Source organism: Eupeodes corollae, chromosome 3, assembly GCF_945859685.1.
Source record: "Eupeodes corollae chromosome 3, idEupCoro1.1, whole genome shotgun sequence".
Taxonomy (NCBI): Eukaryota; Metazoa; Arthropoda; class Insecta; order Diptera; family Syrphidae; genus Eupeodes; species Eupeodes corollae.
Genome location: NC_079149.1, coordinates 78,144,456 through 78,276,917, shown reverse-complemented (window position 1 = coordinate 78,276,917; position 132,462 = coordinate 78,144,456). Strand labels below are relative to the sequence as shown.

Genomic DNA, 132,462 nt, shown 5'->3' with positions numbered 1-132,462 from the left:
ACGAAGCAACCACTTTGGCAGAACAAATAAAAGACTTCAGCTTTACTGTTTCCTTAGTAGTTTGTTATGAGTTAAATATTGCGAGCAGAGCAAGTCAGTCATCAAAAATAAGCTTTCTCCTATTCACCAAAATTCTAAGTAACAGTTGTTCTTATTTCCAAACATATAAGCAGCCAGGCTTTGCTGAAGCTCGAATTTTTTAATGCTCTCCTGCCCCTGGACACTATCCTTGTATCTACGAAGTCAAGATTTCAGCAAATGTAAGAGTTTTCGGAAAAATCGAACTTTCTGCATAATATGAAAATAAATGTAGATAATAATGAACTAATTCAACATTGTGCCTTACCGGAGAAAAAATTGACAGTAAACTCAAAGTGTTTTACCGTGAGATTTTAAGTATTCAACATCATATCGAAGATATTAAAACAACGCCAGGCGAAGTATTGAATTTTATTAAGGAACACAACTTTCAGGAAATATATCCAAACATTTGGATTGCTCTTCGCATTCTTTTAACGAAACCAGTGACTGTGGCCAGTGGAGAAAAAAGTTTCTCAAAACTAAAACTTATCAAAAATTATTTGTTGCCAAGTATGTCTCAAACAAGTCTGACAAGCTTTTCTTCGCTGTCGATTGAAAATGAAATTGCAGAAAGTATTGATTTCTCCCACCTAGTCCGAGAGTTCGCTGACAAAAAAGCAAGGAAAGCAAAGTTCAGATTTTTTGTAAATAGTTTTTTTTGTAAATAAGAATTCGTATAAAATACTTATAAAAAAAAACCGATAATACAAAATGTAATGCATACATATATAAACGCTAAGCCCTGTACCAAACTGCCTAAGGCCGGCCCTGCTTTTAACAAATAAAGTTGTATGCAACAAGGCTAAGTCTCACTCCCTTTTACTTCTAAAATTGCTTGTTGATGTGAAATTCTTTTTTTAATAGCATATTTTTATAAAATACAATAAGGAATAATTTAATTTGTATTTAAAATAATTATAAGTTTACTTTTGTTCATATTGATTTTATTGGATTCTTTGTATGAATAAGTTGATTAAAACTTATCAATGATCTTCGGTCAATCTGCTCGAGTATATTTTTTGACGTTAAAAACGTAGTTGAAACTCGTGCAACTTAGTGCGAAAACCGTTCGAGACATTTTGACAGTTTGCTTTCACTTAGACATTTGACCAACTTTTAATGCGATAAACGTCTGCAACTTGATCTGATACAAAACCGTGGAAAGTGATTCCAACACTTTAGTTATGTTTGCCCTATAGTAGGTTTGGCAGAACAAATTTAAATTAATTTTCAAATGCCATCTATAGTTACTTTGTTTCAAAAAGTTCTTTTTGTCATACAGTTTGACAAAATAAATAAAATTCAGGATTTATGTTCAAATGGGCTAGTAACGTTTAAAAATAGATGACACCAAAGCAAATTTTGGCTACTAGCATTCCTCAACTAGTAGTTCAATGCCTGTGGTACTATCATCAAATAAGATCTACATAAGTGGCGGTACATAATGTGTCAGGCGACATTTTCTAGCACAGAATTTTTTGACGTATGCAAGAAACAAATCGAAAGATCAACAGCACCAGCGACAGCGGTGGCGATTGTCTTAGAACCAATCTATGTCAAACATTCACCACAAACTGGAACAGCAACCGTAACGTGAACAGCGCTAATTAACCTGAATGTGAAACCAAAAGTTGCTGTTGCTGTTTGCTGACAGCTTTTTCCCTACGATATGCAGTGGCACCACACTACTCACTGTTGATTATAAGTTGAAGCTGCTGTTTTGAATTTGTTTCAAAACTATTTGCTGACCATCTCAGCGTGTTGTTTGTTGTTGACGATGCTGTTGCCGTTTAAATCTGTTTCTCGCTTTAAAATAAAAATTCCAACTTCACATTGCCGCTACGGGGATAGTATAAGATAGTACTATAGGAGTATATATAAATATTATTCAGTCCACTGAACGCATTGATAATTCACATAAGAGTCAGCCCTGTACTTTTGTACATCCCTGAAACATTGACAAGTCAAATGAAACAGAATGTGACAACAATAAGTAGCGCGAAAAACAAGGCCAGATATAAGTGAGTTATTTGAATTGACATTTTTGATTTTCATTTTCAAATCTTAGTCAACAGTCAAAACATATTCCGTTTGGAAAACCAAAATCCATATTAAAAAGATATAATTCAGTATTTGTTTGTGTATTAAAACAATCTTGGTTAGTATCCGTCATTATACATATTATTTTTTAATTGTTTAAATAACGTCCTATTCTTTTAAGCTCATGGATAACTTTCGTTCATTATATAAAGCCAACCCTACTAGTGCTAAAAAATGCAAAAGAAAAGAAGCCCACGAAATCCGTGCCAACAAACGGAGTATGCTATACACTTCAACAAGAAATATTTCACCAAGTCCTTCACCATCGAGGGGTTCCTACAGCGGCAGTCCAAAAAAAGACGAAAAGGAGAATATTCAACCAATAACGTCGGTGCTTTCAGAAAAACCGGAGCCTGGAACATCTCAATGTATAAATAACGAAAAACTGAACCGACGAAAAGCGCACTTATTAAAGTTTCTAGCATGGAAAGCCGAAAAAGCCAAAAAGGCCGAAATTAAAGAAAAATCGAAGCGTGCTCCCTTTATTGTTAGTACGCGCAACTGTGCGGTGACAGCTGCAGCAACTCACAATATCAAAAAAGCATCTTTTGCTCCAGAAAACCACATCTTTCGGCCGCCAGCCACACTTCAGAAGCCTGAATTAAAAGTAATTGATTCAAAGAGCGTGCGGTTGATAAATGGAACTCGAGAAGAAACCTACCACTTTCTCGCAACACCGAACAAAAAGGCTGAAAAGTTGGAGTCTGAAGGTCCAACAGTTTTTAAGTCTTATAATAAGCAAATAACACATAAAACTCCTGTAGGGAATACGAGAGTTACCAATACGAAACTTAATTTTAAACCAATTATGCAAAAAGAAATCCATGTTGATGAACTTCATCCAAAAGGGAAATCTAGTTCAGTTTTATTGAAACCTAAGCCATTACTACCGGCTATCAAGCGGTCAAATTTTAAACCTCCGAAGAGCTCGAACTCCTCAATATCGAACGCTTTAATGGCAGTCAGTAAGCAAAATATTTTCAAAAGTGAAGCGCCACTATCCAAACTAATTGGCAAATCATATTTAGAGGGCATGATTGAAGACGGCAAACTCTCGAAACAAGTGCATAAAACTCCAAGGAACGCTAATCAGGGACGTCCTTTGCACAACGTCAATACCTTGGCAAAAATTAAATCGTCATCTAAAGAACCAAGAAGCGATATAATAAAGTCTGTGCTCCCAGTTGTTAAATCAACGACACATGCATCAATTAACAAGTCTAACCAAAAACCAGTTATCACATCAAACAAACTAAAGACTATTTCTGATAATGCTCTTGTCCAAACTACGAAAGTTGGAAAGACACCTTTAAAACCGAAAGGTTTATTAGATACTCAACCAAATCCCAACCATGGTTCTACAAGAACAAGGTCCAATGCCGGTCCTATAAAACCTAAATCCGTTCTGCCGCCAATAAAGCGTACAACTTTCAAAGCTCCGAAAAAAACAAATTCATCAATTTCAAATGCTCTTGTGACAGTTACTAAAAACAGTTATTTGAAAGAAAGGCCAGCGAAAGTAAAATTGAACGGTAAAGCGGTTCCAAAGACCCTGGGCGAAGCCTCTAAACCCTCGGACCTTATTCCAGAGACTCCCACCGATGCCAACCAGGGCTTCGAATTCCTCAACGTTGTCACATCAACAAAGATAAAATCATCGTTAAAAAAATCAAGTGACGACTCGCTCTTTGTTGAAATGGATCAACTAGTGAGCCCTGTAGATGATTCGACGAAACAGCCAGCTGATGGAGAAAAATTCAATTTTCTTCGTTATTCCGTGGTTAAGTCGGATGAAAAGAAACCTGAAGATGAGCCCGAAACAAAGATGACAAATGAAGTCAATACGACGCCTGACAAAGCTGCTATACCACAAACTCCTACGACATATCTCAGCCCTTATGTCTCTGTGTCAAGAGGCAAGGTAGGAATCAAAATCGAACGAGAGAAACGAAACAGTGTGTATATGTCGGTTGACAAATCCATCAATGAGGACGCGGACACAACAGCAAAAGCGCGTCATACTATGGCTACAGTTCATTACTACCGAAAGCAGTTAAAAGATGAAATTTCCCGTTTGGATGGTCAATGTGATGAGTGGCAGAAGTACAAAGAGGCAAATGCTCATGATTTGGAAGACACTGGGTCAGATATGATAAATGTGACCATTGGCCAAACAAAACTTCTCACTACAAAGAAACTAAAACAATTTGGAGATCTGATTGACCGCTGCGAGAATGGTGCGATGGGGATTAAATCGCTGAGCAAAGGAGATGGAGCCAAGCCTATTTTAACAGAAGATCTTGAAGGATTCTGGTCGATGGTAGGCCTTCAAATTGAGAATGTAGACAAACGCTTTGCAAACCTTCAACGCTGGAAAGAAAATAACTGGAAAGATCCCGATGAAGTTCCCATAAAAGCCGCAAATAAAAATAATAAAATAAAGAAAGTTAAAAAAACCAAGAACGGAACCAGTGCCGGACCAAACAGAGACCTGCAAAAGATACTTAAGAACGCTCAAGCCGCTTTCTTGCGCAAAAAAACAGCAAACAATGAAATCGACGAAGATGTGATTCTAACGCCATCAAAGAGTCGTCAAGTGTTGATAAGAGATCGTCGTTCCAGGTCAGCTGCTGCCACAGTTATAACAATTCATACCCCGAAAACACGTCGTAAATCATTTGTTTTTGATCAAACGACACCGACTGCAGATTCAAAAGTACTGCCACACATAAATGGTTTTAGAAAGAGCATGAACCTATTTAAAAGCGCTATTCTCAATAAAATAGATAAAACATCACCTGTACTAAATAATTGTGCTACTCCATTGCCTATTTCTCGAAAATCTATCTTAAAAACTCCAGGGTCCATTCGTCAGCGAAAGAGTGTCATATTTAATAGTCCCACATTACAATTTACAGTAGAAGACAAGATAGAAAATGAAAATCCTTCCCAGAGAATGTCGTCGGGTGTTCATCTGAGAGAAGAAGAGGAAGAACGTACTTATTCGTTGAGAAATAGAAACATCAAATTAAGGGATCCTGCAGAAATTATCATTCCCCATTAAAACAATATTGTGCTTGTTCATTATCTGATATGAAAACATTTATGTTTAAGCGTTTTGTTATTTTTAAGTTGGTTTGTATTTTTATTGTATGATTTTTCAGTTAGAAATTCATAATTTTGTATCCATTCACTGTCATTATTTTTATTAATAAATAAATTCATCGAAATTATACACATCTTTTGCATTACATTTTCTAAGGAACACTAAATTACTTTTCCATTTGTGTTTTACCTTTTGAATTTGAATCTTGAGTCTTTTAAAAGGCATGTTTTCCGATTTTTCACGAAATAATATCAACCAACTTAGTTCGAAATAATGAAAGCATTTATGTACACTTCAATATTGAAAAACATTAAAGCAGGTCGAAAATAAAAATTCGAAATGTATGAATTCAGGACTATGGACAGAGATATAACAATAGGCCTTGATTTCAATCATAACTATTCAATGACTTTTGTTAGCAAATTATGTTTCCGTAAGTCATAGATTTCTTGTAATGTGTTGGTTAAGACACAATTTACTAATCAAACATTGGATGGCGACATTTCACTTAAAAAAAAACCGTTTGAGCGGAAAGAATTTTATACAAAAAAAAATGTTTGTAGAGCGTTTTTTGAGAACTGGGCGTGATGATACAATAGAATGCAGCGGAGCTCTAGAAGACAAGACAATTTCTTACTGCCAGTTTTACTGCAATTATTTATGGTAAGAGTTTGATAACATTAAACAAATTAATTATAAAGTCTTAAAGATAGTAAAAAAAAATTAACCGTAAGACTCGCGCTTGTTATAATACTCGGCACTTACATACATAATATGGATATGACTGTTCTTTTCGTATTTAAGGGAGTCATCCCATGTGATGGTTTCAAAAAATAGCTTTTTTTATAAATTGCTACTTTAATATGTCTAGAATACGATAGTAAAGGGATTTTTCAAAATTCGAATTCGATTTAAAGATACAGCAGATCCATTGGAAAAATATGGGGTAAAGTTTCTTACATATCGCACTAGTATTACAATACTGTAGTAACTCAAAATTCCTCTTTTTTCAGAATCAACGAAAAACTGATTATAAACTTCCTGTTAAAGATATAAACAAAATTCATATTTTATAATTTAAAGGGGTTAAATGGATGTTGTTTTCTTTTTACCATACATTTTTAAAATAACAGGTTATTGAAATATTTAAAAAATTTAAGTTAAGACTATATTGCACTGAGTGCAGTTATCAAAAAAATGTTTTATTTATAGTTATGTCGTTATAGCTGAAAAACTTGGAGTTACCACAATTTTAAGGTACGGTGGTGTGTTACTTTTTGGGTTAAGTTTGTTAGTTACCACCATTAACATTTTAAAATTTTTACCAAATAAGTTAAGACATTTATAGATAAAACCAGATGATAACAAAACACAAAGTATTTAAGAAAAATAATAGTTCATATTTTATTTTTATACTTGTATATTGTACTTGTTTGTTTTGAACTTGTAAGAAAAACGAAAATAACAAAATAAAACTTCATAAAAAAAACAACAAAAATTAATAATACAAAATAAATTATAAAGAAAAATTAAAAAATTAATTATTTCATTCTTGTTATGTTTTACATTTATAGGAATTTTTGATTTGTTTTTTAAAAACGTTAATTAATTATTTTTTGAAAATAAGATTCGTAAAACGATCGGGGAATAATTTTTTTTACGATAAGTTCGTTTATGTCCTTTTTTTTATGTTCGGTTAGTGGAATATTTTCGGTGTACGCTGGTTTCAATTTCATATCCAACAGTACATTTCGATTAATTGTTTGTCGCTTATTACGTACGAAAACTTTTTCGTAATTTTCTTCTTCATAAGAATTCTTGTAGAAAAAAGAAAACGGGAATTCTTTTTCAACACGAAGTACCTTTATGTCGTGCCATTTAACTTGCTTTTTTTTTCGTTCATATTAAAATTGTTGCCCCACTCTTCTTGGAGAATCTTCAGGTCGTAAAATTTGTCATGATCCATTTCGTTCACTTTGTAGGGCTCTCCTGTCTTTTTGGCAGCACGTATCAAAGTTATGTATTGTTGAGGAACATAGATTGGGCCAGATTTAAGAAAGCGCTTCACTTGCTTTTCTATCACGCTATGCACATTATCACCCTCGTTTTGAGAGTGACCTCTAATCAGAAATTTATGTGTTATACTCTTCACGTTCATTTTTTGTGTTGCGTAAGCGTAAGCTGAAAGGAGATATTTATTTTTTTGCTGCCCGCAGCAATTATCAGAGTAAAATATAAAGTCCAGTTCTTCATCAGTATAAGCTTGAGTAATTCTTTCTATATAATTCAGTATGCAACTTCCAATTTCAATGGCACCTCGTTTTCCCTCCGTTTCGTCCCAAACAAAAACATTCTACGTTTTTAGCATGTAAATCGCTTACAGTGAAGTTAAAACAATTAATTTTACTTTTGTAATAGAAAACTGAAACTTGCCCCTTTGGAATGGGCATCACTGCTTGCAAATCATAAACTGCAACAATTGTGTTATCGGTCCCAGATTTGTCCTTTTCTTTTTCTCTTCTGGACAGTTCTTTTTCTTTCAAGTGGCTTTCATAACTTGCAACAATTTCTTGTTTTTCTTCTTCTTCAGCATTTTTAAAACTTTTGCAAAGATCACACTGATCTTTTTTTGGTGTGTAAAACGAAATATTGAAATCTTTGTTAAAGATGCGGTTAAACGATGACGCAGAAGCATATTCCAGGTTCTCTTTTTCACAATTGTCTTTATAGTCGCGGTATAAGTCAGCTAAGGATTTATCACACTGAATAAACTCTCGCGACGTCTGTGCTCTGAGATAGTGTGATTCGATTCGTGGTATACTATCGATAAAACTCTTGACACTATCGTAGACTGCTGGTTTCATAGCGGGTTGCTTTCCATGTTTCCCTCTCATATCTTCTTGCACAAAACCAGTCTCTGTTTTTTTTTGTTAGTGCAGTAGCAATGTTTCTGTCGTTAATAGCTAGAGTATTTTTAAAAAATGTTTTGCAGACTCTAACATTTATATGGTTTAGCTGGAAATGAAATGCGGTATTAAGTTGTCGTAAATTTTGAGTGGATGAGTATCTGTATTTTGGTTTAATTTCTTTTGTATGCCGAATAATTAATTCTCTTTGTTTCTGCAAATCTCCCAAGCTCCAATAGTTTTTAAAAATACTCTGTCTTGATGTCTCATCTATCTTTGATTTGCAATTCAACCTGCATTTTTCGCCACACGCCGGACCCATCTCTTTTGCTTGTTTTTTAGTATTCGACTGGTACGCTTTGCCAGAATTGCGAAGAGTTTTTGCAATTTTACATTTCCAATTATTTGGTTGTCTTACCCTCTTTCTGCCTCTTTGTTCCACTTCCACTTCTGGAACAATATTCATCTCTGAAACACTTTGAACAGCTGGTCCGTCTGTTGATGTAGTGGGATTCACAGAATTGTTTGTTTCATTATCCAAGCTATTTGATGAGGAGCTGGAACTTTTTGAAGAAGAGCTGCTTGAAGTTGAGCCACTTGACGAAGAACGAGTTGGAGGTTTTGTTAATAGACGTTGCGCTAAACTTTGAGCATTTCTTATTGGATTGGGTATAAAATTAGGGTCAGCATCGGAATCATCAAAGTCACTGTGATCAGTGCGAATAGGGGAAATATAATATTTCTTTTGCCCAACACTGCAAGATGTACTTGGTGCACTGATTATTTCTTGAAGAACTGAAGATGCACTTGTTGCATTATTTAATTCTTGAAGAACTGGAGATATACTTGGTTCATTGTTTAATTCTTGAAGAACTGGAGATATACTTGGTGCACTGTTTAATTCTTCAAGAACTGGAGAACGTGAAGCTTTGGAGATTGGCTTGGAGTTTTCCTTCTCCATACTTTTCATAGCCATTTCTACAAGCAAACGGGCACGATGCATTCTTAATCTACAAAAAAGGTAGAGCAAAACACCATAAACACTATTATGTCAACAAGAACGTAGTAACTCAAAATTTTGTTTGAAACGGGGAATGGGACGACTTTACAATTTTTACATTAATATTATCCGATGCGTGATTTCTAACTTAATGATTACCAATTAAGTATTTGTTTAAATGTTTACAAAGTGTCAAAAAAAATTGCAAAGTAAAAGTTCGTCAACAAAACTGAACTAAGTCTAAAATTGCTTAATAAACCGACAAGAACGTCGTAAGTTAAAATAATATTTAAAATCGCGTTTTTGTGAATCAACTATGGGGTTATAACTTGAATTATCCCAATTTTCCGTTTACATTTAAATCAGTTAAAACGTTTTAACTTAAAATAATTATCTAACTTTAACATACCTGATTCAGCAAAAACGTTCCAACTCAAATTAATTCACTTTAAAAACAAAGAAGCGATCCTTTCCTCTCCGAATTTCGATTGCAACTGAAGATGATGCAATAATGAAATAAGGGTAACTACTGACAGCCAATCAGAAACAACGATTCTTATTGCCATCTCTACGTGGTTTCTTGCACTATAAAAACGAAGATTTTATTGACTTGTGGAGAATTTAATTTTACGTTTGACTACATTATTATCTCAAAAAACGATTTTTTTGAGTTACTACAGTATTGTAATACTAGTGCGATATGTATGTACCTACATAAATTGCGATGGTGAAAATAAAACTTACAAAGGGATCCTAGTTATCATCTTAAATGAAGGTTTTGAAGGTAATTTGAAAGTAATGTCGGTTATGGGATGCCCTATAGGCTGCGAAACCCATACTTATGTTGAGAAACGTGATGAAAAGCGAATCTCACATTGTGAGCGGCGCGTAAGTGATGCGGTTAAAAAAGCCAGAATTGATTCAAGAGCTGAACAATCTGCTTCGAAAGAGTTTCAAGAAGAAGAGGAAAGAATACTCTATAGACCGGTATTGCCGATTGAAAGGTAAGTTGATATGTTCATTGTTAAGAGGACTTGAAACTTTAAACGAGTTTTTCTAAAAACTGTGTTTTTCAAACTTTCCTCCATCGTATCTCAAAAACGGCTTGACTGGATGACTTGAAATTTGATGGGTTTAATTCAGCACATGTAAACGCATGGAATGAACTATCGACAAGCAAAAATTCCAAAAATTTCGATTTTTTTATAGCAAAAAACAAAAAAAAAAATACGCAAAATTCTCGACTTTTTTTCAAATGTCTCCCAAAAGTCCAATTTCAGCTATATTCATCTGGTGATAGTTTATTCCATGCATTTAGACTCACAGATTAAAACGCCGTTTAATTTTTTTGTTTTAGATAAGCCAATCAGCCGGAACCTTGGAGGAAGTGCGAGCCCATTTTTTCGAGGTGGAGTTGTTCACACCGGTGTAACTCGTGTTCTTTACAATATTTTTAATTTAAAATTTATATTTATACTGTCGAACTACGTTAATAAATGATAATAAACTTAATAAAGTTGTATCTATTTACTGGTCGTAAAAAAAATCATAAAAATTCTTTAAAATACAAGCCGTCACATGAGATGACCCCCTTAAGTTGTCAGTTGAATTATTTTTAAAGATTATTTTTACAAATTAGCAACAATATTTAGCATATGTATGTAGTTTGTTCTCAAATTTTATTTTTCGTAAAGAGATCTTTAGTCGAAAACCAATTTTTACCAATTTTATAAACAAATATTGATTGTATTTTTCTAAGAACAATATATTCCCTTAAAAATACATTTAGCACAGAATGAAATTATTTTTATGTCAATGCCTTTATTTATTCAAGAGATATCGAGAATCGAATAACAATTTTTACCAATTTCGTGCTGTATTTTTATCAAAAATTCTACTGAATTTCGATAAAAATATTGAACCAATATTCGATCAAATTAGTTTGAAGCCAACATCTTAAATTTTTAAAAAGATATTAAAGCCAAAAAATATTCGAGGTGACAATTAATTTTGTTAATTTTTTTATTTATAAAACAAATCGGTAATTGAGTTTTTTTTTTGCTTTATAAAAAGAATTCCCATAATATCAAAGTCAAAGTCTTTAACACTTGATTGATTTCCAGAATGAGAAGACAACGTTGATGAATCTACCAATTCATTTAAAATTCAATTTGCTTGTTTTGCAGTTGTGTAATAGCAAACCCTTTCCAACGGAAACAATTCAAAAAAGAGGCTGTGGTTTTTAAATTTGCGTACTATTTTTTGTAGATTTTATTTTTTTATGAAAAAAAAACGGACTGATTTTTTTAAAAAACGTACTGATTATCGAAAATAATATTTTCAGTGAAACAAAAAGAGTTTAAAGACAATATTTTTAATTTTTAAAAGCTTTTTGGGTCGTATGTAAATTTTTACCAAGTTTTAGTATAGTTTTTTTGTTAGGTTTTAATTTGTTGTAAAAAAATAGATGTTCCTCAAAATTTTATTGAGTGTTGACAACAATATTTTTTTAAAGATAAAAGTAGTTTAGTTTTTTGTTTAGGTTTTTATTTTTTGTAGGAAAACCTGTCAATTTTCCCAAAATTTTACTGAACGTTGAAAACGACATTTCTTGTAAGTTCAAATTATATGGAAGCCATAATCTTAAAATTAAAAAAAAAAAGATATTTGAGTCGAAATCAATTTTTATCAACTTTTGTTAAATTTTCTTTTAAGTTTTTATTTTTTGTAAAAAAAACTGTTAATTCGATTTTTCCCAAAATTTAACTGAATGTTGACAACAATATCTTTTCAAAGATAAAAGTAGTTTAAGGCCAATATCTCAAAGCTTTGAAAGGATATTTGAGTCGAAAATGAATTTTTAACTTCTTTTATTAATTTTTTTGTTTGGGTTTTTATTTTTTGTAATAAAACTACATATCAATTCGATTTTTCTCAAAATTTTTCAGAATGTTGAAAACAATAGGTCTTATAAGTTAAAATTAGTTGGAAGCCATAATCTCAAATTTTTGATAAGATATTTGAGTCGAAATTCGATTTTTACCAAATTTGAGTAACGTTTTTTTAGGTTTTTATTTTTTGTAAGAGAACTGTCAATTCGATTTTTCTCAAAATTTTTAGAATGTTGAAAAATTAATTTTTCTTGGCTACACATTTTTTTGGAGATAAAATCATTTTGTGTTCGTAAAATGTTCGAGGTGACAAATATTCTTTTGTTTTTTTATTTATAAAAAAGAAAGTAAATTGGATTTTTTTCAAAAAAATATGCTTGCTTGTTATCACTTTACAATATATAATATAAAATTCTCTAGCGTTTTTGGTTCAGATATTTAGGGTTAACCAACATTTTTACCTTCTGTTTGAACTTCTCTGGTAAAAAAAACAGCCCACGCAATTTTTTTGAGCGCCCTTTCTGCATCTTTCTGTCTTTTTAACTGTGTAACAACATTTATTTTATGTCGACATCCCTTCTTGTTCTTGAGCTACACACGCACGCACAGATATCTTTCTAAAAATCTTTTATTTTGACTTGAAACGTTCAGAAATGTCAAAATTTTAAATTTGACAAATCGGACCTATTACAATAACTTCCTATGGGAAGTTAATAAAAAGAAAAACTTGTATCTTTTAAGTTGACAGCTGAAAATTGTATTAGTATTTTCAAATTAGCCGTTCGGATTCGGTATTAAAACTGTAGGTCCTCTCCATCGAAATTTGTGTTTTGACAGATCTAGACCAAAAATAAATTGATTTATTTTACCATTACATTTTTTATATTTATTTTTGCAACAAAATATGAACATTTCTTCGAATTCAACCATATGTTTAATCAACTGTTGTGGCATATAGCCACATGTGTATAAAAGGAATTTCTTGAATAGCTTTTGATTTCTTTGTTAAAAAAAATTCATATTTTTGTAAATTTATATTTAAATAAGTTTAGCACTTTAATTATAGATTTACATATACTCGATACGAAGGTTAGGGAGTCAGCTAGTGTTTTATGTAGGAGTCGTGTATCTTTATGTACAGCAATGAAATAATAACGCAGACTTCATTCTTTTATCGCATCGCAACCCGATATTATAAATACCCTCTTCCAACTTATGAATCTTATGAGGATTTTGAATGTGTACGTATTAGTTTTAAGAAAGATTGATAATAAAACTGAAATTCAGAATGGTTTTGCTATCAAAAGTATTGTGCATTTCGTTTTTTCTTTTAAAACAGTTCCAAGACGTAAGTCAATTGAATATAAAGTATTGAGGCAGTCAAAAACCAAGAGCATTATGTTTTTTAAATACTTTGTCATATCAGTATTTGCTATTCATACTTTTTTCCAAATTTGTGGTGCAAGTAAATTTAATATAAGCCTTTCAAATTTGGCAACTTGCGAGGAGTATTACATTAAATCGAGAGGGTACACCTATGCAGATTTTTTCAATATTAACTCTATGAAAAATGGAAAGACGAAAGACAACGAGCGTTTACATTTGAAATTCTACGTGATGACTTCAATGGACGCTCACATTTTGCTCTCGGAAGTGGATAATCCCCGAAAACTTGATCGCGTTTATGAAATTGGTAATATTTATGATATTTAACTTAATAATATTTATTTTTTTAATTTCCATATGCATGTAGTTCTTGGTGCTGGTGCTAATTCATTTTCAGCAATTCGTTTGATGATGTCTCGAGAACGAGTCACAACGATCTTAGCTCCTGATCTCTTATCAGCTTTAGATCCAATGCCAATAGAAATAATTCAAACAAAGGGTTAGTGTGGAAAAATATAAATACATAATATTTTTTTGAGGTGCAGGTGTGAATTTTTTTTCCAGACGGTATATTGCTAGTTAATATTCCTGGTTTTGCAGAGCCTCACTTAAATTATACAGATGAAAGCCCGTTGAACATCCGGTTTGTAAGCTTTAGTTCCTATGGAATAATTTCTGCTAAATGGTTCTATGATTGCCAATTCGATGGATTCTGTGAGTACTCAGTTAGTTTCATTATAGTTATAGTTTTTAATTACGCACTGCTAAGTCGAATTCAATTAAAATATATCATTTTTGGTACTACAACTTCTCATAATTTCTAATGAGTTTTACGACTATTTGAAGTAATTTTCATATTGTTAGAAATTCCCCTTAGCGGCAATGGTTTCAAAAAAATCTATTTATATTTATCTTTGTATTAAACCGATAATTAATTTAATCATACACACACAAAAAAACATGAAAAACGAATTAAATTAAAAAATCAGATAAACAGGATTAGTATTTTAGATAATTTTGAGAGTTTTTGACAATATCAATTTTTAGTTTTCGTATTTATTTGAAAAATCAGCGCTGTTCTCAAGTACAGGGGCCCTACTTTGTAACTCGATTCTACAATGAAATTGATTGAATACGAAAAATTGGTACTATGTATCTATTTGACTACGTTTGAACCAACGAGAATAGAATATAGTTCTAGAAGTGCCAACTATATTCTTATGAACTATCCAATAAACGAGGAACTACGTAATTTGAAAGTAGAATTCAAAACAAGACAAAACCGAAAATAAACACTCTGCATCAAATGTGTTTGCGGGCGAAGTTTTTTTTGTCAAAGTGTAAGTAAAATTTTGAATATGAGTTCCATCTACCGTCCCAATTACACCGGGAATTCGTGATTTATGCCAAAAATAGCGTTCGAACTTTCGTTTCTCTTCCTTATTCTTTTCAAAATGCATCATCAGCGGGCACACGACTCTTTCGACTGAAGTCAAAACTTCGGCAATTATTGACAAGACATAAAATATTTATTTGAATCGATAGTACGGACAATATAATTTAATTTTTGAAGATTATTTCGCATGCAAATGTTGACCTTGACTGCGTCTCAAATGGTTATCGGCTTACTCCAATTTTAGCATATTCTTTCCAACATTTCGGCAGGTATTTTACGAATAAATGCTTGAATGTTGTCTTCCAATTCGTCAATTGAAGCCCCAAAAAAAATATTTTAAAGGCGTTAAATCGCACGATATATGCGGCCTATTGCCCGGACCCGAACGTGAAATAAAATGTTCACACCGAACTTGCCTCTCAATAAGTCAATTGTTGCGCGTGCTGTGTGACATGTGGCACCGTCTTGTTAAAACCACATAACATGCAAGTCAAGCTCTTGTATTTTGGGTAAACAAAGTTGGATATCATATCACGGTAGCGCTCATCATTTGCAGTTACGTTACAATTCGCAATATCTTTGAAGAAGTACGGTTCAATGATGCCACCAGCCCATAAACCGCACCAAACTGTGACTTTTTCTGGATGCATTGGTAGCTCTTGCAATACTTCTGGATGATATTCAATTAAAAATCGACAATCCTGCTTATTTACGTAACCATTTAGCCAAAAATGAGCTTCGTCGCTGAACACAATTTTTCCGTTAAAAAGTGGATCTTCGGACAACTTTCCAAGAGCCCATTCACCTAAAATTCTAGGTTGCAGTAGGTCGTTCAATTCTTGCACCAGCTGTATTTTGAAAGACATCACACTTAAATCCTTCCGCAAAATTTTCTTCGTTCTTGAAAAGAGGCCCGATTGCTGCGAACGTCGACGAATCTATAATTGATAGTCATTATTAACACTGGCCGATACAGTTGCCATATTTTCTTCAGTTCGCACTCTACGTAAGCGTGTTGGTTGTTTAATGCCCAACAATTTGCGCGCGATGAACTTTCTTAATAGAGCACGCATTTTGATAATAAAATTTTGTAAGACGATTCATGGTTGAATTAAAGATAAAACTGAAGATGTTTTTCAGTCAAACAAATCACGAAACATGCGTCAACTGTTTAAAAAAGTATTACCAAAAAGATAATAGCTAAAATAAAATAGCGGAAGGTCTTCGAATCCAATCCCGAGGGACGGCGCAGTAGAGGAAGACCACGACTCAGGTGGCGCACCCAGATGGGAGAGGACCTCAACCAACTTGGCGTGCGAAACTGGAGACAGCAGGCTAGGGACCGAGCTGCTTTGAGACGCATGTTGGTTGAGGCCCAGGTCCGCCCCGGACTGTAGCACCACCTTAAGTAAGTAAGTAAGATATTTAGGGTTAACCAACATTTTTACCTTTTGTTTAAACTGCTATGGTAAAAAAAACCACCCACGCAATTTTCTTGAGAGCTCTTTTTGCATCTTTCCGTCTTTTTATGTATTCGATATCTCTTCTTCTTCTTGAGCTACACACGCACGCACAGACATCAGCTAAAAAATCACCCTTTATATGTACAAACTTTTTCTCACTCAGTTCCATTATTTTGGAATTATCGCTTATTCTTCTACGTTCAAATTACTCTTACCGTTCTTCATTTCCTTGCAAAATAAACCAAATTCCAACGGTGTCCATTTTTGTTATAATTATTCTTGTCCAAAAATGTAATGTTTTATTTTTGTTTTGTTTTTAAAACTGTCAAACAACTCGATACTCGTTGGAAAGCACAACATTTTTGGCTAACAAGTTGGTATAACCGGCATCCGATTCTACTTTCATACGTAGTACGATTTGAAAGTAGAATAGGAAATGAGTTTCGAATAAAATCAAAAGTAGAATCGAGTTACATAGTACGGCCCCATCAGGATTTAATTTATAAAAAAAGAAATTGAATTGAATACGCAAACATATTTTCGAAAATACTTTTTACATTTTTTCCAAATATTGAGGGCTTTATGCCAAATAAAGTCTTGTTTTTGGCCATTTGTAATGTGCGTAAAGTAGAAGTTTTGTTTATAAGTATAGTTTGAATCAACACTTTTAGTGTTTTTAGTGAAATTTTTGATCTAACATTTTAAGACCAATAGATAGATGGAGAGTGTTTCAAAATCTTAAATCGACCTGGTTAGATACCAGGACCTACCTGGACATGCAGCAGCCGATAGAATTCGCCGATGTTTTAATTGCTTTTATTCTTACTTCAATTATAAAAATTCGTATAGATAAAACATAAAGGGAGGTAAAAATAACTGGGAAAAAGCAGCTTGAAGATGAGCAATTTTAAGATGTGCATCTGATTCTTATATTCTTTGTGATTATGGGGCAAAAGTTGGCGTAAACGCAAGTCTCTCGACAGTTTTTAAAAGTTAAGTTAGCGTTTAGCGAAATATCGTTGGACAAAATCAAAAGGCTTTAGGATTCATAGCTGGAACCAATTTAAAAAATGATTAGAAGAAAAAGTGAAAGTACCAACTATTTAACATAACACGAAATTATTTTATTCCAATCCTACAACAATTTTAATTTGTGAACCTATTCAATTGACACAACAAAAATATTCAATTTTTCCTAGTAGAAAACTTTTTGCAAGTGGGTGAAAGAAACTTGGTTGATTTTGGATATTTTTTTAAATTCTTTTCTTAACATCTTAAGGGAGTATTTAGCACCAATAGAAGGCACAATACCCATCAATATTTGGAAACAAATGTTAAAAGCATAAAAGGTAGTGAATCTGGGGACGAATTGACAAATCCTTCAAGAGTAAGTCATAAGTCGTCCGGAATAGGTTTAAAATTTTAGGCTCTCTCTTATTGAGAGTTGTAAGTCACAAGGCTCTAGTTCGCAGAGGACTATTGCACCGCCTAATTTATTTATTTTTTAATCATAGCGATTTTAATTTTAATTTTAGTTGGAGAAATGGAAATGGAAAACAGACCTCTTAGCAATGAAGAGCGTCTTAAAGCGGATATTCTTAACATGACCGATTCAGATGTACCACCGCCAAAAGTTAAAGAGATTGATTTTGCATTCAAAGTTCGTTCTGTTGAATTTGATCAGCGATCATCAGTTTTAAGTAGCAGACTACATTTGATGATGGTAATTTGAAAAATTTAATGCAATAGTTATACATTGTAACTAAACAGGGGGAAAAAGCTTTTATGTATAAAACAGCTTAGGTTCATTGAAAACTTGATAAAAATAATAGAACTTCGATACATACATTTATTATGTTTTTCCTAAATTAATTTTTAATGATAAACTGTGGACCAAAAAAGCCCAAAGACAAGGCATAGACATAGTTGGTTGTTTCTCTCTTATTCGTTTGTTTCTATTTCTTATGTTTTCTCTGCTTTATTTAGACAGCTGGCTCAAAATCACCAAGGTTGCAAATTTCAAAATTGGTTTTATGACAAAAAAAAATTACAAGCTAAAATTATTACTTTTAGCTTATACTATTTTAAAATTTGTATAAACAGAATTCTATAGAAATATTTTTTAGTGTTAAATATCTTTAGAAACCATGAATTCGGGATAGATATAATGATGTAGATATAATTTATTTGACAAAAAATACTTTACTTAAAATTATTTTTGATCGATTATCGATACGTTCATAGAAATTACTTTATTAATAAATTATATTGTTTGATGAAAAAAAAAACAGGTTAGTTTTATTATTTTTTTTTAATTAAATCAAGATTTAAGGCATTAAATTGGTAGCGAAGAAAATTCTACACCTTGGGGATTTTGAGCCACCTATCCTATTTCGAGAAATATCGTTAATTTCAAAAAGGATTCGGTAGTTGGCACTGAAATGAATTATGTGTTTCATTTTCAAAATCAAACTATTCCGAAAAGAAAATTTCCATTCAATGAATTTCAAAACAACACTATTCCAAAATGCATTGTTAAATATTTCAAAGACGTTTGGACTGCCAAAGCCAAACGATAAGCAGTTAGAATTGATAATCTGAGCTGAAACATAAAAAGAAATCGATTTCTACTTTTACTAAGGCCTCGTCTCTTCAAACTTTTTTTTCAATGTATCAAAACTAGAAAAAGTGGAATACGTCGGTTTTGAATCTAGGAGACACAATTAATGTAAATTAGTAACGCGTTTCTTTTCAAACAGTTTCGGTAATTATTTAATTTTTCTTTTTTAATTTCTCATACAAATTTCTTTGATAGTTATGATTTAATTTCTTAATTATTTCTCTATCGAACAATTTTAGAAGAAGAAAAAAATTACGAAACTAATGGAGTGTTCCATAGGTTCGCGGATCTTTTTTGTTTGTTATTGTATTTGAGCTATAAAGTGCGGTAGAGGTGTCAAATTGCCAGCTAAACATTTTGATCGTTAATCAAAAATGAATCAATTTATTATGCCCCATAGAATGCAAAAAGAGGGCAAAGTTGTGTTTTGACAGATCTAATTAAAAAATAAATTTGCCTGTAAAATCCAATACATTTATTCATAGGTGAGAGTGAATTATTTTTTTATTTAATTCTTTTGGTCTTTCAGTCTTTCAGTCTGATTAAGCAAATTTTTAGAAATACTAGAAATTAATTAAATTATGATTAAACAAAGATAACCCTGATCTTATTCCCATAACCAAATTATACATTTTTTAAAGAACTGGACTGATGATAGGATCACTTGGAACCCAGAAGAATACGGAGGTCTTCAATTTATAGTACAGCCACTGTTTGATATTTGGCATCCTGAGTTGAATATTGAAGAGTAAGTAATTTATAAAAATAACTTTAAATTCTTATATAGTTCTTTTTTTCCAGTGGGGCTTTAGACACTTTTAAAAAATTTCACCCGTTCTATAGTCTTAAAATTGACTACACAGGAAATGTTAATATGCTCGCTAGAAACGCCGAGTTGCATTCTTGGTGTTTTGATGTAACTGAAGATTGGCCAAATGATGTAACAAACTGTGAAATTCTATTGGGAGTGAAGAATGACAATGTTAAATTGTCTTATGACACTTTATCTCCGATATCGGAAACCATTAATGAGTTATCGGAATGGGTAATTGAGAAAATTACCGTTATGTATGTTACATACGAAAAAGCTAGCGAAGGAAACGAAAGCAGCAAGTCACCATCAATGGCATACTTGCAGTCTATTGAAGGTGACTTGAAAATAAAAATGACAATTAGTCGAAACAGTAATTTTTACCACTGTGTTTTCACAGCACCAGCTTTAGGTAAGATATTTTATATTATATTCAAAAATAGAAGCTAATGAAGTAGCAAAAAGAGCATAACAATTAATAGTCCAGCTGAATTAAATACTAAATCTCATGACTTTGACAAATTTCGACAAAGCCTTTACATTTTCTAAAAAGTGTCTTTTTTCTTAATTAATTTGCTTCCATATTGCAACATGCGCCGGTATCCAGTGAAGCGAAACGCCTTGTGAACTATATTTTCAGTAACGAAATAAGAGTTTGGTTCTCAGATCCTGTCAGTCCCCGTAGATGAGCTTGACTCGTCAGTGTTACACTTGATGGGATTGAGTTCCCATTTTGACCTACTTTTATTTATTTTATTCAAATTTAAAAATAAATACTTTGATGATTTTTCTACTTTTAAGTACAATGGGATTATGTTGGTAATGATTTTCATTACTGCTCTGCTAGGCAGGTTGTTGTAGCTCCGGTGACGCATAAGCATGATGTTGGCCTTTGTCCTTTGTCCTTTTTCATTTAATAAAATAATTTAAAAAAAATGGCACCATTGTACAAAACCACTGAAGAAATTCAAGTCATCGAAGTCCCGTTATTGGTTTTAATTAAAATGATTTTTCGAAGAAACCCCAAAAAACATACCTCCTGAAAAATATTTAGAGTGTTAAAGATGTTTTGTATAAATGATGCTGATACCTAAAGTTCTTTCCTTGTCGATATTTTTCGGAGTGAATATTGAATTTTTCTGGACTGGCTAATATCCCTAAATTTGCATTATATTTCTTATACATAAGTGCTCATATTTATGATTATTGAACCTTATGAATTTAAAAAACCATAACTTTTCCATTACTAAATTTCATTTAATTGCTAATTTAGTTGCTGATTTCAAGCAACATTTTCAACAAGAATATTTCTAAAAACTAACATAATTGACTAATAAGTACAAGCAGTGAATGAGTTATTAAATGCAGCCGTGTAATACATTATGTACCTACTATGTTTGCAAATTTTAAAACAACAATTATTTTGAAGAAAAAACATAACCCAACGATTTGCTACCGGACGGAAATGTGATGTGTACTTTCTTTTTGAAGTTGTTTTATATAAAAATGTAGATAATTACTTTTTTAGTTTATTTTACTATACGAAATATTTTGTTTTAACTTAAAGTTTCAGAATTGCTGATACTACTATCATTTTTCTTAAAAAAGTCTAAAAGAGGAGGTCTTAATCTTGTAGCGTTAGTGGTTGTTTCGCTGGCTCTAATGTTCGTTGCAAAACATGCCCCACCAATTACAACTCCTGACATAAGTAAGTTAACAAAAAAAAAAACTAAATATAGCTAAGCCTGTTTGAGCTCGAACTATGTCATTAATCAGGTTATCTAATAAGATTATTTATAAACTAAACACGACTAAAATGTCAACTTTTAAGACACTTAAAGATTTTGACCCAAAAGATTGAGTATAAATGTTATATGGCTCAAAATCACCAAGGCTTTGCTAGCAATTTAGTGGCTTAAATCTTGGCTTAACTAAAAAAAAAATTAATAAAATACTTAAACTAACCTGTTTTGTGTGTCCACCCAACAATATAATTTATTAATAAGGTGAATTTTAAATGAAATCAATATACACGCATAGAAAATCATTTCGGAAACGCGTCCTAATTTACGATCTTGAACAACAAGTCCAAAATATAATTGAAAAATGTAAGGTATTTAACTCCGGTCATTACTTAATACACCGTATTTTTTATACAAAATGTAGTTTTAGAGAGGATACTAAAAGATTATTTATTTTTAACTATAAAAATGCAAAAATAGTATGTCCACTACCACACAAGTCATTTCAGTCAACATATCGATAATTAATCAAAAATAATTTTAAGTAAATCTAGCCATTCGGTGTCAAAAGAGAACAATAAAAAGCCGGCTGTCAGAGTATTTTTCGTCAAATAAATTATATCTAAATGTTAAGTACATTTCTATTAATTATCATCATCAATAGTCCGTCATTCCGTGAACGTTTTTATTACATTTAATTATTGATGAAATTCTTTCATACAACTCAAAATAACAAAGAAACCTCAAATATGTAACTATTGAAAAAGTCAGATCTCATTTAATATGGCCGCAGCGCCGTATAATCAAGGGTGCTCGTATTTGAAATCGTCTACTCGTGAACGGTTATTTCGGGAACGTTCCCGGACATGATTTGACGTATATTACTTGTAGAAGATTTTGTATGTATTGTTTTAATTAATTCTGATTTAATATACATACATACATACATAATACACCCATGTTATGAATCAAAGCTAAAATTATGTGCTTTGTTTTGTTCTTGTTGATTTTATCAAACTTAGAAAAACGTTCCCGAATTGATGGATTCTATAAGATATTTAATATTAAAAAATATTTCTAATAAAGTATAGAATTCTGTGCGCTTTGCTGTCAAAGTTAATTAATATACAAATTTTAAAACAGTAGGTATAAGCTAAAAGTCATCATTTTAGCTTGCATTTTTTTTTGTCATAAAACGAATTTTGAAATTTTGCAACCTTGGTGATTTTGAGCCATATGTATTTTCAATGGTAGAAACAAATAATTTAAGTTAATGTTCTCACTAAAGTTAGCAAGTCGAATAATTGATAGTACAGATATGTTAAAATATTAATTCACATTTTGTTTAAATTTCAAACAATTATCCATATAGTGACGGTATATGAAATAATCACGATTGCATCAACGGCCACCTTTATTTTGCATATTTTGATCATTTGGTTCGAATTATACCCACCTAAAAGTCAGCCCCAGCAGATTGTTACAAACGTTATAAACTGGTCACCGCTTAGATTTATTCTTGGGATGAAATTTGAAGATGTAAGTATAAATTTACCAACATAAAAACGTTTTTTTTAATAAAAACTTCACTTTTAGTCTGCTGCATACATTAATGCTCAGGAATATCCATGGAGAGAAATTGCAAAAATGCTTAATCGTTTAACTTTCATTATTTTATTTATTATTTTTCTATCTATTAATTGTATGATTTAAAAACTTTCATCGCCCAAACTTAAGAGGTGTTAATAATCTACCGATGTTTAGCCGTTACATGTTACAAGGCCAAGGTCATTCGACTTAAAATGATCCACACATATGTATGTATTCAAATTTCACCAAATAGTAATAATTGTTGCTTAAAAATGTAAATGTTAACGGACTTAAGTGTAATTTTAAGGTTTATCATAAATATTCTCTTTTTAACGATAAAGTGAACCAAATAGGCACTTTAGTGACTTTAAGAAACAAAGGTATTTAAATTTGGCTTATTCAGGTCTACATTAAAGAACTGGACTTAAGAAAACCTATCTTAAGTCTTAACCAACACTTATACTTATAAATACAATTTGAATTTTGTTTTATTGAATATAATATAAGCAATTTGGATCTTAAATAATATGATACTTATGATGAATTTACATTTATTGGCACATAAGGGGCCTAACGTTATACAGTGGCTTAAGTTTAAAAAAATTATATAAATATAAATTACATGTCAAAACAAAATTTTAAAAGTCAGCTGATTCATCATTCTCAGGGTGTTCATTCCTGGTTGTCAATGTTTCTTTTGGTGTTGGTTTTGGGGAAGTGGTGCTAAGTCTCGGTAGAAGGCTGACCCAAGGGCAGTATAAAACGAAACTGCTTTCTCGTTGTCCATGATTAAGCTGTCATCAAGAGTTTCCATTTCACTGAGGTACCTATCTTTTTTTGGAGTGTTGGTTGAACCTTAGCAACTCATTGAAATGGATTCGAAGGTACTTCACATTCTGTTTGACAGCTATGGAGGATACATCAGGGAGTCTTAAGACCAGGTTCTTGCAATTGGTAGCGGTGCGGCTACCTCTACCAGTTGAGGGCCTCCTGAAGCAGACAAGTTCCGATTTGGAAGTGTTGATCCGGAAGCGATGTGAGCGAGTCATCAGCATATAACAGGTTCTCGCATACGATCAGTACGGGTTAGTCGGATGTCATCAGGCTGTAGAGGAAGGGGCCAAGTTTTGAGCCTTGGGCGACTCCGGCTCTGATGATCTTCATGTTTGATTTGCAGTTGTCCAGTTGAACGAAAAATTTCCTGAAAGAAAGAAAAGAAAAGAGAATTTGTATTAGTACATGTAGTAGATGAAGTTTATTAATTAGGCCTTCCATCCAAACGCTATCAAATGCTTTCTCAACATCCAGAAAGTAACCCATGATGTCATGTTGGAACTTCATCAGCGAATGCAACGTTGAGTGCTTTTCTCGAAAGCCGAACTGCATGTCAGGGGGGTTACTTATAAAGTTAGTTATTACATCTTTTCATACTAATTGGATAATTTATTAATAGCTTTAAATTTATCTGTTTCCTTATGAAATTGCAGCAAAAATAGTCCATGACATATTTCTTGCTGATATTATTTCCTGATCACTATAAGTATTTAAGTAAATCACAAATTAACAAAAAAAAATAAATTTAAATTTATTTATTCACAAAGCTCTAGTCTGTATAATTTGGTTGTTTGAAAAATTAGAATTCGACTGTGTTCCAAATTATTTATTTATCAAAAAGCGTTAGAAATCTGATTAAGTTTGTGTTGGAACTTCGATTTATTAGAATCCCAATTGGTGTGTCTATAATATTATAACTTGGTTTAGCAATATATTTACTACTTCAAATTACTTAATTTAAAGATTATAACAAAAAAGGACATTTAATGTACAATGATAATACGTTTTTAGGATGCTATTTTGAAAATATAGGAATAATTTTGAATGCACATTGCAATGGAAACAAAATATAAAACGTGAATATTATAGAAGTGGTTTACGTAACAGTCACAAATAAAAATTGCATAATGCAAAATGTTATGGCCTCGGACATGTCTGCGAAGCTCGATAAAGCTTCAGAAGATCTATGTTGGGTAGGCATCAATATTAATAACACAGAAAAACAAAATAAACCGTTTTTTGTGTTGCATGACATTTTTTTACCGTTGTTTACTAATTTGGGTTCTCTGATTTCAAATCTACTCTCAGATTTTTTGTAGCAGCTCTAGTTAGTAAGATACGGGTACCGTTAAGTAGTCGATAGTTTCTATTAATAGCGGTGTAACTTAAGTAGTTCCTTTACAAATTTCATTATGTCTTCCTCAAGAAGGACGTGTTTAAATAACCTTGATTGTTTTTGTGTTATTTGCGGAGGATATATGTTCCAAAAATTTCGTTTAAATGTGTCGGACTTTGTGAAAAAAGCATACTTCGACTACTTTGGGTGTCCGTTGCCATCAAATGCTAAACCTTGGATACCAAGTCAGGTATGCAAAAGTTGTGTTGAATCTTTTGCGGCTGTGGGCAAACAAAAATAGACCCACTTTTAAGTACAAAGCTCCTATGATTTGGCGTGAACCATCCAACCATCATGACGACTGTTATTTCTGTGTAATGAAAATCATAGGAGTAAACCATAAAAATTGCTCTAAGTGGATATATCCCAACTTAAAATCTGCCATAAGACCAGTAACAGGGAAAAAGATTTATTTCCTTTCTTTACTAAAAAAGATAATTTTGTGTTTTGTACTGATATTCCGGGTCTAATGAATGCAATGGGATTAAAAGAGTATCATCCAGAGCAGTGGCTGTTGTTCATTGATTCGTCAAAACGAAGTTTGAAATGTGTACTTTTACATAATGGCAACAAACTTGGTTCCTTACCTATTGCTCATTCTACAAAGGTTAAAGAAGAATATCCTACAATATCTTTAGTTCTCGACAAAATTAAGTACAAGAAACACAACTGGGTTTTATGTGTTGATTTAAAAATGGTAAATTTTCTCCTGGGCCAACAAAGTGGCTATACAAAATACCCCTGTTTCCTATGCCTATGGGACAGCCGAGCTAAAGCTGAGCATTGGACAAAAAGAGAATGGCCTTCCAGGGAGGCTTTGATTCCCGGTAAGCAAAATGTAATTAATGCTCCACTGGTATCCAGAGACCGAATTATATTGCCTCCTTTGCATATAAAACTGGGGTTGATAAAACAGTTCGTAAAAGCTCTAAACAAAGATGGCGAATGTTTCAACTACATTGTAAAAGTGTTTCCAAAATTGAGTAGTGAGAAAATCAAGAGTGGTATTTTCGATGGCCCACAAATCAGGAAGTTGATAGATGATACAAATTTCATCAACTATATGACAGCTGTCGAGAAATCTGCATGGGAAGAGTTTGTGTGGGTAGTGAAGAATTTTTTGGGTAATAGGAAGTCTGACGGCTACATTCAGCACGTCGAGCAGTTGCTGATACACTTCCAGCGGCTTGGATGCAACATGAGCATCAAGCTTCACTACCTTCACAGCCATCTAGACTATTTTCCTGAAAATCTCGGCGACCTAAGCGAGGAACAGGGAAAACGCTTTCACCAGGATATTCGCACTATGGAGGAAAGGTATCAGGGGTACTGGAATGAACATATGATGGCTGATTATTGTTGGAGCATACAAAATAGTTCTCATAATACATCTTACTCCAGAAAATCCAAAAAACGAAAATTTTATTCAGTATAAATATGTTTAATAAATTTTTTAAACTTAAAATATGTGCATTTTCAATGAAAAATCCTATCCCTTCATTACTCCAAAACTAAAGCTGCCACATAAAAACAGCATATATTTTTTAAATCAGCGTGGAAAAATTATTCAGATTCATTTAAGAAATCTCATGCAACAAACATGCTGTTTTCCAGTGTAATCTATCAATAAAATTGTTGACAGGAAACTGCTGACTGAATCCGCTGAATATTTTGCAATAATGGGAGCATTCACAAAGCTAGTGGCTACGTAGTCAAGGGAAGTTTCGAAGCAACTGTCGGTAAGGACACAAGAATTCAAAATGAAATGGAGCTTGCGGTATTCAAATACAAATATAAATCAATCATATTATGTGTTCTATTTGGTTATATTGAATTTAAAAAAAAAAAAAGTATTTAAAGTTCTATGAAAACACAAATGTTTCTTAATTTTTATATATGTTTGCATTTGTCATTAATGTAACAGTTTTCGATTGACTAGCTTTGTAGTGCCCTTTCGCATTCACAAAGCTAGTTGAATTTTGACTACGTAGCCACTAGCTTTGTGAATGTGCCACTTTTCTTACTTTCATGTTACTTCCGTATGCTTCAATAACAATGAGAGTCATACTAACTACTTTTATTACCAACATGTGAGCATTAGGATTCCTTTAAGTGCTATTGAAGTCTGACATCTTTATTTTGTCCAGTAGACCCAAAAGTTACGATTTTTAATCTATCAAATCTTTACGTAATAAAGTTTAATCTTACAACCACAAAGTTGCCAACACAAAAATTGTGCTCATCTGGCTCGTCACTTTCTCTTTTTCTAAAAAATGTACTAGTTTTTACCAGTTTTAGTAGCGTTTGGAAACTTTGTTTTTCTTATATAAACATATACCGATTAGATCACAGAATGAAATCATTTTGAAGTCAATTCCTTTATTTATTCAAGAGATTTCGAGTGTCGAATATCAATTTTCCGAACTATTCTTTTTAGATTTTAATTTTGTTTCAATTAAATGAAAAAACTGTCTACTAGATTTTGATACAAATTTGATAAAATTTAGTTTAAAGCCATTATTTTTTTAGGATGTAAGATTCGATAATCAATTTCTACCAAGTTTTAGAAATGTTTTTTTAAGTTTTTATTTTCGTGAAAAAACTGCTAATTTAATTTTTCTCTTAATTTTACTGAATGTTAAAACAATATTTTTTACAAGATGAAATTTATTTGAAGTTTTTTTTTTAAGTTGTTGGACTTTTAAGTTCGAGGAGATCAAAGACTTGGCCGTAATCATAATAATTGAATCGCTTAAAAAAAATTCACAAGCTGTTAATAAAAAAATTTATCGGATGTTTTTTTTTTAAATTCATTTCCAACTCACTGATTGCGTTAGTTCAATTTTTGCTTTAGCAGATGTACTTCTGTACGTCTGAATTGTCAAATTGAGTTTGACTATTAAGGTGAAAGCACATGGCAAGATTAAGGGATGTGTGCAATGGGTGCATTTTTTCTTTAAATTTGTTATAACATGATGGAATTCAAATGTTGTACAAAAATGTTTCGGTAATAAAATCCAAAAAAAAGGGAAAAATTCCTCAATCTGGCATCGCTGATGCTAAGATTTGTGCATGGAAATTGGTAAAATTTAAAATAAAAAATACCACACACACTTGCAAGTCTAACGTGATATGTGAGCAGTGTATTTATATTAAAATTGTTTTTATATCATTTATAAATTAACAACAACAAAATATGCCTACAATTTCAAATAATACTTTTCATTAGTTTCAATTTAAACATAAGTTTTAATTTAAAAACCCTACACACTGAATAAATAAATTACAGTTTGTGTTTGAATCTAATTGCCTGTTACAATAGTTTTAATGAAGTGATATTCCATGTATTCCATGTCCACCGTAGCCACCATATCCGCCGTAACCAGCAATAATAGTTGGTGCTGCGGCAACAGCAACTGGATGTGCAACGCTTATTGCTGGGGCAGCAGCGTATTTGATGACAGGTTGAGCAACAGCAACAGCCGGTGCTGCTGCATATTTGATCACTGATGGATGTTGAATTTGGACCTGGCATTTCATTAATTAATGTAATTTTTATAATCTTTTTTAAAAAAGTTACATACCTGACTAATGCTAACAGAGCTTGTAGCAGCTGGAGCAATTGCCTTAACAATGGTTGGTGCTTGTTGAACTAGGACTGGTGAAGAAATTGCCACTGGTGCAGCTTGTATTGCTGGGGCAGCAATTGATATTCCTCCCAAACCATACCCATGCCCTAACCCTATTCCTCCATATCCTAACAGACCACCAGGAGCGGCTGCTGCTGTGACAATAAAAGAGCACAGGATCTACAGGATAAAAAGCCTCTATTTTATGTATGTAAATACAATTGAAAGCAGGGAGCTTCTTACTAGAAATTTCATTTTTACAAAATTAATATAAAAGATAACTAAACTAGATTATCGGTATGTTTCGATGGGATTTCGGCTGAATTGACTATGCTCGAACTTAAGATCCAAATTGGCTTTTATACCTCTGACTTAAAACCATTTTGATATTTGGTCTAACATACTTAATTATTTTGTCATATGAGTATAATGTTAAGGCGTATGGCTGGTCAACGTATACCCCTTTCATTGGGCTTGTTCCCCACCTTTGATGTGCATTATTAGAAGCTGCGTGAAATCGAATATAAAACTTATAGAAAGAACTCTACACAGATGCAATAGTTGGCTCCTTTTACGAGTGCGATTACAATTTTATAAGTATATCAAGCACGCTTAGGTGAACAACATGTCCATAATAATAGCCATCAGTAAAGCAAGTGCGTGGAGTAGTATAGCAGAAAAGCATAAACTACATCTTTTAATGATATAATGTACATAAACACATGTATTTATGTAGTTATAAAGTTGTGTTCCCAACGAAACCATAATAACTGGCAAATTAAATTGCACGACGACAAAAATAGGAATTGTATCTTAAGATACACATACCATATATCTTAATGAACAAAAAGTTTAAGTTGTTCGTTTTGTCAAACGCGAGATAAAAAGATATAAACTCGAACCCGAATAAGTGCCTTTCGCTACTGTTTTTGACAAGCAAAATTCTTAAGATTTTACTTATTAAACTCATGTTATAATTTAACTATCGTTTTCAAAGTTTCGTTGCTTTTTTCCAAGGAATGTTCTGGTTTTTATTTCGATTAAATATATCAATAATGTTTATATATTATTTTTATTTCAAACTGTGATAAACTCACTCCGAATAACTATCTCAAAAACGCATTTTTGAACCAATACCCTTATAATTATTGATCTAATTATTCGAAATAAAAAAATAAAGAAAATCCCTCGAAAAATTTGGAAAAATTCTAGTTCTGTGAACTTGTCTAATACTTCAAATTATCATCTTAACACCATATCACTATCTTCACAAACATAAATAAATTCCGTCTACACTTTATGGCCTTTTATATTGTAAAACGTTGATAAATTTTACCAGAACTATTTAGTTTTTAAAGTAAGTATACAGACAAAAACTGTCTTTCTTTAGAGCTTCCTTGAGCTTAATGCCTTTAAATTCAAAAGTAAAGGAGTAATCTTACTTACAATGGTGGAGAATATTTTTTATAAAACTTTCACAAAAAGTTATTTGGTATTAAATGATTCTTAAACTGTGTATACTAATATTGAGATAAGTAACAATCAAAAGAGGGCATTTAAAAGTGAATCACTTAGGCGGGTCTTGCTGTATTTTTTTATGTTATTATTTAATTAAAAGGGGTTCAACTAAAATTCTTGTTGAATGCACTGTACAATCTCTTTCTTTTTTTAATGTTTCTTTTTTTTATCTGACAATGTAAAGCAAAAAATCCTATACAAAATATCAGTCGAAATCGTAAACTAAAAGCTAAGTTTTGGGATTAACTCAAATAATATGTTTAATCTTTAAAGTTTGTAATAACTTTAAAATGTTTTAACATACGTAAATTATTAAAACGCATTTAAAGGCGAACCCTGACTTTAAGTCAAAAATTGCATTCAATGCCTTGCGAAGACAGCCCAAAAAAATTGGATTTTTGTTTGAATTAAATAATACGAATCAATGTGTTACACACAATTAAAATAATATCAAATTTAAAAGCTAAGCACCGACAGTTTTTTTTGATAACTGTTTTTCAGCGAGGATTGGTCTAATTATTTCGACAACTCCTTACTTTAATTCTGTGTGAACTAGGCCCTCATCCTACAAACTTCTCCATCTATGTCGGTTAATAGCTAAATGTATATAGTTGCGCAGTCCAAGTTGGATGAGGTCCCTTTCCACTTATGTTTGACACCTCACTATTGAAAGTATTCCTATAATATTTTATTAAGGGTCCATACCTTTTTGTACGTGAAACGAAAAAAAAATGCATTGATATCTAACCAAAAGCCGTCGTCATAAATTTGTATTTTCAATGCCAAAAAGATGATTTCCATTCAATCAAATACCACATAGTCGAATAGTTAATATTTTCAAATTATGAGTGTATCATATAATTTGTCTTTTATTTACAAAGTCAGCAAATATGAAAAATCTAAGTGCGGAAAACATCATTTTTAACATCTTGAAGCAACATTTTTCTTAAATCATAAAACATGCATATGCATTTATATTACATAAAATAACGTACAAATCTACGTATTAAGTCATCTTTTGTACAACTACACTCTATTAACTTTTTTACTAAGAAAGGGATCCCATGGATCCACAGTTAAATGTGAATTTGAATAATCTTTACAGAAATTCTCATTTTGCAAAAGGACCTTTTGATCTGATTATTCTACCACCTTTAATTTTTGACCACTTTTTGACACATATTGGGCGGTATCTCAGCCATAACTTGATGTAATGGCCTCTCTTCAATTACTTGAGGAACTCAAAACCTCAAATAAGACAATTTTCTTTATTAATATACCCACCGTGTAAGAAATATGGTTAGTTGCTGAAGAAAATTTTGTTCGAAAAATCGCTCACCAACGCCTGTTTTTCAAAAGCCCATTTGACGTATCTACGACGTTGTGAATGGTCAGCTGGCTTCAGTTGTTGTAGGACAACAGTAGGTAAATGGTCGCATTCACAAAGCTAGCGGCTACGTATTCAAGGGATTCTGATTGGCTAAATCTAACTACAATAGTAGTTGAAATTTCCCCTCCGAAGTATTGTACAAATTTTGGCTACAAATTAAGTACACACTGGTTTTGACGTTTCACAATCACCTGCTCGGTAAGGACACAAGAATTCAAAATGAAATGATTCTTTCGGTATTTCAACACAAATATAAATCAATCATATTATATCTTCTATTTGGTTTTATTGACTTTAAAAAGAAAAAAACCATTTAAAATTCTGAAAACACAAATGTTTCTTATTTTATGTATTTGTATTTGTCATTAATATGACATTTCCGGATTGACTAGCTTTGTAGTGCAATTTTGCATTCACAAAGCTAGTTCAATTTTGACCAGTTCATGTTACCAGACAATGAATGTAATATTAAATTGTATTACTTATTGCTTTTCGTTTTTAGTCCACTAAAATACTCTAACTTATTACACCATTGAACCGAAAGATTAGACGAATCAATTTTCTAGATTATTGAGATTTTATTTTCTTTGAGTAGTAGAGGAAATAACCAAATTAAAAATATTCAAAAAAGAGAAGTTGAACTAACAATTTCCTGATGGTTTCTATGCCATTTCTCTCTTTCCTCTCTCAAAAATCTTCAATCTATCCCTCATCAAAGGTGAAGTTTAAAATCAAATCAAAATCAGCAAATCACTTATATTCTCTAGACTAACCTCTGCCATAAAAAAAGATTACAAAGTTGATGTTATTTCAACAGATCTTAGCCAGGCATTTGACAAAATTTCCCAAAAACTTATACTTTTCAAAAAACACTATTTTATGGAATTACCCGTTTTTGGAAAAATGTGTTTTCGATTGGGGAAAAAATCAATCTGTTACTGCTGACATTATTTAATTTTGTTAATAAAAATGGACTAATTGGGCTTATTTTGCAAGAGAAAACAATAGAAAAGATAATTAAGTTTTAGAAAAGATAATATTTTCCCACCAAAGGTATAAGAAGTGTTTGACTGTTAACAGTTGAATTGTTATTTCCTGAACACCGTTTAATTTAATAAATATGATTTAAAATCATGAAAATTGAATTTAAAATAAACCAGCATGGTGTTCAAATATGTGTTTCGCCCCGGTGCAATGGTTGGGCTCATCAGAAGATGACCATTGCACTTTGTCTTGACGCGTATTTTCTCGAATAAATCGAGAATCCATATAATATTAGTTAAGATTAAATAAATCTTTTTGGTGTTTCCATCGCACAAGAAGATTTAAAAATTAATAAGTTTGAAGGCACTTTCTAAGATGCAAATGGTGTTTCCATGTTTCTTATGAAGTGCAAGTGAGATAGTTTGATTCGTGTTAAACAAGAAGAAGAACTGAATAGTTCAGAACTATATAAGAATATGCTACCTACTCCAAGTGTATTTTTTTTTATTTGATTAAAACAAAACTATATTTTTTTGTAAACAAACATGCAATTAAAGAGACCATAAAGCATTATCTGTAATACCAACTCCTCCACACAGGTTTTCTTCACAAATTTTGACTCAACTTCGATCCTTGGCTAATCAAGCTCATTTCAACTCGATTCAGGTATACAAGGTGAGCTTCAAGTTCGCTTCAACACCACATGTTAATGTAGTAATCTACGAACAAACCACCTTCTTGAAGTTTTTATTTTATGTCAAATTGCTTGTGTAAAACTTTGAAATCGGCTTTTACATTACACAGACGTATATTCTTGATTTTGATAGTCAACTTTCAAAAATAAGCTTACACGATTTCACCTATGGTCTGAATTTCGCTATTTTTTTTTGAAATTTTTTGATAAATTATTCTTGCAAGTATTTAATTGTATCAACTTTCAAATATAAAAACCGTACTAATGCAGATCATTTTTTGGCAATTTCTCACTGTACAATATATGGAATACCAAAAAAACACTGCTATTGATTTCCCCTTACCTACTCAACCTATATTACAGCACTCGTTATCTGCCACCTCAAACCCTTTCTAAGCTACCTCTGGTCTTCCCCAAGGCAGTCACCTAGGTCCTATTTTGTTCCTTCTTACAACTCACGATCTTGAAAGGGTGAAGGTACGGCAAGCTTTTAGTATTTTATTGGTCAGCTACCAAAAGATTGCCTCCTAATTAAGCCAATTAAAAAGTTTGTCAAAATTCTTTCAAGTCAAGTCTACTTTGTTGATAATAAAATGTTTGGTACCTCTTTCTCGATCAACTAAACATTAAGGTGATAGATAGTAGTAAAACCTGTAATATAAATTGGAGAGAAATGAAATTTGGCACACATATGTGGGAAAACACACATTTACTCAAAATTTGGATTGAAAATAACAATTAGAAGATGAGAATTAATTAATTCAAGAGCTTCTTCACTCAATGGAAGGTTTTTTTTGTTTCGGTCTCAATTTGGTTTTAAAAGGGATCAGTAATATTTGTAGTCCTTATTTCTGCTTTATGGGCCTCCTCTGAAAGTGAACCCACTGGCAAAGATGCACTTTGTATTACTTCTGCTCCGTGTAAAAAGATTTTATGAACTGTTGCAGGCATGTGATACCAAGGGTATAACGTAATCGCCAATTATTTAGCTTTCTCTTCAGAATAAACCTTAAATTTTATTCCAGCTCATCACTTGAAATTGTTTTTAAAATTCTTCTTGCAGTGTGATCCAGCAAATCCTAAAGCCTCACCATCGCAGATGTTTCGGTTATTGCCATGTTGTCTGGGTAGCAAGAGCAAGATTGTTTTGCCTCAATGATATGGGGGTACTTTGGAAAAATATCATAACCGATCTTTTTTGTATCTTTTCTTATATTTGTATTTCGATAATTTTGCTTGCGTTATAAGAGCTAAGGTAGTATCTGCGTCAAATTCTGAGAAAAAAAGTACAAAACAATCGTGAATTAGTATTATTACTTTTAACTACTTTAATTTACTTTGAAAAAAATATTTACCTTTTAGTTTTGAAGATGATGAGGATGCAGCATTTATAAGATCCTGTGATACAGAAAATCTCAGTTTATCTAATAAACTATGTTATTATTATTAGTTTCTAATTTAACCACATATTCACTATTTAACCAGTCCGTATATCTTTCAAAAAATTTGGTTTGGTTACAACTAACCAACATGTAACTCCGTTTAAATTGAGAAAAGAATCTTTTTTAATGTCTGATGTTATAAAAAAAATATAATTTTCGCTCAAGTGAGGATATTCTTCGTATAGAAATGGTTCTACAAAATCAAGACCTTTAATTAGAACTTCACACAAAACAGTGTAACTTCAAACAAACTGTGACATGTTAATGTTTTTGTATTTATTCCTAACACCTTGCACAATGAAAAATAGCCTAATAATGACTTATTATTCCATTTTTTGTTATCTATATATATTAGTGACAACCAAACTAACATGTTTTTTAAGACCTGATTCAGGTAAACAAAATTGAACATAAGTCACAGGATTGGATTCAGACGGATTTCATTATTTTTGGACTAGTTAGGTGAATACTGTAGCTTTCAAGTGAACGTAGTCAGAGCGTGTAGGCAAGTGTAGCTAAACTTGTATCTATAAGGAAACTTGTAGCTCTAAACATACAAATTTTTATGTTAGAGCTCTCCGCTCTGACTTATCTAAAATATACATATATACATATACACATATACACATATGTATATACATGCATATATTTTTTAAGCTTAAAGTACATGCTTAAAAAAAAAAATTCTGGCTTAAAGTTTTATAAACGCTATTTTGCGTGCCAAGAAATTAGTGCAAGAAAATATAGGAATTTCAAAATTGAAAAAAAGGTTACTTTAGAGCCCTGTATCTTTAATACTTCTGAACAAAAATTGCTCAAATTTTCAAAAATCATAGACCAACTACATAACTGTAATAAAATAAAAAAAATTCATACTAACACTTTTATTTTTTTTCCGCATTTAAACCACTGTGCGTCGTATTAACAGCTATGTATGCAACCCTCCTGCTTAGGATCACTAGGTATAGGATTAGGAGTGGGTGTGAGTTTGGGTATATACAAAATACTTTTTGCATTTGACCACTAAAATCAAAGAAATCTTCAACAAAAAAAAAGCAAGTATGGCAAGAACTGAACAAAAAACATGCGTGTTTTGTATATGATAAAGTGAACTTTGAAAATTAATTTAAATAGAAATAAATGTTTCCTCACTCTAAAATTGCTATAGTTACTAATTTTTTGCACATATCTATCGAATAAAAAAACTACGTGTCGAAATTCATGCTGCGGTAATGGAAAGTTGAGCTCATTCCTCCCCTAAAGTGCAAGTTAAGATTGTACTCAACTTCAAAATAGATATTTCAAAACCATCCACCCACAACAAAGTATTTATGGTGGTTTTTCGATCGCATACATTTTCGTCTTTTAAACAACTACAACGGCTACACTTAATGTCCCTCTTCCACATCCCTGTTTTAAGTCTTCAGCTTACGGCTAACAAATGTCAATGTTTGACGTTTGCGCTGGACGATGGACGAACAGCAAGTAAACAAAAACTTCGTGAAATACTTCTGAACTGAATACTGAAAGCATACGTAAAGCTGGAAATGAAACCGATGAATTTTCTCCGCAACCATCCGATTCTTCTTCAGCCAGCCAGTGGTTTTAGTTACTACCTTATGATTAAACAATGCCTTCGCCTTGTTATTCGTATTCGTAGTTAGTTGACTTTAAAATCCCCATCGGTTCGGTTGCCATCATATTCAAGGTTTTGTCCATCACTTCTTGTTCTCGAATTTCTTTTTAGATTATTTGTTTGCAATTCCGATAGGGCGATAGCGCACAACCTGACGTGGTAGATTACTTTGGAGTGGGACAACCATAAAATAATAAACGCACAGGCAATCAAGGTAAGTTTTATTTGATAAAGAATTATGTTTTTTAATCTCAAAGTAAAAATAACTGCTGACACAGATTTTTGAGTAAGAAATGCACTCGTTTAAAAGCTTTCTCCCATGTCCTGATAGACAAAACTAATTTTTAAACAATTTATTTATGTGCATCCTCATGAATATGAATATATATTTGAATGACAAATACAAATTTAATTAAATGAATAGTTAAATATTGGAAATAAAATACACGTCCGATATCTATAAGGTGTGCACATTAAAAAAAAAGAAAGTTTCGCAATGCTTTTAGCATATTCGTAAACTCATGGAAGTATTAGAATGGAAGAGGTTATCGAACCACCTAACAACAATGAAATTGTGTTTGTACGTTCTTCTTTCTCGAGATAACTTTGAATTTCACATCTTAAATCAATTTCTAATAAGATTAAAATTTTGTATTAGAAAGAGGTTATTTTGATACAAAAATTATAGTATGGTTTCTCCGAGCTGTATGGTAGGGTTTGGTTAAGATGACTTAACTGGGGTTTGCGAATCTTTTGTTTTAGAAACCAACTCATGAATAATTTTTGATTTCAATATTAATATACATATACGTATACTTTAAATTAAGTGAGTGCAATATTTTCTGTGAAGCGATTGATTACATAAAAAAAAGTGTGAAGTCTTTTCAAAAAGTTGTAATTAATTATTTAAAGAGCATTAACTTACAACATCAACAAAAACAGGTTCTTAAAATAGGTTCGTAAGCAAAATAGGGTTTCATGGAATAAACCTCACTTCGTAATGACCCACTAACACGTTTAAGAAAAATAATTATTTCTGAAAAAAAAAATACAAATACGAAAAAAGCACCCAATTAAAACATGGTTGATTCATGTACATGGAAGTCTTTTTAAAATATTTCCTGTTTGATTTGAATAATTTAATAATGGGCAGGTTCAGACAACAAAGAGGTCTATATTCTTTGAACCCTAAACAAGGACAAGGTGGTGAAGATAATTGAGGTGTTATTAATTTTAAACTTGGAACTTTAACTTCCAAAAGTATCAACACGTTATTGACTACAGAAAAAACTCCCAACACAAGTTACTAGACCATCATAAGTTCTGTTTTCTATTTCAATGAAAAAGTCCTTATTCCTTTTTGAATATGACAAAACACCCTTTTACACAAAAGTTTGTATTTACAATTGTGCAATAATCAAAATGAAGTTTAGATTTCAGTTGAATAAAAAACATGATCAGCAGAAATTCTGATGTATGTAAGTGTACACTTGACTTAATAGTAAAAGATATTTTTCTTGACTAACTTTCCAGTCAACTTAAAGTTGCCTTTAATGGAAGGCAATTTTTTGGCAGCTGGCCAATCAGATTCTAGAAAATTGCCTTACCTTCAAGTCTGCCAGTTTCAGACAACACAAGGGACTTTATTTACAGTTAATTGGATTCTTTGAACGTTACTTTTTCTAATGTCATAATCTTCATGTTCGGAACCTTACTACAATAACCTAACGTCTACCATCAGTTGATTTTGCAAAAATTACTAAAACCACAATTGTCTACAAATCACTCCCCAGGCAAGTCCATCTTGACTTGCAATTTGTATTTTAAAGCACATATGATAAGCCTCTGATCGTAGTGTGTCGCTTGCTCTAAGCTTACTACTTTCTAAAAATTCTGAATTGGCAAGGAACCCTTTTACATAAAACAATAAATGGAATTGTGTAGAAAATAATTTAATCACAGAGTAATAAAGTTCAGTTTTCAGTTTTAACATACGTGGAATTGACTTGATAGTTCGAAAGATTTTTCTTCACTTACTTTTCAACAAAGTTGCCTTAATTAGAGGGACATTTTTTGGCAGCTTGCCAATCGGATGCTAGAAACTTGCCTAAATTTTGAGTTCCTTAGGTCGTCAGGACCTGCCCATGGAAATAACTTCCTACATAATTCGTTTTGCATCAATTTATTAAGCTAAATAAGAATAACTTACGGTATATTAACAAAACTGATTCAACACTTCAAAGGATGCCAATAAAAGAACAACTTTTACCGGTTAATAGAATATAAAGAACTTTCACGTTCAAATTCTAGTCTTTAAAACTAACGATTGGAAGATCTTCCAATATTTCAGATTTTTCTCAAAGCATTTTAACTAATTTTCCATTAACCGTAAAACAAAAAATTGTCAGTCAATTGTCAGCAAATTTTCTATCAGAAATTGGTCGACTAATTGGTTATTGGATGAAGTATCAACCAAATTTTAATTGGCAGAAAGTTTTAAAGTAGGTAACAACAACAAAAGTTTACAGAATTTTAAAAAAATTTAAAAAAATTGAAAACATCTTGGCAAAATAACGAAAAAAAGTTATACAAAAAAAAGGTTGAACATTTTACAAGTCATTATTGCCTGCTTCATTATACATAGTTTCACTTTTTTATATTTTATAGTTTTTTAAATGTTCCTGCACGACCCTTTTTTGCTGCCATCTGTCGAGAAAATTGGTCGCATTTAGAAAGCTAGTGGCTACGTATTCAAAATTCGACTAGCTTTGTGAACGCAAAACTACACTACAAGCTAGTCAATCTGGAACTGTCATATAATTGGTAAATGCAAATATATAAAATAAGAAACGTTTTTGATTTGATAACTTTAACTTATAACAAATAGTTATAACAAATTTAAGACACAATTTGAATGATTTATATTTAAATACAGAACGATTTATTTTATTTTGAATTCGTATGTCTTTACCAAGCAGATGATTCTGAAACGTCAAAATGTCAACTACTTTTGTAGTTAGATTTAGCCAACCAGAATCTCTTGACTACGTAGCCACTAACTTTGTGAATGCGACCATTGTCTTTTAATGATTCTACCAATTTTTTTGTTTTCTAAAGTCTTCCAATCGTATTAACATACAATAATTATTAATTGGAAGATACAAATTTGTCGGTAATTGTCAGCCGATTTTTTACCAATGTATTGTTTAATATTTGGATAAAATCAACCAAACCTATCTATAGATAAAAAATAAATAATTATCACTAAATGCGATGCTATTCTAAGACTTTGACAGTTCGGCCAATATTGGTAGATCTTGTAATTGTGTATACTTGACTTAACACTTACAACAAATTGTCAAACCATCTAAAGTTATTTATTATTACATATAAATGTGTTTCGCTTGCCAACTTTTGAGATTCATTAAAAATTTTGAATAATTATCGTTACATGTAACGATACTCTTATAAATCCTTTAGAGTTTCCGTATAAAAATTTTGTATTTAATAAATCAATGCTTATGAGAAAGTCGTAAAGATTGCTTCAGTCTTTAAAGTTCAATTATCTTTCTATTAAATAACATCCATTTGGTTTTGCATCACAAGCAACCTCAACTCTATTAATACATTATATCTACCTAGTATTTGAACAAAGTCAACCTTTACACCCCTATGCATTTTGCGTTAACAAATATTGTACATCATCTATTGTATGTAAGTAATGTTGTTTTCAATATTTCAATATAACTAACGGATGTGTTGAGAAAATAAGTAGTTATTAAACAGTTTTGACTCTCTTGAAGTACTTTGTAAATATCAAAGTAAAACAAAAATAACACTTAACGCAGAAGGTAAAAATGTATAATTTAAATTTGTTAAGACTGCGAGTTCTTACCAGCATTTCGTTCATCGAAATTAATTTGCATTTGTAATAAATGCAAATATATAATATTTTATGAAGGAACGAGTACTTTTAGCTATAATTTGTTTGTATGTAAATTAGTACCATTTTTAATGCATTTCATTGATTTAATTATTGACCCATTGAAGTGTTTTTAATTTGTTACTAATTAATTTGACATATGCTTTGAATAATAATACCTCAATACGTTGTCCAAGGGTTTACAATTTTGTAATAATAAGCAATAGGCTAAAAGTTGTAATTTGTAGCTTATTAAATGTTCTAAATCAAAATAAAAACTGGAAGACTTTTCGGTTTCGTCTCGGTAAGACTCATAGAGATAAATGAGTGCAACAATTTTTTGTATTGGCCTAGTTATGGATCGCTTGCTTATCAAGATTAAGCTTTAAATTTATTAATGCACACTCTTGGTTTAAGGGCACAGTGATTTAGCTATTTATAGCCGATTGGCGCCGCCGGTACAACAATGAATTCAACAGAATCAAGTTTTTGTTTAATTTCTGTTATGTTTAGTGCCAAGTTCGGTCAATTAAATGTTGTGTATGAACTTGCAATGAGGTTGGGCTAAATTAAATAGCACCGAACACTACACTTATTCAGTGTAATTATTAAGTTTATAATTTAGATTAAGTATTTAACTTATATTGTAGTACCCGTGGCATGACGGTTAGTGCGTTGGACTGTTCATACGGCCAATGATCGTTTATGGTTGTCCTGTGTGGTTCAACCCCTTTCCAGATGGAGAAGTTTCGGGTGTCCGAGCGGCAGTGTTTACGACGCTGCACCGGCTTATATCGAACAGCCGAATCTTCTTATGTGCATTACTATTCCAACGAGGTCCTATACAACGGGGCTCGAATCAACAGAATTCACAATTTCGTGATAAAACTCGTTCGAGGTCACATTGCAAGAGCTATGTCTTCGACCAACAATTTAATTTTCGGGGCGTTCTATTCAAACGACGAGTATTTTGAGAGTGCACGCTTGAGCGGCTTCATTCCACCGGAGGCATTCCTCTTTTTAGACAAATGCGGTCTGATACAGGATAGATTGGTAGTTCCGTTAATCTACCCCGTCAGACGAAGAACTGTAGATAGGCGACTCCTGTACAATCGGGACGTCATGGCACAAGGCTGTGTCCGAACGGGACCGAACTGATAGGGTGAAGCAGGAGAACCAGTTTTGGTGGCTTCAATCGGCACTTAGTGGGTAGTCGGGATGGGGTTTTAAGCCTTGGCCGGCTTACATACTTGTTTAATAGTATTAGGGTTTAGTTTTAAGTAGAATAGGCATGGTGGCACGAAAAACAAAATGCAAAAAAAAAACATTAAAAAAAAAGACATTTAAAAAAAAAAAAATAAAATAAAAAATAAAAATAAAAAAAAAGACAACAAAATATGGAAAACAAAAATGTTAGATAGTTAGATTTGCTGCTGTGGTTTTTCTAGTTTTAAGTAGTTTATAGGTAGAATAGGTAGTTTAAGTTAGTTTTAAGTTTTATTTAAGGACCTACTTTTAAGTAGTTTGTAAGTTAAAATAAAAAAGGATATTGATATTAGTTTTTTTTTCAATTTTCTAATAAATACAAAAATAAATACAATTTAATTGAAGTAAAATAGATCTTAGGGCCGAATGGCATTAGTATTAAGTGTTATAGTTTAACTTAGAGTGTCCGTATGGGACCATTAAGTTAGTTGTAAGTTATGGATAATTAAGCTAGTTTTATGAATTTTTGTCTAGCTTTAAGATAGGTTTAAGATTGAATTAATAAAAATGAATCACAAAAAAAAAAAAGTGCGACTGTCAAGCGAGAGGTCTTGGGTTCGATCCCCGCCTATGCCATCTAAAAGTTTTTTTTTCACGGGTACTTCCTCTTTCTAGAAATTGAAAATTTCTCCGAGAGTAATTCTTGTCATGAAAAAGTGCTTCCTCAAATTAGCCGTTCTCCATCCCTGCAATCACTCGCACACAGGAATGGTTGAGAGTTGTAAGTCAATAGGCCCTGGTTCTCTAAATACTGTTGCGCCACCTAATAATTTAACTTATATTAGAACCTAAGAAGTGATTATTCTTTTGAAAGTCTATAAAAATATGTAATTAATTAATTTTCGATAAAATTACTAACTTCAATTCTATTCTATTTCAGGAAAATAATGTTTAAGATTTGAATGAGTGAATCACATATTACGATCGAATAAAAAAACACCAATTAACACAAATTGAGCTATACCGAACTCATCATGTTGACCATATTAACGGCAATTTTTATATCACTTTTTGTGATGTTTTACTTCTTTAAGACTTCCAAAGAAATGCCTAAGAATTGGTATGAATGGAAAACTGAGTTTAGATTTCAATATGTGGGAGCCGTTGGGCTAGTTCATGACTTAATATACGCATCTAGAGACAAAGTGGGTAAGTTCACATTATTATTATCATTTTTATTATAAACACAATTCATACTAGATTATTTATTTTTTATTCATGTATTTCTAGCTCTCTACCCTCAAAATGACAAGGTTGCTGTAATTACTGGAGGTAACCGTGGAATCGGATTGAAGATTATTGAAAAACTCTTAGCTTGTGAAATGACAGTTGTAATGGGTATGTACAAAAGGAATTACACAACCAAATTATTCCAGGAAAATTAGATACGAAAATGATATTGTTTCGAAAAATTCCGACAAAGTTGAGTTTTGGTGGACAGCTTTTTTATGCTTCCTATCCTTAATACTTCCTAAAAATTACCTCAGAAAAAACCTATAGGTATGGGAATGAAAGGGACTCAAGAACAGTTTTTTTTGCAAACTGCTCAAAAACTTCAGGTTTAAAAAAACAACTTTTAAGCAGTAAAAAGAGTTTAATAGTAAAAAGTTCGCGAAATATCGGAGGGTAGTGCATTTAGTCGAAAACGGTATAGTTTCATATAAATAAATACTTTGTTTGCATTTTGTTTAATAACTCCTAAGAATTACGTACGTAAGCAGTAAGTTCTTTAGTTTTTTAGTTTTCGTGGTCCAAAATTCATTATTTAGTCAAGATGGGGAAAAAAAGACTTGGACTCTTTCTGCCCCATCTCAAATACCTTGTTACCAATCTCAAATGTAAAACATGCTCTTAAAAATGGTATATTACACTGAAAATATGCATTTAATTCATATATTTAACCTTGTATCTCCTCCCTCTTTTCAATGAACACAAAAAAAACTTAGTATACAGTCTTTAAAAAGAAAATCAGTCTTTTATTTTATACATGTATCAACTTCGGATATAAGATTTTGGCCTTAACCATGTATGCCGCAGCAACGGTTAAAAAGAGAAGACATTGTTTGTATTTTCACCTAGTCCGTTTTCATTTCTTTGAAACCGATGTTTTCTTAATTGTATGTCCGTTTTTTTAATATGAACGAACAATATGAATTAATTATAGAAATGTGCAAAAATTTGCAAAATATGCATTTATAAACAAATATGCAAAAATATGCACTTACGATTCAATGCCATTTTAAAAGAAAATTAATGATTCGTAAAGATAACTTGCTTGCTTGCTTCTAAAGTTTGTCAAAAAAATACGCATTTGCATGTAAATCCTAGACCTACCTATAAATAAAGATAATTGTAGGAGGCCTTTTGTTTTTCCTTTAGAAATATTCGGTCATAGACTACTCGAAACTCTGCAAGATTCAAAAGTCGACCAACTGTTGTTTGCAATTTCAATGAAGCTTTAGTGAAGCCCATTTACTTGCTCTAGTGGCTTGTAAGTCATTGATACAATATTGCTGGAAGCATTTATCCATTTGTTGTCTTCTTTTTGTAAACGAAGCTTGTTACGTAATATGTCTATTTTTTTGTATTCCAAATTAGAATTAGAAAAAAGCTCTTTAGCGGCTTCAGAAAACCGCAACTACTTCTTCTTGAAGGATACTTAAGAAGTCTGTTAGTTTTATACCTATTTCTATGGAAGGATTCAATGAAAAAATACAGACTACCTTTCTACCTACCCGCTCCCCAGTTTTGGAACCATGTTTTACGTAGTTGAGATTTCTTTTAAGGTACTTGTTTAAAATGTATGTAATGCTTTAAAATTACTGTTTTAGTGTCCATGTCTACGTCATTATAGTTATTTATGTTTCCATGACCCAAAGAAGCTCTTTTTCAGATATTACATTCTATTACACAAACGAGAAGAGTGTCTATAGGGTTACAGTACCTATACATGCAATTCTCTGAATCTTTAACACATTTTTAAGATTTGTAACCCTTTCAAGGGCTAGCCACCATACCAAATACGAGCATTTTTTATTAATTCATTCTTAACCCTATCTTAAAGCTAGACAAAAATTCATAAAACTAGCTTAATTATCCATAACTTACAACTAACTTAATGGTCCCATACGGACACTCTAAGTTAAACTATAATACTTAATACGGTTCGTCGTCTGACGTGGTAGATTAACGAACTGCCAATCTATCCTGTATCAGACGTTCGTATAGAAAGCATACACGAGTATGTTTATATTGGCGTTATAATTGCTGTCTAAATCTACAGAACGGTTTTGGGACTTGGACTCTAACTTCTTCCAAAAATTCCGCTTCAGATCAGGGCCGGACAAAGCATATGTTTAAGACGTGCAAATGCACTGGGCGCACAATTCTGGGGGCGCATTACCACGAGAAAGAAAATGTAATCTGATCCTGCGCGAACAAATATGTACTACTTCTATTTGCCATTTTTTAACCGCAAACATTCTTAAAATAATCTTTAAAAAAAACATTCTTCACAACTGTCCTAAGTTATCTCTTGCGCACTAACTAACATCACTTTCGTTGTTGCATTCAATGAAAATTTAACTCAAGATATTGCATAGATATACACTCCGTTCGTACAAAAGAAAAAATGAAAAAATCTCAACACAAAAAAGTTCCATGCCACCTCATATGTGCAAGATTTATTTCCTGCACACTGAGTCCCAAAATTAACACAGAGGGTATGACAAAGCAAAATACTTATTCATATTGAATCGTATGGGCTAGAACCTAGAACGTGCAGGTTTCGTACTATGCACCGTACCCTTAACTCTGTATGTGAGTTTCCATCTATGAGAGCAGGTAGGTTGCTGTGCTGCCTACTTCTACAAATGGGCAAGTTTTCTTTTTTGCACACTAAGTATAGAAACTAACATGGGAGATATTTAAAAAAAATATGGGTAGAGCGTTTAGGTTTTCTTATTGCTCACTGTATCTGTGTAAGAGTTAAGTGCCTGCTTACAGGTGATGAAATATTTAATAGAATGGAAAAGGAGCATAGAGTGTAAAAATTAAAGAGGGATGATTCTATGTAGAGTCGAATCGTTCTTGCGCAGGCAGTTTGTTTTCTTTTGTGAAAGGTAGTGACTGTTGCAAAAGCTACTTTTAATGTATATCTAGTCTGGTGCAGAATGCAGATTGTTTCAATTGTTTTTTCCCTTTGTTGGCTAATTAAGATTAAATAAATAGCTATCAGTTGTTAATAGAAGTGACGTATTTTGTGACAAGACCGGAATGTGAATGGCTCAGTTGATTTTAGACAAGCTTGAATTTCATGGAATTTTAATAAGTAACCGTCGAAGCCAAAGTTATGATAATGGTTCGAATATGAAAGGAAAAGAAGCAAGTGTTCAGAATCGAATTCGAACGCTTGAACCAAGAGAATTTTTCTTTCCACGTTGTTCGCATTCCTAAAATTTAGTGGTTAATGATGCTTCTCGGTGCAGTCAAATTTGTCGATACAATTCAATGTTTATATAACTTTTTTTTTCAAGTTCCGTAACTAGGTAGGATATTTATACGAACAAAATTCCAAGTCTTACTTTGAAAGCCCTTTCTGAGACTAGATAAGAGAGCAGGTTAGAAGCATTGAAACCTTTAAAAACAAATTAAGAAGAAACACTTGAAGCCCTTATAGAAATAAGAAATCAAGAGGCAAAAAACATTGCAGAATCGTCAGGAAATAAAATTGTTGATTTTACAATTATTTTCTGCCTGCAAATTAATGAAGCCATTCAATCAATTGAAAGGTTTGAACAGCTTGATTCATATAACATCAATTTTTCATTTTTATGTAACATAAGCGAATGTTTAAAAAATAAAAATGTACGTACTTCATACCTTAATTTGCAGAATGTTATAACATTAGGTAGTAGAGTCAACCGTAATATCCATGCTTGTTACACCACAAAGCTCAAGTTTAGATGTGTTAAATTTTATTTTTAGTTCAAACCTTGAAGATTTTGCTCCGAATTTAGTAATTGCTCTCCAAATCCTTAATACAATCTCGGTCACGGTAGCTTCAGGAGAACGTAGTTTTTCTAAACTTAAAATTATTACAAATTATCTTAGGACAACCATGACTCAAGAGAGATTGGTAGGTTTATCTATAATGTCCATTGAAAAATTTTGTAGACTTTTATTGCAAAATGTAAGGCCGGAAAAGGAAGTTTTCAAGTTTAAACGTTTCCCCTCTGCTCATTACATCTGGGTAATGTGGGAAGGGCTTATGTTTGTGTATCAGTTTATGTGTGAAAATATAAAAAAGAGACGTTTCTACTAATCTTACACAGGGTGCAAGATTGCATGGGGCCGGCCCTGCTACAGGTATATAAGACATCTGATGCTTTTCTTTCTCTTTTTTTTTGATTTTAAGTTTAATTTACGAGGTCATTAGCCTAGAACTATAGAATTACGTGTATGTACAAATAAGCCATAATGTTTGTAAATTTGTAAAACAAAACCAAATAAAACAAAACAAATTTATTAAATGCGTTTTTGTTTTTTTCCTTCAATATAACATAAAATTCTCTTTTTTTTCGTAAATTGTAAATAAATGTAACTCCGAACAAAATATTGATCAGTGGTGTCTTAGCAAGCATTTAGCATTTTTTTAAAGACATTTAAACATTTTTTATCTATAACCAAGTTCATGCAACCGTCTAGTATACACTCTAATAAAGAAATCTTTTTTTCCAGGATGTCGTGACCCAAAAGCTGGTGAAAAAGCTGTATCACAACTGGTTAACCTGTCAAAAACCAAAGGGAAATTTGTGTGCGAAGCATTAGATGTTGGAGAATTGAGCTCCGTGCTAGCTTTTACAAAATTTGTAAAAGAAAATTATAAAAAAGTTGATATTCTTATAAATAACGGTGAATATATTGATATCTGTTTCTGTTTTCTTTTAGTTTATTGTTTTTTTTTAGCTGGTATAATGTTTGCTCCGCTGCATAAAACATCTGAAGGCTTTGAATCTCATTTTGCGGTGAACTACTTGGGGCATTTCTTTTTGACTCACTTACTTATGCCGCAACTCAAAGCGGCAGGTAGTAAAGGTAGAAGCGCAAGAGTAGTAAATGTTTCTTCAGTAGTCAATTTAATAGGCCGAATCAACTATAAGGATATCAATGGAGAGTATGTTAAACACACAATAGAGCAATCACAATTTTTATTAATTTCAAATTCTTATTCAGCAAGTACTATTATCCTGCTACTGCCTACAATCAGAGCAAATTAGCTCAAATTCTTGCTACACGCCATCTAAATAAAATGCTGCGAGAGCAAAACGCAAATGTAGAAATATTTGCCGTTCATCCTGGGGTAGTTGATACAGACCTATTTGAATACTCTGCAACAACATCAGTTCCACTGCTAAAAAAACTGATATTTAAAGTAAATATAGAAAATTTAATTTTCAAAAGATTAATAAAACTAATGGTTTTTTGTTTTTTTATTAGACCCCAGAACGAGGTTCCAGGACGATAGTTTATGCAGCAATTGATCCTTCCCTTGAAGGAAAAGGAGGAAGCTATCTAAGCAATGGCGGAAAAAGTCCATTCCATCCGGATGCCAAAAATCCAGAAAAATGTGAAAAGCTTTTTAAATTCACATGTGATTTGTTGAAGATCAAAGAATTTGGCAACGATAAAATTTAATTCTTTTAGCATTCTTTACATGTAAAAGACTTAAGCACCTTTGAAAGGTGCATGGTATGCAGTGTTGTTTTTTTAAGTCTACATAAAATTTAGATATGGCATTTGCTTAGTTTTATATTTCTTATTTATTTGTATTGCTTTAAGACAGTGAATCACTTATATACAAAACATTTTATAAAGAAAATCGAGTTTTTTTATTTTCTTATATTATAAGGAAGAGTAACAGTTAAAATACTTAAGTCTTATAGCGAATACAATTGCTGTTGTTTGAACATTCTATTGTTTTTTAAACGCAGACAACCACATAATCCACAAACAAGATAATTGTATGTACCTGGATCTCTACGACCACAAAATCATCTTCGACTGATATCCTCGGTTTTTAATTCCCAGGTTTATTAGTAGTTGGAAACAATTATAAGAGCGGGGCAGAGTTGAGGTACAAAGTTTAGTTTTATTAAAGGGCATCACTTCAGTTTAGCTCTGGGTTCATCCCATGTGACGTTTTGTTAGCATTTGAAATTAATAACGTATTTTTCTAAAAAAAAAGGTATAGAAGTGCGAACAAAAATGATAAAAATCTAAAAATAGGTTTGGTAATAAATAACAAAAAACGGTTATCCGTTGTGGAAACAGAAAAAACTACTATGTAGGTTTCTGTTTTAAGCCAAATAAAAAAATCAAGATTCGATGCAATTTGGTAAAGTTAAAAGAAAGGATTAAAAAAATTAAAAAATATTTTATTTAGATTCCTTGAAACGTCAAAAACAAACCGGACCGAAAGCAAAGCAAATATTTTGTCTAAAAATTAAATAGAAACAAAATAAAGTAAGTAAATCTGTAATCTTAGTTTTAGAGCTTTCACCGCAAATTCACTTAAAAAAGTAGATTAATAATGTCTTACAATATGTATTTGCTTAAAAAAAACTAAGATGAAACTGAAGACGAGTTTCAAAAAATTAAAAATTCAATTAGCGATCTCTTATTCAAGGTTTCTTCTTAAGAACCTTAGAAAAGACCTTTAGAAAATAATTTATTTTTTTTTTCTAAACTGAAAATAAATATTTTAGTTGTTTTTGAAGGCAAATCAGTTTTTGGTGAATATCGCTAAATTACTTAAAAATATTTAGGTAAAGTCTTTTTATGCAACTTAACTGTATGATCTTTTTAGCACATATAACCCCTCCCAGAATCGTCCATTGGCCAAAAAATAGTGATTTTCCGCTGCGCGATTGGAATAAATTCATCACCCCTACAACCCCCCTAATCCGTCATTGACTTATATTTGTCTGCCTTTTAAATATACTAGATCCATAGCGTATTCTTTTCATTTCAATAAAAATAATGCCTATTTTAATTTGATCAAATATACATATGTAGATACATATGTATATACCTAAGAAAAAACCAAAACATTGTACCTACTTCCTTTTTGTTTTGAAAATATAGTAATTTCAACGTATTTTTGTTTCGTATCAACTACAATTTTTTTCGCGACGAATAAATTTGTTTTCTTAAATTTATTAACATATTTTGAAAAGTAAAATGGTAGACATGTTCATTCAAGAGGACACAAGCGTCCACAGGCTTTTCTCAAAACCCACCTCTGTCTATCAACTCCCACTCTCACCTCCCCGCGATGAAAATCGGGGGCCTAGTACCTCAACTGGAGATTGGGTTGCAACCCCAGTGGAAAGTTGTTGGGGGCAGCAAACGAGAGGGGGGAAGAGGTGTTTCCACTAAGGCATCTCTCCTTATCCAGGCGGCAGCGGACAAAATCTCGAGATGGAATCAACGGTGGCGTCTACAGTTCCAGTAAGGTTGAACTACTTAGTGAACACCTTATAGGACTTCTTCGACATATTCGAAGCCCAGGCCTGTAAGGAGCGGTTTATCCGGCTCCCCTTCCTTGGAGTTATACTAAGGATCTGGCCCTCCAGGTTGGGGGTTGTGCCGTCGGGGTGACTCCCTGGCAACGTAAAAAATACCTTAAGTTTCGAAGCACCAACAAGCTTTGGATACGGATGGATTCACTGTTGACAACCCACGCAAACGAAATAAGGACAACGAACTTCGGATATGTACGTGGAATGTTAGGTCCCTTAACAGACCACGTACAGCCGAACAAATAGCGGAAGCCCTAAACTGCTGCAAGGCAGATATTACAGCCATCTAAGAAGTGCGATGGGATGGACTGGGCAAACGCAAACTAAAAGACTGCGATATATACTACGGCGACTGCTACCGAGAACAAAGACAGCGTCTATTTGGGTGTGGATTTGTTGTTGGAACTAGACTCAGGCAAAAAGTCTTGAGTTTAACAGTGTTACCGAGCGCATCACGACAATCCGCATTAAGGTTAAATTCGCCACCATAAGCCTAATATGCGTGCATGCCCCAACAAAGGAGAAAGATGAAGACACCAAAGACATATTCTTCGAGCTCTTGGACAAGACATATTATCAATGCCCTGGCTATGACATTAAAATTGTCTTAGGAGATTTTAATGAAAAGCTAGGTTGATCAATCAACCGTCAACCAGATTGACCACATTGCAATCGACGCACGACACTTCTCCAGTATCCAGGATATCCGAACATTCCGAGAGGACAACATTGACTCGGACCACTACCTCCTTACGTTTGACGGCTACAACCGCAAGAGACTGCCATGTCCTTTTCCGATCGAGTCTCTAATAACCTCTTAAGGAGTCCTATGCTGCCTGCATTAAGCATAGAAAACCAGTGGCAACATTGCCTTGCAGCCATCAGAGATGCCGCCTCTGGAGTGCTAGGTTTCACACGGCCACCACAGCGAAACCCCTGGTTTGACGACGACTGCCGGCAAGCGCACGTAGCGAAACAAGAGGCATACAAAACGGCGCTTCACAAAAGGACTAGAGCTGTTCGCGAGCTCTACAAGCAGAAGAGGAGAGAAGAACACCGGCTTCTTAGACGGAAGAAAAGAGAGCATGGGAAGCGCGCTATCGAGGAGATAGAGGGATGTCACAACAGGAATGAGGTTCGTAAATTTTACCAAAAGGTAAAAAAAACCTCCCAATGGTACCAGCCACGAACCGAAGCCTGTAAAGACGATCAGGGGAACATTGTAGTAGAACCGCAGTCGATGCTGAAAATATGGAAATATCTCTTCTCCAAATTATATAACGGCGATGACGAACCGAATTAAGCTGTAAGGGAGATAGAACCACTCAACCTCGGCGACGCAGATCAACCATTCCGCCTACCCAACCTTGACGAAGTGAAGATAGACCAAATATTCACACTACGGCAGATCTTGGAAAAAACCCAGGAGCTTCAAATCGATACCCACCATCTCTTTATCGATTTTAAAGCCGCGTATGACTGCATCTATAGGGAAGAGCTCTACAGAGCAATGTCTAGTTTTGGCATCCCTGTCAAACGTATCCATTTGTGCAGAATGACGATGGAGAATGCACGCTGCTCTATCAAGATCTTACCGATGCATTTGATGTCAAAAAAGGTTTTAGACAAGGCGATGCACTGTCATGCGACTTCTTCAACATCGTTCTGGAAAGAATTGTGCAAAACTCAACTGTCAACACTAGAGGCACAATCTTGCAAAGGTCCATCCAATTACTCGGATATGCAGATGATATTGACATAATTGGAAGATGAAAGCGTGATGTCAGTGGAGCGTTTTTGAGCATTGCGACGGAAGCGAAGAAGATGGGTTTAGTGGTCAATGAGGGCAAGACCAAGTATATGCTGTCATCAAAAAAGGACACTAAACAACGACGTCTTGGACAAAACGTCACCATGGACTTTGAGGTAGTTAAGGACTTTGTCTACCTAGGCACCGCTATTAATACAGACAACGACACCAGCGCTGAAATCAAACGAAGAATAACTCTTGCAAATCGCTGCTTCTTTGGACTTAGAAGGCAATTGAGAAGTAAAGTGCTCTCTCGATCATCTAAAATCACCATCTAAAAGACACTCATCATCCCCGTTCTCATTTATGGCGCTGGGGCTTGGACCCTGTCAAAGAAAGATGAGAGCGTCTTAGGATGCTTCGAGAGAAAAATTCTTCGGGTGATTTTTGGTCCCGTACGCATAGATGGAGAATGGAGGAGAAGATATAACGACAAACTGTACGGGCTGTAAAGCGACACTGACCTAGTTAGCAGAATTAAAGTCCAATGGCTTAGATGGCTAGGTCATGTAGAGCGGATGGACATCAACGCTCCAGCCCGGAAGGTCTTCGAATCCAATCCCTAGGGACGGCGCAGTAGAGGAAGACCGCGACTCAGGTGGCGCACCCAGGTGGGAGAGGACCTCAACCAACTTGGCGTGCGAAACTGGAGACAGCTAGCTAGGGACCGAGCTGGCTGGAGACGCATGTAGGCTTAGTCCCAGGTCCGCCCAGGACTGTAGCAAAACCTTAAAGAAATAAAGAAGATTGAAAAGTAAAAGGATGAACCATAATTCAAATAGGAACTATATTGCTATCTTTTTGTTATGAATTTGTGTGGAAATATGTCTTCAAACGTATATAAACTCACATTTTGTAATTCATTCGCCGTTCGTTGGTCGCGCTCATGTGAATACTACTTAAATCTGTTGCTAACTAAACAGAGCTTGCAAAATGTGTATTTATTCTTTAGGCAGATGTCATTACCATTCAAATATATATACAATGCTGATAGATTAGTCACATCTTTGTGTATACAATTTAAAGAATTATCATAAGCAATACTCACAGGAGCACGACCAACGAATGAACGAATATCCGTCGATTTTGACATTCCTTTCACATGAAAGTTTTTAATTCGTCGCGAATGAAGTTTGACTTTGACAATTGTTTTTTTTTTTTGTGTTTATCATTATTGCGTATTATTTTGAAAGCAAGCTATTGAGAAAATGCGGTCGAAGCTATATTTGTTTAAACAAAGTTATTGGTGTCCTTGTTAATAAACAATACAAGAAAAAGATTTCATGTGCATCCATTTAATGCAAATCGAAAAATTGAAGGAGAATATGTTTCCTTAATAAGCCACCGCCGGACACCATTCCCCACCCAAACCAACACATGAATGATTTTTTAAGTTCAAGTACGCTCGATTATTTTATTAGTTGCGAGTGTGGATAATGTGGAACGCGAATAAAGTTTGACAGTTCGTATCAACTACAATTTTTTTAGTGACGAATAAATTTGTTTTCTTTAATTTATTAATATATATGTTGGTCGCGCTCATGTGAATACTGCTATAGAGTTGTTTTATTTTACCGTTCGCCAAACCTCAACGTGGCGTTCGAAGTTTTACATAAAAAGTTATGTAAAAAAACTGCAGAAACTAATGCAGCCCTAGCCACTAGTTGCCGACTCCGTAAAAACCCAAGATGATAGTTCTATAAGTTTTAAATACAAAGGCTAAATGTAAGCTTACCATTAAACTACTTATGGCTCCATCTCGTGGCTGTTCTACATAACTTTTAATTTATAACAACGCTGAATATTAATGTTTCTTTTCCATCTCACAGCGTATTAACGCCCGTCAGAAAACTGCTGCTTTGAAAAGTATTTGACAGCTTATAAACTTTTAATTAAATTTAATTTATTTATTTCTAAATCAAAGAAATTAGTGTTCCTCTACATTCAGCATCTAAACTCTTTAAATAGTAAAATATCTCTCACAAACATAATTTCATCAATACTGAATAATTTCTTTTTGAAAGTAATATAATTGAATAAATTCAACAGCAATCTAAAAATGAATTAAAGTGTACCTGTGGACGTACGAAAAAATTAATCATAAAATTCTGGACCAAACCGTCTGACAAGAATAGGTAAGAAACCAAGAAATGCTTTTTTGTACGTCGAAAATGGTCTTTTTTAATTTAGTGTGAATATTTGTATTTGTAAATGCACATTTTGTATTTTGAGAATTTAATTAATTTAAGCATTGTATAGCTCATACAATACAAAATATAAAAATATTCTTTTTTCGTACAATTTACTTTAAACTAACATTGTATAGGTACATAACTAACTACCTGAACCATCTTATTGCATCGGGACACTACAATAAAATAGTAAATCTTGTCCTAAATTACTGCTTTCTGAATTTTTGCTAACTGGGGACTTATTTCCAGCTGTTTGGTAAACTGAATAGACGTAGCTTTGATATTGCGAGGAACATAAGTCTATGGAGTATTGTTTGGGCTTTGACTTCTGGCTTCTACATTAAACTCCCAGTTCCTCTCAGATTCATCTAAAGAAAGATTTCAAATGGTAACAAATATAACTTAATTTTCTTTGTTTAATGTCAGGTTCATCGCATATTAAAGATAATTGCCCTTTTTTCAGTAAAGAAAAAAGGAAATAATGAAACCTAAATCGAATATGGCTTCGAAACTAAGCGTAAAGTTTTTCAATCATCTTGGCATTTGCTTAGCAATATTTAAGTAGTCTCAGATGCTATGCGTGTTCATTCCTACAAAATTTTCCATTAACCATGGTACATTTGCGGATCGGTGCAATAAATTCTGTATATATAAGGTGATTGGGAGGGTGTTTCCACAACTTACTGGATGCTATAATAAAGTTACATTCGAACAAGCCTTCTAAATCTAAATGGAATCTAAATGGAATAGCCAATGAATGGTTACTTATGCTTCTTCCGACAAAACCATATTCTTGTATACACTTTCGCAAGTTTCTTAGGGATTAGAGAAACTCTGTGAAAATGTTGGTGAACCCTTTTTTGTGTATTTTTAGTTTATCGCACAATTGTCCACTTAAGTCCTTTAGCTTACTAGCTAAGAGTTTAAAAATATAAAAAAATACCTTTGTCTGGTGTGCTCATATTTTCCATTGTGGATTTCAAAAGATTTAGTTTTCTTTCAGGCAAAACGCCATTTTTTGTTTCCCAAATGTCATAGATATTTTTTTTATATGTAAGCAATTCGACAGAAATTTCCAGATTTCTGTACCTACCAGATCTTTTTGGGAGGATAGGACATTCCTGGAAGATGCGTCAATCCATTTTTATACAGATGGATCAAAAACAAAAGAAGGGGTTGGTGGATGTGTGTACTCTGAACCACTGAAATTAAGTCTCTCATTTCGCCTTCCCAATCATTGTAGCCTGTTCCAGGAGGAACTTTTGGCAATAAAAGAAGTCTTGTCCTGGCTTAAATTCTCAAATCTCTGGACTCTGTCTCTACAAACTCTATAACAGTCCATAACTGTCAATCATCTCTAATGGAGATGGCACAACAGTTTAATATTCACCTTTGATGGGTGCCGGGCCACAGCCCATCTTACCACGTTTGTCACGTACTGGCATACCAATCGCTATATGTAAACTGTTGCTAATGCAAGACGCTGTGAGGAGGGCAGGCACCAGGTGGAACAACATCACACGTGTCAAGTCACAAAAAACATCTGGCCAACACTGGATTTAAAACGTTGAAGGTGCTTGTTCTCTCTTGCATATAAGCTCGATAATAGGTGTCATAACCGGACACTTTATAATAGGAAAACACGCCACGAGACTTTTGCGGAAGCTATATGGACGAGGAAGAGGAAGAAACAGTTCTTCATCTTCTCTGCACATGCCCTGCTCTGGCTCGAAAACGCAAGAATTACCTAAGAGAATTCTTCTTTAACGATCTAAACGATCGAAATCATATCAGCATAATCAGCCTCTCGCGTTTCGTAAGGGACTCAAATTAGTTCCATTAAGCTTAGGAAGAAACAATTAAACTGGCCTAAGTGTGTCCGCTTCCATCTTGGACACTATAACCTAACCTAACCTAAGCAAAAAATAAAATAAGGATAATTTAAATATTAAAATATCGTATAGGGTGTTAGCGTTACATTAAAATCTAAATTGCACTGCTTGTGGGTGATTGTTTTTTTTTCACACTTCGGCATTTTCAGAAAGTAGTTAGCTTGTAGCAAGCGTCCAACTTAGTTGTTAGTAAGAAAATAATACAACTACAGACTAACACACGCACAAAATACAAAATATAATTAACATTTAAATGTTACAGAACAAAAAATAAAATAATGACGTTTACGATAGTAGATCACTGGTTCTAAACAATGATTTTAACCCCACCTTATTTAAATGTAAATCTATCGATGAGCAGTTTAAGTTAATAAAAAAATGCTCATTCGACTTAAAGCTTCATCCGTCCCATAGTTAGTTCTATGGAAGTCAATATGTATAAAATCAAATGTACGCAGGTGATGAGTTCCACCTTGGTAATTCAAATGTACACAAGATAGCAAATAAGGTGCATCAATTTCACCATTAATGAGTTTATGAAGACATATTAAGTCATTATTAACACGCCTTTGATGAAGAGATTGCATTTGAAGAAGCAAAATACGATGTTCATAGGGATGCAAATCATAAGGATCTTCCCAAGGGCAAAGCGAATTAAATTATGTTGAATTGATTCAATACGTTTTCTATCAATTTCGTAATTGGGAGTCCATATCTGCAAAGCATATTGACAAACAATAAAATTAATGTAATGTGTAAATTCGAAGTTGGAACAGAAATGAACACCTTAATCTTCAAATGTGGAGACGCAACAGAGTTTTTGCTGTTATATGCAATAATCAAAAACACCAACGATTCGTTTTTCAGTAAAAGTCATCGTCTGGCATTTTAAAGTGTTGAGGGCAAGATTTTTTTTCCCACATCAAAATGTGATACCCACTATTGTGGGTGCTAATGTTATTTTTTACGAAAAGTTGGGTTCACTTTGTGTTCTTTGCATTGAATGTAATTTTTTTTAAATTGAGCAAAAACTCTTCAACATTTACAATGACTTCAAAAATTCTATATTAAAACTAGGGTGTTGTAGGGCTTCGTAGACGGAATAATTTGGTGTAGCGTTTATATTCGTTTATATTCGTAGAGCGTTACAAAACAGACAAGTAGGTGGAGCTTCATTACGAAGGAGGTGCTGGTGTGTACTGACTGTATGCCCAAGTCGAAGTCTAATGAAAGTCGTGTTAGGTTTAAGTCTCTCCGTGTTGATTATTGAATAATGGTGATTATAGTCTCTCCAGTCGGATAAGCGTTTAAGTTCAAGCTTTTATGTAGCGTAATAGATCGACTAGTGGACCTAAAATTGAATATATGTACTAGACTACGATAGGAATTTATTAACTACGTACTCTAAATCTTTGTATTCAAACCTTATTTCGTATACTGAATATGATCTAAAATCTTATCTATTTCTGGAAATGTGTAAAGTGTAAAAGTAAATCTGATGGACAACCAAGTAATATGAGTTGGCAACATTTAGAAAGCATATGATGGCATATGAAAAATCGAGCCTTTCCCGCCAATTTATCGTAAGCGCCAAAATAAATTTTATCGTAAACGGCAAATCAAAAGCATACTACTAGTCCTTGAAACAACTTGGACCCATAGTCAATATTGTAAATTATGTATTATGCTTAGTTTAAGACATGACAATAGCCTTCAAGGCTCCATGTGTTACTAGATAATGTTAATAATTAAGTTGCCTTTTTTATTGGAATGTCGCTTACGAAAAAAATGGCGGAAAGGGCTCGATATGTTTGTCAAGTACTTTTAGTATACCTTTGAATTTTCTTATTATGATTTAAATAATAATTCTACTGTTGATTAGTTTTTAAATCTTAATTCGATTGACTTTATTATTTCTGAGGCAACTTACTTGGAGTAAATGAATAAAATAGATAATTCTTTAAGTCCCGGTCCTGATGGTTTTCCTGCTATTATGTTAAAAAAATGTGCCGCATCATGTATTTGTATTCTTTATTTAGTCTACAATGGGAAAATGCATTCCTCATACCCAGAGCCGGTCCAAGCAAACTTGCGCCCTGTGCAAGATTAGTAGAAAGCGCCCCTTTTTTATATTTTCAAACATAAACTGATACACGAGCATAAGCCTTTCTCACATTACCCAGGAGGTACACTTTAAGGCTTTAATCAAAGTGTAAAGAATTTAATAATTCCTTTTTAATAGACATTTTAGATAAGCCTACCAATCTCTCTTGAGTCATGGTTGCTCTAAGATAATTTTAAATAATTTTAAGTATAGGAAAACTACGTTCTCCTGAAGTTACCGCCGCCGGGATTTTATTGGAGATTTGGAGAGCAATTACTAAATTCGGAGCAAAATCTTCAAGATTTGAACTAAAAATTAAATTTAACACATCTAAACTTGAGTTTTGTGGTGTAACAAGCGGGGATATTACGGCTAACTCTTGAAACAATTCTTCTCCATCAAAATCTTTAAAACTACACAATGTTACAACATTCTGCAAATTAAGGCATGAAGCACACACATTTTTTTTAAACATTCACTTATGTTACATAAAAATGAAAAATTGATGTTATATGTATCAAGCTGTTCAAACATTTCTGTAATTGATTGAATGGCTTCATTAAGAATTTTGAAAAAAAATCTACTTTAAATCTTTGTTTCAGGACATTCATCAGCATAAAGTCTTTTTCTCCGTTGAAATCGCAATGATGAAGCTTTAGGAAACATATTTAGTATTTCTAAGAAACTAGCAATACGCTCGGTTAATTGAACAACCTACCCATTAAATCTTTCATCGGAACGCATTAAAATTAAACTGTTTTTTTATTTCCTAAAACTTTTATGCCAGTTGACAGATTAACGGACTGACTTTGCAAATATTTACTATTTCTAAACCATCAAACCGAATTTGCAGGCAAATAAATGTAAAATCAAAAATTTTATTTCCTAACGATTCTGCAATATTTTTTGCCTCTTGATTTCCTATTTTTATAAGGTATTTATGTATTTCTGTTTGCTTTTTGTAGATGAGAACTCACATACATAGGCACGGTGCGTGATACAAAACCTGCACGTTCCAGCCCATACGATTCAATATAAATAAGTATTTTGCTTTGTCATATTCTCTGTGTTAATTTTGGGACTCAGTGTGCAGGAAATAAATCTTGCACATACAGCTGTGTTCAAAATAATAGGAGTGCTTTCCTCAAGTGTTTTTTTTTTACCATGTGTATACTGGTAATCGGTAAGTATAACGGGACATTAAAGATGATAAAACAATGAACTGGTTTGCTATTCATAACCGTTTACATTTGTAACCAGAAATCAAATGATCTTTACTCTCAATCATGCTATTCAAAATAATAGGAGTGTGAGTTATATTGTACGTACAAAAAAAAAAACAAATCAAAAACTTAAAAAAAAATAAACAGTAAGTAACTTAATTAAAATAGGAATATTAAATAGTTGGAATATCTAAACAAGTTTGGTTATTTAGTGGGCCGAGGAAATCACTGCACCGACGAAAAACGGAAAATCATAAAAAAGTTACGAAATGAAGGGAAAACGTATAAGGATATAAAGTTGATGTTGGGGTGCTCTGACCAAATGATCGCCAATGCTGTAAAATATGAAAAAAAAGTCGAAACCCAGGGACGAAAACGAGAAACGATTGAAAATGACGATCCTCGTATTGTTCGCTACAGCCGAAAGGATCCTTTTGCGTCCTCTAAGATGATCCAGGAAGATCTGGGACTGGCAGTAAGTAGCGTAACAATAAGAAGGCGATTGTTGGAACACAATCTTTCCGCTCGCAGTCCACGAAAAGTCCCGATGCTTACAAAAAAACATGTAGCCGCTCGTTTGAAATTTGCAAGAATCCATGCTAATTGGCCTGCAGAGAAATAGCGAAACATTTTGTGGACTGACGAGACCAAAATTGTCCGACGTCCAGAAATTACCGAGTTTAAGCCTCGGTACACCATTAAAACGGTAAAGCATGGAGGTGCTAAAGTGATGGCATGGGGCAGTTTCTCATATGCTGGTGTTGGCCCCATACATCAAATCATTGGCATTATGGACCAGCGCGTTTATGTGCATATAATGTCCAGTGTGATGCTGCCTTATGCGAGTTGGAATAGCCGGTTAAATGGGTATTTCAACAAGACAACGACCCGAAACACACCAGTAAGTCTGCCAAGGAATGGTTTCGGGTCAATGGGGTTGAGGTCATGGACTGGCCAGCTCAGCCGCCTGACCTCAATCCCATAGAAAATGTATGGGCAGATGTGAAAAAGGGTGTTTCTCGGCGAAGACCCTTGAATTCGAGGCAGTTGTGGGACGCAGTCAAGGAAACATGGAACCAAATTCCAGTTGAGCGTTGTCAGGCCCTTGTGAACTCTATGCCACGCAGATGTGCAGCAATTATAAAAAACAAAGGATTTTCCACAAAATACTGACAAAAAAATCTTAATATTGAATATTTTTTTTAGTTTTTTATACTTTATTTTGTTTACTCCTATTATTTTGAACAATTCGTTTTGGCTTTATTTTGATAAAATTCATGTTTTTACTACCTTGTTTGCTTTAAACAAAGTAGTCTTTAAGCATAATAATAAAAGACTGGATTAACTATTTTGTACAAAAGAAAAAATAAATTTAAAAAAATTATACAACTTTTGAGTCACGATTTAATCTAAAAAGAAAAGGCACTCCTATTTTTTTGAACACAACTGTACATAGAAGGTGGCATGGAATTTTTTCATTTTTTCTCTTATACGAACAGAGTGAAATATTTTCAAATTAGGTAGGTAGGATTTTTAGTTCTGCGATATCTTAAGTTAAATTTTCATTGCATGTAAGAATAAAAGTGATGTTAGTTAGTAAGCAAGAGATAACTTAGGACATTTGTGATGGATTTTTTTTGGGATTATTTTAAGAATATTTGTGGTTAAAAAATGGCAAGTAGATCAGATTACATTTTCTTTCTCCGTAATGCGCCCCCAGAATTGTGCGCCCTGTGCATTTGCACATCTTTGTCTGGCCCTGCTAATACCTACTCATAAGAAAAGTAAAAACAATTTAGTTTTAAATTACAGACCAATTGCTAACTATCCGCTATTCCAAAAATGTTTGAATACATTATTTGTAATATTCTGTCTTTTCACTGTTCCTCCGTTTTATGTGACAAGCAATATGTTACAGTTTATAACATTCTGTATTGACGCATTTGAACAAAAAAAAAAAAACAAAAGCTGACAGTATTTTTACTGACTTTAGCAAAGCATTTGGCAAACTCAACCACCGTATTATTTTTAGAAAACTACAAAAAATGGGTCTTAAGGACAGAATTTATCTTTATATCTCAAAGACGGGTTATACAGAGTTATTTTAGAGTGTGAACGTTCTTAATGTTTTACTGGGGCCCTACTATATAACTCGATTCTACAATGGAATTGCTTGAATTCGAAAAATTGGGACTATGTATCTATTTGACTACTTTCAAACTAACGAGAACCGAATAGTTCTAGTAGTGCCAAGTATATTCTTATGATCTTTCGAATAAACGAGAAACTACGTAATTCGAAAGTAGAATTTAAAACAAGGCAAAATCGAAAATAATCACTCTACATCAAATGTGTTTGCGAGCGAAGTTTTTTTTGTCAAAGTGTAAGTAAAATGTTGAATATGAGTTCCAAATACCACCCCAATTACACCGGGAATTCGTGATTTATGCCAAAAATAGCGTTTAGGCTTTCGTTTCTTTTCCTCATTCATTTCAAAATGCATCATCACGGGCACACGACTCTTTCGATTGAAGTCAAAACTTCGGCAAGTATTTTGGGCATGGTTTGATGTGTAAGTCCAGCGTTCTTGTCACCACCAATTTGTTTTTGGTAACCTCCTGTTGCCAAAGAATTCAATGCTGCTGATAACTTAATGATAATCGGAACAGCATTTTCTCTTCTGCTAGTAGCCATGTCGGATGATATGGTGTTAAGTAAGAACCGAAATCCGTCCTTAGAAAGACCGTATATAAAGGGATATTTTTAAAAGCTATAGGAAAGAAAAAAAACACATACAATTCAGAAAAATGCATGAAACCTTAATTTGAATACATAGTACGGTCCATATTGTGTTTGAAGTCTATTTCATGCAAATGTTGATCTTGACTGCGCTTCAAATGGTCCAACCGCGTAGTCCAATTTTGGCATACTCTTTTCAAGATTTTGGCTGGTATATCACGAATAAATGCTTCAATGTTGTCGTCCAATGCGTCAATTGAAGCGGGCTTGTCTGTTTAGACATGAGCTTTAACATAACCCCACAAAAAATAGTCTAAATGCCTTAAATCGCACGATCTAGTCGCCCAATTGACAGGTCCCGAACGTGAAATAACTCCATTGTAGCGCGTGCTGTGTGGCATGTGGCATCCGTCTTGTTAAGACCACATATTATGCAAGTCTTGCTCTTGCATTTTGGTCAAAAAAAAATTGTATATCATCTCACGGTAGCGCTCTCCATTCACGTCACTATTTGCATCATCAAACTGTGACTTTTTTTGAATGCATTGGTAGCTCTTGCAATGCTTCTGGCTGATATTCACTCCAAAGCCTACAATAATGCTTATTCATGGTTAAATTATAGACCAAACTGAAGATGTTTGACAGTGAAACAAAACACTAAACGTGCGTCAGCTGTTTAAAAAAGTGTTGCCAAAAAGATAATAGCTAAAAAAACACCCTTCATATGTACAAACCTTTTCTCACTTGCAAATTAAACCAAATTCCACCGGTGTCCATTTTTGTAATAATTATTCTTGGCCAAAAATGGTATGTTCTATTTTTGGTTTTGTTTTTAAAACTGTCTAACAACTCGATACTCGTATGAAAGTAAAAATTTGTTTGAATGCAAGTTGGTAAAACCGGCATCCGATTTTACTTTCATACGTAGTACGATTTGAAAGTAGAATCCGAAATGAGTTCCGCATAGATTCAAAAGTAGACATAGTAGGGCCTCTGTTAAATCTGATGTACCTCAGGGTAGTAACGTTGGTCCATTATTTTTTGTACTACTTATTAACGATCTTCCGTCCGGCATAGTCCATTCTATTTCTCTTATATTTCCGATAATGTTAAAATTGTTCCTACAATTAACTCTGTTATCTTTAAGAAAAAGACATTCAAAGTTTCTGGGAATGGTGCAATATTAATGATTTAGTTTTAAATATTGAGAAGTGTTAAGAAAATGTGTTTTAGACGCAACAAAAATGTGATTGTCTATAACTATGCGATTAATTTATAACCACTTTGTAATTTGTCCATTTCGAATAATCGACTTTATTCCGCATATACCAACAACATTTTCGATTTCTTCGACATATGCTTATGGTCGTTATTAAGACAATCTAAAAGCATATCTACCTCCACGCCAGTGAACATTTGTATCTTCTCAATTTTTCAATTTTTAATGTTCGATTTTTGACCAAGGGGGGGTAGTAGTTCTTAAAAATATGCCGGTTAAACTGCAAGTTGGTTCGTTATAGCGGCTAAAAGCTTACTTACCTTACCAGCTTTAAGAAAGCGGATATAAATTTAATAATAGTAAAATTCTTTGAAAATCAACGTTTAATATTTTGTTTTACAGTCTGCAGAACTTTCTTCCCAACGTAGAAATACCTTTCAGTCTGTATGGTACGACGAAGAATGCAAAAAAAGTAGGAGAAAATCTTTCGCTTTCTTAAAACTATATAGAAAAACAAATAGCGCAGTTTTTAAATCACTGTATTTACAATCAAACCAAGAATACAAAAGGTTATGCAATCTCAAAAAAGAACTCTATTTAAAAAACACTGCTTCTAAGCTCGTTGAATGCAAGGACTCGAAATCTTTTTGGAAGACAGTACAAGTGTTGAGTGGGCGGAATAGGAGGGTATTGTTCACAATTGATGAAAATTTACTTGCAAATTATTTTGAAACTCTACTTCTGCCTGACCCTAATCTAAACACAATGAGCTTTGCATTCCCTAATGTCATTATTCCTGAACTGGATTCCAATCTTACAATGGTTGAATTAGTAGCTGCTTTAAAAAAAATGAAAAATAACAAAGCACCTGGATCTGATGGGATCCCAGTAGAGTTTTATAAACATGCTACTCCTGAGTTTTTGGAATATCTGTTAGAATTTTTTAATAGAATATTCATTGAAGAGACAGTGCCTGAAAATTTTCGTCTGTCTCGAATTACAGCCATTTTTAAGAAAGGTAACCGTGATTTGCCAGAGAACTATAGAGGAATTGCTGTGCTTAACTCATTACGAAAAGTGTTTACACAAATACTCTATACTAGACTAACGACCTGGTTAGAAGATAATAACATAATTAGTTGCTTTCAAGCTGGTTTTCGAGCCAACCTTTCAGCTATTGATCAAATTTTTGTACTCAGCACCACTGCTAGGCGATTTATTGATAAAAAACAGAACTTATATGCCTTTTTCGTTGATTTAAAAGCGGCTTTTGACACTATTAATAGGAGGTCCTTACTCTATAAGCTCTCAGCAATTGGCCTATCTACTAAATTTATCAGAGTCTACGAAAAAATTCTCGAAAACACGATGGCATCTGTTCAGAATGGTGGAAAAGTATCTAGAGAATTTAGTTGTGAAGCAGGTGTCCCTCAAGGATGTGTTCTAAGCCCTATCATGTTTGCACTGTATATGAACGATGTCGAAAACAGTATACCTGGGGGAGTTCAGTTCGGGGATATTACACTTAAAGTCTTGTTTTATGCTGATGATTTAGTGATTTTATCAGACAGTCCGCTTACTCTACAGCTCCAGATAAACAAGCTGAAACAGTTTTGTGATCTATGGGATCTTAGAATAAATACCACCAAATCCAAAATAATGGTTTTTAGATCTCGAAATAGATCAACTGGCTATGGGCGGAATTGGACTTTAGATGGTGAGATAATTGAGGTTGTTAATGAATTTAAGTATCTTGGGTATACAATGACATATAATCTTAAAATTCAAACCTTTATAAAAGAAAAAACTACCGCTGCAAAAATTGCAATAAATACAATGTGGTCCCAGTTCTTCGCAAATAAACTCGTAGATCCAATCTCAAAATTCAAAGTCTTCAATGCCACCGTGAATACTTGTTTTTGCTATGGTAATGAAGTATATGGTTTCGAACAGTTGGAGGAAATGGAAAATATACAGAGGTATTTTTTCAAGCGAATTTTTAGGTTACCTATTAACACTCCTAATTATGCTATCCACCTAGAGACAGGCTTACCTCAAATTTTCTTGAAAAACTTAAAGGCTAACGCCGATTTTATGATCAGAGGTATGAAGCGATCTGACCAAAACTTGCAAAAAAGACTCCTTAAAATTTGTTTTAATTGTGGATATAGTCCGGTCAAAAATTGGTATGATCTTGCTGTAGCACATAACCTTTCAATATCATTGCCAGTGGACAATGTGGAAGCAATAAAAAATGCATTATATGAATGTATCTCTGTTATAGATGACTCGATGTATAGGCTTTGTGTTGCGAGAGGGACTGCATCAACATCGAGGAATATATACAGACAACTTAATCTGAAACTTGGTGAAAGAAACTATTTTAGAGAAGAGTTTACAGTTTCTGAAATGAGCTTGATCTTCAAGATAAGAACGGAAATGCTCGATTTGAATTACAGACCACATAGAACAGACTTAAACCCTGTGTGCTCTCTTTGCAACCTTGGTCAAAACGAAGATGTTTTGCATTTTTTAGCACTTTGTCCAATATTACAGGAAATCCGAAGGCTCTACTTTTATTCTAGTTTTCTTTCTCAAGAGGAATGTGTCAGTGTACTAAACGGAGATCGTGGCTGGAAGCCTCTTATACGCTATGTCTCACATGCACGAAAATATCGAAACGAGTGTTTGAGTTTGTTTTGAGTTGTAAGACGATGTGATTGTATCTTCTCCTTTCTTTTTTTTTTTTGTTTTTAACCAAATTAAAAGTCCTTAAAATTAAAAAAAAAAAAAAACTTGAGAAATATACAGTTCTTTTCCAATCTTTTTGCTTTTTTTTTTCTCACTTACAAACCATTATCTGTTTTAGCTAAACTAAAAGCCCATTACCAATATTTTTCTTTTTTCCTTAATTTTTTTTGTTTTGACTAAACTAAAAGTCACATTTTTTATTAAACTTATAAATACCTGTTATTGCTCGCTTTATACTATATATATATATCAAAATATACTTTAATGGTGAACATTATTTCATATGGTTCAATGTTTTCTTTTTTTTCCTTTGTTTTGACTAAACTAAAAGTCACATTATAAAAATAATAATTTAAAAAAAAAATTGTTTTCTTTAATATTTATATTTATATTTACATTTTCTTTTTTTTAACTATGAAACTTATTTTGTGAAATATTCTCTCTTTTTACTCAAATTGTACTTTTTTTGGTTGTGTATTTAATTAGTTTTTTTTTCCCGGCAGACGGCTTATATAGCCATGCTTTGTATATCTTTTATCATGAAATATTGTACTTATAAAAAAAATTGAAAAAATAAAGAACTTATCTATCTATCTATCTATCTATTTTGTTTTATTTGCAGATTAAAATATCCAAAATGTCTTCGGCAGATTTAGCTGCATGTGTTATGGAAGTCACTGGTAAAAATGAAAAGCTGTATTAAAGAAACAATATTTAACTAAATTTTAATTTTTAGGCAGTACACGTCAAGTTGCTTTGAATCTCTTAGCTGCATGTGCGAATGATGTCCAAGCTGCCGTGAACCTTTTCCTTGCAAACGACGAAAACGGTGAAGTCGATGTAGAATCAGTGGCTGACGTTGTTAACCCATACCCAGGAGAAGATGATGTACGTGCACCTATTGCACCCATACGGGAACAATTGATTGGGCCCGATGATGATAACTTTAGACATTCATCTCAAACAACTGGGTCAAAGGCTCGATCACTACCACGAATAAAAGTTTGTCCTTTGCGTGATTTTGCGAGGGAGGGTAGTATAATGGAAGAAAGTCTTGTCGGTCCAGAAGCAACGATGCTTCCTTCAGTTCCAAATGACCGGCCAACTAGATCGAGTAGGAGTTCGCGTGCTCTTGAGATGTCTAGGCGTGCTAGGTCGTCAACATCTACTAGCTCTTCATCTAATTCCACGGTGGGTCGCTTAGGGTTAGGAGATCTTTTTCGACCCCCTACGGACCTTGCTGTCGCTGGAACATTTCAGTATGTGCGCACAAAAGCAACTAATATGAAACGTTGGTTGTTGGTCAATGTACAAAGTGACAACTTCAACTCTCAATTGCTCAATCGTGATGTATGGTCTCAGGTTAAAGTACGTGACTTGATAAAGATCAATTTTCTTCTTTGGCAGGTGAGTGACATACATTTGCGAATTATTTAAGTTATCTTTAAATCTCACATTTTTAAACAGTTCAAGTTTATAAAGATTTTATATTTGTCTATAGGTAGCGTCTGATACATCAGAAGGTGCACGTTTCTCCACATTTTATCACTGCAACGAAACCCCCTACATTTGTATAATTGATCCCAGAACTGGAGAAGAGCTATGGAAAAGTAAACATCCGAATAAAATAGATTTCCTGGAGTCATTACAAGTTTTTCTTAGTGAACATGCATCAGAAGTATGTTTAACTACTTTAAACTGAGATTTTAGAGTAAAACTTTTATTTTTTGTTCATTGCTTATTTTAGGGTTTCTTTCAAAGTGATTTATCAAAGCCGGGTCCATCTTCGTCCATGCAGTCAAATACTGACAAGTCAATAACAAGGACAGTTACAGGAAATAGAAAAAGAACACGTTCGGTCGAACACGCTACAGAACTCACAGAAGAGGAACAGATAATGCTAGCAGTGCGAAATTCTCTCAATGAAAATGGATTTGCCAACAATTCAAAGAAATCCAAAAATTCGGAGGACGAAGAAGACGTTTTTCAAGAAATTTCGGACAGTGATGATGATTTACAAAATACTCCCGTTAAAAATAAAAAACCAGAAACTGATGATACACAAGACAAAGAGGAAGTCATCCCGGAGTTGCACACTGCATACCTAGGAACAGCTAATGGTATAAATTTAATTTTGAAAAAAAAGAAAGTTTTAAATTATGTTTAATTCTCAGATGAAATAACAACTCTTAAAATACGTTTAGTAAACGCTGGCGTTGATGAAAGCGTTACAATAAAATGGCCTTCAGATACTAAGCTACGTGCCCTCCAACTGTATATTTCAGAACATTTTCCAAAGGTGAATGGAAAGTTTAAATTAATTTCGCCATTCCCTCGAAAAGTTGTTGATCTTGATGAGGAAAATTTAATGCAAACGCTGAAAGACGCCAATTTGCACCCATCGTCTACATTACATGTGCACCTAGATGACTGAATAAACACATACTTGTCAGAATACAATTTAAATTGTTTGTTTTAGTTAATAACTAAGTTTTTATAATACTAAATTTTATTTATATAAATATTGATTTTAATTGAATAAGAAAGAATTTTATTTGAAAAGTTGCGGTTAATATTAACTCAATTTGTTTCTCAATAAAATTATTTTACAGAAGATGTACATTTTAATTAATATTGTTTGTTTATTTGTACCATCGCACCAGAGAAATACAAGATTAAATTTTAGTTTTCATAAAAACTATCCAAAGCAAGTCTGTTATACAGTGTTACCTCTTGAGGAATATTACTTATTGCATTTATTTTTTATTCAATTACTCTATTATTTTAATTCAATTGTTCTATTTTAAGCTTTAAAACCAACTTGAACATGGGCCCTACTCTGTAATAAGTTTCGAAAGCCAATCCGATTCGAATCTTATATTCGATTCGTTAATGAATTCGTACTCTGTAAAATGTTCTAATCGAATAAAACAATCGTTTAGTACTTTCTCTATTTATCGAATAGATTTGCCGAGTCTCGAAGTATCACAAAGAAGTCGAGGAAAAAGTTAAAATTAAAATCATAGACACACTATATATATAGACACACTATATTATATGGTGTGTCTATGATTAAAATCTTTATATGGTGTGTCTATGATTAAAATTCAGTCATTATTGTCACTTGAGAATTATCGTAATGACTTTTTTTTACACTTCACTGCTTTGCAATTGCCACATCTTTCTTTTTAAGGGGGTATTCTGGTCTAGAAATTAAAAAAATCGATTTTTTTTTCTTTTCATATTTTCATAGTATAACTATTTTAGAATATGTCTACGAGAGGATTTTCCCAAATTCAAATTATTTTCGGAGAAATAAGTATTTTGCTGAGCAGCCATCCAAATCGGTTGGGCTGCAACTAATAGAACAAAAGACATAATGGGGTACTTTAAACGCGTTTTTCTCAGAACTGTCTTTTTGAATCTGATACCCACGATTTCTCAGGTTCTGCCGAACCAATTTACTTGAAATTTTAAGAGATTCTTCTTTAGGGACTTGTCTACGTCCGGAACTACGGCCATCCCCAAATTTTCATTTTTAACATTTTTAACAAATCGAAGAATGTTCAAAAAAATGGTAAATTTTTTATATTTTTCTTTAGACAGCCGCCATTTTGTAAAAAGAAATGTTTGTAACTTTTCCGTAGTTCCAGACATTGCGACATTATTGTAGATTAATAATCTTTTTTAGTTTTTGATTTCAGATTTCTAGGAGAGTTAAAATCGTGGGTATGGTCACGCACCAAATTTTTGAGACGCACCACTCCATGAACTGATAACTAACGGAATTTTGATTTTTTTTTTTACTTTTTTATTTTTTTTGTATGCTTCTAACGTGAATAAATAATGTATAAAAAAATGTATGGTAAAATTGTTGCTTGCTTTTTTCTACAGCACTTCAAAAATTACCTAAAATTCATGTCTCTAGACCAGAATACCCCCTTAAATAAAGCTTAGAAAATTTAAGCTGAATTTGTTCATAGTCATTGATGATTCCCTGTAATGTGATTTCATTACTTACATTTAATCTTTTTCACACAACTTAACACAACTTTCCTTTTTTATTCGGAGCCCAGACCTATAAGGAGAGGTTTTATCCGGTTCCCCATCCTTGGAGTTATACTTAGGATCTGGCCCTCCAGGTTGGGGGTTGTGCCGTTGGGGTGACTTCCTGACCACGTAAAAGCTTTCATAGTTGCGAAGCAGCAACAAGCCTCGGATACGGACGGAATTACTGTTGACAACCAACGCAAACGAATAAAGGTCCCTTAACAGACCACGTGCGGCAGAAGAATTAGTAGAGGCCCTAGACCGCTATAAAACAAATATCACCGCCATCCAGGAAATACGATGGGAAGGGCCGGGCAAAAAGATGATGAAAACCTGCGATATTTACTATGGTGACTGATACCTCGAAAACCAACAGCGCTTATTTGGATGCAGCTTCGTCATTGGAGCCAGACTTAGGCAAGAAGTCTTGAGATATAGGTGCATCAATGAGCGCCTCATGACCATACGCATCAAGGCTAAATTCGGCAACATTAGCCTGATATGCGCGCACTCCCCCACAAAATAGAAAGACGACAACACCAAAGATATGTTCTTCGAGCTCCTAGACAAAACATATGAGCAGTGCCCTAGCTACGATAAAAAATAGTCCTGGGCGATTTTAATGCCAAGCTAGGAAAGGAAGACATGTTTGCTGGAATAATCGGGAAGAACAGCCGACAACGGATTCAGGCTCATAGATTTTGCTGCGGGGCGAAACGTCATGGTAGCCAGTAATCGTTTTCCACACCTCAACATCTGGAAATCTACCGTCAACCAGATTGACCATATTGCGATCGACGCCAGACACGCTCCCAGCATCATGGATGTACGAACTTAACGAGGAGCTAACATCGACTCGGACCACTACCTCGTTGTAGCCAAGGTAGCACTTCGGATTTCCAGACCCAAGGCAAAACAGGGAGGTGCTGGGAGAAGGTACAATGTCGAACGGCTACAATCGCCATAGATCGCCAAATCCTTTTCCGACTGAGTTACAAGTAACCTCTCTCGAAGTTCTCCGCCGCCAACACAATGTATCGAAAACCAGTGGCAACATTGCCAAGATGCAGTCAGAGAAGCCGCCTCTGATGTGCTGGGTTTCAAACAGCCACTAACAAGGAACCCTTGGTTTGATGAAGAATGTTAGCAAGCAAATGCAGCCAAACAACAGGCACGCAAAGCGGCGCGGCATAAAAGGACGAGAGCTGCTCATGAGCTTTATGAGCAGACGAGGTGAGAGGAACGCCACCGGCCGCCGCTAAGTGGGGAAAATGCGGACAAAACCTATTTTTCTGAAAGTAGGATTTTTTTTTAAACAAAAAGTGTTTCTTATAGTTAATATGTTGTAGAATCAGAAAATGAAAACCATTTTTCAAAAAAAAATTGTAGTCCAGTAGATTTTCGCTCAAAGTTCAAATATCGTGAAAAATGATAAAATATTAGTATTCCTTAAATGATCAGTATATTGTGAAATTTGAAGTTTTTAAACAATTTTGTCTGCTAACATGATTGAAATAAATAGAAAAATAATACCGTTAGTTTATTTAAAAAAAAAATTGGATAAAGTATTTTTTGACGAAGAAACACCCTATTTCACTGATTTTTTAGTTCGCATAAGGTTTTAACTACTTCCTCTGTTTGCCTCTGTTTGCAAACTATTTTCAATAGATAGTGTAGGGTCTCAGCAACATTTTCCAGTAAAAATCTCATCCGGATACCTCCGGATGGGGTTTTTAGAGCAATTTTAGGTTGGGAAGTCATATAAAAAATAACAATGAATTAATAATTTAGCTTATGGAATTTTATATTTATGCCTTTTTACCAGCTCTGACGATCTTATATGGTAAAAAGATGCTTATGTAAAAAAAAACCCTTAATTAACCCAGACCTGAGTTAACAGAATTATATCAACAAGTCTCGTAGAAAATACTCCAATTTTCTGAAATTTTATGTGAAAGTGTCTCGTAATAGAGTTTTATGGTACTTACAATATGATATATATCGGAAAAAAATAAGATAATGTGGTAAACAAAGTTTTATATTTATATACATCCCTTTTTATTTAGCTTGAAATTATTTTGCATTTGGTCTCTTTCTCTTTATCTATCCTCAAAGCTATCTATGTAGGGACCAGAATACGAACTAAATTTTTGTTTATAAAGAAAGCTCACAATCGAAAGCAATATCGCTTGTTGTTTTTGTTTTGAAAATAATAAAACACGGCTAATATGTAAAAACTTTCAAATGTCAAATTCAAACCGTTATTTTTATCATACGCCATTAGCTTTCATCTATTCAATAAGTATTTTCCAATTTTTCTCTAAACGATTTGGTATATGGGTCTTAGTTTCCTTTTTTATTTCCGCAGTCAGTGGGGTATAGTATTGTATGATAAGTTGCATTGCACTGAATTTCAGTTTCTCAAAGATTCAGAATTTCAGCTTCTACACGATCTTTGTTTTTTCTAACTTGATCCGGAGTTTCGTCCGAAAAGGAAAATTGAAGAGCTGGTGAATGATGGGTTAAGAATGGTCGAATATTTTTCCAAATTCGTTCTTCATTTTCTCGTTGAACAAGGGATTTAAGAAATAAATGTCCATCAGAAATACCTTCCATTAAAACTTCATAGAATTGCTCACATCAAATTAAGTTTATTTGAACTAGTTTGAATTTAATTTATTTAAGATAAGATAGCTTATTAAGATTTAATAAATTTCTTTTTATTTTATTTGCTTGATTTTTTTGTTTTAATTTTGTATTTATTATTTAGATCTATTTTATAATAAATCAAAGGATAAACTTTGAAAACGCCAACTATCTATGTATATCATTATAAATGCAATATGTTATCCTTGGAATTGCAAACAAAAAACCTAAACATTTGTTTTACACAGAACCATTCACTTTCAAGAATATTAAAACTGAATTTTTAGTAATTTACAATGCTTTTAAAATTCTTTTTTTGCTATTTATTATTTGATTCGTAATATACATACGTTAAATTTGGTAAACGAATCTTTGTTTCCATATATGTTCTCCGAAAAAAGCTATTTTCTCTTTAAGTGGACGTGGAAATGGGCGGAATTTTTGTGTTCAGATTTGCCTTGCTATTTGCTATTATTCCTGAAAATTTCATCAAAATCGGTTCATTACTTTAGATTTTATAGAGTTTTGTCCGCTCTCCCATACAAGGTGCCCCACTGTGCGGCGGTGTGATATATGGCGTTGTCCCAAAAAGTCAATGGACATGAATACTTTTCGAAAGATTTGAGAGATGTTCTTTTACGTAAGGATAATGAATTGCATTTTTCGCCGCCTTATCTGCAACCTCACTTCCTTTAATGCCTGCGTGTCCTGGTATCCATGCTAAGATTATATTATTACTATTATGATGGATGCTCTCGATATTGTGTGTGGCAGGACAATTATTCGTTGCACTTTTTAGTCCGCTAAGTACTCTCAAACTATCAGTAAGGATCAGTGTTTTGACTGCCCTTGTTTGTGCAAATGAGAGAGCTTTGAGTATTGCGGTTACTTCTGCAATGTAACTACCACCAGTTATGAAACCCTGGCAAGTGATGATTTCCTCATTGTCTGCGTTTATTTCGACGACTGCCTAAGTTGAGTTGTTCTTTTTGGATGATCTGTCAGTGTAAAGCCTTCTTATGGGCTTAATGGTTTCCACTAGTTCTCTATAAAGTATTTGGAACGACAGACTGAAAGTGTGTTCTTTTTTATAGGCTTACATCCGTAAGCCTTCATCATGCTTGGTATTTTGCTGAGAGATGATATAGAGTTTTTCTTGTTTTGTTTTTCTTTGGATAGGGCTTCTTGGGAAGGTTTGTGAAGAGGATATAAACCGCCTGTAATAGCCTTACTAATCATGTTGACTGCTCTTTTTTGTCCAAGTAGGTGTACTGAATTGAAGCCTGTTTCTATTTTAAGGGCTTCAATTGGTGTTGTCCGGTTTGCTCCTGTAGATGTCCGGTAGTATTCGTTAACGGCTATATCAAGGCTTTCTCATTTTTTTAGAACTCCACATGTAGAGTGTTATTCCATGCTGAAGGGAGCCTTCAACAAGCGCTTTTGTTATTTTGAGGGCCGTTTCCAAAGAGGGTCCTTTTCGACGAGGACTTATCATTCTTACAGCATTGTTCAGGCACCTTAATTGGTTTGTAGTGTTTTTGATGTGAATATCCTATTTAAGATTGCCACTGAATGATATACCGAGGACTCTAAGTTCTTTTTTCAAATGGACGTTGTTGTTGCGAATCACGAATGGGGTTGTTAGGCATGAACATTTTTTTTCTGCAGAGGTGGAGTGCTTCTATTTTGGAGGGATGTACAATGGCACCCGTTTATTGAGTCCAAGCATATATTTTATCGTCTGCAGATTTATGGATTGTGTTCACCTGTGATGGATCACCTACCATGAAAATATTATCAACATATAACCCGAAGAAATTAAGGTTATGCTTTGGCTGCGCTAGTTCCTTTATAAGGACATCTATATATGCATTGAAGTTTTTGTCATGTTCAACTTTCTATTGTATTTTTTTAAGATGGGGATTTAGAGCTTTTGTTGCAAGAAATACAATTTTTTTGAAAGTTTTGAGTATCAACTTTACGATTATAAATAAATAAATTGGGTGGCGCAACAGTCCGTTTGAGAACTAGGGCCTAGTGACTGACAACTCTCAACCATTCCTGTTTGCGAGTACTGTTGTCAGTGATGGAAGGGACCTACAGTTTAAAGGCGAATACGAACGGCAAATTTTAGAAAGCACTTTTCATGACAAGAATTATTCTTGGAGAATTTGTCAATTCCTCTCAGGAGGCAGTACCCGTGGGTACTTCTTTAAGGTGGCATAGCCAGGGATCGAACCCAAGACCTCTCACATGACAGTCCATCGTACTAACCATCATGCCTTGATAGTTAGGAAAACTTTTCTTGACTAACTTTCTAGTCAACTTTCCAATAAAGTTGCCTTAATTGGAAGGCAATTTTTTGGCAGCTGGCCAATCAGATACTAGCAACTTGCCTTACTTTCCTTATGTCGGCTGAACCTGTCCAATGTTTTTTGAACTTTATTACTGAACTTTATTACTGTATGATTTATTTATTTTCTACACAACTTTATTTAATACTTTCTGTATAAGGGTTCCTTGTCAATTTGGAAAAGGAATAACTAATATTTCTTTATAATACAAAATACAAATCGTGGCATGATGGTTAGTGCGCTGGAGTGTTGAACAGACAAAGTGGGTAATCACCCTCGAAACTGCTTAGACAGTCGAGTACGACATCACTGCGGCCTCGTTTCACCAACGCCCTGAACTTCGTTCGAGTGACATAACCCCACCAAATAACAGAAACCTGACAAATACAGAAATTAACCAATATTTACAACAGAAGGACGAAACAATAAAACGAAAGATGGAACGGACAATTCCAAAGTACAAAGAACGGGACCAAATGGACGCTTACAGAAACACGACCATTGACGCACTATGTAGGCACAAGAGTGGCTTACTGACAAAACTCAAAAACTTGTACAGACGACTTACAGGCCCACACGACTTGGAGGTTAGGACACTGAAGTCGTCAGTAAAAAATGTCAATCTGTTGATTAAGGAGAACTACAGGCTATCAATTAACAAGTACTGGGACCGCAAGAACCGGTCCCTTAATTCCCCATAATCAACAAGATATTCAGGAAAAAAAAAACCATAATGACCTTCCGTGTCTTAAACTCCAAAGAGCTGAAGAGAACAGAGACGTACTTACGACAGCGCAAATAGATCCAGAAGAAGCCATCTTTGACGATGACTTTTATATAATTGAAGATCCAAAGGAAAAAGTGGAGGCGGAGGGAGCTGCTTTCCAGCAAGTGTACAAGGTGAATGTTAGCATTCGCCCCAACCACGACCTGGAAAACAGAGCCCTACTTAATCACTTTTGCCTTCGAAATGATATGACACAATGGCGATCTGAGAACCGCGGTTTCATGAGGTTCAATGATGATTTCTTGGCAAATGCCATAATCGCCGAGCAAACGGGACCAATCCCCTGTTAGTGACGAAGGTTGAGCTTCAGCTCATCTTCAATTCAATAAAAAATAAACACTCTTCAATAATGCACTGAATAATGCATATTATCCAGTGCATTGGAAGACCGCTGTGGTTCATCCTCTCCCGAAAAAGGGAAAGGACAACTCCAACCCGTCAAATCTTCGGTCAATAAGTCTTCTTCCGAGTATCAGTAAAGTCCTCGAAAAGATCATCAATAGGGCTCTGACTAAGTGGGCTGCGGACAACAAAATAATTCCGGTTAAACAGTTCGGGTTCAAGGTGGGTCATGACACAAATCATTCTGCGTCTAAACTCGTGTCTGATATCCAATGGAATAAATCAAAACAACAATGCACAGGTGCTGTTCTGGTTGATTTGGAAAAGGATTTTGACAAGATTCAGCGATATTGCGACGACTGGAAACTGAAAATAAATGTCCAGAAGTCGGAGACAATTCTGTTCCGGACTCCGTTGGCTATGGCCACGAGGGATATGTGCAAGAATTGGCGCAAGATGGTCATCGTTGATCTTCATGGGCAGCCATTAGCAAGCAAAAGTGTAGTGAAGTACCTCGCTATCTGGTTAGATAAGTATTTATATTTCGACAGACAAATAAATGCTGCTCTGACCAGGGTCAGACGAGCCTTCGCTCTGACGAAACGGCTGTTTTTTAGTAGTCGGCTTGACCCCAGAGTAAAGGTAATTTGCTACATGCCCTCATACGGCCGATGATCGTTTATGGTTTTCCTTGTGGAGAAGTTTCGGGTGTTCGAGCGGCAGTGTTTACGACGATATACCGGTTTATATCGAACAGCAGAATCTTCTTTCGTGCATTACTATTCCAACGAGTTCCTATTCAACGGGGCACGAATGAACAGAATTGATAATTCCGTGATAAAACTCCTTCGAGGTCACGTTGCAAGAGCTATGCCTTTGACCAACAATTTAATTTTCGAGGCGTTCTATCAATATGGTCATCTTTTGAAAATTCGTTAGCAAATATTATCTCATGAATAGAGGAATTTTGACGGATGATATTTTTCTTCAAAATTAAAAACATAATTATTTCTAGGGATGCTAAGAAAGTTAATGGGTCGACTTTGCTTTAACAAAAAATGTATAGAAACTAAGTGAAAATGCAGTTTTTCACATATAGTAAGGCGAGCACAAGTTTTTTAAAAGCTGCAAATTGGCGTGTAAATAATATGGTATGACAATACAAAAGTTGTTACCAGGAGTTCAGTATTAGAATTAAAATGTTCACTTGTGGATTGGCATATTTATATTTACAAGGATTGAACAATATTTAAGTTTTTATTTTCTTGGCTAAGGATAAAAACAAATGTTATCTATTATGCTTTTTAAGATATGGTTGCAAGCATCCTCTGTCATCTTTTAAATTCAACATCTAGCGAACGTTTTATACACTGTCTTCTTTTTTTCTCTTATTCTCTGTAGCTACATTTGAAATATAGTTGACAAGCTTTCTATTTTCATTTTATGGAATAATTTACTGGTCTAAGAGTTGTTGTAAATCCAAATCCAAAAAGATGTTTCATTGATTTTCAAGATGTAGCGTCCTTCAAATTGATTCAGTGAGGAATTCGTTATGGTAACCCTATTATATGTCGATATGACAGTATTACAGAAGTAACAGCAAAATATGCCTCGAACGTGGGTTCCCCGTAATAAATTTCTTGAAGTCACGCTTCAAACATTCCTTTTGAATTCATAAGACTGAATTTTACAACCGCAAATGCAGACAAAAACCATCAACAGACAAGTTAAGTCACCGCGGCCGTCGCGTCGGGTGAAAGGTAATCATCTACACCAAAGATACAATTCCTGTTTTATAAAATTGATTGTGAGTAGATCATGACATGCAACATAATTGAAACGATCAATATTGATAACGAGATTATTCTGATTGAATATGTTTAGGTATGAAAGTTTGAGGCGTTATGGATTGATTGGCAAAGAAATTACATAATATGAGTTTTAAGCCCAATATTTTATAAGCTTTGTTTGGAGGCAGTAGGTTTGTTTAGCTTATAATATCTACAGAACCAACCGTACTCACTGCATCACGGGTTCCTAATAGTTTAAACCTAATAAGTCCAAGGTTGTTTGTGATGAATTTAATTGAAAACACAAAAGTTTATTTTAATAAAAGAGAAACAAGAAAAGAATGAATTGACATATTCAGTCGTTATTAAATTTAAAAAACAGCAGTGTTGCCAAATATAATAAATGTTCTGTCATTGGCAGGGCATTGCCAGAGCGCTGGTTGATACCTCTTAGTTCTAACACGCCTTCCTCAATCAGCGCATTTAACAAGTTGATGTACCGATGTTTTCCATACATCTGTAGTGGGCTGGTCCAGGAAGTGGCTTGGTGAACACATCCGCTGGCATCTTATCAGTTGGGGTGTAGACGACTGTTATTTTTCCATCATGTAGGAGCTGCCGGACAAAATGGTATCTGGTCGCAATATGCTTTGTTCGTGAATGACAAACTGCATTCTCAGCTATGTGTTAAGCGCCTTGGTTGTCTGTTCCAATACTTATTTTCGTAAGTTGAGGCAAATTCATCTCGGTCATAAGATTCTGCAGATATGTTGCTTCTCTCGATGACTCTGACAGCGCAACATATTCTGCCTCAGTACTTGAAATAGCTACTGACCTTTGTTTCTGGGAACGCCAGGTAATTGCAGCTCCGCTCAATATAAAAACATATCCGGTGTACGATATTCTATCGGTCTCGTCGTTAGCATGATCAGCATCCGAGTATCCTCGAAGACCCAAAGTGTCCTTCGTATAAGTGAGCCCGTATGTTTCCGTTCCTCGTAAATAGCGTAGAACACGCTTCGCAGCTGACCAGTGCATATCTTGATAGGTTTCGTTGTACTGCGCTAAACGATTAACTGTGAAGGCTATGTCTGGCCTTGTCGCAATTGCCAAATACATAAGCGATCCAATAAGTTGACGATAGGGTTTTTCGCTTTGACGCTGTTCAGTGTTACCTTTCCCAGGAGGTAATTTTGACTTTGAGTCGCTCGGTGTATTTATTGGTTTCGACTCGTCCATGTTGAACTTTTTTAATATTTCTCTGATGTATGCTTGCTGCTTCAGTTTAATCTGGCCTTCACTTTGAATGATTTCGACGCCCAAACAAAATCGCGCCAGACCTAGATCCTTCACTTCAAATGCTGCAGCAAGTCCATCACGTATGTGTTTCAATGTATTTTGACTTCTTGAGGCGTACAGGATATCGTCGACGTACACTGCAACGATGGTGAATTCTTCTCCACTTGTGTTGAAGTAAAAACATGTATCGTTAGCAGCTGGTTTCAAGCCAAGTCTACGAAGTGTTTCGTCCAACTTCTTGTGCCATTGTCGTCCAGCCTGCCGCAGACCATATAACGCTTTCCTCAATCGACACACATAATCGCCATTCTTGAGTTTTTGCAGCATTTGTTTGGCCTTTTTCGTCACACCATCATTATTTCGGTTCTCGCTAACAAGCATTTGCAACGACTGCTGAAGATATTTTGGAGTTTCCATAAAAATCTCTTGTTCCAACTCACCGTTTAGATACGCTGCCACGACATCCATTTGATAAACTTTCAAATTTTCACGGACTGCTAAAGCCATCAGGAGCCTAATTGATTCGAGGCGGGCTACAGGCGCGAATGTGTCCTCATAATCGATTCCTTTGCGCTGCGTGAAACCTCGAGCAACGACACGAGCCTTCTTTCGTTCCAAAGAACCATCTGCGTTCATTTTATTTCGTAGAACAATTTTGCTTGTCACGACACTTCTGTTCTCTGGACGCTCGATTAGGTCCCAAGTATTGTTCTTGATTAGCGCTCGAATCTCTTCTTTGATTGCTTTCAACCAGTCTTGTGCTTCTGCTCCAGACATTGCATCCTCGAGTGACAACTCTCCAATGTTTGCTATCTCAATGTCATCTCCGTCTACAGCATCATCGTAATCTTCATCTTCGCTTTCGTCTTCAACATCAGCATCGTTTTCTGTTGGTTGTTCGACTTGTCTCTGCTTGGCCGACTTCGAAACAGACCGCGTTTGATAATCTTCACGAACATTTTTCTTCTCCATCGGAGGCTCAAACTCCTTATGTGTCTCCAAATCTATCGAAGCTAACTCCAGTTCAATTGTAGTTTCATCACTTGGAATAGTTAACTGTTTCTCTTGACTTTTCACAGAAACTAAATCATGTTCTACAACCTTGACGTCTCTCGTAATGACTACCTTCTGTTTTTCAGGGATCCATACACGATAGCCCTTGGATACTTCGGAGTAACCAACCAGGATGCCCTCCATTGAACGCGCTTCGAATTTGTCCTTACCAGGAGTTTTATCAAGAACAAAAGTCCTTGCGCCGAAAACCTTCAGGTGTCTCAGGTCTGGCAATCTTTTGTTCCAGAACTCAAACGGTGTGCGTCCATCCAAACTGGTTGTAGGGCATCGGTTCCGCAAGTAATTTGATGCTGCAATTGCTTCTGCCCAAAAATCGTTTTTAACACCAGATTGAATTAGGAGACACCTTGCCATATCAGCAAGCGTTCGATTCTTCCGTTCTGCCACACCATTTTGCTGTGGCGTATGCGGAATTGTGAGTTGTCTTTTTATTCCGTTCAAACGTAGAAACTCGTCAAATTCATGGTTGCAGAACTCTCCTCCGTTGTCTGACATCAAGCATTTTATTTTTCGACCAGTTTGCTTCTCAACTTGAGCTTTGTAATCCTTAAAAGCGCGAAAAACTTCATTTTTATGCTTCAAAAATCTTATTTCGCACCAACGGCTGCAATCGTCGATGAAAGTGACGAAGTATCTCGACTTTGCTAACGAATCAACTCTGGAGGGTCCCCACACATCAGTGTGCACAAGATCCAAAACGTTTGTGCTTCTATGTGACTTCTTGGGAAACGGCAACCTCGTCATCTTTCCGCTGAGACACACGCTGCAGGTACCAAGCTTTTCGTTTTCGTTCAGAGAAAGTCCAGTCACCACATTCCCTCGATGCATATCCAGAAGATCTCGTTCGTTCAGGTGACCGAGCCTGCGATGCCATAAGTCAAGCTTGGATTCACTCACATCCACGATACACGCTTGTGTTGCACTTTCTTGGACATAGTACAGTTGTCCAACTCGGCTCGCAACTACCTTAACTTCACCGTCATCTCCTCGGACGATTGCCTTCTCTTTATCGAATGTGATGGTGTTGTTGTGGTCGGTTATCCTCGCAACAGATAATAGGTTAGTTCGAAGGTTCTTAACTAGTAATGTATTTTCGAGTTTTACTGACCTCTCAGACATCCCGTCTGTAGTGATAATCCTTATAGTTCCTCTCGCATCGACATTCGTACTGGAATCGTTTGCCAACAGCAGCTTTCCTTGCATCGCAGATGGTGTGGATGTAAACAGACTCTCATCGTTGCACATGTGGGACGTGCAACCGCTGTCCAGACACCACCGTCTGTCAAATTCACTCCTCTGCATCCCCAAAGCTTGGTCTTCCATCATGAAAAATGTATTTTCTGCCTTCGCTGACGATTCAAATCGTGAAGGGAATTTCGGTTTGTTGTTCTTCGTACACATGGACGCCTTGTGACCAAGTTCATGACATTTGTAGCATCTGAATTTAAAAGATGTGTCACGGTCACTCGCATTGACATGCTTTCGTTGCTGCATTCCTCGTTCGAACTTCGATTTGCTCTGACTAGCACCTCGCCGGACATACATGGCTTCGGATCTGTCATCCTCCTTACGCTGATTTGTTGCATCGTACTTCTCGAGAATTTTCTCTCTCAGAATACTGGGCTTCGGAAGGTTGTCGTGAGACTCCATTGCACACTTGAACAGTTCAAAACTCGGTGGCAATCCATTCAATAAAAGAATCGACAATAACTCTTCGTGTATATCAACATCCATACACTTTAGTTGTGACACTGCATCAAAGAATTCCATTAAATTCTTTCGCAGATCGTCGCCTTCCTGGATTTTATATGTCGCCACACGTTTCAGCAATGTTGCCTTCTTCGTTGGTCCCGTGGAAGCAAATTCAGACTTCAATCGTTCCCAGACACCCTTTGCCGTGTCCAATCCTTTAACGAGACGCAATAGACTCGGATCGATGGCAATAATCAAGTCTGACTTCGCTTTCGCGTCGTCATCCAACCACTTCTGCAGATCCTTTTTGGACTTCTCGTTGTTTTCAAGAAGTTCTGGTTGTGGTGCTGCTCCATTCACATGCTTCCATGTTCCAGCTTTCACCATCACGGCCTCGATTTGCATGACCCACGTATCATAGTTATCGCTGACGAGTGGCCTGATGGAATTCATGCTGTTCGACATTGTTTCTTACTTTTTAACAATTTATATTTCGCGTTGGGACTGGGCCCATAACCTGATGAATTTAATTGAAAACACAAAAGTTTATTTTAATAAAAGAGAAACAAGAAAAGAATGAATTGACATATTCAGTCGTTATTAAATTTAAAAAACAGCAGTGTTGCCAAATATAATAAATGTTCTGTCATTGGCAGGGCATTGCCAGAGCGCTGGTTGATACCTCTTAGTTCTAACAGTTTGCTACTGGATTTCGCACGGTCGTACCAGTTTCGCACTGTCGTACCAGTGTGACCTCAATTATTTTTTGCTTACTCTAACTAAAAATGGTTTGTTTTTTAATCAATTTTATACTCTACCATTTCTCAAATAGGACAAATTATGTTTACTACACAAAATTTGGTGGGTTGTATGTACGCTCTGAAATTGAAATCAAATCTTATTTTGAACTTGAATCTTTGAAGTAGCATCATGAGGATTTTAATTTATTTTTTCTTTAATTCTATTAGAGATTAACTTTAATTGATTTTGTTAAAATATTCAGGGGTGGAATCAGCTAGGGTGATAGTTGACCATTCTGTCAATTCGACTGTTGCATTAGTGAAATTTTAAATTGATTCTTATAAAATATCTGAATAAAAGTTTCAAATTGGCTGATTTTGAATAAAATTTTTACTTTTCTTGTTTTTTCTTGAATTTCGAATTGCGTAAGTTTGTCGGTCACAGTAATGTGTTTTTTTTTTTAAAGAAACAAAGTGAACTAAGAAAAATTGTCAGTCGTTTGTGTAAGTGCCTGGTAGCTTCCGATAGGAAGTTATTGTAATGGGTCCGATTTGTCAAATTGAATATTTAGACAATTCTCAACGTTTCAAGGTCCCTAGAGTCTAAATAAAAGATTTTTAAAGAGATGTCCCTATGTTCGTACGTCCCCGACGTTTTCTTTTCGTCTATAGCTCAACAACTAGTAAAGATATCGACTTCAAATAATTTTTGTTATACAGATAATAATGCAGAAACATGTAGAAAAGACTCTCAACAAAATTGCGTGGGTTTTTTTTTACTATTGCAATTTAAAAAAAGGTGAACATTTCTGTTGTAATCGCAACATTAATATTAAATATTATAATCACTGACAAGTACAGTTGACCTACTCTGAATTTATATACCTATGTACCTATTTTGACATTAAAACTTCATTCTGAATTACGAAGTCTTGGTGTTCACCTCTACTTATCATTTGGCGACCAGGATTTTTTTCTTAATTTCGAACCACAAATTGCGATAATTCAAGGAAATTACCAAAGGGTAAGATAGAACGATGGACAAAGCAACCTTGGAAGCTATTTTAAAATCACAAAATGATTGGATGGCACAGATTTTGGAGGCTCAGAAATCATGGATGGAGACGAACACGCGGGGCACAATTGTGGGTAGTCCAGGTATGTCAGTTGTTCAGCCTTTTCCGGCTTATAAAAAAGATGAAAACTGGAAAACCTACTTGAAGCAGTTGGAGCAACATTTCGAGGCGTGTGGAGTTTCAGAGGATAAACAAAAGCGCGCATTTTTGCTTTCTTGGATTGGAAGTCATAACTTTGAAACTCTTCAGAAGCTCTATGGGGGAGAAGACTTATCTACAAAGTCCTTCAAAGAGCTAACGGAGAAGCTTAGTGAGCATCCAAAATTCATGTTCTAGCTGCCAGATATCAATTTCACAAAACTTCGATGAAGCCAGGGCAAACATATGCCGATTGGGTTGCTGATCTTGGAGGTGTGGCACGCAACTGTAAGTTTTCTTGTCCAAAAGAAACGTGTTCAGAATCGATAACATGATTCGTGACATCATTGTTCTCTATACTCCGCATGACACTGTTCGAACGCAAGCTTTACAAAAGATTGACCCAGAGTTAAAAGATGTGTTGGATATAGCCACTGCATACGAGACATCACAAAAAACATTTACGGCGATCAAAGAGAATAATAATGAGATGGAGGTAAATGCATTATCGACCTCAAAGGGATGTTCTCAGTCGCGCACACAATCCGATTCAGCGAGAAAATCTTGTCCCAGCTGTTTTGTGAATCATCAGAGAAGCGATTGTCGTCACAATAAAACTGTTTGCCATAAATGCAAAAAAATTGGGCATATAGCAGCTGTTTGTTTGATGAGTGCGAACGATGGGAATGCTAGTACGGTTAATTCAAAACGAAACAAAAAGCACAAGTCAAACAGAAGAGACAAAATAAAATCAAGCGGTAAATATACAGCTAATTCAATTGAACAAATTCATTTTAGTGAAGTGGTTACGTCACATGAATGTGCGATGGTAAAAGCTGAATCAAGGCCGTGGATTATGGTGGATGTCGTTGTCAATGGGTGCCCGATGAGATTCCAGGTTGACACGGGGGCATCTTGTTCTCTAGTTGGGTTAGAAGGATTCCAGAAATTGGGGCAACCAAAGTGCTGTGCTACAACCAAGTCTCTCCAAGCATACGGTGGAACACCACTAAGGTTAAAAGAAGAACTGGCTGTGCAGGTGACATACGAAAATTCCACATATAATATGAATTTGCTCGTAGTTGATGGCTCTGGTGCGAACATATTGCGACTAGATTGGTTCAAAGCTTTCAGCTTAAAGGTTCAACACTCTATTTTACAAATTAAATCTAATGATTTTCTTCTCAACAGCATTGAGACGTTATGCAAGAAGTACGGCAGACTTTTTTCATCGGGGCTAGGCAAGTGCACATCCTTTCAAGCTCACTTGGAATTGAAGGAGGGTGCAGTGCCAAAGTTTGTACGTCATCGTCAAATTCCCTATGCTCTCTTAGATGGAACGAAAAAAGAACTAGATCGCTTGGTGGCTGAGGGAATTTTGTCCTGGGTTCAGCGCACTCAATGGGCCGCACCGGTGGTGGTGATCGTCGAGAAGGCTAATGGTGGAATACGGATTTGTGGCGATTTTAAAACAACGGTGAATCCACAAATCGTATGCAATCGTCATCCACTTCCTCGACCACGAGATTTATTTCACAAGCTTCGTGGAGGAAAAGTATTCAGTAAAATCGATCTTTCGGAAGCTTATCTTCAGATTGAACTGGACGAATCTTCGAGAGATTATGTGGTGATCAACACACCTTTTGGTCTCTTACGGTTCAAACGGTTGCCGTACGGGATAAGCAGCGCTCGAGGCGAGTTCCAAGGTGTAATGGGACAAATCTTTGCGGATCTGCCTGTGGGTATTTATATTGATGATATGGTCATCGCTGGCACATCGGAAGAGGAGCATCTGCAAATTTTGGAAGAAGTTCTAAAAAGATTGGAAGCAAATGCATTTCGATGCAACAAGCGTAAGTGTACGTTCGCAGCAGCAGAACTTGAATACCTGGGACACACGCTCAATTCGAATGGCATACGTCCTTCCGAAAAACACTTGGACGCTCTTCGTTGCCTACCTCGACCAACGAATGTGAAAGAATTGGAAGCAGTTATTGGTAAATTGAATTACTATAACCAATTTATTTCGAACTTTTCGCAGGTGGCAGGTCCATTAAATTCACTTCGTGCCAAAGGGGTTAAATTTGTGTGGTCTGAGCAACAACAAATAGCATTTGAGAGTTTAAAGAACAGCATCCTAAAAGCAACTCGGCTGGCGCATTTTGATGTGTCTCTCCCCATTATTTTGGCAACAGATGCCTCAAGTTATGGCATTGGCGCAGTCATTTCCCATCGGTTTCCAGATGGTTCGGAGCGGCCGATTGCATTTGCCTCCAAGACGTTGGACTGCTATCGGAAACTCTATAGTCAAATAGAGAAGGAGGCGTTGTCGATTATTTTCGGTGTCAAAAAATTTCATTGTTACCTGTATGGCCGTATTTTCGAGCTGCAGACGGATCACAAGCCTCTAACGGTGATATTCAACCCGAGTAAGCAGATTCCCGAAATGACTATGCGACGTCTTCGGAACTGGGCTTATATTTTGATGGGATACCAAATAAAGTATCGACCTGCAGCGAAACATGCCAACGCAGACGCTTTGTCACGACTTCCAATTGGGCCAGATGTGTCTTTCGGCGAACAAGATAATAATTTCCATAAAGTAAACACTTTAATTCTGGAAGATTTAGACACCACTTCAATAAATGCAACAGTCATTGGAAATCTCACTAAGAATGATAAATTATTAAATAAAGTTTCTTCGTACATCAAGAAAGGGTGGCCGGTTAAACTGGCGAGCAACGAAAAGGAGCTGAAACCATTTTTCGAACGTAAGTTAGCTCTTTCTTTATTTAATAACGTGATTCTCTTGACTTCAGATTATGATCGTGTCATTATTCCGGAAGCTCTGCAGTCCAGAGCATTGCAATATATTCATGAAGGTCATTGGGGCTGTTCACGTATGAAGCAGTTTGCAAGGCGGTATATCTGGTTTCCAGATATGGACAAGCAGATCGAGAAATTGGTAGCTAACTGCGTCATATGCCAAACATCAGCATCTAATCCGAAAAAAGAATACGTGAATTGGCAACCAGCAGAAAATCCTTGGGAAAGGATCCATTTGGATTTTGCGGGTCCATTCTTCAATCAAATGTGGCTGATTTGCGTGGATTCTTTTTCCAAGTTTCCATTCGTGGTATCACTTTCGTCGGTGACTTCTGAGTCCACAATAAGAGCTTTACAGATGATTTTCGCCATTGAAGGACTTCCAAAGAAGATAGTGACGGACAATATGGTACGCAATTCACCGCTCAGGTTTTTGAAGAATTTTGCCACTACCATTCCATACAACATTTGAGAACAGCACCGTTTCATCCTGCTTCTAACGGTCAGGCCGAAAGGTTCGTGCGAACATTTAAAGAAGCGTTTAAGAAGATTTTCGAAGAGGAGAAGAATACTGATGTTGCAGTCAACGTGTTTCTCTCGACATATAGAGCAACACCGAATCCTATTTCACAAAAGTCTCCAGCGGAGCTGTTGCACGGACCTGGAACCTGCTTTCGTGTTTTCTACCAAACCAACATAAAATGTCTTTTTCAAGACAAAAACCTAAATTCCAACCAAATCAAAAAGTTCTAGCCAGACAATACAGGAAGTCTAAGAAGTGGTGCAATGGAGTTATTACTAACGTGTTGGGTAGTAACATGTATGGTATCCAAACTGATCGAGGATACATAAGGCGTCATCAAAACCAATTACGGTTATTGGAGCATCAACCTGAAGAAGACTCGACTTTCATTGGAAGTTCAGAAATTTCACCAATTTCTAAACAAGATTCAATGGAAGGTAATGTTATTTTAAATAACCATGAATTTTTTTCATCTTTTAGACAAAACAATGATGAGAGTTCATCTGAAAATATGGAAATTGAACCGAAGCAGGAATCATTTGAACAAGTCACACAACCAACTTCAGAAGTGCACCAGCACGCTTCCAAACATGCGGATAGGGATTCACCAGCTGGTCCACTCGAACTAAGAAGATCCAAACGACCTAAAAAGGCTCCTGTACGGTTCCCTCAAGGATGCTAAGTGCTTACATCCTTTGTAATTGTAGCCGAGGAGATGTTGTAATCGCAACATTAATATTAAATATTATAATCACTGTACTTGTCATTGACTTACTCTGAATTTATATATGTACCTATTTTGACATTAAAACTTCATTCTGAATTACGAAGTCTTGGTGTTCACCTCTACTTATCAATTTCGGTTAACCCAAAATATCTCACGAACCAATAACGCTAAAGACTTGAATCAAATTTTATATTATGTATTATAACGTGATACCAAACAAATGTGTATATTTTTGGAAAAAAATCCAATTATTATGAACTAATTTTATCTTAAGAAAAATATTTTTGTCAACATTCAGTAAAATTCTGAGAGAAATCGAATTGACAGTTTTTTTTTTTCAAAAAATAAAAACCTAAAGAAAAAATAATAAAAGTTGGTAAAAATTGATTTTCGACTTTTCAAAAATTTGAGATATTGGCTTATACAAAATATTGTCAATATTCAGTTAAATTTTGAGAAAAATTAAATTGATAATTTTTTTTAATTACAAAAAATGAGAACCTAAACAAAACATTACTAAAAGTTAGTAAAAATTGAGGTATTAGTAATTTTTCGACTCATATATCTTTTCAAAAATTTGAGATTATGGTTTTAAGCTTATTTTATTTTATAAGAAATATTGTTTTCAACATTCTTTAAAATTTTGAGAAAAATTGAATTGACAATTCTTTGTACAAAAAATAAAAACCCTAAAAAGAAGACAATACTAAAATTTTGTAAAAATGTTTTTTAAACTCAAATATATCTTTTTAAAATTTAAAAATATTGGCTATCTTGCACAATATATATTGTTTTTGCCATTCGGTAAAGTCCTTAATAATAAAATCTACATAAAATAGTACTCAAAAGTGGTAAAAATTGATGTTCGGTTCTCGATATCTCGCGAATAGTAGAAGATTTTGACTTCAATTTAATTTTATTCATTCAATATGTATTTGTTTATATAAGCAATAAAAACTTTTAAGAAATGCTACAAAAATTAGTTTTCGAATAAAAATAGTTAACTAAAATAGATTTTGAAATCAAACTATTTCGTCATATGCATATGTACAGTCCCTGGCCATATTATTAGACACACTTTAGATTTTATGCAAAATCTTAATTTCCAGCTATTTTAATGAGGGGTTTAAATATTGTAATGCATTTTAATTATTTTGTGTGCAGAATATAAACTTCTTCCTAGAAATAAAGCAACAGATTCAAATTTTTTTTTTTAAATTAAATTATTTTCAGTTTTTTTATGTTATTTTTGCAATTTTTTTTTTCAATATTTTGTTGAACCTCCTTTTGCTTTAATAAGAACCTCATTTCTGCGCGGCATACTGTCAATGCATGATTTGAATGTTTCCTACTTTTGTGGGCGGTAATTCCACACGTGAATTATTCTTTCGATAACTGACCACATCTTAAGCTACTTCCCTCTTCATCAGCTCCCACACGTTTTCAATTAGGTTCATATCAGGGCTGTTTCCTGGTCAGTCCAACATAGGGATGTTTTCTTCCCTCAAATAAGTTTATATGGACCGGGCTGTGTGGCATGGAGCTCTTGCATAAAAATGTAACCATACATCCATTCTTGAACGTTAACAATATTGCGAATAATCTAATAATTATAAAAATTCTGCAGTGCGTCTTATAAGCAATACAAATAAACGGACGGGATGGGAAGTTATCAGTGTGGGTCGGAAACCAGCCTCTTTTTCGTTAAAGTTTTAAGCAAGACAAATTGACAGACGGGATGGGAAGTGTGGGTCGCATCCCAGCCCCATTTTACAAATTGTATTTTTGACTGCATTAAAATAGTTTCTCAAGAATTCATTTTTTACGTTTGACAAGACCTTTTAATTCAATGTCTTTTAAATAAGCTATGAACTTTGAACTTTACATTTCCTTAAACGATCCATTTTGTAATCCTATTTGGACTTACGAGGCATGTGTAAAAGTGTAAACTAATTTATATACATATGTAAATACAAATATTCAATTAAAACCATTTGTTAATCGTGTACAAACAATTAATAAAGTATGTTAGTTCATATGTATGTACATTAAATATCATGTACAATATATAGGCAAATGTTTAGCGCAGCAATACAAATTCATGAAGTAATAAAGTATTTGAAAAAGTTGAATTCGTAAGTGAATGTTTGGATCTGCTAATATTATATATTCTAGGTTTTAAACTAACATCAAATTATCAAGGAAAAATTGTTCATCTATAAAACCATGTTTATTCACTCACACAAATTAAATTTTATTAACGCTTTAATCTTCTCTGAGGAAACCAATTGCCTACTCTGCGAATTGCATTAAAACGAAACAAATTGTATCACGTTTGGTGCTTAGGTAATATACCTGAAATTGACGTTTTAAATCTATTGATATACACTACTTCACTACTCTAGTCTTACAGTAACTTCAAAGGCAACTAAAGCGGCATAAATGTTCATCCAAGTACTTCACATTTTAAATTAACCTAAAATTTAAATGAGAATAATTTGTTATTCATATAGCTACAAGGTCATTTATTTAAAAAGGCTAAGTATTTTTTGCTGTAAAAGCAACTTGACTAGGAACATTTATTACGAACATAACATAATAGAACATTATTAAGTTCAGAACCTTTTAGGGACGTAATATTTTTGGAAAAAAAATAATTATTAATTCAAAATCGATTAAGAATAAGAACAAACGTACAAAGGATGTGAAAAAGTACTACCATAACAAATATCTTAAAAACATATAAATGGCAGCTAATTTCAGTGTGATGCATTCTTAATAGCCAAACGAAGTGTCCAATTTTAATGCGTTCAGTAACGAATATGGAATGAAATAAAAGATTACATTAATCTCATAAAAAAGAAGCTTAAATAATGTTGGAAGTAAGAAAAATCGTAAATTGTTTGTTTCTGTTTTAGCTGTTAAAGAGTAAGAGCTGATCCCTTTCAGACTTGTTATTTTATAAAAATGTAAAGTCTCTCACTGTGTACCGAAAACAAAGTTATGAACAATGAGTTACTGCGAACTTTGGACATAATTGATTTAGGTTGGGTTAGGTTAAAGTAGTGATAGTGGCCAATTTAATGGCCCATGAATCTTAAGGTTTTTCTTTAGCTCAATGAAACCAGTTTTAGTCCCTTACGAAAAGTGAAAGACTGATCATGTTCTTCCTTATCTATTCAGCTTCTTCAAAATCTAGTGTAAGCCAGATGTTTTTTGTTAAAGAGTTTGTAGAGACAGAGTCCAGAGATTTGATAGCGGCATTGCGTTTGAATTGTTTAATGGAAAGAAGCACCTAAAAAGGCTGAGGTAAAAAACATACCGACAATTTTCGAGTGACGTTATTGACTAAATGTTATTGTCTAAGAGGTTCTAGTAAGTTATTGGACATCTTGCGTTCAGCGCTCGTGGTCGAAAACTTGGATTATTATATATGGCTATATCAAAATACCAGATTAAACGCAAGGTCTCCTTCTATTCAAATGACAAAGTTACTGAACTATCATACTTAATTTGATTTACGACTAAAAACAAAATACCTAAAAGTGTTATGACCTTTTCAGAATTAAAGACCAATCTTAAGGAATATTAGTAATTTTTATTTGATCTCTAAGTTTTCGAATGAACTTAGTTTATATTAAAAAAAAATAAAAAGTACCTATTATTGAATTAAAGTAAATTTAAAACAGGTACTCTTACAATCAAATTTAAAAATTATTTAAAAAATTAAATAAAAACAAAAAAACATACAATTATTTTAAAAGAATGTATGTGCCTTATCTAAACGTATTGCCTTTCTGAACTAGAATTCAAACCTTGTGAATTCCTCCAATCAACCCAGGAACGTATACGTGAGGCTTCAATTACACCGTTAACTGACAATTTTCAATATCTCAGATTACGAATAGATCATTTGGGTGGGCTTTATGCACTTTGTATTGACCGCGGCATTTAGGGATACATTTCTTATTACTACCAGCTGTTGTATCAATGTTTCGAATCATTACAAGATCTCCTTCTGAAAATATTACTTGTGGTTTATGCACATTTGCATAGTATTCAGCCATTTTTTGTTGATGCAACTCTATATCATCGCAAACTTTCTTTCGTAGTGCAGCTACGAGTAAGTCACGTTCAGAAGTCAAAAATAGATTTTCGTCTAAATATTCAGAAAGTTTGTCAACATTACGTCCACTTTGGTTAACACCATATAATAATTGACAAGGGGACACATTAGTAGTAGAATGAATAGAGTTATTAAGATCGATTCAACTCTTATCAAAAGTTTTGACCAATCGGAGTGTTGAATTGGTTCAGTAATTTTAGCTAACATAGACTTAAGAGTGCGGTGACCATTAGCTTGAGGTGAGGCTGTGGCTATTTTAACATGTGTAGTATTATTTTGAAGTAAATATGAACCAAATTCAAGTGACGAAAAACATGAACCACGATCACTTATAACTCGACGAGGTCTACTATAATATTCGAAATACTTATCTAGGCAAGCATATAATTCTTTAGTACTTGTTGAATTTACTACATATAATCTTACATGTTTTGTAAAAGCATCTACAACGACAAAAATGTGTTTCTTTTAGAAATAATTGACGGGAGAGATCCAAAATGATCAACATCAATGGTATCGAATGGTATAGGCTTTTTCGGAATTTGGTGAGAAAAAGTTATACACTGAACACAATTTTTTACATACTTTCCAATTTTTTCTTTCATTTTTGGGAACCAGTAGTGTAATTTATTTTTGGTCTAGACATTTCGAAACACCCATATAACAAAGTTTTTCATGAGACAACCTTATAATTTGTGATTCCATTTCTTTTGGGACCTATAACAATAAACTTCCATTATCCAACTTTCGGTAAAATAAGCCATCATCAAGAACAAATTTTGGAACTTCTTCTTTTTCTAACCGATCGCGTATTCGAACAATATCATCGTCTCTGTTTTGAGTTATTTGCAATTGCATGTCTATATCATCCGGATTAATTACTGAAATAACTTGTTTAAGTTTCTTGGAAGTTTGAACACAAGCTGAAGGATAGCCACTCGAAGCATCAACATGACCTATTAAAAGGCCACTTCTGTGTTGAATGCTCTAATCATAGTTCTCAATTTCAAGTGCCCAATGAGCTATTCGAGCATTAACACTTTTACGATTCAATGTAATCGTAAGTAATCTTCACCATTTAAGGAATGACAAGCTCGTTAGAAATTTTCTAGCCATTTAAGGGCATTATAAGCTTGATCACCAGCAAATGGAGTGATATAATGTTGGATATCTTCAAATTTTGCGTTACCAAAACATTCGGAGTCGAAGCCAATTCTTGTTGCAATTGTTTTAACCGACGGCATTTTTCCAAAACTGTAAGCTGTGCATCAATATCAGCTTCTTCTTCTCCTAAAGATGCAGACAACGATCAACGATCAAATACATTTTTTTCATTATTTCCGGAATTATCTGAATTTTCATTTTCGACGGAATTGTTATCCCTTTGATTTAACTCCCCAAATTTTTCATTGTACAGCTTCCGCAATTGCATCAAGGTAGCTTTTGTTGAAAAATCAACGTTTTGCTCCTTGAGCCAATTTTGGATTTCAGATTTGTTTATTAACAGAATTCTTTATAATATACATATGTATGTAGATAAATATTAATCAACAATTTTCGGAATTATCCCACTCCGAAGTTGTTATTGCCTTTACAGAATTAAAGATCAATCTTAAGAAATATTAGTTGTTTTTATTTGATCTGTCAGTTTGCGAATAAATCTTAAAATTAAAATTATATATGACAAACTTAGCTTCTATATAAAAAAAATAAAACGTATTATTGAATTAAAGTTAATTTAAAACAGGTACTCTTACAAAAGAAAATTTAAAATTATTTAAAATACTTATTGAAACATATACTCTACATACATATGTACATATTTATGTACATAACAAACCAACAATTATTTTATATTCAGAATTCGTTCGCACAATTTACCTGTCGTTTGGCTGTAGGAGATCTTTATGTTGTCATGTCTTCCTTCATTTATTGAAATTACATCGATTGTGTAACTAAATACTTTACCATCGATTCTGATCAAATTTATGACTTGTGCAACGCTTAATATGTAACCCATGTGAATGCACAAAAGCAAATCTACAACTAAACAATGCATAAAAGGTAGTGAAAGTAAGTATTTTTTCTCATTTTTTACTATCTAAAAGTTTCTTTGTTATTGATGATACGATAGCCATGAACTCATCAAAAACCTTTTTCAATGATCCAAGTGAACTTCTGCAATCAATTGAATACCTTAAACAAAAAACATTTACGAACCTCAATTACCTACTATATATTAAATAATAAAGTTCTTTGAAACAACAAATGTAAAACATTTATTGAAGACGCTATGTATCTATTACAGGAAGCAGGAAAATCTTGGAAACGTACGTCAGTTCGACGATGATTCTTTCACATCAAGTTCCGTATGAACATCGTAATTAATGATTACACTGACAATGGGATCTAAACAATACTTCGTTAATCCCTACAAGATAATCATTCTTATTTAACGAAACAATTGTGTTAACCAAAAACTTGAGAATTTCAAATTGCTTTTTTAAATTTATGTATCAAACCAGGCGCTTGAACAACTAAATATATGTTCCAGATGTACAGACGCATAGGGCATACAATTCTGGGGGCGCATCATCAGGAGAAAGAAAATGTACTAAGATCATGGCGTACAGAAATACTGTTATTAACATATCATCTGAAAAACTTGTTAGTTACTGAGCATTAGGCATAGCGGAGGTACCTCAATAAAAAAATAAAAGGGCCCAAATAAGATTAAAACCAGCCCTGTGAAAACTCCAACTCTCTACATTTTGTTGGCTTTTGTTTTGGTCTTACTTTTTACGCGGACCTTACCTTGGATTTGCACTGAACCTTCTTAGCATTGGTGGAATTTACATAATGTTGTACGCGATTTTCTATTTAATATAGAGTACTTAATGGTTTTGAAAAATATTTGAAGAACACGCATTCATTAGTGTCAACTTGGCGCTGATGATGGATTTGATTCAGTGATGGCCAGGCCAGACAAGTCAGATGTCATCATAATCATGCTAGTGAATAATTATTGCGGGGTTTGCACATGGCCATTACAAAATCATTTTTAATCTACTAAGCGATGATAAATGCGTTGGATGCGATATTTAGACCTACAATGTCATCAGTCTTCACAAACTATGTATCATTTGCAAAGAGATGATTTTAACCTCTATAAGAACATTCAGGCTGTGCAAATAAATTTCGACTATGGATGATCTTACATAATGATGTATGCATATGTTGTGCGATCACTGGTGCATAAAATAACGCCTAAAGTTGAAAAATATCTTTGTACATATATGAAAACTATAGTGATATCATGAGCAGAAAATTTTAGGGTGACCACATGGCGCATTTGTCGCTAGGGTAGTGTTTGTATTTACGAGTACATACATAAACCTGCCTTTGCACACCAACAGACATGTGCCTAGCCTATACGCATAGTTATAATTTTGTATATTTATTATCGGAGGTAGTAAGTATTTTGTGATTTTGGTGAAGGAAGATTTCGTTAGTGGAAATCGTATACCTATTTGGCTTAAATTTTAAAACAGTTCTCAATAATATTTCGGAACTGACATTTCTGAATTATTATGGCTTAATATTAAATCCGACTTCACAATTCCCTGTTTTGATTTTTGAAAACATTATGTATGTGCATAGGTGAAAATCTACCTAGTTAACAGTTTGTTATTTTCAAAAATTGATTCTTATCAGAAACAGGCAAAACTTTTAAATATGGCTATTGATAGATGTTTCTGACTTTTTGTTTGTATCTAAGCCGATATATAATTCGAAAAATTCTAATGCGAACTTTTGAAAAACATTAATGCATTAGATTTGAGGCTTTTTTAAAGACCCAAAAAGGGTCAAATAACGAATTATAATTACTCTCCAAATATGGGTTTTTATTTTCCCATGTATTGAGTTTTTTACAAAATTTCAAAAATTGAAATTAAAAAAAAACATATACCTATTTTAAAGATTGAATATGAAAACGGTTCGTTGGATGAACATACTTATTTTAAGGATTGAATATGACAACGGTTCGTTGGACGAACTGTTTTGTTTTGTTTTACACCAATTATATTCAAAATACAGTTCTGGCATAAGTTATCGATAATATGTATTTTTAACTTCCCATAGGAAGTTATTGTAATGGGTCCGATTTGTCAAATTGAAAATTTTGACATTTCTCGACGTTTCAAGGTCCCTAGAGTCGAAATAAAAGATTTTTAGAAAGATGTCTGTGCGTGCGTGTGTACGTACGTTTGTACGTCCGTACGTCCGTACGTTCGCGACGTTTTTTTCGTCGTCCATAGCTCAAGAACCAGAAGAGATATCGACTTCAAATAAATTTTGTTATACAGATAAAAAGGCAGAAAGATGCAGAAAGGGCTCTCAAGCAAATTGCGTGGGTGGTTTTTTTACCATAGCAGTTTGAAAAAAAGGTGAAAATTTTGGTTAACCCTAAATATCTTACGAACCAAAAACGCTAGAGACTTGAATTAAATTGTATATAATAGATTGTAACGTGATACCAAACAAGTATATTTTTTGAAAAAAAATCAATATAAGGGGTTTTTTTTAAATCAATAAAACTGAAAAAAAAATTTGTCACCTCCAAAATTTTACGACTAAAATATGATTTAATCTCTAAAACAATTTTGTGCAACGAAGAATAATGTTTTTAACATGTGATAAAATTTTGAGAAAAATCTAATTGACAGTTTTTTTTATAAAAAATAAAAATCTAAAAAAACATTACTCAAAGTTCGTAAAAATTGAATATTGATTCAAATATCTTTTCAAAAACATTAAATTTAGGCTTCAAACTTATTTTATCTTATAAGAAATATTGTTTTCAACATTCTGAAAAATTTTGAGAAAAATCGAATTGACAGTTTTTTTTACAAAAAATAAAAACCTAAAAAAAAATTTATAAAAGCTGGTAAAAATTGATTTTCGACTCGAATATCTTTTCAAAACTTTGAAATATTGGCTTCAATTTACTTTTATCTTTCAAAAAATCTTGTTGTCAACATACAATCAAAGTTTGAAAAAAATCAAATCGACAGTTTTTTTTACAAAAAATAAAAACCTAAAAAAAAAATTATAAAAGTTGTTAAAAATTGATTTTCGACTCAAATATCTTTTCAAAACTTAGAGATATTGGCTTTTATTTACTTTTATCGTTCAAAAAATATTGTTGTCAACATTCAGTTAAAGTTTGAAAAAAATCGAATTGACAGTTTTTTTACAAAAAATAAAAACCTAAAAAAAAATGTATAAAAGTTGGTAAAAATTGATTTTCGACTCAAATATCTTTTTAAAACTTTGAGATATTGGCTTTTATTTACTTTTATATTTCAAAAAATCTTGTTGTCAACATTCAGTTAAAGTTTGAAAAAAATCGAATTGACAGTTTTTTTTACAAAAAATAAAAACCTAAAAAAAAAATTATAAAAGTTGTTAAAAATTAATTTTCGACTCAAATATCTTTTCAAAACTTTGAGATATTGGCTTTAATTGACTTTTATCTTTCAAAGAATCTTGTTGTCAACATACAATTAAAGTTTGAAAAAAATCAAATTGACAGTTTTTTTACAAAAAATAAAAATGTATAAAAGTTGGTAAAAACTGATTTTCGACTCAAATATCTTTTCAAAACTTTGAGATATTGGCTTTAATTTACTTTTATCTTTCAAAAAATCTTGCTGTCAACATTGAATTAAAGTTTGAAAAAAATCGAATTGACATTTTTTTTACAAAAAATAAAAACCTAAAAAATAGTATAAAAGTTGGTAAAAATTGATTTTTGACTCAAATATCTCTTTAAAAATTTTAAGTATTGGCTTTAAAGTAATTTTATCTCATAAGAAATATTGTTGGTAAAATTAAAAAAAAATCGAATTGACAGTTTTTTTTACAAAAAATAAAACTCTAAAATAAAAACAATACTAAAACTTCGTAAAAATTTACTTTCGACTCAAATAGCTTTTCAAAACTTTAAAATATTGGCTTGAAATTTATTTTATTTCACAGAAAATATTGTTTTCGATATTCAGTAATTTTTATATAAAAATCCAACAGTCCGTTTTTTCATATAAAAAATAAAATCTACAAAAAGAGTACCCAAATTTGGTAAAAATTGATACGAGTACATAAAGACAAACTTTTAAGCAAAACAAATCGACAGACGGGATGGGAAGTTATCAGTGTGGGTCGCATCCCAGCCTCTTTTTTTAGTTTAACATTAGAAGAACCAGGATGGAAAGTAAATTATCTGAAGATAAGAAAGAGGAAGAACATGTATTCTTAAATTGTAAAGCGATCGCCTATTGGTTGTGTAGTTAGGCAGGTGTCTAAAACGAATAAAGAATAGATCATTGGCGTGCTCAGCCATATTTATGATGATAATGAAGGCATGTTATTAGTAGGTAGAAGGTACTTACTACAATACAATCACATTCCCTCTTTTCTCCAAGTTTTCAGCGCTAACATGGATTTATTACGTTGAGTTTATTTTTTCGTTAAATTTTAAAAGACACAAGCATACTACAAGTACAAGAAATTGCTATTTATGTGTTGTTTACAGTCAGGCTCTTGTGCGTTTTAGATTTTAGTAATGAAGTGACACGTAAGCAGTAGTTGAAGAGGTTGTACGTAATAAAATATATAGGTGTACGACGTACGTTGAAAAAGTGATTCTAATAGAAAATATATATACTCGTTCTGGCCCGTTTCTTTAACTTGTACTAAGTACTCATTCTTTTATTTAGGCGAATGCAAGTAAAGAATAATATTTTAAAATCATATATACAAAAATATCAAGAAATTAATTCTTGATAGACACTTTTAAAATAGATTGTTGATTAAACATATCATATTCGGCCATAGTTGGTATTTACAATAGTTATAGTTACAAAAGTACATAAATATGTACTAAATAATTTGAATAAAAGATAGGAATGTACTTAATTTTTTTTTAAATGATGCGCTCTTCACGACTCATGCACAGTTAAAATAATTAACAAAAAAACTATTGTCTTCAAAAATTTAAATGCCATTTTATAAATCAAAAAACCCTTGATTTTTCAATTTTTGTTTTTGAAAATCGTTAGAGCGTTTTTTTTTTTAATTTATTGTTTATACATAAAATTTTTCAATTTTGTTCTAAAAATATTTTTGGTATGCAGTTGTTTAGTGACTATAAATGTACGCTGAACCATTGAATTTCGTAAAAAACATGTTGAACCGTTTTTGAGATATAGAACTTAAAAGAAAAAAAAACAATATTTTTTAAAAATCTATAAAATAAAAAATTGCACTTTTGATAATCAAATATTGTTAAGGCAATATAAGGGCTTATTCAGAAAAAAAAAATATTGAAATCTGTTCATAAGTTACTGATAAAATTAAAAAAAAAAATAACAGTTTTATGAGCGGTACCTTTCCTGGGCAATACAAAAATATGTTTTTCTTATTAAGAGAAGCCAAGTTACAAAATAAAATTTTAGAGAAAATTTAAAAAAAATCAATCGGTTTGTTTTTGAGAAAATTCGAAATATCGATTTTCAACAAAAAAAATTGTATGGGGGCCACTGTTAGTTTTGATCTTAAAAAAAATTCAAAAAAAAACCTAACGCGAATCTGCTCAAAACCTTAAGTTCCAAGTTTGAACTCAATCAATATGTGGCAAGTAAAAATCCAAATAAGGTTTTTTTTTATAAATAAAAAAAATATGAAAAAACAATTTGTCACCTCGAAAATTTTACGAATACAAAATTGTGTGTAACGAAAAATAACGTTTTTAACATCTGGTACAATTTCGAGAAAAATCTAAAACAGTTTTTTTTATCAAAAATAAAAACCTAAAAAAAAATATTACTCAAAGTTGGTAAAAATAGAATTTCGGCTCAAATATCTTTTCAACTATTTGGATTATATTGGATATTGGATTTAAACTACTACTAAAAAATATTATTGTCAACATTTAGTACAATTTGGGGAAGAATCGAAATGACAGTTTATTTACAAAAAATTAAAACTTAAAAGTAAATTTAACAAAAGTTGGTAAAAATTGATTTTCGACTCAAAGTCTAACTAATTTTAACTTATAAAAAATATTATTGTCAACATTCAGTAAAATTTTGAGAAGAAACACACACATCTAATGGTTGCAATTTATGGGAGGTATGAGGAGAAAATGATTGAAGACGTATTCCATTATCACGGCTTAGTAATATGCTGTCTAGTTTAACTTAGATTGTCCCTATGGGCCAGAAAGTTAGTTGGTAGTTATGGTTAATTAGGCTTGTTAATTAATTTTTGTCCTGCTTTAAGATAATTTTAAGAATTAATAAAAAAAAGTGCGTAGGACTGTCATGATAGAGGTCTTAAGTTCAATTCCTGTCCTTGCCATCTAAAGTTTTTTCACAGGTACTGCCTCTTGCAAGGAATTACAAATGCTCTAAGAGTAATCCTTTTTCGCATTCGGCATACAAATTGTAGGTCCCCCCCATCCCTGACAAAATTACTCGCACTCACTAATGGTTGAGAGTTGTAAGTCACTAGGCCCCAGTTCTCAACAGACTGTTGCGCCACCTAATTTATTTAGCATCATAGTACTTTCAGTTCTCATATAAATCGATAATAGAAAAAAATAGTTATTTAAATGTTGTACATGGCACATACATATGTATGTATGTATATATCTTATATCAGGGTGAACAATATTTATTCTTTTAGGGACGGGATTTCGGTTTATTTGTGTGAAATCATTTTTAAAACTTTTATCTTCATAAATTCTTGGCCAACCAATAAATAATATGCGTTTTGTTACTTCTTGAAAACAAAACGTCTAAAACAAACCCCTTATAAGCTCAAACCAGTACTAAATTATACATTATTTATACTAACTACATTGAAATGTATGATTGAAAATATGAAAGATTAATTTCTATTTTACAAATAATTTGTTCCCACATACTTGTGTTAATACTCTTATTTATTAGGTCTGCACTCTACTCATGTATTAAGCTTTATATTTTTAATATCGGCCTTCAAAGTTAACTCAATATTGAAGAAAATAAGAAATTTCAGTAGAGGCCAAACCATCATAACGATAAAAGCATTTGATGTGTAGCTAAAAATGATAAAAACACATTTTGTTTTTAAAGATGAGGTTGATGTATCGTTTTCAGCAATTTATTGTTCATTTATGTAGTTTTTTTTAGCGTCTCTGAAATGCACGAATATTGAAGTCTATATGTGTTAATAATTTACTAAGTAGGTTATTGTTACAGAAATTTTAATGATCTCGAGCACCTCGCCAAAAACAAGATGATTTTTAATTTTTTGTTGTTATACATGCAGATAACTTTAAATATTTGTAGCTAGCTAGACCTAGACCATCATGCCAACTGATGACTATTGACTTTTTTCTGGCGAAATCGCAATTATTTCTCAATTACGCGTGAAGCATGCTGAGTTATTAATTGGCGATTGGTAAAATTTTTTTTAAATATATTTTATTGGTTCACTCAATCACGTCTAAAAGAAGTTACTTTCAATAATGTCTGTGCTGTGGATTGTTGTGAAGATCACTTGAGAGAATCTCTATATTGGTATTGTTTTGTGTTCATTTTATGTAAGAATTTCAAGGTTTTGTGGGCTGTAATTATAGACTGAAGCACATCGTTTAGCCGAAAAAATTAGAAGAGGAGAAAGTCAAATTAGTTCTTTAAAATTTAATGAATGTCCCTGATTAAATGGTGCTTAAGTGTGTTAAATACTTTGGTATAAATATAAGTACACACAAATTTAGTTGTATAGCTGTTATTTTCTCTAACGAACTTTTCGCGCATTGATCTGTGAGATCATTTAATGATATTTATTATTGAGGTAGGTATACATGTGTTATGCTTTTGGACTCGGATATAGCAAGGTTTTATTCATGTTTACTCATGTATCTTTCTATTATAATATATAGCTTTAGTAGGTTGGACTATTAAAATTTTGAACAAAAAAATCTGTAAGGCAAAATTTCGAAGAAAAAAACATCTGGAACAAATTGTATCTTTTAAAAAGTTAAAACTTAAGCAGAACAAAGCATTATATTCAGGTAGTTAAGGAATTTATGTTCTCAGCTAAATAAGAAAACTTATTTCAAACAAAAAAAAGAAAATATTTAATATTATTAGAACATTAGACCATCCATTAAACCAGGAATATCCGAATTTACTTCTAATCCAAGTTTCTGAAGATCTCAAGCTCCGAACGCAATATTGTCAAAAATGTACTCGTGATTTAAGTTGAGGCTTTATAATTAAGAAAACTTATTTTTATCTTTTTGTGTGATTTGATAATCAAAATACCAATTAGAATAAAATAAATAGACCTTGTAGTTTTTGGCAAACCAAACCATGTTCTTTCCAAACTTATGATTACTTTCACGTGATTGATAGGGACAGTAACGAATTTAGTCTGTTTAGCAAAGACAGTTCCGATTTTCTTTATTTATGCAACCATTGCCTTTAAATTTATTATAATCTTATCTTCTTTCACTAACAATAACTTGTAATTAAAAAAAAATAAGCAATACAAGCTAGACGAGATGAGACTACAAATTATGCAGTCCGACCGAGTAACCTCTCTCGAAGTTTTTTGCCGCCAACACAATGTATAGAAGACTAGTGGCAACATTGCCAAGATGCAATCAGAGAAGCCGCCTGTGACGTGCTGGGTTTCAAGCAGCCACCAACAAGGAACTCCTGGTTTGATGATAAAGATGTTGAGAGATTTAAAAGCAGGAATGAAGATCGAAAGTTTTATGAACAGTTGAAATGAAGTTCACAAGTCCATAAACCTAGAACCGAAGGCTGCAAAGACGAAAGTGAAAACATCATAGTGGAACCGCAGTCAATACTGAGGATATAGAAGGACCACTTCTGCAGACTGCATAACGGCGACGACGAACCGAATTCCGCTGTCAGGCAGGATGATCCATTCAACATAGACGATGAATTCCGTCTTCCCAACTTACACGAAGTAAAGATTGCCATACCTAAGCTGAAGTCTAATAAAGCCGCTGGAGCGGATGGCTTGAACGCCGAGCTCTTTAAAGCTGCTGGAGGAGCATGCGCCAACTTATTTGTAAGATATGGTCGGAAGAAAGCATGCCTGATGAATGGAACCTCTGTATTGTTTGTCCAATCCTGAAAAAAGGAGCCCCTTTAAACTGCACGAACTAAAGACGACTCAGTCTACTTAAAATCGCCTACAAAATCTTCTGTAAGGTAATATATCTAAAGCCCATCGTCAAAAACCTGATAGATCCTTATCAGTGTGGTTTTAGACCAGAAATGTTCACAGTCGATCAAATACTCACATTACGACAGATCCTTGAAAAAAACCAAGAACACCAAATCGACACCCACCATCTTTTCATCGATTTCAAAGCCGCATATGACAGCATCTACAGGGAAGAGCTGTAAAGAGCCATGTCTATAAAGGTTGGAATCAACTTAACAGAACCATTCGATGTCAAAAAAGGTTTTGGACAAGGTGATGCGCTGTAATGGGATTTTTTAACATCGTGCTTGAATGAATAGTGCAGAGCTCACACGTCAACACTAGAGGTATAATCTTTCAAAAATCTGTCCAATCACTAGCATATGTTGATGACATAGGCATAATCGGAAGAACTCAGCGTAATGTAAATGCGGCTTTTGTGAGTATTGAGGCAGAGGTGTCAAAAATGGGTTTAACGGTTAATGAGGGCAAAACCAAGTACATGCTGTCGTCAAAAAAGGACTTACAACACCACGAAGAATAACTCTTGATTCCCGCTGTTTCTTTGGGCTAAGAAAGCAATTGAGTGGAAAAGCCCTCTCTCGATCTCGAAAGACCAAAGTGTCGCTGTATAAGATCCGTCCTGCTATACGGTGCAGAAGCATGGACTATGACAAAAGCGGATGAAAGCACCTTGGGTGGGTTCGAGAGAAAAGTTCTTCGTGTGATCTACGGTCTCGTATGCATCGAAGTGGAGTGGAGGAGAAGATGGAACGAGAAGCTATACGGACTGTACAGCTAGAGACCAAGCTAGATGGAGAAGTTTGTTGGGTGACTGTAGCGCCACCTAAAGTAAGTAAGTAAGAAAGCTTCCGATCAACCCTAGGATCGTATATATTGAAACTTGTATTTTTTCGAGGAAAGTTTCACGAAATTTGGTTTGTTTTCATAATATTTAACTTTTCTGTTTTTGTATCGCAAGAAATAGCCCATAGTGTAGAGTTTCCTCAGTTTCTTTTGTTTATGAACGCTGATGCATTCTTAACAGTTCGCTGGATTTAATTTTAAATTCGAACGATGCAATTCTGCTTTACTTTACTTTTATGCAATCTGATAAGTCGCAAATAAATATATGCAAATTCATTAATATCGTTCACTTCCTAACGAAACAGAAACTAGAAGGTACTTAATTGTTACACACCTATAAGCCTACATCTACTACCAGATGTAACATCTCAGTTGGTTTTTGGAGCGGATGAATGTATAAAAACTGTTTACGTGCTTTTTTGTGCTTACACTGGATGTGCTCAAAGTAAAGGGTGGCTCAATCATAATGCAAGGTGTTAGAAGTAAATCAAACAAAAAGTTTATTTATTTTATATTCTCAATTTTTATCCACAAAAGACTTCAATCATGGATATTACTTGGCGGACCTGTGCTTCGCATCATCTCATAAGTGGGAACAAGCAGTCAATTTTCATTAAACACTTAACAATCTTAACTAACCTCTCTATATTTGTATTTTTCAAATATTTAAAAATAGTAATTTCAAATAAAAATGGGTAAAGAACTTAACGTTGAGTTGTGACTCACAATTAAAATAATGCGTTATGGTTGGACCACCCTTTATATGATATAGTGGAGTGTAATCCACTCTTAATAAAACCTAAATTGCATCACAATGAATGGTCTAGATCTGTGAAGCACATGATGACGATGCACATTAGTTGATGATGGACCTGCTGACCTATAAAGTGCAATCGAAAAATGTGTTGAGTTTGCTTTTTAGATAGTTTTGACACATAAGTTGGGTGATAAGTCATCGATTTGGGCAATGTGCATTTGAATCACTGAATAGCACTGTTGTGCTTTCTTTACACAAGAAGTAATGCTTTATGTACATATTTCTCTGCATTAAATTAAAAATCGGGAGATAACATTTTAAACGCTGTGAAGTAAGAATAAAATCTTATTGGATATATAATAGTGTAACGTACCTGTTAAATCTGGTATTAAAATTATGTTCTTCAATTAATGTAGACAAATAGTTCGAAGTTTGCTAAAAGTAGTTCTAAGAGATGAATTTATTCTTAAATAAGTTTGACTCAGATTGAAATTTAATTGACAAAGAAAAGATGGATATGAAATCGAATCAAAAAATCCATTCAAAACATCAGGATATTCAAGAATAGCCGTGGCAAAAGAAATGTACATAGAACTCTCGGGAAAATATTTTGACAAAACCAAGTGTTTGTTAGGTTTCTTATATTATAATTATAGTAATTAAATCAACAAATATTAATTTTGAGTCTAGTACAACACCAAGGTTGGTCAGAAAAATGGGTGCTCTATTCAGAAGTGACGAATTCAACACTACACTAATACAGTCATATTTTATATTACGTTTATGTGTACTTTTGTCAATATTCAAAATTCACAAGATTGATTTAGATCTTTTTGTTGCTCTGTACAGTCCTTTGATGGAGTTATTAATTCGAAATATTTTTATATCATCTGCATGAAGCCAAATCATTGATAAATAATATGAACAGCAATGGACCAAGATGATTCCCTTGAAGTACACCAGAATTGACTTGAAATTGACATGAAGGGTTATTTCTAAACATTACGCTGAATAATTCATTTCTAAGATATGACAAAAGTCGATGGGTCCAATTTTATTGAAAAAAAATTCATGACTTTATTTGTCAAATGCCTGTTAAAATACAATCGAGTTGAGAGTCTTTTGCAAACAAAAAGTAGATAAATAATTAGTAATTGTAGACACGGTTGCCACATTGGTCATCTGTGACCAAAATTGGTCATTATTTTTTCACTTGGTCAAATGGTTATTTTTTATTCCACTTGATCATATTATTCGGAAACGAAAAAAGATGTTCGACGAGTAACGAAAACGTTCTCGGCTAAACAGAAACAACAGTTAAACTAATTTAAGCAGCTTTGTGTACATAAATACTTAATTAAAAATATAAACTCTTTATCTTAGGGAACAGAGAAAATGATCTACTCATTACATAAGCCGTAAGGATTCTCAAAATACCTTACTACTTTTAATACAATTAATGTAAAAACAAACTCTTTACGTTTCTATTTATGTACATTGTATATAGAACTTTTAAAACGACTGCTACTAGTTATATAAGTGCACCTAAGTAAAAATAGTAGAAGAAATGTATCCAAAATAACTCCAAAAAGTTTTTTGTGGGATTTCGAAATTTCAATATCATCTTTAATTGATTTTTTTTCCTAACGTGGTTCAGGTTGATCCCAAAGATGAAGTAATGAAATGGACGATGCCTATATTTTCAAAAAAAAAAAAAAAACACAATGAACGATAAAATTGACATTATGCGAATTTTGGGGAAAAGTCAATTTTTATTAGTTTTTGGAATAGTTTGTTGAATAAAATAAAGGAATAGACTTAATTTTAATAATTTGCTGGTCGAAGAGCTTTAAAATAGTTTTAGTATCTGGAGAGTAACAAAATTTTCTTAAATTATGTTTTTTCATTTACATTTTATAAGCTTATAAACTTTGATCTCATCTTAAAAAGATTTATTTTTATGTTTCTTTATCTGTGATCGGGTTACTCTAATTTAAATAAGTTTGTAAGGGATTTTGTGAGTTTATTTGTACGTAATTAAAAAAATAACATCTGCATTATATGGAAAATATGTCAAGGAAATTGTGAAGAATTCATTAATCTGTGCTTACAATTTTTTCAGACTTGAATTAATTATGTTCGTCACAAACTTTTTTTTTCAGGTTTTTTCGTGATTGTAAATTTGTTTTTATAAACTCAAACATTAAAAGAAATCATGTCGCAGTTAAGGGGTTCAAACAATTTAGGAATAGCTAATGTACATTTGTAACTACATTTCAAAACTATTTTGTATGTACTAGCGTTGCGTTTAAACAGTTCAAAAGATCTGGAAACTTAAAACATTTCAGAGGCTATAGTTGAAACGTAAGACACACATTTTTTCAACATGCATGATTAGGTATATTTAATCATTTTCAGGACTGTAACACTAATTTAACTTTAAAATATTGTCACGTAATATGACAGTATTCTTGTGTACTTACTTACTTAAGGTGTCGCTACAGTCCTGTGTGAACTAGAGCCTCACCCAACAAACTTCTCCATCTAGCTCGGTCCCTAAATAGATGTCTCCAGTTTCGCGCTCCAAGTTGGCGGAGGTCACCTTCCATTTGTGCGCCCCACCTAATCCGCGGTCTTCCTCTACTGCGCTGTCCTGTGGTTGTGGATTCGAAGACTTTCCGAGCCGGAGCATAGTCGTTGGACTTTTACCCTTCTGGCTGAGTCTACGTTGCTGTTTTCGTTACATCTTTTTCTCCACTCCCCTTCGATGCATACGAGATCGTAGATCACACGAAGAACTTTTCTCTCGAACCGACCCAAGGTGCTTTCATCCGCTTTTGTAATAGTCCATACTTGTGGACCGTATTACAGGACGGGGATAATAAGGGTTTTATAAAGCAACACTTTGGTTCCTCGAGAGGGGACTTTACCACTCAATTGCTTTGATAGTCCAAAGAAACAGCGGTTAGCAAGAGTTATTCTGCCTTTGATCTCAGGGCTGGTGTTGTTTTCTGCGTTTATAGCGGAACCTAGGTAGACGAAGTCCTTGACTACCTCAAAGTTACGTCTGTCGATGGTGACGTTTTGAACAAGACGTCGGTGTTTAAATTAAGGTGGCACAGGCAGGGATTGAACCCAAGCCCCTTTGCATGACAGTCCAACGCACTAACCATCACGCCACAGGTACTACGTTTTTTACGGGAACCTGCCCAAATATGCGAGTCATATTCAAGTTTTGGACGAATAAAGGCTTTGTATAAATTACAACCAGATCAGGAGGGGTGAAAAATATCTTGTACCGTCGAAAAATTCCTAAACAACTAGCAGCATTTTTGGTAATATCGAATCATTCCATAAGAAGTGATCTGTGATACACATACTGAGCTCTGAAAGCTGATTAGTATCCTGGATGCAAGCGCCACTCATGGATAGCGGCTTCGAGGGTGGGCTACGCTTTAACGACGGGAGACTATTAACGTTTCTCGACGCTATATCACACTCAGTATTCGAAATGAATTGAGAGTACAAAGAGTCTGAATAGGTCACAAAGTCGTAATGTAGTTTTTCTTACAGCATTATTAAGGTTGTCAAACATCAATTGATTGACAATTGAAACATTTTGTCAATAATTTAATACATTGGTATTATGAACTCGAGTTGATCATTTTTTGATCCATTGTAAACAAAGATCAGAAATCTATTGTGAGTAGTGCCTATTTACTTTTGACGTTTTAATTTCATTTACAATTTTTCAACGGACTGCTTTTGTTTCGTGTGACGAATTTTATTTCGGTTGATTTGGATTAAAAATGTTAGTAGTTTGCAATAAATTAATGGTGCAATTAAATTTTAGTGTTTTCTTAACGTAGGAGTAAAATTGTTAGTAACAAAAATCAGCCAGATTGGTAGAACGTATACATATGTATGTATGTATGTTCAGCCAAATCCATCGGATTTGAAGCATCGCGTAGTTTTCTTCGAATCTTTGCTCGCTCCAAAGTATTTTCTTCTTCAATTTCATTTTCACCGAAAAATAGTTAAATCGCGCTTTAGGCTTTCGCGATCCGTAAACTTTTTTATCAACAGGGAATTTGTGATTGACTGAACATTTGATAATCAACAAATATTTTGACAACCATAAAACCAAGACTGTCAATTTGAATCATTCACAATAGCGTTCACAGTTAATCAAAAATTTTGAGTGTTGACAACGATAATACCAATTCATCAATTTCATTGAAAAATGTCAACTGGCGTATTGATAATTGACAACCGTAATAGGGCTGTTAAGTATCACATCACTCTTCGATAGATAAAACTTCAACCAGACCTTAATATCTAAGCACAAATCTAAAAAAAAAAAATCCCAGTTAATTTCGAGTAATAAGTTAAATAGCTGAGTATAGTTATATTTTTTAAAGTCAAACGCGTATTGAATTTAACATAAGTTAAAAACATTGTATAAATGTATGCACATTTGTACTCATAAGGAAAGAGAAAATAAGGTTTTAGTACACTTGAAATAATGAAACAACAAATACTATTCAATTCAACAAACATTTTGTGAACCAGAAAAAATAATTTTTTGCTGAAATTCCAAAGTTAATGAAATAGACCACTGTTTGTAAATCTATTTTTAGCTGAGTGCTAAGATTTTTTTTTGTTTTGAATAGTTAAAACAATAACCAACTAAAATTTTAAAACAATAACCAACAACAATATTAACGACGTTTGTTAAAAACGCTGGTGATTAAAATTACAATTGGAGTGTTGGTGAAATACACCAATGATGTAAAAGGACTTTTGCATAGACTCCGTGGCGCAACGGTAGCGCGTCTGACTCCAGATCAGAAGGTTGCGTGTTCAAATCACGTCGGGGTCAAAGGGGTTTTTTATTTTGTGGTCGATTTTGAAAAAGTTTTTGGGACAGCATGTTTTTAAAGACGAAGAATATCTTAAGAAAACACAGAAAAAAAATTAATAAATTAGTTTTCAAAAATTCTTCGAAATATTACTATGGCCCTTTTTGTGATCAAATAAGCTCTAGAATACGGCAAAGACTTGTTCCTTCCCTTTTAACATGGTAAATAGTACATTGTCGTCATTGTGTCATATCTAAAAGTGTCTCGTTGTAATAAAGTGAAGTTAATGAAAAAAACCTTTTAGGGAAATTTTAATCTATAGTATCCTCATAGAACATGAAATTTCACTACATTTTCAAATATGAAATCATGTCGATTCGTCACCAAACGTTTGGCTTAACAAAGCGATATGGATACTTTCGGTTTTGATTTACAGAAATTGACTTTACAAGTTTTTCAAATTTAAAACAAGAGTACATTTTAAAAGTCATGCATAAGCATAAGTATAGGTAAATAACTTATGTGAAATATGTACGCTGACTGTTAAGTTTAAACTAAATCGGCTATATTTAAAATTCCGAATTTTCATAATACAGTTGTTCAAATTTGTCAAGTTTGTCGAATACCGCACAAGTCATTTCAGTGAACGTATCGATAACACTGGTGTTTAACAGCTCGCGTGACTTTGGTTTTGATTTTTATCATTGAAGCCTATATATAAATCTATAGTAGACGTATTTTAAGGTGTTAGAATTATTATCTCAAGTTTTTGCGACATGAGTAGTTCAAAAGGACGTTGTTTAAATAACCCAGATCATTTTTGCTACATGTGCGGAGAATATGTGTTACAAAATCGTAAAAAAAATATATCAGAGTTTGCTAAAAAAACACCTATTTTGAGTATTTTTAGATCCCCTTGGATAAAAATGGGAAGTGCTGGGCTCCCAGTTGTGTTTGTTAGTCGTGTGTAGAATATTTAAGATTATGAAAAAGTTGTAAAAGAAGTGCCTTCAAGTTTGAAACACCAACTATTTGGCGAGAACCACGAAATCATCTCGAGAAATGTTATTTTTGTAGCGTGAATATGAACGGTTTAAACACTAAAAATCGAGCTAAATGACAGTACCCAAGTATTAGTTGTGTTCAACGTCTAGGGCAGCGTTCACCTGACTCTTAGTGCTTAAAAATATATCTGAACCTTTAAAACAAGACATTGAAAGACCAAGCTCATATCAAAAACTTATTGTTAAAATGGGCTTAAACAATATGAACCAAAAGACTGGCGTTTATTCATTGACAGCTAAAAACGAAGCCTAAAATGTATTGTTTTACATAATGGAAACAAATATGCCGGGGTACGTATTGCCCACAGTACCAAGTTGAAGGACGAATATTTTATTATTTCGCTAGTCTTGAACAAAATTAAATACAATGACCATAATTGGCAAATTTGTGTGGATTTAAAAATGGTGAACATTCTTCTTGGTCACAAAGTGTAGAACAGTAGAGCTAAGCAAGAGCATTGGATAAGGAGAAACCGGCCGTTGAGAGAAAATATGGAGCCTGGAAAGAAAAACATAGTCCAGAATTCATTAGTAACTCGTGACAAAATTATCCTTACACCGTTACATATAAATTTGGGTATTATGAAACAGCTTGTTTAGGTTTCCGGAAAATTTAGGAGATATGATCGAAGAGCAGGGAAAATGTATGCATCAAGCCTTACGCTACCAGGGTTTCTGGGATAAGAACATGATGTCTGACTATTGTTGGTCATTAATGCGGCACTTTACAAATTCTACACATCACCGAAAAGCTTTAAAACGAAGTTTTTTAGAATTTAATTCTCAATTTAGAATATAATTTTCTCTAATAAAGTTTTTTTTTTATAAAGACGTGTTTTTTCTGCTTAATACCTACAAAGCTGAATCCCAGAAACTAGAGCCGATACAAATCTTTTAATTATATTTTTGAAAATATCATATCATATGGAGTCAGCAACAGCTTAAATTTCTTTGGTAAACGAGGAATAGAACAGTAACAAAGCCGGCTGTCAGAGTATTTTTCGTCAAATAAATTATATCCAAATGTTAAGTACCTTTCTATTCATTATTAGTAGAGCCGTACATCAATATTCCGTCATTCCGTGAACGTATTTATTACATTTAATTATTGATGAAATTCTTTTTTACGACTCGAAATAACAAAGAAATCTCAAATATGTTCCTATTGACAAAGTCAGATCGCATTTAAGATGGCTGCCGTATAATCAGAAGGCACTATTATTTGAAATGGTCATTTCGTGAACGGTTATTTCGAGAACGTTCCCGGACATAATTTGACGTATTTTCCTTGTAGAAAATTTTGTATGTACCTATTGTTTTAATTTTTGCTTATTTAATATAGATATATAATACACCCATGTTATAAATCAAAGCTTAAATTATGTGCTATGTTTTGTTCTTGTTGATTTTATCAAACTTAGAAAACCTTCTCAAATTGAGGGTTTCTATTAGATATTAAATACTAAAAAATGTTTCTAATAAAGTATAGAATTCTGTGCGCTACCCTGTCAAAGGTTATTAATATAAAAATTTTAAAACAGTATAAGCTAAAAGTAACAAGGATTCTATTGCGCTAACAGCCTTCGAGCATAGAATGCAAGTACAGCCTCTTGCGAGAAATTGACAAATCCTCCAAGAGTAATTCTTGTCATGAAAAAGTGCTTTCTCAAATTATCCGTTCGGATTCGGCCTAAAATTGTAGGTCCCTTCCATTCCTGTCACTAGGCCCTGGTTCTTTATGGACTGTTGCGCCACCAAATTTATTTATTTATAAGCTAAAAGTCATCATTTTAGCTTGCAATTTTTTTGTCATAAAACCAATTTTGAAATTTGCAATCTTGTTGATTTTGAGCCACATATATATTTACTGGACTTGTAGTATACCATACTTAAATTTCTTTTTATATTTTGTGTGTTAAAGGGAAAGTTTTGAGTGTTGTTATATTTTCATGACGGTGTTGAAGAAGTCACATGAAAGCTCATCACCTTGCCTAAAGCCTTTTTTGACATCGAATGATTTGGTTAAGTAGATTCTAACCTTAATGGAACACCTCGAATTTTCCATTCTCCAAAAGAAGATATGGCTCTATACAGCTCGATCCTTTAGTTAATGCCATATGCGGCCTTGCAATCGATGTCGGCCTTGCAATGGATGTCGATTTGATGTTCTTGAGTTTTTCCCAGGATCTGCCGTAATATGAATATTTGATCCAATGTGTACTTTCCTTGTCTAAAACCACACTGATAACGACCCATAAGCTTATTGACGGTGAGCTTAAGACGTTAACATATTACGGCGGAGGAGATTTTGTAAGCGGTGTTAAGCAGACTGATTTCTCTATAGTTTGTACAGTTTAGAGGGTCTCCTTTTTTCAGTACTGAGGTTCCATGCATCGGACATGCTTCCATACGACCATATTTTACTAATTAGTTGGCGCAAGCTCCTTATCAACTTATTTTCAGCTGCTTTAAAAAGCATACCATTCAAGCCATCTGCTCTAGCGGCTTTATTAGACTTCAGATTAGATATATACAAACATTCACTTCGAGTTAATAGTGAAGATGGGTATTAGCTATAGTATTTAATAAAGTTTCTCTTTCGGTATACGAATATTTCAGTTTTGTTAATGATCATATATTCAAAATTGAATAGTTGATTTCAATTCGAAATTACTTTAAAAAGTATAGATACATTTTTTAGTTAGGACCGACTTAATTTTTTGGCTACTTAACTTTAAAAACAGGTTAAAACAGAACTGGTACCGAACACTCATCACTTTCAGTTTTAAGTGCTATGATTTAAGGCTGAATATATATTAACCAAATTGCCTCGTTAAGAATAAAGCTATTTCATCAATTAATCAAATGTGATACCTCTGCCAGTTGAAAATACCTTCTTTTGGGATCTTTTCACTAATTCCTTACTTGCCATTTATTTTTCTTGGAAAAAGACAAATATCGGTTAAATTTCAATGTCGAATTCAGCCAAATATTTGCATGTACATACATAGTATTAAATTGGGTCTGGGGATGATTAATTGACTTAAGGTTTGCGTAGGTGGAAGCTACTTCATTAAAAATTCGAAACCCAAGTAAATAGTTCAAACCATTGACCAATTAACAAAATTTCTCTTAGGAGTCTCCATATGCAAGTCTCATCGCTATGATAATCTTCACACAAAACATTTTTATACAAGTTAAATAAACTTATTCAAAAAAATACATACCTATATTATATTAAATATGTACGAGTAGGTGCCTATGACCTAGAGGTAGTATAAAAAGCCTAAATTGGTCACTGCATTAGCACAATAAAATGCAAGGGTACAATAATCACGAAACAATCTATGTTCGTCTCGAACATAATAGTGACAACTTGAAGCTAATAGTTGTCACATTCACAGCCAGTATTAACGTGATTACCTAAGGCCTATTGAATTTCTTAGAGACAAAAGCGTGCCTCATAAAGACACCAGCAATTGCATGATCGGCGCACAGTAGATTTAGGTAAGGTAAGTAGTAGTCATATTGAAAAAGAATCCATAGACAGCTACATGTACGTATACATTCATATACATAGTCTTAGATTTTTGATGTGTTTATGAAGTTATGGCGATGACGGAGAAGTATGAAGTATATAGGTATATTAAAACATTTTGTTGTAAAAATATAGGACGTATTTATGAAGCACTAAACCTGTCCAACAGGATCACAGGTTTATCCAATACTTTCATTCGATTCTTAGTAGATACATTTCTCTACTACTGCCGCAAATTTAGGTTATATGTGATACAAATAACTTGATGCCCGTGATGTGATATTTGTTAAGTTAATTCAATTTATTTTTCTTTCTTTTAGTTTGTTAAGCTTGTTTTTATAATAAAACTGAGTTTAAATTATTTTTTTTTTGTTGCAGCAAAACAATCCTCATGAACTCATGTTGATTTTCTTCTGTGGCTTTGACTGTGGGACACTGTGTAAACAAGGATCTTCATAAAGCTGACAGCAAAACTATTATTTAAGTCTAAACTTAAAGAAACAATTTAAATTCGTGATGAAACTCTAGTATGACAAATGTGTAATTAACCGCCCTCATCAGCATGTGAACTATACAGTGAGTCATCAAGAATCTTTATTTTCTCACAAGTAGCAGCAATAAACAAAAGATACACATCCTCATTGACTGCTGCAAAGTTACCCGTTTTTGGATTAGCGTGAATCTAATGTAACCTAATCTCGTTCATGGATCTCGTCAAAAGCCATCAAGTTACAACCTCTTGGCAAATTGGTAGCGAACGTTACAGGCTTACCTGTTGAAAACTCCTTAGTTACCTTCGTCGTAGCGTTCGTCGTAAAAATACAAAGGCCCTCAGATGGTACTGTATCAAGCTTACCTGTTTTCTTGACCATCATTACATGCTTTAGCGCTCATTTATAAGAAAAACAGTAATTTACAAGCCGCCATTGTCGCCCAGCTGTTCATCATTCATCAAGTAAATTGCTCCGTCAGCACGCATAACGTCATCGAAATAGGCGCAGCCTCAAATGCACATTCGTCAATCGCCGTAACTTTGAAGAACTTTGACCCCGTTCGGAATGATTTTATGGCCGAGAATGTGCAACAGTTATTGTGACGGCTAGGCTGCTGCAACAAACGCCGACGATCAACGGCAACTGCAGCAGTTAACACCACCAACAATCATTGAAATAAGTTTTGGAGATTGCGAGCTGCCGACGACGACGACGTGGAGGCTAAGATTTGAATCAACAAAGACGAGCTGTAGTGTGACCCCCAATGAGCAGATTGTGCATCGTTTACGTTCACTTCACGTGCATTTAAAATCGTGGTCACATTCAGATCATAACCTACCATCCTACCTGAAAACTGAAATTAAAATCATGTTTGCTCGCATCATTTTCTTGTACTGCCATATATTCGCTGATCGTATAGCAATTGATGACACGAGAACAGCGAAGGCTTAGATGACTTACAGTGGCGGATTTACTTATCAGGCACATGAAGGCAACAAATAATTTTTATTTTGCCTCACGGGAGGGTTAAAGCTTGAAATTTAAAAATGTTTGTTTCTCATTTTTGAACATGTTAGAGCTTTATTTTAAACAAAAGCCTGATGCAATATGATAAATGCTAATGTCAAGTATTAAATTTGTGTTGTAAAAACGCTTTGAAAATTCCAATGATCATTTTTTATTTTTCTGAACAGCAAAATGTGAACAGAACTCTATTTTTGTTTACTGATAGAGTTGCAATTTTGTACTTTTCCGACTGCATCATTAAACAGATTCCTAATAAAAATCAACATTAACAATAGGAAATAAAATATCATCAGTAAAGCATTTCAGATTCCTCCTGTTTCATATTTTACTCATGGATTTATTAATTGCTATATATGTAGAGCCACTTTATTTTACAGAATGGTTGGATATCAGAGGTCGGTATCTGCTCTTTGTGAAATGTTAAAATAGTCTAGTCTGCATTTGACTTTACCAGTTTATGCAGACTTTTTTCGTTAGAATAGGTTTTAGAAAAGTAAGAGTGTTCAAGTTCAATTTTTTTAAACAAAAAAGATTAGGTGTATTTGCAAAAAAAAAAATCTGTGGGTAAACATATGCAGATATGTATTTCAGGTTTTTCGAGGATATGTCATCTAATGTTCCAAATAAAGTTTAAATAGGTAAGCTTTTGCTATGAGTTTATTTACAAATTTATTTCATTTTAAGGAAAAATATAAAACAAAATTCATTAATTTACATTTTTTAACGACATTTTTGGGAAAAAAGCATAGGTTAGTTACTTGTTTATTTTATTCTTAAGTATCATATTAATTATTATTTTTTATAAAATTATTATTATTAAGCAAAGCCAATACTAAAAGTAGCCGAAACAATTGAAATTTTACATTAGTTCAAAATTAGGTACACTCAATATCAAAAATTTCTTTTTATAATTATTCTTTACTACAATGTACATTCATCGAAAATTAGTTAAAACTTATGCCGTTTTCACACGGTATTTTAAATAGTTAACTATGAAGATTTACTTTTATGACTAAGTACTCCGTTTTCAGTATACAAAATATAATAATGATACTGATTTTAAAATCATTTGCAAGACATTAACAATGAAAGAACCTTTTGTTTTATAAATAGTTTTAACAAAAATTAGCAATTAGTTTCATTGAATTGAATATTGGAACCTGAAACCAAAAGTTATCCTATATCTAAACTCTTTTAACAATGGCTAGAACAAATTTAATTAATTGACTATTGAACCTTAAATACTTAAATCATAATGCACTTATACAAGTGGCCTAAACTTACTGACAGAGAAGATCCGCCCTGGTGGTGGTGGCGGCGGCTACGAAGCCACCGTTGACTTCATCATCATAACGAATGTAAACACGAAGAAATTTTAATTTTCATTTCATGAATGCATTAGCACCGCTACAAAAAACTAGACTCTGTGCTTGTGTGTAACTAGAGCTGCATCGCATCTTGTTGCATAATTATGACTTTGAATTGATTGCACGGGTTTTATTGGTGGATGGCGCTTAAAGAGATCAAAGATCCTTGTGGAGGTGTGCTACATTTATTTTTTGGAGTCGGGCTAGTTGCATAAAACAACGTTGTGTTTTTTTTCAAGATTTTACTAAGTTTGTTTTGAGAGAACAATAAAATGTTTGTGTCTTTAATCAGATTGTATGGACCTGTTTTATTTTTATTTTCGTACAAGTTTGTTCTTTGAGACTTTACATCAACTAGGCATCGATAGTAGTCAGTATGTCTAAAGTGTGATAAAACTTAACCCCGTCAATGCTTTCTTCCCTCTGCTGAAGTTATTCGAGACCTTGGGCTTTCATTTCACCGAAAGCAGATCCATATAGATAATATAATATTTTAAACCAATTCAGTTATCGGCTTTTGTAGAATATTGGACGAAGAAATTGTCCAACCCTTATGTTAACCGATCAATCTTAATCAGTTTTTAATACGCCTTTCAAGTATATTCCCTTTATCAAGGCGTTCAATAAGCAAGACTCTTTGCGTAATGCAGGTTTTTTTTTTGTAAAAAATGCCGTTTCTGAGTCATAAATTCGCTTAGATGCTGCAAAAATGTTTGGAATACTTTCCTCTTACAAAATTAGTAACAAAAATATATATTTTTTATTGTTAGAACTAGTTTGATCACAGCGGGTCGTCTTTCCAGTATTCCAATTCGTATATCCCCTAATGTCTCTTCTAAACCAAAATTTGTAATGATATAGTGTGAATTTTAATGATAAATCATTACTATTTATTAATCTGCTAGTTCCGATTTATAAGCCCCAATTTCCATTAATTTTTGACATTGTTTTGACTTTTTGTTTTTCTTCATTATCTTAAATGCCAGCGATCTTTTATACCATCTTATGTTCAACGTCAATTTGGAGCGTTATGGTTTTATGATAACCGACTTCTTTTTGCCTACTATTGAAGAATAAGACTTGGGGAATATGCGGTTTCAACAAGACGGTGCCACAAGCCATAAAACACTAGCGAATATGGCTTTACTGCAAGAGACATTTCCTTTCCGTGTAATTTCTTGTCGTTTGGATATCAACTGGCCACAAAGATCATGCGATTTGACACCGCTGAACTTTTTTGTATAGGGCAACGCGAAAGAATGTGTTTATGCAACTAAACCTTTAACTCTTGAGCACTTAACATCAACATTCGTCAATTTATGGCTGAGCTACTGCCCAATATTTGTCAAAAAGTGTCAAAGAACCGTGTGTTTTATTTACGTTTACTTTTGAAACCGTAAAATGGATAACCCTGTACTTTAGGGCATTTGCGGGGCATCTTGTACATCAAGTAAAGTAAAAAATTTTAAACATCGGCTAAATACAAAAATTTATAAAATTGATATTTACTAACTTTTTTCTCAAAAACATTTCGTCTGTCAGGATGAATATAATGATAACTCAACTAAATTCATAAAAGAAAATTGGAAAAAAAGAATTCAATTTGAAATATGCACAATTGTTGTATTCAAATCAAGAAATGTAGTTTTAATTTTAAATGTGCTAAAAATGGATATTTTTAGACTTTCAAAACTGTAAATAAAATGTAAAATTCAAATGTTTTTTTTTGGGATTAGATTTTCGAGGTCAACGAACATTTTAAAATGCCATACAATTATTTATCTACACAGTCATAGATATAACATATAAAAGGTTACTTCAAAAGTAATTACATTTTGTGTGATTTGTTCGTAGTATTAAAATAAAATGGTCTTATAAATATAAAGCCAAAATCAAAAAACCGAAGGTCGAGCCCTGTTTATTCGGCCATTCGATTGAACTAAACACCTTACCTTACACCTTGATAGCGAAGGTCAATAAATAAATGAAATGATTGGTTGTGATATTAAAAAGCAAGTGATGTTATTGTTTTAAAATGCTTACTTTTATGCAAAACAAATGCTTAATATTTATTAATAATATATATGCACAATATGATACATTAAATTGCATCCTAGTAAAATTTTTTGGTTGGTAGAAAAATAAAAGGTCCTTGGTGATTTGGTATGTTGCGATTTTTTTCTGTGAGTGGTGTTAATTTGCCAGGTTAGATTTGTTGATACATATCTCAATCAAGAATACCTTGGCTGCGATGTATTTAATCCGGCATTATTCCATTAACTGTTCGTTGTGTTAGACTATTTTATATATTGCATGAGGAAAGGGTGGGTGCAAGCTTTAAGTCAGGGGACTAGACACTTACCATAAAATCGATTATTTGTATATAAGTGTCTACAAAATTGTATTTAATGCATTGCGAAGGCAGCTTAAAAAAATTGGTCTTTTATTTGAATGAAATAACTCGAATTGGCCAAGGCGTGGTCTAAATATTTCTCCAACTTTTTGTTTGTTTGTATTTCTACTTACTAACTTAAAGTGGCGCTACAATTCTGTGGGATCTAAGGCATCACCCTACAATCTTTTCCATCTAGCTCGGTTCCTCACTAGATGTCTAAATTTGCGCACTCCAAGTGGGTGAGGTCACTTTCCACTTGTGTGCGCTTCCTGATGAATGAAAACATTACTTTAGTACGTGAAACCAAAAATTAATATCTAACAAAAACGAGTCGTCACAAAAAGACTTTTTTATTGCCTTTAAAATAGTGTTATTTTTATTGTCAAATAGTCCATTTCCATCTAAAGCACTATTCATATGAGCACGACCAACGACCAACGAATGAACGAATATTCCTCGATTTTGACATTTCTTTCACATGATAGTTTTTAATTCGTCGCAAATGAAGTTTGACAAGAAGCTAAAGCCAAACACGATTCATCACCGAAACGAAAACAAGAATGATTTTTTTAGGTTAGGTACGCTGGATAGTTTTATTCGTTGCGAGTGTGGATAATGTGGAACGCGAATAAAGTTTGACAGTTTGTATCAACATTAATTTTTTTTCGCGACGAATAAATTTGTTTTCTTAAATTTATTAATATATGATATTGAAAAGTAAAAGTATGCATCATAAATCAAATGGAAACTATGTACATTGCTATCGTTTTGTTAAGAATTTGTGTCGAAATATGTCTTCAAACGTATATAAACACACATTTTGTAATTCGTTCGTCGTTCGTTGGTCTTGTGAATACTACTTAATCAGCTATATAGTCGTCATAGAGTTAATATATTCAAAAGTATTCAGTTCAAATTTAATTGCGATTTTTTCAAGACATCGAACCAACATAGTGCTTCAAATCATAAAACATAAATTACATCATATCGCCTTATCCTATCTAAATATGTATGTGTATATGTACATAGACACGCAATATATATTTTAATAATATCTTAACTGTAACAAAAAAGAACAGAGAAATGCTAAAATGATTGCAATTTTAAAACCTGGAAAAATCGTTGGCCATTCTGTAAGTTATCGTAATTGAATTTAAACAAAAAAAATCTTATCATAACATCACTGATTAAAATAAAATACTTTTTCATTGTTTAATTCAGAAAACATAGTAACATAAGAATTTGAATTTCAAACGGGGAAATTCCTTCTTAAGTACTATAATATAATGTTTATGTATCCTACTTTTCTAATATTCCAAATTAAAACGTTGTAGAAGCCACATTAAAAAAATTTAAAAATTGTTTGTGTTTTAACTTAAAATCTAATAATCGTCCTATAAGTTTACTAAGTCATGTAAGTAAATGCTTTTAAAATTAATTAAAAACTAACTTATGGCACACATTAACAATAATATAATTGTGCTTTCTGCGTACCAGAGTACAGTCTACCAAATCGATCGAATAACCCAAATAGGTTAAACAAATTTTATTAATGGTAATGGCCAGTATGATTTTACAACGTTGAAAAACCGTTTGATTCTCTCTGGAATGACGGGCTATTACACAAATTTTTGATGCTCAAGTTTCCTATGTATAAAATACAAATTGTTAAGTCTTTTCTGTCACCAAAAAAATGTTTTTGTGTATTGCAGGAGGCGTGGCTCCTCCGATGTTGCCAAAATATTCTATACAGTTTTAATTGCTGATTTTCCTGTTTTGCAAAACTGCAATAAAGCTGTTTTTTTTCAGTTCACTCCGGTGTTTTTCCTTCTAATTAGCAAACCAATTTGCAATCTTCTTTTACTGTACTTCAACAATATTTTAACGATTGGAAGATTAATATAAATGCTTTAAAAACTCAGGCTATCTAAGTAACTCGAAAAAGAAAAACCTGTTTTGCCAAGTTATTCCTTCTTAATCAACAGCGGCGGCGTAGAAGCAAACAAGAAATCCAATGATAAATACCTACCTTGGCAACCACTTGGACAGTAAACTAACTTTCGGAATTCTTGTTGGAAATATCATTAGAAAAGTTAATATAACTATTAAATTTGTCTATCCATTTAATAATAGTAAATCAAAGTTAAGTCATGAAAATTGAACTTATAATTTCACGCAATCATTCCAAATTACACAATCCTTAAAAGACAAATTGTTGTTATTTAATTATATTTCTTTTTTCAATTACCTATTTATTTACTTTTTAATAAACTTTGTTCTTTTGTGTTTATTTATTCCATTATTTTTATTCATATTTATTTATCCACTTATTTATTTTATTATTTATTTATTTACATATTTATTTAGTTACTTATTTATCAATTAATGTTTATTTACATAAATGAATTTATAAAAATGAAATATAAATATTCTTTCCCTTGCTCTTTAACGAGGGTTTTAAGAAGCTTTTTTTTGAATCAAAACTTTATCTTTCAATTTTGTGTTAAAAACTTATTTAAACTTGGCTGTAGTAAGGTAGATTATATAATAAATAAATTGGGTAGCGCAACAGTCCATGAAGAACCAGGGTCTAGTGACTTAAAACTCTCAACCATTCCTGTGTGCGAGTACTGTTGTCAGGAAGGGACCTACAATTTTAGGCCGAATCCGAACGGCTTATTTGAGAAAGCACTTTTTCATGACAAGAATTACTCTTGAAAGATTTGTCAATTCCTCGCAAGAGGCAGTACCCGCGAAAATTATTTTTTTTTAAATTAATGTGGCACATGCAGGGATTGAACCCAAGACCCCTTTCATCACAGTCCAACGCACTAACCATCACGGGTACTAAAGATTATATAATAATCTCTTTAAATTGTGCAATATATATTTAACATAAGGGAATAATGTATTTTGTCTAGCTATAATAAAAATCAAAATGAAATAAACAAACAAAACAATAAATATATATGTTAATAGACACAAAAAAAACATGGTGCTTGAAGTAAAAGTATTTTACTATGTTTCCCTGATATTTAACCGACTTTTAGTTCGTACACTTAATTTTAAATCCTAAAAATTTCGTTTTGTTATGTTTACCCCTTTTTCATCTAAAAATTGTTTTAAATAACCAATGTAAGTCAAATTACTCAATTAGAAAACAAAAATATGGAGTTTTATAAATATTCATGGTGTTTCAAAAATGAATGGTTCAAATTAATGAAATAGTTAGTCATTGGCTTATAGTAATTTACTGTAAACATTAAGCGTTGCCGTTCCCATTAAGTATTTTATTTTTTGAATTATCCTAAATCCCAAATGTGGCGATATATATTATATACTCTTCCTGTGGAATATATGCCTGCTCTATAAAAAAAATCAACAATTTTTGGCACCAAAGTTATCGTAACATGATTTTTGAGACATCATTTTCAAAAGTGAATTGAAACATGTGTATTGTTACATGTACACATAAGAATCAAGTTTGTTATGTTAAAACTTTAAATAAATCTCACGTTAATTAAAGAAGCTATCATACAATCATATGCACAAAAATAATACAAATCAAAACAAAAACAAATTCATTCAGTCTATATTTTATTTAATTTACATTATATTTACATATATGTATTGTATATTAGTACACTATAGGGAGAAAAAAAAATTCCAGATACTTAAATTTCGTTTATTTGAAATGTTTATTAAGGATTTAATCCACCTTTTTACAATTTTTTTTTAATTCATAACTTTTGTATCTTAAAGATAGAAAAACTGTCCACCACACAAAATTCGCTTGACTATTTCCTTCAGGCGTTCTCTTCTTAAGATCTAACCCGAGCTCATTGAAGAGCGAGAGACTGCAAATTCCATTACAAACCCGATCACGGTCTGAGCGACTATGAGATCGAGATGAGGAGATGGTAACATCTCGATTGTGTGATTCTATAAACACCTTCACTATTCCGTCTAGTGAATGAATCTGCCATCAAACTATCAGTCGTATTACTGACATCAAACTCACACTCTACCAACACACACGTAAATTACAAGTAGGTAAGTGTTTGCACTAATTCCACTATATTTTTGTCTAACCTAGCGGTAACTTTCGTCTTTAAACGAATTGCAGTGTATCTTCAGGCAATAGTCAAAAAATTGTAATGTGCTCATCATTACGTTTCGCATCGATGCGATAAACCTACGTGAAATCCACACTCTTCTCTTAGGAACGTTTGATTGGTTAGATAGGTAAGGTACCTAAAGCCAAAATAGCTTAACAAAAGCAATAGCATTAAAAAATGTATCTAAACATATTTCTATGTATCTTCTCTCTAATATGTGGAGTTGATATACATAAGTAAATGGATATAGGGTCTTGAAGAGTGTTGGTCTCCTTTGTTTATTTGTTTGTACTTTTTTGCATCTTAAAGCTTCTCAAAAGATGTGTAACTATGATACCGATATTATTATGTTTATTATTTTATAGCAACAACATGAACAGAATGCAAGTGGTAACGTTCATTGTGAGATTTGCTCTAAACTTTTATTATTACTATTATACCGTTCGTCTTTCTATTCTTTTTTGTTTTGCCTGTTAAAATTTTTGTTTTCGTTTTATTTGGTGAGAGATTTGTGAATATAGAAGATATATGTACTTGGAAGATGAAGATTAAGATTTTGCGCTGCAAGTGGTACATAGGTTTTTTGTTTGTACTTTAAGTGATATAAATACTGGTGTCTGAATTTGGATCAGTATCAAATCTTGTTTAACCATCTTCGCTAGAAGACCAATAAGGATAATTTAACTCCTTTGAGTTTTGTGATAAATAAATAAGTTTTAAAATATACAAAATGAAGGTATGTAGAAGATACCTTCAAATAAAATAATAAACAATTTTTAATAGTAATATAAATCTTAGTGTACAAAGTGTTTATTACGGTTGATTAAATTAAAATAAGTTAAAGGATACTTATTTACCAATATTTATTCTTTGTTTCGTACAAATGTTTCATATCGGAGTGTTGACACCATCAATTTTAGTTCTGGAGATTAAAATTTAAATTTTATTTCGTCTTCATTCATCAAAAATCAATTTTAACTTTCATGTTTAAAAAACAATATTCCTCATATTTCTTAACAACTAAGAAGAATATTTTTTTAATAGTTTATATCTAAATACCGAGTAAATTTTTAATATATTTTAAACACCTAAATAAGCTGCAAACTTAAAGACGTTCGTTCTAAAATGTATCCAAGCTAAAAGTTACTTGTACATCCTTTCTAAATTTCAAATATAAATTCCAAGCATTCATGGTTCAATTACATTGTGAATGTCTTCTTTTTTAAATTGGTTTTGTAAAGTCAATACATGCAAATACTAATATATAGACCCAAAATGTATCAATTACTCAATGTATACGCTTCGTCTTGAAAATAACTAAATAAATACAGCAAATTAGACATGCCAAAAGCTGCACTCAACAGATATAAACTTGTGGAATTGCAAAATTAATCATTTTCTTTCTAAACAATCATTTAGTACACCTATCTCCAACAGACAAATATCGTAACCATCACTCAACACTGTAATTAAGGCAAACTGCCATCTTCTCTATTGTCAATTATGTTTTACCATTCACTTTTCCTATATGTTTTTCATTCTAATCTCATGGTTCATCTACGATGTCTTTACAGTGCTTTGCAACGATAGCTGTTTTGGCCTGCGTCGCTTTAGTAAGATGCGAACCTCCGTTACCACAAAATTCATATCTTCCACCAAATCAACAATCTACCGAGCCATCAAATAATTACCTGCCACCCACTCAGTCATACCAATCACCTGCTAACAATTATCTACCACCCCAAAGGAGTCAAGCCTCTGGTGCTGCGCCTCAAAATTCATATGCCGCTCCAGGTGTTACGTCAGCGATCTTTTCGAAACAACAACAGGGTGCCTATCCATCGGCCAACCAGGGATATCCAAACTCAGGATATGGTGCAGGTAGTAACAATGGCTATGGTAACGGAAACGGAAACGACGAAGAGAACTACGGTCCGGCAAAATACGAATTCAAGTATGACGTTCAAGACTACGAGTCCGGTAATGATTTCGGTCACATGGAGTCACGAGATGGAGATAGAACTGTTGGTCGTTACTACGTTTTGTTGCCTGATGGCAGGAAGCAAGTTGTTGATTATGAAGCTGATCAAAACGGATACCGTCCAACTATTACTTACGAGCAAACTGGAAACGCTTATAACAATGGTGCACATGGTGGCAGTGCTGGTGGTCGTGGTGATGGTGGTTTCAGTGGATACGACTCAAATGCCCAAAGTAAATACCAAGGATATAACTAAAAGACAAAATGATCATCTTACAACCTCTTGGTTCACCCAACATCCAATCTAGTATCCTTCTTAAGGAAATCCCGTCGACATTCAGTGCATGATGTTTAAGGTTAATTTCCTTGTGTTGATTATTTGCATTTTTCTTTTGTTTTTTTTTTTTTTAGTTTGGTTTGATTTTATTTTAACATGACGATATTTATATATATATAGCTCCTTTGATTTATGTTATTTTGTATAGAATTTTTATTTTCTTTATTATAACATGTGAAAAGGTTAACACACAAAACCACATTACAAAGCGAACTGCCATAATTTAAAAGAAATGTTACTTGTTAAGTGCTCTTTTTGTATATTTTACAACAATTCACAAACTTTTGTATACATATATAATTTTTAATTTTTATTTTTTGTAAACAATACTATTTTTTTTGTCATTTCATTTCACTTATTAATAATTGTAATAAAGAACTTTACAAAAAAGTAGATAAACATTTTGTCAATTGTTGTTGCTGTTGAAATAGGAAATTTTGTTTAGGTGCTTAAAAAAATTGGTGTACACAAATTGCTTCGTTAAATTTTATATAATATTGGATTGCAACATTTTTTTGATTGCCTGAAAATGTATTATCATAATTCCAGTTTAATTCGTACAAAAATCCCTACGCTTTACCTTGCTACCAGTAATGTCGACTACGATGTTATTATTATTGTTGAATCCTGGCTTTAGAGTGGTATTTTTAATTCTGAAATGTTTTATGTTAACTCTTATATGGTCTTCCGAAGGGATCGCTGTGTTACTGCTGGAGATCGTGCAGCTGGGCTACTTGTTGCCGTTCGCTCAACCATGTCATGTAATTAAATTTCACTACCAATTACTGATATTCTAAAAATGTGTGTTTCCATTAGTCTTGAACCTCGTATGTTAATGTACGTCATCGAAAGTTATATACCACCAAAAAGCAATATTTATATTTATGAAAAACATCTTACTAACATTGATTTTGTTAATAATTTCAACAATAATTTCCGTAAAATTTGTATTATTATTAATTTAAACTTATCCGATATAAATTGGTCATACTCCTTAAGTGAAAATATGTTTATCCCATGTAATTTAAAAAAAATATTCTGAATTAACTTTTATTGATTATTTATTTGCTTTAAACTTATATCAAATTAATAGTATTGTTAATAATTAAGATACAATACTTGATTTAGTTCTTATATCACTAGATGAATTGAAATTTTCGATCATAGATACTGTTCCGTACGGTTATCCTTAATACAGCTTTTAACTTATTTGCACCTTATAGGACTGAAAAGAATATCTCAAAACCTCCGTGGCGTTACCACTTTACTTCAATTGAAGTAGATCTACTTCTTTTTTTCAAATAAATTTAAAATCTACTTCCTACTTCGCACCATCATCAAAATATTGAAATCTACTTCATTTTTAATATCTGTTTTTTTACCTACTTCAATTTTAATTAAAATCGACTGAATCTACTCTTTTTTTTCTCTCACTCTTGTATTTAGTCTTAAAACTTTGTAGAGAATTAAAAATCACTTGAGTATTTGCATTTGCAGTGAAGTTACGTCTTTTCTAATGTATTCTAGTGAAACCCTTTTGTCATTTTCGACATACATGTGCTTAGAAACCCCTTTATCATAATTTCCAGTCAAAAGGGCTGTTGAAAATGTCTAGGCCGTATTTCAATAACAACGACTTGATTTTAGAAAATAATGCCCTAATTCTCATCGTTTCACTTTTCAATAGACGAAAATTATTTATTGTTTCCTTATCCTTAACGACATTTTCAAAGCTTATCGATCTCCCAATAATTTTGTAAATATCTTTATCTATCATTCATATAGGGCCTGTATGGCAAGCTTTGCATTCGTAAACAAACTCGAATTCGAGATTTTAATCGAACTTGACATAACGATGGTAGAGAACACGAAAAAAGTTGTCCCCCGATTTTTTCAAACTAAAAATAACAGTAGTTTCAATACAAATTTGTACGTTCAAAAATCGATAATTTTTTTAAATTCTTGCTAAAATTTGTGTTCTTAGTTTAGCTTCTTTCAATATAAAAAATATATAAAGGCTATCCCATCCCAGCTAGAACCGTTATTTTGTTTTTAAGTTTTCTCAAGAACTAAACTATTTTTTTTCTGCCAAAAATATCATTTTACAAAATTGAAATGCCAGTCGTCTAATTATAAGTTCAAAATTATATACCAAAAATATTATTAAACTAAAATTCAAAAACGATTTTCAAACGCAAATTTAAAAAAAAAATTATTTTTTCTTGAGAAATCAAATGGCATTTACATTTTTGAAAACAATCTTTTTTGCAGGTACATTTTAATTCAATACAGGAAATAGTTTTACACAAACATTTTTGAATACATGAGCGAGTTCATGCGAACCAGTCGTGCATTTTATTTTTTCTGTTTGTTAATGTTTTAAGTTGAGCCCTCAATCAATTTTGGATTTGATAGTTTGTTTTCAATATGAAAAGATATTTTCAAGTTGTCCAAAAACAAAGATAAAAGATTTGTTGATGTACTAAAATTGTATTACGATTACAATAACTATTTCTTGAAGAACTCGTCCTTTGCAATAAAAAAAATCCTAAAGTCATTTGTATGACCAACACGAGCCCAATCTTAGCTTTTAATTTAAGAAATGTTGCATTAACATATTAAAGTATATAATATGAAGCCTTAAATAATTAATTTGTTTTCTATTTTTTTATTGAAATAATGTAATTTATTTAAGTAGATTTCAAAAATTTACTTCCATTGTTCTCAATCTACTTCACTTTTTTCCTAAAATCTACTTCCACTTTTTTTTGAGAAGTGGTAACGCTTCCGTGGTATAACAAAAGGCTGGCTCATTTAAAAAATTTCAAAAATAAGTCATTTGCCAAGTAAAAAATGTCCAACGCTCCAGATGACAAACATTAACTTTGTAAACTTCGTAAAGAATTCATGGTTCTCAGCAAATTCTTGCACAGAATGAATTTAAGAGGCGATAATTCTACTGACATTAATAAAATTCTTGATCTTTTTGCTCAATTTTTTGAATCGGTCTACTCAACTTCACAAGGAACCTGGGATTTTCTTTCAGATATTACCCCTAAAGTAGATATTGGTTCAATACACTTAGAATTATCTGAAGTATTAAATGGTCTTCAGAATCTTAAACCCAATCACATTCCTGTATGCCTTCCATTGTAAATTATATTCAAGTTATCAAATGAAAATCTTCTTTTCTGATCCCAATTTATAACTCTGGTTCGAAAAATAATGTTGAAAATTATAGAGGCATTTGTAAGTTGTCCACAATTCTTAAATTGCTCGAAAGTTTAGTAAAGACGAAATTGGATTTTTTTGTAAAAGAACATGCAAGTGATGCCCAGCATGGGTTTATATCGGGTAGATCAACTGTCACTAATCTCGCATGTTTTTCCTCTTTCGTTATTAATTGTATAGAAAGTCAAAGTTAAGTAGACGCTATCTACATGGATTGAAGTAAGGCGTTTGATTCTGTATGCAACAACATACTGCTTCCTAAGCTTCATAACTTTGGGATTCACTCTAATCTCATTCAGTGGATTTCATCTTTTTTAACTGATACGTTACAAAAAGTAAAACTTGGCAACCAAACCTCGAGATCTATTAAATGTACCTCAGGAGTTCCATAGGGCAGTCATCTTGACCACTTTTTTCAATCTTTATCTTTATCGATGATATTTGCAAAAACATAAAATTCAGCCAATGTCTCATTTATGCTGATGATCTTTATCATTTTTAAAAGTTAATTCCATTTATGATTGTTTTAATCTCCAAATAGACCTTGATAATTTATCAAACTGGTGTTTGGTTAACTTTCTTAAACTTAATGTCAAGAAATGCTTCACTATCTCTATCTCTATCTCTTTTATTTGCAATGGCTGGAAATTTCAGGGTAGATTATTGTAATATTCGTGGGCTTAGATCGAATTTTCTTTCTGTGTACTCCCATACTGCTTTAAACAGGCCAGCTGTATTGGCACTAAGTGAAACCCAAGTGGGTGAGGATTCCGATCCCACTGAATTCTTTATTCAAGGGTATAACTTGGTGCCATTATTCTTTTCCCACCATGGTCTCGCCATTTACATTAGGAATGATGTTGCTTATCAGTTTTTGCCACAATATGGTCCCTGCACAAATTCTTTTTTCAATTTTATGTGGTTTAAATTTTCCGTGAATAAGCAAATCATTCACCATTGCTTCCTTTATCGAAGCCCAAATCTAGACAGAGTATCAACTTCTCGTGAATTTGATGCTTTGTCTGATTCCATCCAAAGAATTGTTTCGTCCTATCCTCGCACTGAAATCGTTGTTACGGGCGATTTCAATGTACACAATTCTTCATGGCTTCAACATTCGGGCCAGTCAACACCAGAAGGAGTGTGTGCTGAGATCTTCGCTGAGTTAAACCACCTAACTCAGCTGGTCAACGAGCCCACTCGAATATCGGACGTGGTAGGTCGAGCAGAAAACACTCTTGACTTGTTTCTTACCTCTGACCCTGGTAAGTACACTATTAGTGTCCTATCTCCTCTAGGCACATCTGACCATTGTGTCATATCAGCAAATTTCTCGTGTAAAAACTCTCCAGTTAAAGAAAGAGCTCCTAAGAGAACCGTTTGGCAATACGAGAAAGCCAACTGGGACGGTCTCAATAATTACTTTAGGATCTTTAACTGGTCACTATGCTTCCTCGATAGTGACGTTGACGCCAGCGCTGATATGATCACAAGTTTGATTCTCCTAGGAATGAGAACTTTTATCCCGAATAGGGTTAAAAGCATCAGACCTAAGGAAAACGCATGGTTCGATGCGAGCTGTAAAGAGGTTATTAGGGTTAAGAAGGTAAGTTTCCGTTGTTTTAAAGCCAATCCAACTGAGGAAAACCGGAATAAGTTCAAGCAAGCCAGGAAGCCCTGCAACGCCCATATTCGACGGACCAAATTTTTACATGACCAAAAATTACGGCAAAAAATACTGCAATGTCCCAAAGGCAGTAAAAATTTTTGGTCATTTGTAAAAAATATGAGGAATTCTTCCTCTTCCTCGGTTCCTACGCTCGTTGTGAATGACACTCCATTTGTTAGCTCCTTAGAGAAAGCAAATCTCTTTGCTAGGCAGTTCGCCGCCAATTCAACTCTGCCAGTGAGTGTTATGACTCCGCCTGTACTTGAGCGAGTTAATGATTTTATGGGGCAAATCTTTTTTCGCACTCGTACCGTAGCGAGGGTCCTAAAAGATCTTAACATACACAAATCTGCTGGTCCGGATGGTATTCCCGCTATTGTTCTGAAGAGGTGTTCTTCATCGCTGGCAAAACCACTGCGTAAGCTTTTTCATCTGTCCTACTCCTCAGGTCTCGTTCCGAGCGGATGGAAAACCGCATTTGTCCAGCCTATTCCCAAAAAAGGCGAATCTTCCTCACCGTCTAATTATCGATCGATTGCACTTACGTCCCTTCTTTCCAAGGTCATGGAAACGCTGATTAATTATCAACTCAAGAAATATCTCGAAGAACGGAAGCTTCTTAATGACCCACAGTATGGCTTTCGTAGCAATAGGTCCACTGGTGATCTCATGGTTCATCTCACCGAACAGTGGAACAAATCTTTACATAGCTTTGGAGAAAGTAAGATTATTGCACTTGATATTTCAAAAGCATTTGATAGGGTTTGGCATCAGGCTCTCTTATCGAAAATGCGTGCTTTCGGTTTGCATGAATCCCTCCTTCATTGGATTAGTAATTACCTTTCGAATCGTTCAATACAAGTTGTATTGGATGGATTCAAGTCTGAAACCCATAATATAAATGCTGGTGTGCCCCAGGGCTCTGTTCTATCTCCAACACTCTTTCTCATTTTTATTAA

General features: G+C 33.4%; 8 protein-coding genes and 1 non-coding gene across 10 annotated transcripts; 7 read left to right on the top strand and 2 right to left on the bottom strand.

The window, feature by feature from the left end:
• Positions 1-2,144: 2,144 nt before the first annotated feature.
• LOC129952681 (guanylate kinase-associated protein mars) lies at positions 2,145-5,399 on the top strand. Its single transcript, XM_056065436.1, has 2 exons — positions 2,145-2,239; positions 2,303-5,399. The coding sequence occupies exon 2, from the start codon at positions 2,306-2,308 to the stop codon at positions 5,243-5,245; it is 2,940 nt and encodes a 979-aa protein (XP_055921411.1). The 5' UTR covers positions 2,145-2,239; positions 2,303-2,305; the 3' UTR covers positions 5,246-5,399.
• Positions 5,400-6,871: 1,472 nt separating this feature from the next.
• Positions 6,872-9,665, bottom strand: LOC129951638 (pinin-like). The gene is made up of 2 exons (XM_056063885.1): positions 9,603-9,665; positions 6,872-9,203 (listed from the first exon to the last, which is right to left on the bottom strand). Exon 2 carries the CDS (start codon positions 9,194-9,196, stop codon positions 8,129-8,131), a length of 1,068 nt encoding a protein of 355 aa, XP_055919860.1. The 5' UTR covers positions 9,197-9,203; positions 9,603-9,665; the 3' UTR covers positions 6,872-8,128.
• A 3,761-nt stretch (positions 9,666-13,426) lies between these two features.
• Positions 13,427-23,567, top strand: LOC129952328 (acetylcholine receptor-like protein cup-4). The gene is made up of 9 exons (XM_056064863.1): positions 13,427-13,777; positions 13,838-13,969; positions 14,035-14,184; positions 17,865-18,052; positions 19,591-19,697; positions 19,751-20,172; positions 21,328-21,468; positions 22,875-23,041; positions 23,099-23,567. Exons 1-9 carry the CDS (start codon positions 13,483-13,485, stop codon positions 23,213-23,215), a joined length of 1,719 nt encoding a protein of 572 aa, XP_055920838.1. The 5' UTR covers positions 13,427-13,482; the 3' UTR covers positions 23,216-23,567.
• A 4,883-nt stretch (positions 23,568-28,450) lies between these two features.
• LOC129952113 (cuticle protein 63) lies at positions 28,451-29,324 on the bottom strand. Its single transcript, XM_056064555.1, has 3 exons — positions 29,195-29,324; positions 28,907-29,131; positions 28,451-28,850 (listed from the first exon to the last, which is right to left on the bottom strand). The coding sequence occupies exons 1-3, from the start codon at positions 29,204-29,206 to the stop codon at positions 28,647-28,649; spliced, it is 441 nt and encodes a 146-aa protein (XP_055920530.1). The 5' UTR covers positions 29,207-29,324; the 3' UTR covers positions 28,451-28,646.
• Positions 29,325-36,496: 7,172 nt separating this feature from the next.
• Positions 36,497-48,683, top strand: LOC129951480 (retinol dehydrogenase 12). Of its 2 annotated transcripts, XM_056063633.1 has the most exons (8): positions 36,497-36,687; positions 36,751-36,829; positions 42,684-42,952; positions 43,034-43,141; positions 47,543-47,716; positions 47,771-47,978; positions 48,038-48,236; positions 48,302-48,683. In XM_056063633.1, the coding sequence occupies exons 3-8, from the start codon at positions 42,778-42,780 to the stop codon at positions 48,497-48,499; spliced, it is 1,062 nt and encodes a 353-aa protein (XP_055919608.1). In that variant the 5' UTR covers positions 36,497-36,687; positions 36,751-36,829; positions 42,684-42,777; the 3' UTR covers positions 48,500-48,683. The 2 variants fall into 2 exon arrangements, with proteins under 2 accessions (XP_055919608.1, XP_055919607.1); XM_056063632.1 differs by having other exon boundaries at positions 36,497-36,829.
• A 5,361-nt stretch (positions 48,684-54,044) lies between these two features.
• On the top strand, positions 54,045-68,943 carry LOC129951541 (UBX domain-containing protein 7). The gene is made up of 6 exons (XM_056063747.1): positions 54,045-54,330; positions 66,938-66,995; positions 67,052-67,722; positions 67,817-67,993; positions 68,063-68,435; positions 68,490-68,943. Exons 2-6 carry the CDS (start codon positions 66,953-66,955, stop codon positions 68,747-68,749), a joined length of 1,524 nt encoding a protein of 507 aa, XP_055919722.1. The 5' UTR covers positions 54,045-54,330; positions 66,938-66,952; the 3' UTR covers positions 68,750-68,943.
• Positions 68,944-84,634: 15,691 nt separating this feature from the next.
• Positions 84,635-88,334, top strand: LOC129950630 (uncharacterized protein K02A2.6-like). The gene is made up of 3 exons (XM_056062558.1): positions 84,635-87,074; positions 87,123-87,558; positions 87,845-88,334. Exons 1-3 carry the CDS (start codon positions 84,635-84,637, stop codon positions 88,332-88,334), a joined length of 3,366 nt encoding a protein of 1,121 aa, XP_055918533.1.
• A 21,897-nt stretch (positions 88,335-110,231) lies between these two features.
• Positions 110,232-110,303, top strand: Trnaw-cca (transfer RNA tryptophan (anticodon CCA)). The gene has a single exon. It is a non-coding gene; the product is annotated as a tRNA-Trp (tRNA).
• A 14,569-nt stretch (positions 110,304-124,872) lies between these two features.
• Positions 124,873-126,811, top strand: LOC129950962 (pro-resilin). The gene is made up of 2 exons (XM_056062935.1): positions 124,873-125,021; positions 125,860-126,811. The coding sequence occupies exons 1-2, from the start codon at positions 125,016-125,018 to the stop codon at positions 126,520-126,522; spliced, it is 669 nt and encodes a 222-aa protein (XP_055918910.1). The 5' UTR covers positions 124,873-125,015; the 3' UTR covers positions 126,523-126,811.
• The last annotated feature ends 5,651 nt before the right edge of the window (positions 126,812-132,462 follow it).

Coding starts and splice junctions, on each gene's coding strand:
- LOC129951541 (XM_056063747.1), top strand. CDS start 66,953: ATGTCTTCGGCAGATTTAGCTGCATGTGTTATGGAAGTCACTG. Junction 66,996..67,051: donor ATGTGTTATGGAAGTCACTG/GTAAAAATGAAA, acceptor TTTAATTTTTAG/GCAGTACACGTCAAGTTGCT. Junction 67,994..68,062: donor TTAGTGAACATGCATCAGAA/GTATGTTTAACT, acceptor TGCTTATTTTAG/GGTTTCTTTCAAAGTGATTT.
- LOC129951638 (XM_056063885.1), bottom strand. CDS start 9,196: ATGCATCGTGCCCGTTTGCTTGTAGAAATGGCTATGAAAAGTATGGAG.
- LOC129952681 (XM_056065436.1), top strand. CDS start 2,306: ATGGATAACTTTCGTTCATTATATAAAGCCAACCCTACTAGTGCTAAA.
- LOC129952113 (XM_056064555.1), bottom strand. Junction 28,851..28,906: donor GCTCTGTTAGCATTAGTCAG/GTATGTAACTTT, acceptor ATGAAATGCCAG/GTCCAAATTCAACATCCATC.
- LOC129950630 (XM_056062558.1), top strand. CDS start 84,635: ATGATTCGTGACATCATTGTTCTCTATACTCCGCATGACACTGTTCGA. Junction 87,075..87,122: donor GCTGAAACCATTTTTCGAAC/GTAAGTTAGCTC, acceptor TCTTGACTTCAG/ATTATGATCGTGTCATTATT. Junction 87,559..87,844: donor GTACGCAATTCACCGCTCAG/GTTTTTGAAGAA, acceptor GTCTTTTTCAAG/ACAAAAACCTAAATTCCAAC.
- LOC129952328 (XM_056064863.1), top strand. CDS start 13,483: ATGTTTTTTAAATACTTTGTCATATCAGTATTTGCTATTCATACTTTT. Junction 14,185..17,864: donor TTGCCAATTCGATGGATTCT/GTGAGTACTCAG, acceptor TTTTAATTTTAG/TTGGAGAAATGGAAATGGAA. Junction 23,042..23,098: donor TTGGGATGAAATTTGAAGAT/GTAAGTATAAAT, acceptor CTTCACTTTTAG/TCTGCTGCATACATTAATGC.
- LOC129951480 (XM_056063633.1), top strand. CDS start 42,778: ATGTTGACCATATTAACGGCAATTTTTATATCACTTTTTGTGATGTTT. Junction 43,142..47,542: donor TGAAATGACAGTTGTAATGG/GTATGTACAAAA, acceptor CTTTTTTTCCAG/GATGTCGTGACCCAAAAGCT. Junction 47,979..48,037: donor TATAAGGATATCAATGGAGA/GTATGTTAAACA, acceptor ATTCTTATTCAG/CAAGTACTATTATCCTGCTA.